Raw genomic sequence first — 111,495 nt, 5'->3', positions numbered from 1 at the left:
TCTCTGAGTCACTGGTCACCTCCTTGGGCCCTGGTTGAACTGTATAGACTTTACCATCTGTCTACCCTCAGTAAAGCTACCGTTGTCCGTAACTTGGCGTCAGAGTCTTTATTGCCCTCATGCCTAGCCCAGCATCTAGCGGTATACCTTCGGGTGGTTATAGGCTAAACCACACCCTGACATCACGAATACAAAAGCTTAATACCATCTGCCCCTAGGGTAACAACATCTGCTCTCATCACACCCCACTACCAAAGGGGGGTTCCTAGAGGTGGGATCTCGGCTGCGGCACTCCAGACATCCGGTGCACGGAGCGAACTTCGCTCCATGCCGGATGACTGATGATGCGGGGCAGAGGCTCGTGACGATGCGGGGCAGAGGCTCGGGGCAGAGGCTGCTGCAGAAATTTTGGTTCGGTCCTTTGTAGAAAGAATTGACATATCAATTCATTCTGCGGAATTCCCTCGAAAATACATTGCTGTCTATGGTGGGAAATTTTCTGAGCGGACATTTCACCAAAAAATCTTCTGTGTGAACATACCCTAGGCATACATATTTTGTTAAAAAAATACCGTATTTTTCGCCCTATAGGACGCACCGACATATAAGACGCACCCAATTTTAAAGGTGCAAAATCTAGAAAAAAAAGATTCTGAACCCAACAGTGGTCTTCAACCTGCGGACCTCCAGATGTTGCAAAACTACAACTCCCAGCATGCCCGGACAGCCGGGAGTTGTAGTTTTGCAACATCTGGAGGTCCGCAGGTTGAAGACCACTGGATAGGAGGTAATACTCCCGTGTCCCTGTCGCTCCGGACCCGTTACCGCTGCCCTGGATGTCGCTCCATCGCTGTCGCCGCGTCCCCTGGGGTGTCCCCGATGCTCCGGACGTCTTCTTCCCCGGGATCCACGCTCTCAGTCGCCGTCATCACGCCGCTCCTATTGGATGACGGGACGACGTGCGCGACGACGTGATGACTTTGAAGGAGAGCGCCGGCCATACAGCGGATCCCGGCCAGGAGCAGACACCGAGGAGGCAGGTAAGGTCCCTCCCGGTGTCCTGTAAGCTGTTCGGGACGCCGTGATTTCACCGCGGCGGTTCCATACAGCCCGACTGAGCAGACGGGTTAGTGTCACTTTCGCTTCAGACGCGGCGGTCAGCTTTGATCGCCGCATCTGAAGGGTTAATACAGGGCATTACCGCGATCGGTGATGTCCTGTATTAGCCGCGGGTCCCGGCCGTTGATGGCCGCAGGGACCGTCGCGATAGTTGTGTGTATTCGCCGTATAAGACGCACCAACTCCCCCCCCCCCAGTTTTGGGGAAGAAAAAGTGCGTCTTATACAGCGAAAAATACGGTAGTTTTACCTTTTTTTAGACAACCACAATAATAAATAAAAAATCTATATAATATGAACTGGTAAAACTGTCCGTATTTTACTATAGTTTTCTACTTTTATGCCTCTTTAGGTGATCACGTAGACGTTATAGATAAGAATGAGCAAACATTACCTGATGTTATATTTAGAAAAATGTAAATCGAGACGCAAATGTTCTTGTGTAAATACGTGTATGTGTTTGTTTGACTGGATGGAGAAAGCAGCGATTTACATGTAATGTGATATCGTCACCCGTAGATCTCCGCTTCGCTGCTCATCCTAATCTACACATAGCATTTTATCACCATCAATATTTCCCATAAAATAAAAAAATCCTTAAAAATATTACTGGTAAATATTGGCCGTGATAAGATGATCTCTGAGCAGAACGCCTGGGGGATTCTATAGGTCAACCAAACTCTGATGTTTCATGTGTCGCGGCACCATGGTCCTGTTGTACTGGTCTTGTAGCATTCCTCTCAACAACTCTATCAGATTGTCCACGAGTCTCTGAAAACAACTTTAGGAAATCCCCCCCCCCCCCCATTCTTCCGCAAAGAAAACACATTTCCAACAATGATCCAGTTGAGGCCATGGTCTCTGGTGGTGCTGTGTTTTTGGGCACTCTAACATAGCGTACCCTGTCCGGCACTATGTACTGGGGGTGATCTTTGTCTGACATAGTGTAGGGGATCACTTTCCAATCGTATTGTATATTGGGATAATAGTTGTCTCGCACTGTGTATGGGAGCACTCCCCGACACTGATTATGGGGCAGGGGGATCTCTACCTGCCAATGTGTATTTGAACGCTCTGTTTCGAGCACTGTTTATAGGAAGGGGGGGGGGGGATCTCTGGCACTGTTTATAGGGAGGGTGATCTCTGGCACTGCATAGGGAGGGTGATCTCTGGCACTGCATAGGGAGGGTGATCCCTGGCACTGCATAGGGAGGGTGATCCCTGGCACTGCATAGGGAGGGTGATCTCTGGCACTGCATAGGAAGGGTGATCTCTGGCACTGCATAGGGAGGGTGATCTCTGGCACTGCATAGGGAGGGTGATCTCTGGCACTGCATATGGAGGGTGATCTCTGGCACTGCATAGGGAGGGTGATCTCTGGCACTGCATAGGGAGGGTGATCTCTGGCACTGCATATGGAGGGTGATCTCTGGCACTGCATAGGGAGGGTGATCTCTGGCACTGCATAGGGAGGGTGATCTCTGGCACTGCATAGGGAGGGTGATCTCTGGCACTGCATATGGAGGGTGATCTCTGGCACTGCATAGAGAGGGTGATCTCTGGCACTGCATATGGAGGGTGATCTCTGGCACTGAATGCAAGCACTTTCTGTGTATTCGGGGTGATCATCATCTGACACTGTGCAAGGGAGTAATTTCTGTCCGGCACTGTGTATGGGCATGACCTCTGTCTTACACTGTGTTTGGGGGTATTCTCTCTCTGGTACTGGTTGTTAGTGTTTTATGTCTGGCACTTTGTATAGGAGTGATCATTGTGTGGCACTGTGTATGGGGGATGATCTCTGGCACTGCATGGGAGCAATCTCTGTATGACCCTTTGTATTGGGGGTGATCTCTGCCTTGTACTGTTTGCTAGTGTTCTATATCTGGCACTGTGTATAGGAGTAATCTCTGTCTGGCACTGTGTATAGGAGTAATCTCTGTCTGGCACTGTTTTTGTTAGTGTTCTGAAATGTGGCACTGTGTACAGGAGATGGACATCTGGCGAGCACTGTAAATGTATTTGGGGCAATCACTGTCTGGCACTGTGGGGTGTGTCCTCCGTCTGGCACTGTGGGGTGTGTCCTCCGTCTGGCACTGTGGGGTGTGTCCTCCGTCTGGCACTGTGGGGTGTGTCCTCCGTCTGGCACTGTGGGGCGTGTCCTCCGTCTGGCACTGTGGGACGTGTCCTCCGTCTGGCACTGTGGGGCGTGTCCTCCGTCTGGCACTGTGGGATGTGTCCTCCGTCTGGCACTGTGTATGGGGATGATCTGTGTCTAGCACTATTTGAGGGGTAATCTCTGGATGACACTGCAAAATGTATGGGGGGGGGTCATTTTGACTATTTGTGTGAGCACTCTCATATCATGCACTACACCCTTCTGTCTATCTTGCTGTGGAAAGCTGGTACCTCTTAGGTCAGTCAGAACTTCTAAGCCTACTCATGTGACTTGAACATCGCATTTGAAGGACTTTCATTAAAGGGTACTCCGGCCCTAAGACATGTTATCCCCTATTCAAAATGATAGGGGATAAGATGTGTGAGTGCGGGGGTCCTGCCGCTGGGGACCCCCGCATTCTTGCATACGGCACTCACCTCTTTGAGCTGTCATGCCCCCTCTCATAGACTTGCATAGCAGGGGCAGGGCATGATGTCACACGGGGGCGGAGTTGTGACATCACAATACTCCGGCCCCGTGGTCGGCACCCGGCAGTTTGTGAGCTGGCAGCGCGGCGTGCAGCTCAAAGAGGTGGGTGGCGAATGCAAGAATGTGGGGGTCCCCAGTGGCGGGACCCCCATGGTCAGACATCTTATTCCCTATCCTTTGGATAGGGGATAAGATGTCTTAGGGCCGGTGAACCTCTTTAAAGGGGTTATTGTATAAATAATCATATAGGGTCCCAGGATGGATTTATTTTTATATTATATATATATATATATATATATATATATATATATATATACACACACACATACACATGCACACACACACACACACACACACACCCCATATAGGGGGATTGCCCCCTCCTGACCCTTCTATGAATGCGAATCAAAAAAGCTGATACGAGGTGGAACTTGACTTCAACCCTTAAAACTTCTGAGGATCCGAGGCAAAGAAGAAAAATCCATTGTTACCATATTACCTACATTTTTTCCAATTTTTGTAAAGGAAGAAGCTATCAATGTATAAGGTTAAAAAATATTTTTAAAAAAACGAAATTATCGGCCTTATTCTTCCTGTAGGTCAATTTGTTTAAATTTCCGATTGCAGAGTTTTTGAAAACACCAGAAAAAATACATTAATATTTCTGAAATTTGTTTCTCATTCTTGAATTTCTCATTCTATCCAAATCTCGTTTGTTCCGGATTGCATTATGATTTTTTTGAAGCGCAACAAATCTTCTCTTCTTAAGAAATTCCGGAACCCCCCAACCTTCAACCCAAAGATATTCTTGAGACAAGATTTTAGTTGGTTTGTGATAAAGGAAATACTTGTTGAGGTAGCTCTCATCATGCCAAACGGCCTCAATATTGTTCCCCTTGTCGGTCATCATCGCTGTGTGGCAAAAATTGGTCAACTTGTAGACCTCTTCTACGGTGCCACCAAAATATCCTCCGGCATAATAAAAGTCTCCTTCATCAGGAGGAATGTAAGCAGTAGATGCTTTCCTGCGCTCGTATGTGAAGCGTTCACGGGGTCCTCCATTGTAACCGGGATGTAAAGTGCCAAAAACATCACTGAGGATCTCCACTCCAACCTCATCGCTGAACTTCATGTCCACATCTACACACACCAAGTAATCCACTTCATGGATAAATCTTTCCTTGGAATAGTCACGTATCATTTCCATGCGCCTCATGGACACTTCCTGCCATCTCTTGTAGCTGAGGACTTTTAAGACCACCAGTTGTCTTCCCTCAGCAAGGGTGATGTTCGGCATGTCATTGGGCCGATCTGTGAAAATGTAGTAGTTGACCTTATGTCCCACCATAAAGAACTTTTCGGCAGTTTCGACAAATGTCTGCAGAAAGACTGTGTACCTGAAATAGATGATAACAATCAGTAGACGTCTTTATGTTGAGTAACTGCAATTTAAATTTAGGCGTGTCAACTTTTTGCCGAAGTTAAACAGAGTTAATGTATATAAGGTCAAGTGACTCTTTCGGCTTTGTATTATACTGTTTGCTTTCTTTTCCAGTCACATCTAAAACTACTTATCAGGAATGATCTTTATATAGAATTATGGGTTTTGTTCAATAGATTGTAGAAGTTTTTTTTTTTTTTTCATTTTATTTTTTAAAATTAGTGGCAGTCATGTTGGAGACACACATTCCCCTTCTGTATTCTCTGTATAGTGCAGTGTTTCTCAAACGTGGTCCTCAAGTCCCCCCAAGAGTCATGTTTTTAGGATTTCCTTAGTCGTTCACAGGTGATATAACTGTGGTGATGGCAGGTATCCGGCTCCCAATACAACATTAAAATCCAAAGTTTAATTTAAACTGCTAAAACATACAGGTGGATGAAAAATATAACAAAAGGGAAAAGCACAAAGGAAACGGGCGTTTCGTTTGTGCTTTTACCTTTTGTTATTTTGTTACATTTTTCATCCACCTGTATGTTTTAACAGTTTGAATTACCTTATTTATTGGCGTGTAACACCCCCATTTTAACAGGGAAATTTAAGTTAAAAAAAATAAAATGTAAAATAAATGACTTGGACTAAATGCCACATCATTCCCTAGCCCCCCCCCCAACTTCGTTTTCTTCTGCACCTCAGTTTGGTCCCATCCCCTCCAGTATCACATGATTCCTTCCATTTTATCAGTCCCTGTGCCACATTTACCCCTCTCATTGCCACCCCCCATGTCTCATCCTCCCCCCCGTCATAGACCACCACTAGCCATACAGACATTAAGCATTTAGGGCCTCCCCCCACCATCATTTCCCCCTGTCTCATCATCCCCCCATCATGTTCCTCCTATGCCAGTGGTCTTCAACCTGCGGACCTCCAGATGTTGCAAAACTACAACTCCCAGCATGCTGGGGCAGCCAACGGCTGTCCGGGCATGCTGGGAGTTGTAGTTTTGCAACATCTGGAGGTCCGCAGGTTGAAGACCACTGTCTTATGCTATTCTTCCCCTCCCTCATCATTCCCCCTTTTCCCTGCTTTTCATAGTTGTTTTTATTTTCCATACCTGGCTGCGCTTCGGCTGTCTTGCGGGCTGCGGTCAGTGAAGCAGATGAATGACGTCCTCTCCCAGCTTCTCTGCGCGGCATCAGGGACGTCACTTTTCATTTCCTGTAACCGCCGCTAGTCAGAGTTCGCAGTGCGGCGACTACAGGAAATAAAAGTGACGTCACTGATGCCGCACAGAGAAGCCGGGAGAGGACGCCCCTCATCTGCTTGACTGACTGCAGCCCGCAAGACCCCCCGTTTGACCTGACCTGCCGAAGCGCAGCCAGGTAAGGAAAATAAAAAAAAAACTATAAAAAGCAGGGAAAAGGGGGAATGATGAGGGAGGGGGAGAAGGGGGAGGTAAGAAAAATTTTAAGTAAAACTGTCACTTGTTTTCTCCCGCACTATCCACAGGTATTGGTGGATAGTGCGGGAAACGCTGATTAAAAAGGTAGGGCAGATCCGGACAAGGTAGGGCTGTGGATAGTGCGGGAGAAAACAAGTGACAGTTTTCCAGAGCAGGGAGGAGACGCTGCTGGTCACTGATTTAAAGGCCTTGAGTTGTGTAAGGGGCCCCGAAATTTCTGATGGCAGCCCTGATCTCTAGGTTTCTATGAAAGATGGATTATCCCAAAGACTTACTTTTTGATAGCAAACACAGTGAGACCGATGCGAACATTCTTCTGGTGAAATTGTGCGTTCAGTATGTCGATATTGAAGCTGCTGTCCCATATAATTGGTGCGAGCCAAGGTGTCACCATCAAGACATCAGTTCTCCTTTAAAAAAACAAAAAAACACAAAATGAAAAATAAATAGCAGTGAGTGAGCACTTTGAAGCATACTTGGAGAAAAATAGTGAACGGGGAAACTGTCATGATAGATCTATAATTCTTTTGCTTATAACATTGCCTTGTTGTGTGAATGGGCAGCGCAGCGAAGCGCGTTGCATCCTGGTCATTAGAGTCCATTGTTATCCTCCCTACTGTGTCCTGGTCGGTCAGCGCTGTTTGAGCCGGTTTTCTCCATTGAAGCTAATCTATTCTATTCCTACAGCAATTTCTGGCAGAATTATGCGCAGCGAAACGCGTTGCATCCTGGTCATTAGAGTCCATTCTTATCTTCCCTACTGTGTCCTGGTCGGTCAGTGCTGTTTGAGCCGGTTTTCTCCATTGAAGCTAATCTATTCCATTCCTACAGCAATGTCTGGCAGAATTATGGGACAAGCTTCCCCTTGAGGCTCTGTTTACACTTTGCAGTACCAGTGCAGTTTTACCGTGATTTTTCAAAACCATAAAACGCATCTGGATCCCACGTGAACCCACCCAAAGCTGCTCATAAAACCCAAAGCTATAGGGAACTGTTAGAGCCCCCTCAGGGTCATGCGGTCCTTGAGCACCTGAAGCACATAGGGCCGCCTGTCTAAGGCTTCTTTCACAGCGCCATTAGTACACGGCAGTGTGACGGCCATCGGGAGAGCCGGGCAGAATAGCGGGAGAAAAATTACTGTTTGTGCCGTCTTTTTCTCCCACTATTCATAACGGCGCCCGGCGGCCCCCATAATAGTAAATGGCAGCTGCCGGGACCCGTTGCTGCCCGTTGCTCCCCGTCACTAGGACGGCCGTTAAAGTCAGGGAAACAAAAAAGAAGAGAGACTTTGACGGCCGTTCTCGACAGGGAGCAATGAGAGTGTGAAAGGGGCCTAAAGGGAAACCTTCCCCGATCCTCACTACTGTAAATAAGTTCCCTTTTTTTATTGGTTACATTTTGTACGTCCTCAGGCGATTCATAAATGTCTGGATTAGTGGAAACTATAAATCTGACATCGCCGATTACCTGCTTCTAATCCACATTATGTCAAACACGCTGCAGAGATTAGCGCCCTCTCCAAACAAATGTCGTAATCCTCCGTAACACCAGTCTGTACTGAACAGTCCTCATGTTACATAGTATGGCTGCAAAAAGACACACGTCCTAACCAGGGACCAAGTCCTTGAAAAAGAAGTGAGGGAACTCATCCATGATTTCCACTCAAGGGCTGGTCCTGCTAATGGGAATGGTGTTCCTGCAGTGAAAAAAAAGTGCAGGAACTAAGTTCCCATGCGTTCCTGCAGGACTTGACCCCTGATCCTAACCCTGTAGTGAATGTATCTAACCCTGTAGTGCATGTATCTAACCCTGTAGTGAATGTATCTAACCCTGTAGTGCATGTATCCAACCCTGTAGTGCATGTATCCAACCCTGTAGTGCATGTATCCAACCCTGTAGTGCATGTATCCAACCCTGTAGTGAATGTATCCAACCCTGTAGTGAATGTATCTAACCCTGTAGGGAATTTATCTAACCCTGTATTGAATGTATCTAACACTGTAGAGAATGTATCCAACCCTGTAGGGAATGTATCCAACCCTGTAGTGAATGTATCCAACCCTGTAGGGAATTTATCTAACCCTGTATTGAATGTATCCAACTCTGTAGTGAATGTATCTAACCCTGTAGTGAATGTATCTAACCCTGTAGGGAATGTATCTAACCCTGTAGGGAATGTATCTAACCTTGTAGAGAATGTATCTAACCTTGTAGGGAATGTATCTAACCCTGTAGGGAATGTATCTAACCCTGTAGGGAATGTATACAACCCTGTAGTCAATGTATCCAACCCTGTAGGGAATGTATCCAACCCTGTAGGGAATTTATCTAACCCTGTAGTGAATGTATCTAACCCTGTAGTGAATGTATCTAACCCTGTAGGAAATGTATCTAACCCTGTAGGAAATGTATCTAACCCTGTAGGGAATTTATCTAACCCTGTGGGGAATGTATCTAACCCTGTAGTGAATGTATCTAACCTTGTAGTGAATGTATCTAACCCTGTAGAGAATGTATCCAACCCTGTAGTGAAATGTATCCAACCCTGTAGGGAATGTATCTAACCCTGTAGGGAATGTATCTAACCCTGTAGGGAATGTATCTAACCTTGTTTTTAAACTTTCAACTGTTAACAGAGAAGAAATTGGGATTTCTTCAAGAATCAACCTTCAAGTGGTTCAACAGAAAGGGAATCATTCGGATACATTGAGTAAATCCTCCTGGGTCCTTCAGGTATGGGAGTGGTGGGAAATGTTAGGAATCGGGGGATGGGGGGTATACTAGACTTTCATCCACATTTTTTGATCAGTGCGGAGCCAGTCGCTTTTCCACATTCCAGAACGGAAACAGGGTTTGAGTTGCATTGTCTGAGTAATGTTGTAATATACTTGTCCCAAAGCCAAAAACGTTCCCTCATTGTATAACAACATTTTTTTAATGCAATCCATTAAAAACAGGTCGCAGCGGTTATCCTAGTGTGGTGTCCCAGTACGGGATGATGTGGCTCTGTACTGTCCTCCTGTCCTGTCAGGCAGAGTCCCTGCATGCCCCCCCCCCCCCTACAGTTCCCCATGTTGTATATAGGTTTTGTATATATAATGTACTGTTGCTTTAATATTTTGATCATGTGATTGTTACCCAGGAGTCTCCAGTGACCAGGTGACACCCCCAAGTGACCTATGGGCTCCTTGCACAGCCCCCCTATATAACCAGGGGAGGGGCTGCGATCTCTCTCTTCTGCTGTATGCTGAGGATCAGTGCAGTCGTCTCAGTGTCCAGATCATTGGAGGTCTCAAGCCTAAAGTCCTGCAGCCACAAGTCGGTCATCAGTAAGTTAAGTCATCTTATTGTCTGTCACCATCTCTGGCCCGGGGCTAAGGGGCCCCAGCCTAGACGGCCCCCCCCCCGCACCGCGGTGGCTGCGGGGGCCCCCGCTACGCCACTGAGTATAGTTGACCCACATTAGGTTGGCAGTATAGTTCCCCCCACATTAGGTTGTCAGTATAGTTCCCCCACATTAGGTTGGCAGTATAGTTCCCCCCACATTAGGTTGGCAGTATAGTTCCCCCACATTAGGTTGGTAGTATAGTTCCCCCACATTAAGTAAGTAGTATAGTTCCCCCACATTAGGTTGGCAGTATAGTTCCCCCACATTAGGTTGGCAGCATAGTTCCCCCACATTAGGTTGGCAGTATAGTTCCCCCACATTAGGTTGGCAGTATAGTTCCCCCACATTAGGTTGGCAGCATAGTTCCCCCCACATTAGGTTAGCTGTATAGTTCCCCCCACATTAGGTTGGCAGTATAGTTCCCCCACATTTGGTTGGCAGTATAGTTCCCCCACATTAGGTCCCCCCTCTCCCCCTGCTTTTTCTATTTTTCATATTTCCTTACCTGGCCGCGCTCGGCAGGCTCAGGTAATGCGGGGGGGTCTTTTGGGCTGTGTGGATAATATGAGTAGTGACGTCTCCTGCCGGCTCCTCTGCACGGCGTCAGGGACGTCACTCCTCATTTCCTGCAGCCACGGCCGGACTTCTAAACTAAAACAGCCGGAGCTGCAGGAAATGATGAGTGACGTCCCTGACGCCGTGCAGAGGAGCCGGCAGGAGAAGTCACTCCTCATATTATCCATACAGCCCACAAGACCCCCCGCATTACCTGAACCTGCCGAGCGCGGCCAGGTAAGGAAATATGAAAAATAGAAAAAGCAGGAGACGTGTTCGGGCCCGCCGCTGGTCACTGTTTTAAAGTGGCTGCGGCCGGACTACAGTGGGCTGCTGATCCGCTACTGAGCAGCCGACAGGGGGACTCTGCATGTAAAGAAAGCCCCTGAATCGGAAGCGAAGTAGGAGAGGAGGGGGCACATGACAGGGGGCAGCGCAGCGGGAAAATAAGATAGGGGTCAAAGGCAGGTCAGGGGAAGGAGGGGGCATAGAGGAGGGGGAGTTAAGGAAGAGGTCGGAGGGGTTAAAAGGAGGCCCGGAACCGGAAGGGCCCCTCTTTTACCTCAAGAAGCGCTGAAGGAAGTTGCCCGCCCTAAGCGAGGTGGGGTTGTTAGGTTGCGTTTAGTCACGGCGGCAGGTAGTGGGGGAGGGGGACCTGGAGGCACTTGATGGAGAATTGGAGTGAGGTGTGAACAGAATGGTGTGGTAGGGCTGGGGGCGGTGCCCCATAGGGCTGGGGGCGGTGCCCCAGTCACTGGTGACACCTCAGCGGTTGAGGTGGAAAAACGGGGGCTCTGAAGGGGGTGTCCTTGGGTCGTTGATTTACGGCCAAGGGCAAAGTAGGAGCCCGGGGAATAACTCAGGTTGCCTTCAGGTCCCCTTACCTTTGGGGTAGGAAATGGAAAACTGTTTACACTGTTATGCACTATGGTATTTGAAAATGTTATAATGTTAATGGGTAATGTTTACCCGACTGTTTCTGTGTTATTGTAAAGTTAAAGTATATATATTTATTTTATTTTATTATGGTTATTTAATAAATGTGGCCGCTGTGGCCTTTTCCACCAAAAATAAGTGTTGTAATGTGGTTATTGATGGGGGTGGCAGGGTGGGACGGGGTCACAGAGCAAGTAGCAGATCCCCTAGTCATGCATAGCCGTCTATGAGAGAGCACATTCCTGTGTTTTATGTCGGTGTCCGCAGTTTGTGGAGATTTTCTGTGCATGCATTCTGTCGTGTGAACATAGCCTAAGGCACACATCTATGAAGCAGGGACAACACTACAGGCAGGGCTAGAGATGGCAGCAGAAAGAGCCGCAGACATGTACCAGCTGGTGCCCATGACGGGTAACCTGGTAGAGGGAGATGACATCACCAGGCGTTCGCTGCTGACCAGAGAAACAGGATAGCCATACGTTTCCACTAGATGTGTCCCCGTCCACATTCAGGACACGTGCATGCTCTGCCAAGCTGAGCCTTCATGTATAGGAGGGATGGGTGTGGACGCTCTTCAGCTGGCAGCTATCTAAGATGTTTTTGCAGATATCACTGTAAGAATAATGGCAGGAAGCCTATTTGGAAAGCATTAGTGGTATTTCCTGAGTATCTACAGCAGAAATCTAGTATCTCACTCATCCCGATTCACTTACAGATCACAAACGCCATGCAAATAATCCGGGCGTATTAGATTCACAGTCAATAAGATAAAACAAACAGCAGGGAAAAGACAAAAAACCTGTATATTTACATGAAAAATGGTCCAGCTGGCTGAAAGATAGGAAATGTCAACTTAATAAAGGAGGGGTCCGCCAGTCAGGAGGAGGGTTATCAGGGGGCATCACAGCTCTAAAGATGGTTGGAAATATAACCAGCTGCGCTGATTTAAACTATATGAGCCAGTGCTTTCCAAACAGGGTGCGTCCAGCTGTTGGGGATCACAGGAAACAAATGGCGCCACTAAAACGTAAGCTTTAATCCATTCTATTAAAATAATACTTCATCCGGCAGCGCTGCTATAAAGATATATAGAGAATGAACAAAAAAAATTAAGGTCTGTGTGTATGTAGCCAAGGGGTGTAAGACCCAGCAAATACGGTCAAAAAATGCGGTCAAATCTACTATCCCGACTTCCTATCCAGTCCTCCTATCCCAACCTCCTAACCCGACCTCCTATCCCGACCTCCTAACCCGACCTCCTATCCAGTCCTCCTATCCCGACCTCCTATCCAGTCCTCCTATCCCAACCTCCTAACCCGACCTCCTATCCCGACCTCCTAACCCGACCTCCTAACCCGACCTCCTAACCCGACCTCCTATCCAGTCCTCCTATCCCAACCTCCTAACCCGACCTCCTATCCCGACCTCCTAACCCGACCTCCTAACCCGACCTCCTAACCCGACCTCCTATCCAGTCCTCCTATCCCAACCTCCTAACCCGACCTCCTATCCCGACCTCCTAACCCGACCTCCTATCCCAACCTCCTAACCCGACCTCCTAACCCGACCTCCTAACCCGACCTCCTAACCCGACCTCCTAACCCGACCTCCTAACCCGACCTCCTATCCAGTCCTCCTATCCCGACCCGTAATATGTGACCAGGAAATATCTCCAGCCGTTTGGAAGTTATGCAGTAACATATATTTCCCATTGACTTCTATGGGACTTTAAACAAAAACCCCGCCCCTGGCAAATGGGGGTGAGTAAGGGTTAAATTACCTATCCTATGTTTGTTGGTGACATAAGTAACATGTGACCAAGTTTCATGTTAATATCTTTAGCCGTTTGGACGTGATGCTGGAACATAAACACATATATACATACACATACATACATACATATACACACACACACATATATATATACACACATACATATATATACACACACACATATATATACACACATACATATATATACACACATACATACATACATACATATACACACACACATATATATACACACATACATACATACATATACACACACACATATATATACACACATACATACATACATATACACACACACATATATATACACACATACATACATACATATACACACACACACACATATATATACACACACACACATATATATACACACATACATACATACATATACACACACACACATATATACACACATACATATACACACACACACATATATATACACACACACATATATATACACACACACATATATATATATACACACATACATACACACACACATATATATACACACACACACACACATATATATACACACACACACACACATATATATACACACACACACATATATATACACACATACATACACACACACACACATATATATACACACATACATACACATACATATATATACACACACACATACATACACATACATACATACATATACACACACACACATATATATATACACACACTCACACACATATATATACACACATACATATACACACACATTGATTGATTGATATATATATATATATATATATATATATATATTGGTATTGCAGTTCATGAGTCTTTTAATTTGGTAGCTGTGTTTTGTAGTGGTAGAGGTAAAAATTCGGGTATTCCTAATAAATTTACAGGTGGAACGACGTGATTGGTTGTAATATCCTGTCGTCGACAGCCATGTGGTGGTGTTCTCCGACTCCCGATATTTGTTACGCCGAGCGCTCCGGGTTCCCGCTCCTCCCCGGAGCGCTCGCTTCTCCCCCTCCGCTGCAGCGCTCCGGTCACGTCCTCTGACCCGGGGCGCTGCGATCCTGCTGTCAGCCGGGATGCGATTCGCGATGCGGGTAGCGCCCGCTCGCGATGCGCACCCCGGCTCCCCTACCTGACTCGCTCCCCGTCTGTTCTGTCCCGGCGCGCGCGGCCCCGCTCCCTAGGGCGCGCGCGCGCCGGGTCTCTGCGATTTAAAGGGCCACTGCGCCGCTGATTGGCGCAGTGGTTCCAATTAGGGTTATCACCTGTGCACTTCCCTTTATTACCTCACTTCCCTTGCACTCCCTTGCCGGATCTTGTTGCCTTAGTGCCAGTGAAAGCGTTCCTTGTGTGTCCCTTGCCAGTGTTTCCAGACCTTCTGCCGTTGCCCCTGACTACGATCCTTGCTGCCTGCCCCGACCTTCTGCTACGTCCGACCTTGCTTCTGCCTACTCCCTTGTACCGCGCCTATCTTCAGCAGCCAGAGAGGTGAGCCGTTGCTAGTGGATACGACCTGGTCACTACCGCCGCAGCAAGACCATCCCGCTTTGCGGCGGGCTCTGGTGAAAACCAGTAGTGGCTTAGAACCGGTCCACTAGCACGGTCCACGCCAATCCCTCTCTGGCACAGAGGGTCCACTACCTGCCAGCCGGCATCGTGACAGTAGATCCGGCCATGGATCCCGCTGAAGTTCCTCTGCCAGTTGTCGCTGACCTCACCACGGTGGTCGCCCAGCAGTCACAACAGATTGCGCAACAAGGCCAACAGCTGTCTCAACTGACCGTTATGCTACAACAGTTGCTACCACAGCTTCAGCAGTCATCTCCTCCGCCAGCTCCTGCACCTCCTCCGCAGCGAGTGGCCGCTCCTGGGATACGCTTATCCTTGCCGGATAAATTTGATGGGGACTCTAAGTTTTGCCGTGGCTTCCTTTCCCAATGTTCCCTGCATCTGGAGATGATGTCGGACCTGTTTCCCACTGAAAGGTCTAAGGTGGCTTTCGTAGTCAGTCTTCTGTCCGGAAAAGCCCTGTCATGGGCCACACCGCTCTGGGACCGCAATGACCCCGTCACTGCCTCTGTACACTCCTTCTTCTCGGAAATCCGAAGTGTCTTTGAGGAACCTGCCCGAGCCTCTTCTGCTGAGACTGCCCTGTTGAACCTGGTCCAGGGTAATTCTTCCGTTGGCGAGTATGCCGTACAATTCCGTACACTTGCTTCAGAATTGTCCTGGAATAATGAGGCCCTCTGCGCGACCTTCAAAAAAGGCCTATCCAGCAACATTAAAGATGTTCTGGCCGCACGAGAAATTCCTGCTAACCTACATGAACTTATTCACCTAGCCACTCGCATTGACATGCGTTTTTCTGAAAGGCGTCAGGAACTCCGTCAAGATATGGACTCTGTTCGCACGAGGCGTTTCGTCTCCTCGGCTCCTCTCTCCTCTGGTACCCTGCAATCTGTTCCTGTGTCTCCCGCCGTGGAGGCTATGCAGGTCGACCGGTCTCGCCTGACACCTCAAGAGATGGACACTTTGAGTATCTGGTCATGCCCTTTGGACTGTGCAATGCCCCTGCCGTCTTCCAAGACTTTGTCAATGAAATTTTTCGTGATCTGTTATACTCCTGTGTTGTGGTATATCTGGACGATATCCTAATTTTTTCTGCCAATCTAGAAGAACACCGCCAGCATGTCCGTATGGTTCTTCAGAGACTTCGTGACAACCAACTCTATGCCAAAATTGAGAAATGTCTGTTTGAATGCCAATCTCTTCCTTTTCTAGGATATTTGGTCTCTGGCCAGGGACTACAGATGGATCCAGACAAACTCTCTGCCGTCTTAAATTGGCCACGCCCCTCCGGACTCCGTGCTATCCAACGCTTTTTGGGGTTCGCCAATTATTACAGGCAATTTATTCCACATTTTTCTACCATTGTGGCTCCTATCGTGGCTTTAACCAAGAAAAATGCTGATCCCAAGTCTTGGCCTCCTCAAGCAGAGGACTCCTTTAAACGACTCAAGTCTGCCTTTTCTTCGGCTCCCGTGCTCTCCAGACCTGACCCTTCCAAACCCTTCCTATTGGAGGTTGATGCCTCCTCAGTAGGAGCTGGAGCTGTTCTTCTACAAAAAAATTCTTCCGGGCATGCTGTCACTTGTGGTTTTTTCTCTAGGACCTTCTCTCCAGCGGAGAGGAACTACTCCATCGGGGATCGAGAGCTTCTAGCCATTAAATTAGCACTTGAGGAATGGAGGCATCTGCTGGAGGGATCAAGATTTCCTGTTATTATCTACACCGACCACAAGAACCTCTCCTACCTCCAGTCGGCCCAACGGCTGAATCCTCGCCAGGCCCGGTGGTCTCTGTTCTTTGCCCGATTTAATTTTGAGATTCACTTTCGTCCTGCCGATAAGAACATTAGGGCCGATGCTCTCTCTCGTTCCTCGGATGCCTCAGAAGTTGATCTCCCTCCGCAACACATCATTCCACCTGACTGCCTGATCTCCACTTCTCCTGCCTCCATCAGGCAGACTCCTCCAGGAAAGACCTTTGTTTCTCCACGCCAACGCCTCGGAATCCTCAAATGGGGTCACTCCTCCCATCTCGCAGGTCATGCGGGCATCAAGAAATCTGTGCAACTCATCTCCCGCTTCTATTGGTGGCCGACTCTGGAGACGGATGTTGGGGACTTTGTGCGAGCCTGCACTATCTGTGCCCGGGATAAGACTCCTCGCCAGAAGCCCGCTGGTTTTCTTCATCCTCTGCCTGTCCCCGAACAGCCTTGGTCTCTGATTGGTATGGATTTTATTACTGATTTACCCCCTTCCCGTGGCAACACCGTTATTTGGGTGGTCGTTGATCGATTCTCCAAAATGGCACATTTCATCCCTCTTCCTGGTCTTCCTTCTGCGCCTCAGTTGGCTAAACAATTTTTTGTACACATTTTTCGTCTTCACGGGTTGCCTACGCAGATTGTCTCGGATAGAGGGGTCCAATTCGTGTCTAAATTCTGGAGAGCTCTCTGTAAACAACTCAAGATTAAATTAAATTTTTCCTCTGCATATCATCCCCAGTCCAATGGACAAGTAGAAAGAATTAACCAGATCCTGGGTGACTATTTGCGACATTTTGTTTCCTCCCGCCAGGATGACTGGGCAGATCTCCTTCCATGGGCCGAATTCTCGTATAACTTCAGGGTCTCTGAATCTTCCTCCAAATCCCCATTTTTCGTGGTGTACGGCCGTCACCCTCTTCCCCCCCTCCCTACCCCCTTGCCCTCTGGTCTGCCCGCTGTGGATGAAATTTCTCGTGACCTTTCCATTATATGGAGAGAGACCCAAAATTCTCTCTTACAGGCTTCTTCACGCATGAAGAGATTCGCGGATAAGAAAAGAAGAGCTCCCCCCGTTTTTTCCCCTGGAGACAAGGTATGGCTCTCCGCTAAATATGTCCGCTTCCGTGTCCCTAGCTACAAGTTGGGACCACGCTATCTTGGTCCTTTCAAAATTTTGTCTCAAATTAATCCTGTCTCTTATAAACTTCTTCTTCCTCCTTCTCTTCGTATCCCTAATGCCTTTCACGTCTCTCTTCTCAAACCACTCATCCTCAACCGTTTTTCTCCCAAATCTGTTCCTCCCACTCCTGTTTCCGGCTCCTCGGACGTCTTCTCGGTCAAGGAGATTTTGGCTGCCAAAAAGGTCAGAGGAAAAAATTTTTTTTTAGTAGACTGGGAGGGTTGTGGTCCTGAAGAGAGATCCTGGGAACCTGAGGACAACATCCTTGACAAAAGTCTGCTCCTCAGGTTCTCAGGCTCCAAGAAGAGGGGGAGACCCAAGGGGGGGGGTACTGTTACGCCGAGCGCTCCGGGTTCCCGCTCCTCCCCGGAGCGCTCGCTTCTCCCCCTCCGCTGCAGCGCTCCGGTCACGTCCTCTGACCCGGGGCGCTGCGATCCTGCTGTCAGCCGGGATGCGATTCGCGATGCGGGTAGCGCCCGCTCGCGATGCGCACCCCGGCTCCCCTACCTGACTCGCTCCCCGTCTGTTCTGTCCCGGCGCGCGCGGCCCCGCTCCCTAGGGCGCGCGCGCGCCGGGTCTCTGCGATTTAAAGGGCCACTGCGCCGCTGATTGGCGCAGTGGTTCCAATTAGGGTTATCACCTGTGCACTTCCCTTTATTACCTCACTTCCCTTGCACTCCCTTGCCGGATCTTGTTGCCTTAGTGCCAGTGAAAGCGTTCCTTGTGTGTCCCTTGCCAGTGTTTCCAGACCTTCTGCCGTTGCCCCTGACTACGATCCTTGCTGCCTGCCCCGACCTTCTGCTACGTCCGACCTTGCTTCTGCCTACTCCCTTGTACCGCGCCTATCTTCAGCAGCCAGAGAGGTGAGCCGTTGCTAGTGGATACGACCTGGTCACTACCGCCGCAGCAAGACCATCCCGCTTTGCGGCGGGCTCTGGTGAAAACCAGTAGTGGCTTAGAACCGGTCCACTAGCACGGTCCACGCCAATCCCTCTCTGGCACAGAGGGTCCACTACCTGCCAGCCGGCATCGTGACAATATTCACTGGGTGACACTTTGTCTCGTAACGATCTAGTGCGCTTTGCCACAAATCTAAAGCCAGTTGGCAAGATATTTGCAGTGGTTGGATCTTGATGTAGAATCGGTAAATTTATCATGGAGGTTGGTTTGCGGCACATGCTGGTGTGTATGACATTGGTGACATTATTTCCCATTAATGTAACATCCAAGAAGTTGATGGTTTTGCTTTCTAGGTTACATGTAAATTTTAAATTACAATCGTTGTGACTCAGGTAGTCGAAGAAAGAAAACGCTTCCTCCTGGGTGCCGGTCCCCACAAGGAGGATGTCGTCTATATAGCGACCGTACCACCCACCGAGAATCTGTGGGGATTGACGGCGGCATAAAAATAGACCTCCTCCTATGGGACAAGTATAAATTTACTATGGATGGCGAAAACTTTGCACCCATCGGGCATCCAACCTTCTGAAGAAAAAACTTTCCATTAAAAGAAAAAAAGTTGTTAGACAGAACAAAAGGCAAAACCTCTTCTGTATATTGTATGAGTTGTGATGAATAATAACTGTACTTAATCATGTGGTATTGTACAGCTTCAATGGCTTTCTTATGAGGTATGCAGGTGTATAGGGAAGTGACGTCACATGACATCCATTTGTGTTCTATGGCTTGTACTAATGTTTTGGGGTCCTGTATATATTCCATTGTTGTAGTGACGAGCGGCTGTAGAAGATGATCCAGACAAGGACCTACTTTTTCTAGGATAGAATCAATACCTGCAAGTATGGGGGCGAAGAGGCGGAGGAAAAATGTTTTATGAATCTTTGGAAAACCATGAGATACAGCACATTTTGGTGAATGAGGTAGGAGACTGTTTTTGTTTTGAATTGATAATTCCCAGCGCAACTCCATCCTGTAAGAGAAGGTCCGATTTCTTAGTGACTTGTTTGATAGGGTTAGAAGGAAGGGGTTGGTGTGTTGTGCCATCATTAAAGGGGTTATCCAGGAAAAACTTTTTTTTTATATTTCAACTGGCTCCAGAAAGTTAAACAGATTTGTAAATTGCTTCTATTAAAAAATCTTAATCCTTTCAGTACTTAGCTGAAGTTGAGTTGTTCTTTTCTGTCTAAGTGCTCTCTGATGACACATGTCTCGGGAACCGCCCAGTTTAGAAGCAAATCCCCATAGCAAACCTCTTCTACTCTCTGCAGTTCCCAAGACAGACAGATGTCAGCAGAGAGCACTGTTGACAGACAGAAAAAAAACAACTCAACTTCAGCAGCTGATAATTATTGAAAGGATTTTAAGATTTTTTAATAGAAGTAATTTACAAATCTGTTTAACTTTCTGGAGCCAGTTGATATAATAAAAAAAAAGTTTTTTTTTCCTGGAATACCCCTTTAAGTTGTTGCATAATAGGAGATTCACATAATTTGCTGTCTAACACAACCACCGACCCTCCTTTATCCTCTTGCCTTATAATTCTATGTCTATTTTTGGAGAGATCTATAAGACCCTGGAGTTGAGCATTATTTAGATTGTAGGTCATGTTCACATTACTGTTTGTGAGATCCTTAAAGGGGTACTACCGTGCTGACAACTTATCCCCTATCTATAGGATATGGGATAAGTTGCCTGATCGCGCAGGGTCCCGCTGCGGGTGACCCCCGCAATCTCGCACGCAGCATCCCGCTCTCATCAGGCCCCGGAGCGAACATTCGCTCCGGGTCTGATGACGGGGCCGGTGATCGTGACGTCACAGCTCCACCCCCGTGTGACGTCACACTCCGCCCCTCAATGCAAGTCTATGGAAGGGGGTGAGACAGCTGACTTGCCCCCTGCCATAGACTTACATTGAGGGGCAGAGCGTGACGTCACATGGGGGCGAAGCCGTGACGTCACGATACTCCGGCCCTGTGATCGGCAGTCATCAGACCTGGAGCAATGTTCGCTCCAGGGCCTGATGAGAGCGGGGTGCTGTGTGCGAGATCGCGGGGGTCCCCAGCGGCGGGACCCCGCGCGATCAGGCAACTTATCCCCTATCCTTTAGACAGGGGATAAGTTGTCAGCACGGTAGTACCCCTTTAAAGGGGTACTCTGCCCCTAGACATCTTATCCCCTATCCAAAGGATAGGGGATAAGATGCCAGATCGCAGACCGCTGGGGACCCCCGGGATCTCTGTGCATAATGATGGCAGATACAGGGGCCGGAGCATCATGATGTCACGGCTCCGCCCCATGTGATGTCATGGCCCGCCCCCTCAATACAAGTTTATGGGAGGGGGTGTGAAGGCCACCACGCCCTCTCCCATTGACTTGTATTGAGGGGCGGGCCGTGACATCACGAGGGCGGAGCAGTGACTTCATGAGGCTCCGGCCCCTGTATCGCCCATCATTATGCACAGAGCGAGGTTGCTCTGTGCAGTAATAACAGTGGGGTGCTGCAGCCGAGATCCCGGGGGACCCCGCGCGATCAGGCATCTTATCCTCTATCCTTTGGAAAGGGGATAAGATGTCTAGGGGCGGAGTATGCCTTTAAGATCACTTTACACTCTCATTTGAAAAGTGTCCACGGGGTGGCATCTGGATGAGATGGGATAAAATGACGGATTCGTTGTGAAAAAAGTATCTGTAGTGTTATCCCGCTTTTCCTCCGGTTGCTGCATTGTCTGATCCTGCATATCTATAAGAGTAAGGATGGTTGTTAAACCTTGGAACGATGCGTGTAATGGTAAACAATGACCCCTTTTTCATTTAAAGGGGTACTCCACCCCTAGACATCTCCCTACCCCCTATAAGATGTCTGATCGCGGGGGTCCCTCCGCTGGGGACCCCCGCAATATAGCACGCAGCACCCACCTGTTATTGCTCCGGAAGTGCTGGAGGGTCTGGCTCCCGACCATGGGGACGGAAGATTGTGACGTCACGACTCCGCCCCCGTGTGACGTCACGCCCCGCCCCCTCAATGCAAGTCTATGGGAGGGGGCGTCACGCCCGTGCTGCATGCTATATTGCAGGGGTCCCCAGTGGCGGGACTCCCGCGGCCAGACCTCTTATCCCCTATCCTTTGGATAGGGGATAAGATGTCTAGGGGTGGAGTACCCCTTTAAAGCCTGAACATGATTACTGGGAACATGGTTATTGAATTCTTCTGTTTCATGATCAGAGATGTCAGTGGTAAAAAAATAAAAGTGTTTTTTACTGTAATGTTTCTTATTAATTTATTGACATCTTTAATCGTTTGATATACAGTAGATCTGCCCTTTGGGTAGGAACTAAATTGAGTCCCTTGGCAAGGACTTGTGTTTGTTGGAGACTCAGAATAGAAGCGGAAAGGTCTTTTTGACCTCGTATACCTTTTTGACCGATAAAGTATTAGAATAGCCTTTGACACCTTGTGACTTTAAATTGCTTTAGCATTGTTATGGATAAGTTATTGTTCATTTTATCCTGTAACTCTGTCAACTCAAAGTTATATTGTTGTAGAGATTCAGTAATGGAAACTATATTTTGTTCCAACTGTGCAGTCTCTTTTGTTCACGATCAACGATTCATATCATTAATTTAAAGGAATTAAGTATATTATCCCACTCCACAGTGAAATCATCATCATATATGGCTGTGGATATATATTTTTTTCATTCTTAACCCTCTAGGAATCATTTCTTGTTCCAGGTATTGAGTAAGAGTAGTGGCGTCCCACCACGTTTTAAGTTGTTGTGTTTTTAGGGGTTCCAGGTCCCATATTAACTGTTTCATGTCTGACGGCACATTTGTGTGAGTATTGCGTGAAAAAACTGTTCACCACTTTTTATTATCCGGTCAGCATTATAAGACAGGGATATACTAGCCAATACCTCTGATGTATTTGTATATTGAGAAGAACTATCCATATTAAATGAAAAATTAATTAAAAAAATAAGAAGAAAAGCTAATTTCATGAAGAAAAATATATGCCGTATGTGCCGAATGTCTGCATCCAATGTATAGATAAATCCCATCTTAGTCCACAGGGCATGGGAGCAAGAGAAACACAAGCGGCAGTACATAAAATATAAGGAGAAAAGAAGGTGCTCAGCTCACCATCCACTAGGGAACGTAGTAGAAGGATTTCGGATGTGTAGAATCAATTGGAGCTCGGACTAAGCGGTCGCTTCCCGTATGCAGGAACCACGAGGAAAGAGACAAATTCGGCTCACAAAAACTTGAAGTTAAAACGTAGCTTTTATTGTATCATGTGAAAAATAAGATGAACAAAAACACCCCAAGTGCATTAAAAACAGCGAGCCGACGCGTTTCGAGCTACATATGGGCTCTTAATCATGGCAAAATAACACTGTACAACGGTGGTTTATATACACTGATAATAAATGAATGGATAGCTTCACACGTGTTAGCCCGCAAGGTGCCGGGCAGCAGATTCGGCGTGTGAAGACAGATCCGGTTGGATCCGACTCACATGTAAGGAAAACCTGGTCTGGAAGATAAACTTGTGAGTGAGGCCAGCAGGCTGCGATATCCATGGGCAACAATCAATCCAAATGCATCCGGCAAGGACGTTAAATAAATACAAACGTATAAGTGTCAGTGGTGGACAAAGGCATAAATGTATATAAATGTATATCAAATAATGTGTATAAATGTATATCAAATAATGTGTATAAATGTATAGCAAATAATGTGTATAAATATATATAAATGTATAGCAAATAATGTGTATAAATGTATAGCAAATAATGTGTATAAATGTATAGCAAATAATGTGTATAAATGTATAGCAAATAATGTGTATAAATGTATAGCAAATAATGTGTATAAATGTATATCAAATAATGTGTATAAATGTGTATAAATGTACATCAAATAAGGTGTATAAATATATATAAATGTATATCAAATAATGTATATAAATGTATAAACAATAATCCAACTTCAAACGTCACTTCAAAAACCATAGATGCAAAGACCATAAAATGTTTTTGTAGATAAAACAGGTTCCATATTTTTCTGCCATCCTTAATAAATTTATACATGTCCCATAGGAGGAGGTCTATTTTTACGCGGCCGTCAATCCCCACAGATTCTCGGTGGGTGGTACGGTCGCTATATAGACGACATCCTCCTTGTGGGGACCGGCACCCAGGAGGAAGAGTTTTCTTTCTTCGACTACCTGAATCACAACGATTTTAATTTAAAATTTACATGTAACCTAGAAAGCAAAACCATCAACTTCTTGGATGTTACGTTAATGGGAAATAATGTCACCAATGTCATACACACCAGCATGTGCCGCAAACCAACCTCGGGCAACACAATCCTCCATGCTAAAAGCTGACGCCCGTTACACACTGTCAAGGATCTACCAATAGGAGAATCCTCTACCGTACAAACGTACAATAAAATCATACATGATATCAATAAACGTTTGTTAGATCGTGGATACCAACCTTCAACCCTGCACAGCGCCAGAGCCATAGCAGACGGTAAAACTAGAACTCGATACCTGTACAATCCGTCTAAGAACTCTAGAAACTCAAAACTGTCCCAAGAACAATCTCAGTCTCCATTAACCTTCTCAACAGCATCCGAAATATTATACAGAAACATTTACATCAAGATCCAACCACTGCAAAGATCTTACAAACTGGCGTTAGATTTGTGGCAAAGCGCGCTAGATCGTTACGAGACAAAGTGTCACCCAGTGAATATCGGGAGTCAGAGAACAACACCACATGGCTATAGACGACAGGATATTACAAATGCAACCAATCACTTCATTCTACCTGTTAATTTATTACGAATACAGTGATCCCTCAACTTACAATGGCCTCAACATACAATAGTTTCAACATACAATTGTCTTTTCTAGACCATTGTAAGTTGAAACCAGACTCAACATACAATGTACAGACAGTCCAGATCTGCAAAACATGTCAATGGCCGGAAGAACTGACCAATCAGGATGGGCATTTACTGGAAAAACACCTGTATTACTAAAGTGTATGCACTGACTGGTGTCTGGTAGCGCCCCCTACAGTACAGGGAGGTATTACATGTTCTCTACTCTTTACCTGTATTACTGAAGCGTATCCACTGACTGGTGTCTGGTAGCGCCCCCTACAGTACAGGGAGGTATTACATGTTCTGTACTCTTTACCTGTATTACTGAAGTGTATGCACTGACTGGTGTCTGGTAGTGCCCCCTACAGTACAGGGAGGTATTACATGTTCTCTACTCTTTACCTGTATTACTGAAGTGTATGCAGTGACTGGTGTCTGGTAGCGCCCCCTACAGTACAGGGAGGTATTACATGTTCTGTACTCTTTACCTGTATTACTTAAGTGCATGCACTGACTGGTGTCTGGTAGCGCCCCCTACAGTACAGGGAGGTATTTCATGTTCTGTACTCTTTACCTGTATTACTGAAGTGTATGCACTGACTGCTGTCTGGTAGCGTCCCCTACAGTACAGGGAGGTATTACATGTTCTGTACTCTTTACCTGTATTACTGAAGTGCATGCACTGACTGCTGTCTGGTAGCGCCCCCTACAGTACAGGGAGGTATTACATGTTCTGTACTCTTTACCTATATTACTGAAGTGAATGCACTGACTGCTGTCTGGTAGCGCCCCCTACAGTATATATAACCTGTTTTATCTACAAAAAGCATTTTATGGTCTTTGCATCTATGGTTTTTGAAGTGACATGTTTGAAGTTGGATTATTGTTTATACATTTATACACATTATTTGATATACATTTATACACATTATTTGCTATACATTTATACACATTATTTGCTATACATTTATACACATTATTTGATATACATTTATATACATTTATATACATTATTTGATATACATTTATACACATTATTTGCTATACATTTATATACATTATTTGATATACATTTATACACATTATTTGCTATACATTTATACACATTATTTGATATACATTTATACACATTATTTGATATACATTTATACACATTATTTGCTATACATTTATACACATTATTTGCTATACATTTATACACATTATTTGCTATACATTTATACACATTATTTGATATTCATTTATATACATTATTTGCTATACATTTATACACATTATTTGATATACATTTATATACATTATTTGATATACATTTATACACATTATTTGCTATACATTTATACACATTATTTGCTATACATTTATACACATTATTTGCTATACATTTATACACATTATTTGATATACATTTATACACATTATTTGATATACATTTATACACATTATTTGATATACATTTATATACATTATTTGATATACATTTATATACATTTATGCCTTTGTCCACCACTGACACTTATACGTTTGTATTTATTTAACGTCCTTGCCGGATGCATTTGGATTGATTGTTGCCCATGGATATCGCAGCCTGCTGGCCTCACTCACAAGTTTATCTTCCAGACCAGGTTTTCCTTACATGTGAGTCGGATCCAACCGGATCTGTCTTCACACGCCGAATCTGCTGCCCGGCACCTCGCGGGGTAACACGTGTGAAGCTATCCATTCATTTATTATCAGTGTATATAAACCACCGTTGTACAGTGTTATTTTGCCATGATTAAGAGCCCATATGTAGCTCGAAACGCGTCGGCGCGCTGTTTTTAATGCACTTGGAGTGTTTTTTGTTCATCTTATTTTTCACATGATACAATAAAAGCTACGTTTTAACTTCAAGTTTTTGTGAGCCGGATTTGTCTCTTTCCTCGTGGTTCCTGCATACGGGAAGCGACCGCTTAGTCCGAGCTCCAATTGATTCTACACATCCGAAATCCTTCTACTACGTTCCATAGTGGGTGGTGAGCTGAGCACCTTCTTTTCTCCTTATATTTTATGTACTGCCGCTTGTGTTTCTCTTGCTCCCATGCCCTGTGGACTAAGATGGGATTTATCTATACATTGGATGCAGACATTCGGCACATACGGCATATATTTTTCTTCATGAAATTAGCTTTTCTTCTTATTTTTTTAATTAATTTTTCATTTAATATGGATAGTTCTTCTCAATATACAAATACATCAGAGGTATTGGCTAGTATATCCCTGTCTTATAATGCTGACCGGATAATAAAAAGTGGTGAACAGTTTTTTCACGCAATACTCACACAAATGTGCCGTCAGACATGAAACAGTTAATATGGGACCTGGAACCCCTAAAAACACAACAACTTAAAACGTGGTGGGACGCCACTACTCTTACTCAATACCTGGAACAAGAAATGATTCCTAGAGGGTTAAGAATGAAAAAAATATATATCCACAGCCATATATGATGATGATTTCACTGTGGAGTGGGATAATATACTTAATTCCTTTAAATTAATGATATGAATCGTTGATCGTGAACAAAAGAGACTGCACAGTTGGAACAAAATATAGTTTCCATTACTGAATCTCTACAACAATATAACTTTGAGTTGACAGAGTTACAGGATAAAATGAACAATAACTTATCCATAACAATGCTAAAGCAATCGGATCCAACCGGATCTGTCTTCACACGCCGAATCTGCTGCCCGGCACCTCGCGGGCTAACACGTGTGAAGCTATCCATTCATTTATTATCAGTGTATATAAACCACCGTTGTACAGTGTTATTTTGCCATGATTAAGAGCCCATATGTAGCTCGAAACGCGTCGGCGTGCTGTTTTTAATGCACTTGGGGTGTTTTTTGTTCATCTAATTTTTAACATGATACAAAAAAAGCTACGTTTTAACTTCAAGTTTTTGTGAGCCGAATTTGTCTCTTTCCTCGTGGTTCCTGCATACGGGAAGCGGCCGCTTAGTCCGAGCTCCAATTGATTCTACACATCCGAAATCCTTCTACTACGTTCCCTAGTGGGTGGTGAGCTGAGCACCTTCTTTTCTCCTTATATTTTATGTACACAGTGACCCCACCAGCAGAATAGTGAGTGCAGCTCTGGAGTATAATACAGGATATAACTCAGGATCAGTACAGGATAAGTAATGTAATGTATGTATACAGTGGTCTCACCAGCAGAATAGTGAGTACAGCTCTGAAGTATAATACAGGATATAACTCAGGATCAGTACAGGATAAGTAATGTAATGTCTGTACACAGTGACCTCACCAGCAGAATAGTGAGTACAGCCCTGGGGTATAATACAGGATATAACTCAGGATCAGTACAGGATAAGTAATGTAATGTATGTACACAGTGACCTCACCAGCAGAATAGTGAGTACAGCTCTGGGGTATAATACAGGATATAACTCAGGATCAGTACAGGATAAGTAATGTAATGTATGTACACAGTGACCTCACCAGCAGAATAGTGAGTGCAGCTCTGGAGTATAATACAGGATATAACTCAGGATCAGTACAGGATAAGTAATGTAATGTATGTATACAGTGGTCTCACCAGCAGAATAGTGAGTACAGCTCTGAAGTATAATACAGGATATAACTCAGGATCAGTACAGGATAAGTAATGTAATGTATGTACACAGTGATCTCACCAGCAGAATAGTGAGTACAGCTCTGGGGTATAATACAGGATATAACTCAGGATCAGTACAGGATAAGTAATGTAATGTATGTACACAGTGACCTCACCAGCAGAATAGTGAGTACAGCTCTGAGGTATAATACAGGATATAACTCAGGATCAGTACAGGATAAGTAATGTATGTACACAGTGACCTCACCAGCAGAATAGTGAGTACAGCTCTGGAGTATAATACAGGATATAACTCAGGATCAGTACAGGATAAGTAATGTAATGTATGTACAAAGTGACCTCACCAGCAGAATAGTGAGTACAGCTCTGGAGTATAATACGGGATATAACTCAGGATCAGTACAGGATAAGTAATGTAATGTATGTACACAGTGACCTCACCAGCAGAATAGTGAGTACAGCTCTGGAGTATAATACAGGATATAACTCAGGATCAGTATAGGATAAGTAATGTAATGTATGTATACAGTGACCTCACCAGCAGAATAGTGAGTACAGCTCTGGAGTATAATACAGGATATAACTCAGGATCAGTACAGGATAAGTAATGTAATGTATGTACACAGTGATCTCACCAGCAGAATAGTGAGTACAGCTCTGGGGTATAATACAGGATATAACTCAGGATCAGTACAGGATAAGTAATGTAATGTATGTACACAGTGACCTCACCAGCAGAATAGTGAGTACAGCTCTGGAGTATAATACAGGATATAACTCCGGATCAGTACAGGATAAGTAATGTAATGTATGTACACAGTGACCTCACCAGCAGAATAGTGAGTACAGCTCTGGAGTATAATACAGGATATAACTCACAATTAATGAACACACTTACAGAGGTTTTAAGGCTTTGGGCTGTTCATACATCATTCTGTGGAAAAAGTAAGAAAATATAAGGAACAATGTATAAAACAGATATACAGGGGGGGGGGGGGGGGGGGAATAAAAAAAAATAAAAAATAAAAATAAAAAAATGTAAATTAAGTGTCCACTGGTTTCTGACTCAACAATCCCTAATCATGTCATAGCGTAAAGGAGGGCTGTCACTGGTTATGGGGGCACTCTGCTGCCATGGATCATACCCCAAGATTTACTACAACATTCTTTACCTTTCAAGAGGAAGATCTGGTAAGAGATCCAGCTGGGAGATGTTGACAATGTGTACGGTCCTTATCCTGAATGTAGAAAAAGATGGGACTGTGATCATGGACTAAGCCTCCCAGCAGTTTACACACATTTGGGTTCACAATGAATCTCTGTCCATCTGTAACCGAATACTCACTGAGGACTGCAGAGGATGGAAATGTCCGGATAGGACCTGTTCCCTCTTATGGAGAACCTGGAACAACAGAATAGAATAAAGAACAATTCAAACAGAGAACAATACATTGTATGATCCCCTGTACTGCTCTTATATAGAGATAACAGAACAATACATTGTATGATCCCCTGTACTGCTCTTATATAGAGATAACAGAACAATACATTGTATGATCCCCTGTACTGGTCTTATATAGAGATAACAGAACAATACATTGTATGATCCCCTGTACTGCTCTTATATAGAGATAACAGAACAATACATTGTATGATCCCCTGTACTGGTCTTATATGGAGATAACAGAACAATACATTGTATGATCCCCTGTACTGGTCTTATATAGAGATAACAGAACAATACATTGTATGATCCCCTGTACTGCTCTTATATAGAGATAACAGAACAATACATTGTATGATCTCCTGTACTGCTCTTATATAGAGATAACAGAACAATACATTGTATGATCCCCTGTACTGCTCTTATATAGAGATAACAGAGAACAATACATTGTATGATCCCCTGTACTGGTCTTATATAGAGATAACAGAACAATACATTGTATGATCCCCTGTACTGCTCTTATATAGAGATAACAGAACAATACATTGTATGATCTCCTGTACTGGTCTTATATAGAGATAACAGAACAATACATTGTATGATCACCTGTACTGCTCTTATATAGAGATAACAGAACAATACATTGTATGATCCCCTGTACTGCTCTTATATAGAGATAACAGAACAATACATTGTATGATCCCCTACACTGGTCTTATATAGAGATAACAGAACAATACATTGTATGATCCCCTGTACTGGTCTTATATAGAGATAACAGAACAATACATTGTATGATCCCCTGTACTGCTCTTATATAGAGATAACAGAACAATACATTGTATGATCCCCTACACTGGTCTTATATAGAGATAACAGAGAACAATACATTGTATGATCCCCTGTACTGCTCTTATATAGAGATAACAGAACAATACATTGTATGATCCCCTGTACTGGTCTTATATAGAGATAACAGAACAATACATTGTATGATCTCCTGTACTGGTCTTATATGGAGATAACAGAACAATACATTGTATGATCTCCTGTACTGGTCTTATATAGAGATAACAGAACAATACATTGTATGATCTCCTGTACTGGTCTTATATGGAGATAACAGAATACATTGTATGATCCCCTGTACTGCTCTTATATAGAGATAACAGAACAATACATTGTATGATCTCCTGTACTGGTCTTATATGGAGATAACAGAATACATTGTATGATCCCCTGTACTGGTCTTATATAGAGATAACAGAACAATACATTGTATGATCCCCTGTACTGGTCTTATATAGAGATAACAGAACAATACATTGTATGATCACCTGTACTGGGGTCTTATATAGAGATAACAGAACAGTACATTGTATGATCCCCTGTACTGGTCTTATATAGAGATAACAGAACAATACATTGTATGATCTCCTGTACTGGTCTTATATGGACATAACAGAACAATACATTGTACGATCCCCTGTACTGCTCTTATATAGAGATAACAGAACAATACATTGTATGATCTCCTGTACTGGTCTTATATAGAGATAACAGAACAATACATTGTATGATCTCCTGTACTGGTCTTATATAGAGATAACAGAACAATACATTGTATGATCCCCTGTACTGGTCTTATATGGAGATAACAGAACAATACATTGTATGATCCCCTGTACTGGTCTTATATAGAGATAACAGAACAATACATTGTATGATCTCCTGTACTGGTCTTATATGGAGATAACAGAACAATACATTGTATGATCCCCTGTACTGGTCTTATATAGAGATAACAGAACAATACATTGTATGATCACCTGTACTGCTCTTATATAGAGATAACAGAACAATACATTGTATGATCACCTGTACTGGTCTTATATAGAGATAACAGAACAATACATTGTATGATCTCCTGTACTGGTCTTATATGGAGATAACAGAACAATACATTGTATGATCCCCTGTACTGGTCTTATATAGAGATAACAGAACAATACATTGTATGATCACCTGTACTGCTCTTATATAGAGATAACAGAACAATACATTGTACGATCCCCTGTACTGGTCTTATATAGAGATAACAGAACAATACATTGTATGATCCCCTGTACTGGTCTTATATGGAGATAACAGAACAATACATTGTACGATCTCCTGTACTGGTCTTATATAGAGATAACAGAACAATACATTGTATGATCCCCTGTACTGGTCTTATATAGAGATAACAGAACAATACATTGTATGATCTCCTGTACTGGTCTTATATGGAGATAACAGAACAATACATTGTATGATCTCCTGTACTGGTCTTATATAGAGATAACAGAACAATACATTGTATGATCCCCTGTACTGCTCTTATATAGAGATAACAGAACAATACATTGTATGATCCCCTGTACTGCTCTTATATAGAGATAACAGAACAATACATTGTATGATCCCCTGTACTGGTCTTATATAGAGATAACAGAACAATACATTGTATGATCTCCTGTACTGGTCTTATATAGAGATAACAGAACAATACATTGTATGATCTCCTGTACTGCTCTTATATAGAGATAACAGAACAATACATTGTATGATCCCCTGTACTGGTCTTATATAGAGATAACAGAACAATACATTGTACGATCCCCTGTACTGGTCTTATATAGAGATAACAGAACAATACATTGTACGATCCCCTGTACTGGTCTTATATAGAGATAACAGAACAATACATTGTATGATCTCATGTACTGGTCTTATATAGAGATAACAGAACAATACATTATATGATCCCCTGTACTGGTCTTATATAGAGATAACAGAACAATACATTGTATGATCCCCTGTACTGGTCTTATATGGAGATAACAGAACAATACATTGTATGATCCCCTGTACTGGTCTTATATAGAGATAACAGAGAACAATACATTGTATGATCTCCTGTACTGGTCTTATATGGAGATAACAGAACAATACATTGTATGATCTCCTGTACTGGTCTTATATAGAGATAACAGAACAATACATTGTATGATCACCTGCACTGGTCTTATATGGAGAGAACAGAACAATACATTGCATGATCCCCTGTACTGGTCTTATATAGAGATAACAGAACAATACATTGTATGATCCCCTGTACTGGTCTTATATAGAGATAACAGAACAATACATTGTATGATCCCCTGTACTGGTCTTATATAGAGATAACAGAACAATACATTGTACGATCCCCTGTACTGGTCTTATATGGAGATAACAGAACAATACATTGTATGATCTCATGTACTGGTCTTATATGGAGATAACAGAACAATACATTGTATGATCTCCTGTACTGGTCTTATATGGAGATAACAGAACAATACATTGTATGATCCCCTGTACTGGTCTTATATAGAGATAACAGAACAATACATTGTATGATCACCTGTACTGGGGTCTTATATAGAGATAACAGAACAGTACATTGTATGATCCCCTGTACTGGTCTTATATAGAGATAACAGAACAATACATTGTATGATCTCCTGTACTGGTCTTATATGGAGATAACAGAACAATACATTGTATGATCACCTGTACTGGTCTTATATAGAGATAACAGAACAATACATTGTATGATCTCCTGTACTGGTCTTATATGGAGATAACAGAATACATTGTATGATCCCCTGTACTGGTCTTATATAGAGATAACAGAACAATACATTGTATGATCCCCTGTACTGGTCTTATATAGAGATAACAGAACAATACATTGTATGATCCCCTGTACTGCTCTTATATAGAGATAACAGAACAATACATTGTATAATCTCCTGTACTGGTCTTATATAGAGATAACAGAACAATACATTGTATGATCCCCTGTACTGGTCTTATATGGAGATAACAGAACAATACATTGTATGATCCCCTGTACTGGTCTTATATAGAGATAACAGAACAATACATTATATGATCCCCTGTACTGGTCTTATATGGAGATAACAGAACAATATATTGTATGATCCCCTGTACTGGTCTTATATAGAGATAACAGAACAATACATTGTATGATCTCCTGTACTGGTCTTATATAGAGATAACAGAACAATACATTGTATGATCTCCTGTACTGCTCTTATATAGAGATAACAGAACAATACATTGTATGATCCCCTGTACTGCTCTTATATAGAGATAACAGAACAATACATTGTATGATCTCCTGTACTGCTCTTATATAGAGATAACAGAACAATACATTGTATGATCCCCTGTACTGGTCTTATAAAGAGATAACAGAACAATACATTGTACGATCCCCTGTACTGCTCTTATATAGAGATAACAGAACAATACATTGTATGATCCCCTGTACTGGTCTTATATAGAGATAACAGAACAATACATTGTATGATCCCCTGTACTGGTCTTATATGGAGATAACAGAACAATACATTGTATGATCCCCTGTACTGGTCTTATATAGAGATAACAGAACAATACATTGTATGATCCCCTGTACTGGTCTTATATAGAGATAACAGAACAATACATTGTATGATCTTCTGTACTGGTCTTATATGGAGATAACAGAACAATACATTGTATGATCTCCTGTACTGGTCTTATATAGAGATAACAGAACAATACATTGTATGATCCCCTGTACTGGTCTTATATGGAGATAACAGAACAATACATTGTATGATCTCCTGTACTGGTCTTATATAGAGATAACAGAACAATACATTGTATGATCCCCTGTACTGGTCTTATATGGAGATAACAGAACAATACATTGTATGATCTCCTGTACTGGTCTTATATAGAGATAACAGAACAATACATTGTATGATCCCCTGTACTGGTCTTATATGGAGATAACAGAACAATACATTGTAGGATCTCCTGTACTGGTCTTATATGGAGATAACAGAACAATACATTGTATGATCTCCTGTACTGGTCTTATATAGAGATAACAGAACAATACATTGTATGATCTCCTGTACTGGTCTTATATAGAGATAACAGAACAATAGATTATATGATCTCCTGTACTGGTCTTATATGGAGATAACAGAACAATACATTGTATGATCTCCTGTACTGGTCTTATATAGAGATAACAGAACAATACATTGTATGATCTCCTGTACTGGTCTTATATAGAGATAACAGAACAATACATTGTATGATCACATGCACTGATCTTATATAGAGATAACAGAACAATACATTGTATGATCTCCTGTACTGGTCTTATATGGAGATAACAGATCAATACATTGTATGATCTCCTGTACTGGTCTTATATAGAGATAACAGAACAATACATTGTATGATCTTCTGTACTGGTCTTATATAGAGATAACAGAACAATATATTGTATGATCTTCTGTACTGGTCTTATATAGAGATAACAGAACAATACATTGTATGATCTCCTGTACTGGTCTTATATGGAGATAACAGATCAATACATTGTATGATCTCCTGTACTGGTCTTATATAGAGATAACAGAACAATACATTGTATGATCTTCTGTACTGGTCTTATATAGAGATAACAGAACAATATATTGTATGATCTTCTGTACTGGTCTTATATAGAGATAACAGAGCAATACATTGTATGATCCCCTACACTGGTCATATATAGAGATAACAGAGAACAATACATTGTATGATCCCCTGTACTGCTCTTATATGGAGATAACAGAACAATACATTGTATGATCTCCTGTACTGGTCTTATATAGAGATAACAGAACAATACATTGTATGATCTCCTGTACTGGTCTTATATAGAGATAACAGAACAATACATTGTATGATCCCCTGTAATGCTCTTATATAGAGATAACAGAACAATACATTGTATGATCTCCTGTACTGGTCTTATATAGAGATAACAGAACAATACATTGTATGATCCCCTGTACTGGTCTTATATAGAGATAACAGAACAATACATTGTATGATCTTCTGTACTGGTCTTATATAGAGATAACAGAACAATACATTGTATGATCCCCTGTACTGGTCTTATATAGAGATAACAGAACAATACATTGTATGATCCCCTGTACTGGTCTTATATAGAGATAACAGAACAATACATTATATGATCCCCTGTACTGCTCTTATATAGAGATAACAGAACAATACATTGTATGATCCCCTACACTGGTCTTATATAGAGATAACAGAACAATACATTGTATGATCCCCTGTACTGCTCTTATATAGAGATAACAGAACAATACATTGTATGATCCCCTGTACTGGTCTTATATGGAGATAACAGAACAATACATTGTATGATCTCCTGTACTTGTCTTATATAGAGATAACAGAGAACAATACATTGTATGATCTTCTGTACTGGTCTTATATAGAGATAACAGAACAATACATTGTATGATCCCCTGTACTGGTCTTATATAGAGATAACAGAACAATACTTTATATGATCCCCTGTACTGGTCTTATATAGAGATAACAGAACAATACATTGTATGATCCCCTGTACTGGTCTTATATAGAGATAACAGAACAATACATTATATGATCCCCTGTACTGGTCTTATATGGAGATAACAGAACAATACATTGTATGATCACCTGTACTGGTCTTATATAGAGATAACAGAACAATACATTGTATGATCTCCTGTACTGGTCTTATATAGAGATAACAGAACAATACATTGTATGATCCCCTGTACTGGTCTTATATAGAGATAACAGAACAATACATTATATGATCCCCTGTACTGGTCTTATATGGAGATAACAGAACAATACATTGTATGATCACCTGTACTGGTCTTATATAGAGATAACAGGAACAATACATTGTATGATCTCCTGTACTGGTCTTATATTGTTGCCACGCCCCCTCCCTTAGATTTGCATTGAGGGCGTGGTGTAATGTCACGAGGGGGCGTGGCCATGACATCACGACCCCTGCAGCCCACACATAGCGTTCGGAACAATATGTTCCAAACGCTGGGGCAGGGGAGTGCCCCTTTAAGAGGATACCCTTCTAGGCTCACACCCCTTGTCCTGTGAACTCACCAGCAGAAGGACACCAGGAGCAGGACCATGAAATAGATGAGAAACAAGAAATACTTCCTCCCGCCGCTCTTCTCATCTAGAGGGAAACAAAAAAGACAAGTGAGGATGATAGAGACCAACACCATGTAACCGCAGACCTCTTACAGACCACTAGGGGAGCCCTGTGTGTCTGCTCATAGGAGAATACGTATACGCAATGTGTGACCCGGCCCTAAGGTTAGGTCACACGTAGCGGATCCACAGTGTAAAATACGCTGCGGATTCGTTACGTGTGACCCTAATCTTTTATATCAACTGGAGTCAGATATTAATATAGATTTGTAAATTACTTGTTTCCAAAAAAATAAACAAGCCTTCATATCCTGGAGGAAGTCATGTAGTCTTTCCAGTACTTATCAGCTGCTGTATGCCCTGGTGGAGTCATGTAGTCTTTCCAGTACTTATCAGCTGCTGTATGTCCTGGAGGAAGTCATGTAGTCTTTCCAGTATATATCAGCTGCTGTATGTCCTGGAGGAAGTCATGTAGTCTTTCCAGTACTTATCAGCTGCTGTATGTCCTGGAGAAAGTCATGTAGTCTTTCCAGTACTTATCAGCTGCTGTATGTCCTGGAGGAAGTCATGTAGTCTTTCCAGTACTTATCAGCTGCTGTATGTCCAGGAGGAAGTCATGTAGTCTTTCCAGTACTTATCAGCTGCTGTATGTCTTGGACTGAAAAGATTACATGACTTCCTCCAGGACATGCAGCAGTTGATAAGTACTAGAAAGACTACATGACTTCCTCCAGGGCATACAGCAGCTGATCCGTACTGGAAAGACTACATGACTTCCTCCTGGACATCCAGCAGCTGATCCATACTGGAAAAACTACATGACTTCCTCCTGGACATACAGCAGCTGATAAGTACTGGAAAGACTACATGACTTCCTCCCGGACATACAGCAGCTGACAAGTACTGGAAAGACTACATGACTTCCTCCTGGACAAACAGCAGCTGATCCATACTGGAAAAACTACATGACTTCCTCCTGGACATACAGCAGCTGATAAGTACTGGAAAGACTACATGACTTCCTCCAGGACATACAGCAGCTGATCCATACTGGAAAGACTACATGACTTCCTCCTGGACATACAGCAGCTGATAAGTACTGGAAAGACTACATGACTTCCTCCTGGACATACAGCAGCTGATCCATACTGGAAAGACTACATGACTTCCTCCTGGACATACAGCAGCTGATAAGTACTGGAAAGACTACATGACTTCCTCCAGGACATACAGCAGCTGATAAGTACTGGAAAGACTACATGACTTCCTCCAGGACATACAGCAGCTGATAAGTACTGGAAAGACTACATGACTTCCTCCAGGACATACAGCAGCTGATCCATACTAGAAAGACTACATGACTTCCTCCTGGACATACAGCAGCTGATAAGTACTGGAAAGACTACATGACTTCCTCCTGGACATACAGTAGCTGATAAGTACTGGAAAGACTACATGACTTCCTCCAGGACATACAGCAGCTGATAAGTACTGGAAAGACTACATGACTTCCTCCAGGACATACAGCAGCTGATAAGTACTGGAAAGACTACATGACTTCCTCCAGGACATACAGCAGCTGATCCATACTAGAAAGACTACATGACTTCCTCCTGGACATACAGCAGCTGATAAGTACTGGAAAGACTACATGACTTCCTCCTGGACATACAGTAGCTGATAAGTACTGGAAAGACTACATGACTTCCTCCTGGACATACAGCAGCTGATCCATACTGGAAAAACTACATGACTTCCTCCTGGACATACAGCAACCGATAAGTACTGGAAAGACTACATGACTTCCTCCAGGACATGCAGCAGTTGATAAGTACTGGAAAGACTACATGACTTCCTCCAGGGCATACAGCAGCTGATCCGTACTGGAAAGACTACATGACTTCCTCCTGGACATACAGCAGCTGATCCATACTGGAAAAACTACATGACTTCCTCCTGGACATACAGCAGCTGATCCATACTGGAAAGACTACATGACTTCCTCCTGGACATACAGCAGCTGATAAGTACTGGAAAGACTACATGACTTCCTCCCGGACATACAGCAACTGACAAGTACTGGAAAGACTACTTGACTTCCTCCAGGACATACAGCAGCTGATCCATACTGGAAAGACTACATGACTTCCTCCTGGACATACAGCAGCTGATAAGTACTGGAAAGACTACATGACTTCCTCCAGGACATACAGCAGCTGATCCATACTGGAAAGACTACATGACTTCCTCCTGGACATACAGCAGCTGATAAGTACTGGAAAGACTACATGACTTCCTCCTGGACATACAGCAGCTGATCCATACTGGAAAGACTACATGACTTCCTCCTGGACATACAGCAGCTGATAAGTACTGGAAAGACTACATGACTTCCTCCTGGACATACAGCAGCTGATCCATACTAGAAAGACTACATGACTTCCTCCTGGACATACAGCAGCTGATAAGTACTGGAAAGACTACATGACTTCCTCCAGGACATACAGCAGCTGATCCATACTGGAAAGACTACATGACTTCCTCCTGGACATAGAGCAGCTGATCCATACTGGAAAGACTACATGACTTCCTCCTGGACATACAGCAGCTGATAAGTACTGGAAAGACTACATGACTTCCTCCTGGACATACAGCAGCTGATAAGTACTGGAAAGACTACACAACTCCCTCCAGGACATACAGCAGCTGATAAGTACTGGAAAGACTACATGACTTCCTCCTGGACATACAGCAGCTGATCCGTACTGGAAAGACTACACGACTTCCTACAGGGCATACAGCAGCTGAACCATACTGGAAAGACTACATGACTTCCTCCTGGACATACAGCAGCTGATCCATACTAGAAAGACTATATGACTTCCTCCTGGACATACAGCAGCTGATAAGTACTGGAAAGACTACATGACTTCCTCCTGGACATACAGCAGCTGATAAGTACTGGAAAGACTACACGACTCCCTCCAGGACATACAGCAGCTGATAAGTACTGGAAAGACTACATGACTTCCTCCTGGACATACAGCAGCTGATAAGTACTGGAAAGACTAGATGACTTCCTCCAGGACATACAGCAGCTGATAAGTACTGGAAAGACTACATGACTTCCTCCAGGACATACAGCAGCTGATCCATACTAGAAAGACTACATGACTTCCTCCTGGGCATACAGCAGCTGATAAGTACTGGAAAGACTAGATGAATTCCTCCAGGGCATACAGCAGCTGATAAGTACTGGAAAGACTACATGACTTCCTCCAGGGCATACAGCAGCTGATAAGTACTGGAAAGACTACATGACTTCCTCCAGGGCATACAGCAGCTGATAAGTACTGGAAAGACTACATGACTTCCTCCTGGACATGCAGCAGCTGATAAGTACTGGAAAGACTACATGACTTCCTCCTGGACATACAGCAGCTGATCCGTACTGGAAAGACTACACAACTTCCTCCAGGGCATACAGCAGCTGATCCATACTGGAAAGACTACATGACTTCCTCCTGGACATACAGCAGCTGATCCGTACTGGAAAGACTACACGACTCCCTCCAGGATATACAGCAGCTGATAAGTACTGGAAAGACTACATGACTTCCTCCTGGACATACAGCAGCTGATCCGTACTGGAAAGACTACACGACTTCCTCCAGGGCATACAGCAGCTGAACCATACTGGAAAGACTACATGACTTCCTCCTGGACATACAGCAGCTGATCCGTACTGGAAAGACTACATGACTTCCTCCTGGACATACAGCAGCTGATCCATACTGGAAAGACTACATGACTTCCTCCTGGACATACAGCAGCTGATAAGTACTGGAAAGACTACATGACTTCCTCCTGGACATACAGCAGCTGATAAGTACTGGAAAGACTACATGACTTCCTCCTGGACATACAGCAGCTGATCCATACTGTAAAGACTACATGACTTCCTCCAGGACATACAGCAGCAGATCCATACTGGAAAGACTACATGACTTCCTCCTGGGCATACAGCAGCTGATAAGTACTGGAAAGACTACATGACTTCCTCCAGGACATACAGCAGCTGATAAGTACTGGAAAGACTACATGACTTCCTCCAGGACATACAGCAGCAGATCCATACTGGAAAGACTACATGACTTCCTCCTGGGCATACAGCAGCTGATAAGTACTGGAAAGACTACATGACTTTCTCCTGGACATACAGCAGCTGATAAGTACTGGAAAGACTACATGACTTCCTCCAGGGCATACAGCAGCTGATAAGTACTTGAAAGACTACATGACTTCCTCCTGGACATACAGCAGCTGATAAGTACTGGAAAGACTACATGACTTCCTCCAGGGCATACAGCAGCTGATAAGTACTGGAAAGACTACATGACTTCCTCCTGGACATACAGCAGCTGATCCGTACTGGAAAGACTACACGACTCCCTCCAGGACATACAGCAGCTGATAAGTACTGGAAGGCTTGGATTTTTTTTTTAAATAGAAGAATTTTTCATATCTGTATAGATTTTTGTCAACAGTTGATTCACAAACAATTCTTTTTCTCCTCTGGAGTTCCCCTTTATCTAAGCTCCTATTCAGCTCTGCTCTGTAGTAGAGGAGATCGAAGAAGAAAATATCCGGTTACTCAATCAGGAAAAGAAATGGAACGACACCGTCTGTATCAGGTGGTAAATGTTCAGCGTCTGACAATAGCGCTGGCCGGGGAATGCGAGTCTGAACGCGGTCTGGTATCCGTATCCGTGGTGATTATACGGTTTGTCTGAAATGCGATCTCCGCCTTAGATTGTGTAAGTATAATGCGGGTCTTTCCGAGTTCAGGGTATTATAAGACATAACTCTCTTTCTTGATTCATCTCTTCCAGAGCGTCTTAAATTTCTGTGTATATAAAAACGCCGTGGACGACATTAACCCCACCGCTGCTGGTTTTTGCCGGAGCCCTAATTCTCTAATCTGAGTAACTTTACATGATATTAAAGGGGTTATCCAGGAATAGAAAAAGAGAGCTAATTTTTTTTCAAAAACAGCTCCCCATCTGTCTCCAGGTTGGGTGTGGTTCTGCTGCTCAGTTCCATTGAAGTGAATAGAGCCTAGTTGTAAATCCACACCAAACCTGGAGACAGACGTGGAGCTGTTTTTGAAAAAAATTTGCTCTGTTTTTCAATTCCTTTTACTTTATAATGGATTTAAAGGGGTATTCCAGGCAAAAACATTTTATCCCCTAAAAACGAAATTTTTATTTAATTTTTTACATTTTTTCTTTTTTTTTTTTAAGCTGAATTTGTTGATCAAATTTACCACTACCAAAAAGTACAATGTGCCCTTGATAAAATCTCAGAATCACTTTGATGGATTAAAGGGGTATTCCGGGAAAAAACCTTTTATCCCCTATTCAAAGGATAGGGGATAAGATGACTGATCATGGGGGGCCCACTGCTGGGACCCCCGGGATCTCCCTGCAGCACCCACATTCTATGCGGGTGTTGAATCTCCAGTTTTAGAAGTTTCCGGGACTGGGGATGCGACGTCACACCACCACCCCCCCCTCCATTTATGTCTATGGGAGGGGGCGTGACGGCAGTCACGCCCCCTCCCATAGACATGAATGGAGAGGCGTGGAGTCAAGTCATGTCCCCAGTCCCGAAACCCGGAGGCTTCTAAAACTGGAAATTCAGCACCTGCATAGAATGTGGGTGCTGCAGGGAGATCCCGGGGGGTCCCAGCAGTGGGCCCCCCCATGATCAGTCATCTTATATAAAAGGTTTGAATACTAGCGATCACGGGGACGGAGGATAGTGACGTCATGGCTCCACCCCTTGTGACATCACGCTCCGCCCCCTCAATGCAAGCCTATGGAGGGGGCGTGACATATGTCACGCCCCCTCCCATAGGCTTGCATTGTGGGGGCGGAGCGTGACGTCACAAGGGGCGGAGCCATGACATCACTATGCTCCGTCCCCGTGATCCCCAGTAATCAGACCCGGAGTGAACATGCTCTGGGGGCTGATTCTAACAGGGTGCGGCGTGGAAGATCACGGGGGTCCCCAGCGGCAGGACCCCCGCGATCAGGGATCTTATCCCTTATCCTTTGAATAGGGGATAAGATGTCTTAGCGCCGGAGTACCCCTTTAATGCCACGGAGTATCCACAGACGTGTGGCTTGTTCATTTTTATTTCATTTTTATTGTATTTTAAACACAATTTATTCTAGGTTATTTATTTGACTTTTTAAATTTTAATTTGTAATTTATTCAACATTGTATTTTGTGTCCCCGCTGACCCACAACAAGGGCCCTGTGCGTCACGCAGCACATTACATATTTCATATAATCAATAATAAATATCTATCCAGTCTTCTAGATCCTGAGCCTCAATTTCCTTTATTACTACTTCAACCTTTTCGACACCGTGGGTATAGGTGCCATTTAAGTTGCTCGGATCAAAGGTTACTAGCAGATAGGAGCCTCTCCTATAGTGTACATTTGCAGATTAGTAAATGAAAAAAAATCAATCCTTCCAGTACTTATTAGCTGCTGAATACTACAGAGGAAATTCTTTTCTTTTTGGAACACAGAGCTCTCTACTGACATCACGAGCACAGTGCTCTCTGCTGACATCTCTGTCCATAGCAGCATATGTTTGCTATGGGGATTTTCTTCTACTCTGGACAGTTCTTTAAATGGACAGAGGTGTCAGCAGAGAGCACTGTGCTCATGATGTCAGCAGAGAGCTCTGTGTTCCAAAAAGAAAATAATTTCCTGTGTAGTATGCAACAGCTAATAAGTACTGGAAGGCTTAAGATTATTATTTTTTTTTTTTATTTTTTATTTTTTTTAATAGAAGTAATTTACAAGTCTGTTTAACTTTCTGGCACCAGTTGATTTAAAAAAAATAAAAAATAAAAGTTTTCCACCGGGGTACCCCTTTAAGTACTAATGAAGAAATAAGGGTAGTAGTTGTGATTGATTTTAGCCAATTCAGAGTGTGATTAAAGGGGTACTCCGGCGCTTAGACATCTTATCCCCTATCCAGCTGTCACACCCCCTCCCATAGAGTGAGGTCACATGGGGGCGGAGAGTGAGGTCACACGGGGGCGGAGTCGTGCCGTCACACACCGCCGGCCCTGTGGTCGTCGGTAATCAGGCCAGGAGCAAACATGCTCCGGGGACTCATTTTAACTGGGGTGCTACGTGCAAGATCAGGCAGGACCCCGCGATCAGGCATCGTATCTCCTATCCTTTGGATAGGGGATAAGATGTCTAAGTGCCGGAGTACCCCTTTAAGGTTTCAAAAGGGTTCAGCTATATTTAGCAGGTCACTATTGTAGGGCTCTACACTCCTTATCACCTAAGGTAACGTCACCGGGTCTATACTGCACACGAGACACCTCGACCAAACAAGGGGAGCGGCTCCATTGGCCGGGGACCTTTCTCTTGAACAAACACTACAGAACAGGAATTCAATTAGCAAGAATAACTGTGTGCTTTCCCAAACCTGAAGATAACTACTACTCAGGGGTCAAGTCCCGGAAAAAGTGTGGGAACTCACACTAGATTTCCATTTAAAGGGGTACTAGACATCTTATCCAAAGGATAGGGTATAAGATGCCTGATCCCGGGGGTCCCATCTCTGGGGACCCCCACGTTCTCCCTGCTGCTCCCGGTGTTCGTTTAGAGCGTTGGGTGCAGCGGCAAAGGCTCACGACATCACAGTAATGCCCCCCTCAATGCAAGTCTATCGGTGGGGGCGTAACGGCCATCACACCCTCTCCCATAGACTTGCATTGAGGGGGCATTACTGTGACGTCACGAGCCTCTTCCCCGCATCACCAGTCATTCGGCACGGAGCGAAGTTGTCTGGGGTGCCGCTGCCGAGACCCCCGCGATCAGACATCTTATCCCCTATCCATAGGATAGGGGATAACATGTCTAGGGGCGGAGTAACCCTTTAAGGGCTAGTCCTGCAGGACTCCTGCTAATGGGAACTGCGTTCCTGCTGTGGAAAAAGTGCAGGAACTCCGTTCCCATGAGTTCCTGCAGGACTTGAGCCCTACTACTATGCACACGGAAATAACTGTTGTGAACAAGCATTGTATATAGAGTGCATGGAGTGGAGGCTGCGCACGTGCGATACCCATCTTTTCCCCCAGGGAACAAGGGGCCACTGTTCTCATGACGGAGTGTTACCCCCAAAAGATCACCCAGGTATCTCCTATCACAGTGTATCTCGACCAGGATGACTCCAAATGTTGGAAAACTACAACTCCAAGCATGGGAAACATTGGCCTTCTCTTTGAAACTTTTAAATCTGTGGATAACCCCTTCACTAGACCACCAGGGACACCCACAAAACTAGTTAAAGGGGTACTCCGGCCCTGAGAGATCTCATCCCCTATCCAAAGGATAGGGGGATAAGATGTCTCACCATGGGGGTCCTGCCGCTGGGGGACCCCCACAATCTTGTATTCGCCACCCACCTGTTTGAGCTGCACGCCGGAATATAGTGACATCACGACTCCGCCCCCCATGTGACGACACTATGCAAGTCTATGGGAAGGGGTTGTGACGGCCGTCACGACTCCACCCCCGTGTGATGTCACCCCCGCTATGCAAGTCTATGGGAGGGGGCGTGATGGCCTTCATGACTCCGCCCCCGTGTGATGTCACCCCCGCTATGCAAGTCTATGGGAGGGGGCGTTATGGCCGTCACGACTCCGCCCCCGTGTGACGTTGCCCCCGCTATGCAAGTCTATGGGAGGGGGCGTGACGGCCGTCATGACTCCGCCCCCGTGTGATGTCACCCCCGCTATGCAAGTCTATGGGAGGAGGCGTTATGGCCGTCACGACTCCGCCCCCGTGTGACGTTGCCCCCGCTATGCAAGTCTATGGGAGGGGGCGTGACGGCCGTCATGACTCCGCCCCCGTGTGATGTCACCCCCCGCTATGCAAGTCTATGGGAGGGGGGCGTTATGGCCGTCACGACTCCGCCCCCGTGTGACGTTGCCCCCCGCTATGCAAGTCTATGGGAGGGGGCGTGACGGCCGTCACGCCCCCTCCCATAGACTTGCATAGCGGGGGTGGGGGTGACGTCACGATACTCCAGCCCCATGGTCGCCACCCAGCTGTTTGTGAGCTGGCAGCTCAAACAGGTGGGTGGCGAATATAAGATTGTGGGGGTCCCCTGCGGCGGGACCCCCCTGGTGAGACATCTTCTCCCCCTGTCCTTTGGATAGGGGATAAGATGTCTCAGGGCCGGAGTACCCCTTTAAGGATATAATATAACCCACAGGGAATTACATTACCCACAATCATCAGGGATGTAGTTTACCCTTTAGAGTAGTCCGGATATCATATAACCCACCAGATCACCAGATAATAAATTAACTATTGAATCACCAGGGACATCATTACCCATTAGACTAATGAGGATATTATACAACCTACTAGACTAATCACTGGGTCACACGGGACCTTCATAATGAACCCACTAGGCCACCAGAGACATCACTGGAATCATTTTTTTGCTTGTCGTGATTTTTGCACTATTAACCCCTTCCTGCTCTATGACGGATATGTACCCTGCTGCATCTAGAGCACCGACAGGTGGAGGCTCCTCCTATAGCCCATCAATATCCCTGCGCTGCAATGGTGGGGCTGTAATGGTCTCCATCGCTGCCAAAGGCCGAATCATGGTGTCAGTCTACTAGCTATGGTATCCTGTGGGACCCAGCCGCAGCGCAGTACTGACAGTGTACAGATCAACTGCTGTGTACTATACTAGCGAGCAGGTGATCACAGCTTAAAAAAAAAAAAAAAATTAAAAATTTTTTTTTTTAAATTAAACATTTTGCAAAAATCACATTTTCCCTATAATAAAAATTATATTAAAGAAAAAACAAAAATAAAAACAAACAAAATGGGTACCGCCACATTCTTAATCTCATACTATAAATTGGGTATGTTATTTACCCTTCCAGAGGGGAGGGGAAAAAAAAATTTGCCAAAATTATTTATTTTGGTCAATACAAAAAAAAATTTTAAAAAACAAGCCCCTACACAACTCTGTTTGGGCAAGATACAACATTTAAAAATACTATGGTTCAAAATATAGGGAAGCAAAAAAAAAATATAAAATAAATAAAAATTTTAATAGAGAATATTAGTTATTTTTGTTTATGATTATAAAAAATTTTGTAAATCATTAAAAGAACTATATAATTGGGTAATTATCGAGTAAATATAACACGTTATGTATAGCGCGCAGTGAACACTGTACAAAATAAATAATTAATTAAATATACAACAGAATTAACAAAAATAATAATAATCATCATCTCGCCTCCATAAAAAAAAAATATAATAATAATAATTAATAATAATAATTTCACCAAAAATTATCAAAATGTCTTACAAATTCTGATACGGTACCAATGAAAAGTAAAGCTTGTCCCGCAAAAAACGAGCCTTAAACACAGGGCTGCTTCAAGGATTTTTCTGCCACCCTAAATTTTTTTTAGGGCCCGCCCTTTGACACGCCCCATGCTGGCTGAGCGAGTGGTTCAGATGCTGGTTGTAATTTTCTTGCGGCAGGCAGAGCAGCACACCCCCATTAAGAGGGCGCTTTAGGCGGCCGCCTATGTTGCCTATAGGCAGAGCCGGCCCTGCCTAAACATGGCAAGACAGTGTTTTTTTTTTTGGTTTTTTTTTTTAAGGTTATCCCAAAATGACAATGTATGGAACAGGATAGACAAAGTGATTGGGGGTAGATCCAACCACTGGGACCCTTCAGTGAATGGAGTGGCGATATTTTAAATTTTTGTTAATTTATTTATTTTTATTTATTTTTGACTTTCTAATTCTAATAAATGTATGTAACATCTGTGTCAGGGGTCAGAAGCACGCCACCCCCCCCCCCCCCCCTTCTAGAAGCTTCCCTCCCTGTATTGTGGACTTGAGCTTTTAGTGACATAAAGGATTTGAATAGCTATTTTGGTTCTCAATACCATGCGGGGTACTTCCCATAATAAAAATGTCAGAGCAAAAAAGAACTAAAAAGGAGTGGAACCTTTACATTATCTCGAAAATCTTCTGACGTCTTTCTGTCAATAAACTGAATAAACTGAAAATCCATTACTCACGGTGCCTTGCCAAAGTATTCAACCCCCAACAGAGTCATCTGAATTTTCCGGTGCTGCCCTATAGTTTCGCCAAAAGGGCTGCTATGAGACCCATAATGTTTAGCCTTAGTATGGGAACAGGAAATCCGAAGATTTGTTTCCTCTTTTATTACTATGGCCTTGGTATTTTACGTTGCGTTGACCTGTCACCATTGAGGTCGATCCCGGTGGGGGGAGCCATTGGGATGTATTCAAGTGTTCTTTTGATGCAGGATTTCGGGGGGGGGGGGGGGGGGGGGGCACAATCTAAGGGTATTGAGTAGAGATGAGCGAACTTACAGTAAATTCGATTCGTCACGAACTTCTCGGCTCGGCGGTTGCTGACTTTTCCTGCGTAAATTAGTTCAGCCTTCAGGTGCTCCGGTGGGCTGGAAAAGGTGGATACAGTCCTAGGAAAGAGTCTCCTAGGACTGTATCCACCTTTTCCAGCCCACCGGAGCACCTGAAAGCTGAACTAATTTATGCAGGAAAAGACATCAACTGCAGAGCCGAGAAGTTTGTGACGAATCGAATTTACTGTAAGTTCGCTCATCTCTAGTATTGAGGCGAAGATCAAAGCAATTGAGAGGGGTAGTATAGTGTTTCCCAACCAGGGTGCCTGTGGCTGTTGCAAAACTACAACTCCCAGCATGCCCGGACAGCCAAAGGCTGTCCGGGCATGCTGGGAGTTGTAGTTTTGCAACAACCGCAGGCACCCTGGTTGGGAAACACTGAGTTAGGCAATACCTAGCTGAATGGTTGAGGTCACACCCGTCATGAGAACGGTTGCCCCTTGCCTCCTGGGTGAAGGGAGTGGTAGTGCACATGCTCAGCCTCTACTTCATGCACTCTCTATGGGACTTCCCATTATGGCCATGTTCACATGGTGGAATTTCTGCGGAATGTCTTGGATTGAACCTTGGCAGTCTGGGCATGCTCGGAGTTGTAGTTTTCCAACAGCTGGAGACACACAGGTTGAGGAACAATGGCCTAGAGCCTTTACGGTACTGTTGCAAAACTACAATTCCCTGGCTGTCAGGGTATGATGGGAGTTGTAGCATTGCAACAGCTGGTGGCACCCTGGATGAGAAACACTGGAGTAATATGCTCTAAACAATCTCCCAGCAGATGTGGTTTAGATGGTACCTGGCCGTATAGGAGAAGGTGCTACGGACTGTAGGCGGTTTAGCTAGGGTGGAAAGCAAAGGGTTAAGCCCGAGCATTAGTTTAGGCATGGGAGGAGCTTAACAGCAGCTCATTGGCTGCTTGGATGGTGGTGGGAGTAGTAAGAAGAGTGGGGGTGGCTAGTCCACTTGAGTATAAAAAAAAAATACACCCCCTCTGGTTCGGTTAGCGCCAGGACTCACCGGCAGCGTACAGATCAGGATCGCCCATCAACCTTCCCTAAGGCTGTATTCACACCACGTTTGGGGCAGACGAGGCCGGATCCTGCAGGGGAACTTCAATACCGCCTCCTGCCGTATCCCTGCCCGTGCTGTACCCCATTCAATTCACTGAGGAGTCAGCTATAGACTCCATTTGGCTCATTTTCCCACCATATCCAGTTTCCCAGTCTTTGAACCGGACTGAAAGCATAGCATGAGGTACGAGAGCATAGCATGAGGTACGAGAGCATAGCATATGAAAGCATAGCATGAGGTACGAGAGCATAGCATATGAAAGCATAGCATGAGGTACGAGAGCATAGCATATGAAAGCATAGCATATAAAAGCATAGCATGAGGTACGAAAGCATAGCATATGAAAGCATAGCATATAAAAGCATAGCATGAGGTACGAGAGCATAGCATATGAAAGCATAGCATATAAAAGCACAGCATGAGGTACGAGAACATAGCATATGAAAGCATAGCATATAAAAGCATAGCATGAGGTACGAAAGCATAGCATATAAAAGCATAGCATATGAAAGCATAGCATATGAAAGCATAGCATGAGGTACGAGAGCATAGCATATGAAAGCATAGCATGAGGTACGAGAGCATAGCATATGAAAGCATAGCATGAGGTACGAGAGCATAGCATATGAAAGCATAGCATATGAAAGCATAGCATATGAAAGCATAGCATATGAAAGCATAGCATATGAAAGCATAGCAGGCCACGGTTTAAGTCCGGTTAACAAAAAAATTTAAAATAAGATATGGTGGGAAAAATAGTTGACCGCCATATATAGCTGGCTCTGCAACGAAATAAGTGGGGTACGGCACAGATCCGGCAGGGATGCAGCAGGAGGCTGTATTGAAGTTCCCCTGCCGCGTGCTCCAGCCACGTGTGAATGCAGCCTGATTTTATTTTGAATGCACTTTTCTAATGTATCTCGACAATAGGGAAACAGAACATGACTGCACGTCCATAACAGTGTAAGCAATTAGATCAGAATACAAGTTATGGGTGAGCGGCCATGTTCTGTTTCTCTTTTGTTGAGTTACTTTTGTAATGTATATTGTACACTTTTGTTCTTTAAAAAAAAAAGAGCTTGTATGTGGTATCCCAGTACCCTATTTCATACATACAAATGTATATAGAAAGTGTACTTACCTTGCGCTAGCGTCGCAGGACCTGCGGGTCACGTGACGAGGTTTAGTCTCTATGGTTAATGCAAAGGACCTTTGGAGGTTCATAGGCCATGTGATACCCACAATGCTTTGTGAGGCTGATTGACAGATGGCGTGGACCAGCCCCTGCCCATATAAGGGAGCTGCGGCCATTATTCTCCCTCTTGGGTTGCTGTCACTGAATGAGGTAGGACCTCTTTAAATGACAATTCCTTGACCAAAGCCTTGCGGCCTCGGCTGAATTACACAGCAAGTTCTTCCAAATTCTCCGCAATTATTCGCAAGGACCCTGAACCTAAATATATCCCTAAATCCAGCGGCTCTGCGCATCCTAAATCCCTACAAGGTAAAGAACTTACTAAAAGTCCCAACCAACAGTCAATCTCAGCCAAGCTATTAATAGACTCTGTTACAAAGACTCTTCTTATGTTCGCATGCTACAGAAAATCTTCAGTAAAAGTTGATGCAAGTTTTCAGCGAAGCTCTGGTTGTGGACAATACTTTATTCTGCAAACACCTATCGTCCTTGGGAAGGGTGGCGATAGGCCAAGACATACAGCATTTAACCCTCACCCTGGCGTCACGACTGACAAGGGTTAATAACACCCTTTATAACCTGCACAGCAACATCCCGACCACCACTCACACCCACAAGGCGACCACCACATATGTATGTAAAAAAAAATTATAATAAAAATGTGATTATATAGGATTTTTTTTCACATATTTGGTGACTTTTGTTTGTTTGACTTTTGTTTTTGTTCTGCAACGTTTTGCTCTCACTTGGCGGCGATGGTGGTTGCATTTGTGCCGTATGGTGGATGAATCATCTTTTCAGTGTTTCGTTTTGGCGGTGAAGTAGTTTTGATGTTATGGAGACAAGAGGCGGACTGGCCTATTGCTTCGTCCACCTTGGGTTTCTGGGAAACGGTTTTAAGTTATTTGTTTTAGGTGAATGTATTTTCCGGAAAAAAAAAAAAAAAAGCTGTGAACAACCCCCCAGGTTCGGCAGAGGTTATACTGTTAGTCTGGTTATTTGACACTAATATTTTTAGAATAAGCTGGGTCATGTGACCACTGTCTCCAGGAAGTGAATGTAAACCTCCCGCGGCAAAACACATATCTATCCTAAGATAAAGATAAGATCAGACTACATTGGCCAGGGAGTCTCATCTGTGAGAAATAGTCTATGGGAGAGTTGTGTCATTCGCAGGGTTTTTTTTTGTTGTTTTGAGGTTTCTTGGTTTTTTTTGCACACACAGTTTTTGCGCAAAATCCATAAAAATGCTCACACTTCTTTATAATATTTCCAAAAAAAAAAATAATAATAATTCACCCCTCACTTTCGTTTTGGGTGTGTATTAACTGTGGTTGGTCATTAGGGGAGTACAGGTGAATATTTTTGCGTAATGTTTTTTTTTTTTTTATTTGCACGCAATAAATCACTGTAATATTGTTGATATTTTTAATACATTTCTAGTTTTGGCTTCAAAAAACAACCACAACATTTTTTAAATGTCCCAGGGTAATAGCGCCCTTAGATTTTGGACACAATGGCGCCATGTGTGTTGTTTTATATAGAACAAAATCAGGCAGAACCGGATTCTAGTCAATGATTTCCTTCCCTTTTGGGACCGTAAATAGTTTACGTTTATACATCGTCTGATACACATCGTCATACACAATGGCCCCGATCTACTATTGTAAACCCGTCATGTTTTGTCCGGTTGTGTGCCAGGACAGATTCTGTCTCATTGCGCCAAAATTCTGTCTCATTGAAATTGAAAAAATCTGACCAACTCTCTATTTTACTGAGAAAACCCGAAAAAGGGGCGTGTCCATCCTGAAAAGGGGCATGTCCATCCTGAAAAGGGGCGTGTCCACCCTGGTAAGGGGCATGTCCATCCTGAAAAGGGGCATGTCCATCCTGAAAAGGGGCGTGTCCCCAACATTTTCACACAAAAAACAACATATTTACTAAGGTTTCCAGATAAAATGTGGTGGATTGCAGCTGAAGAAAACCTGACGGATCAGAACAGGTGTGAAAAAAGCAAAATGTTGGGAAAAGACCAAAATGTAGGGAAAAGAGCAAAATGTAGGGAAAACTTAGTAAATACCGTGGAAAAAAAAATTGTAGGGAATCAAAACCCACAAAGAAACCTACACAAAACTCTAAAGGCCGGGTTCACACCACGTTTTGTAACTACGGTTCCCGTATACGGTTTGGAGGAGGGGGGCGGGGCTTAACCGGGAACCGTATTTAATGCAAGTCTATGAGCCGACCGGAGTGAACGGCAGCCTCCGGTCGGCCTCGTTTTCGGCCGTATGCGGTTTCCCGACCGCAGGCAAAAACGTGGTCGACCACGTTTTTGCCTGCGGTCGGGAAACCGCATACGGCCGAAAACGAAGCCGACCGGAGGCTGCGGTTCACTCCGGTCGGCTCATAGACTTGCATTAAATACGGTTCCCGATTAAGCCCCGCCCCCCTCCTCCAAACCGTATACGGGAACCGTATTTAAGAAAACGTAGTGTGAACCCAGTAAATCAGGGCCAATACATTTTAGAAGCTCGATCTTATTTGTAAATGGAATCTGCTTAAAAGCAGAATTCAGTTTTTTTTTTATATATAACTGTTTATTTATATATTTTGTAAATAATTTTACAATATGACATCCAGAAAAAAGAAGAAACTTATATTATTAGAATTCAGTTATTTTAAAGGGGTAGTCCAGTGGTGAAAAACTTATCCCCTATCCTAAGGATATGGGATAAGTTTGAGATCGCGGGGGGTCCGACCGCTGGGGCCCCCTGCGATCTCTCTGTACGGGGCCCCGGCTCTCCGGCCCAGATAGCGGGTGTCGACCCCCGCACGAAGCGGCGGCCGACACGCCCCCTCAATACATCTGAATGGCAGAGCCGGAGATTGCCGAAGGCAGCGCTTCGGCTCTGCCATAGAGTTGTATTGAGGGGGCGTGTCGGCCACCGCTTCGTGCGGAGGTCGACACGCCCCCTTCCCGCGGGCTGTCGGGGCTCCGTACAGGACCCCCCGCGATCTGCAACTTATCCCCTATCCTTAGGATAGGGGATAAGTTGTTCACCACTGAGTCACCACTGAACTACTCCTTTAAGGTGGGTTTACACTACATTTTTTGTTTAAAGGGGTATTCCAGGAATTATTTTTGACTATGCTACAGGGGCTGTAAAGTTAGAGTAGTCCATAATATAGTGTCTGCACCTGTGTGTGACGGTTTTCTCACAATTCTTCTGTGATTTTCACCCCAATATTTATTTTTACCAGCATACAAAATGACTGCTGTCTCAGATTTTTCCCAGGTTGCAATGCAGCCGAGACCCGACATCACTAGTCAGCTGATGACAGGGAGCCTGTCTGCTTCAATGGGTGGAGGGATCGCTTGGTGGGAGAGATATCAATCTGCAACTAATGCAACAGCTGTAGGCACCTTGATTGAAAACCACAGGTCTTTTGAATGGATGCCGCTTATGTATATTTCAATGGGTGGGGTGGCTGATGTGTGGGAGGGAGGAAGATGGAATTGTGGGATTTGTAGTAAAAAAAAAAAGAAAAGTCAAACAGAAAATATCAGTTCACAAAAAGCTAGCCACAGTGTTCTGGTAATCTCATGACATAGTCATTAGCCCCAAGACAAGCGCAGATCCTTCCTAAGCATGTCCATTACTGTCTGCCAGGTACATACTAAAATCAACTTATGGTGGAGACCCCCTTTAAGTATAACGTATACGTTTTATACACTTAAAAAGAAAAAAGTTTTAAAAAAGTACATGTTAACAGATGCTGCTGTATGTCAGACAGTGCAAACCGTTTCCCATTGACTTACATTTATTAAAAAGACAGATTACAACATTGGTCCTCATTCACTTAGAAAATCGGGTTGTAAGTCTATGTTGCTTTCTTACCCGACTGCTTTTTTCCCCGGTATTTATTATTATGTCGCATCCTGTTTGTCGCACGTGGGTTTTGTTGGTTTTGGTTTCCAACTCCTCTGAGTTGTCGGGAAAAAATCCACAACAATTCAACAAATTCGGGTTGGAAACCTTTATAAATACGTGGGAAAGCTCAGAAATGTCGGGTTACTCCCCTTTTTCGGGTTTGGGAGAATCCACATCGGGTCCGTCGGGAAAAAATGTTACATCGTGTCGCAGACTGGCGCAGACAAAGATGGGACAAAAAAACCGGACAAAAGAAGTCGGGTTTAGAATAGTAAATGAGGGCCATACTGTATACAGGTTTGGTTTTTTTTGCCTTACACCAGTGATTCCCAACCAGGGTTCCATCAGGCACTACCAGGGGTTCCGACGCTCCGGTGGAAATGATTGCACCCGCAATTTTTGAATTTTTTTTTATAATCTCCAACCCCAGCCTGCGCGCCAGTGAATGACAGCAGTGCAGGGGGAAAGGGAAGCCTGCATGCCCATTGCTTGTACGTGTATGCCCCCCTCCGGCTTCTGCTTCTTCCTGACCCCCGGATTCCTCCCGGCCCCTTGCCTTCATGATGTCTTCATGATGCCCAGGACAGACGGAGAAGAAAAGTAAAAGTGAACAAAGAAGACGTCACCTGTGACACCTGTGGATGTAACTGTAAGCACTTATATTGTTTGTACTGCCTCTGTAGTGTTGGTGTCTACCAGTATATGGGCGCTGCATGGGGGATCTTGGTCTTTGCATAGTGTATTTTATTCAGCAGCAGTGTGGGGTTTAAGTGCGGCTGCATTTTTTTTGTCCCTTGGATACTGGTATTATTGGTCTTAGTATTTAGGATTTGGTCAGTAACATTATGAAGATAATATTTATGACAATAATATTCCTCCTTGTATACTGGTATTATTGGTCTCAGTATACAGGATTTGGTCAGTAACATTTATCTTATAAGAGGATGTCTACTAGTGGGGCTACAAAAACATTAAACTTTGGGGAGGCCAAATTTCACCAACTAAGAGAGGACCTCAGTGACGTAGATTGGGACCTTGCCGATATAAGACGGGAATAAACATGTTATGAATAGGAAAATAAAAAACATTTTTGGCTAATCAAAACAGTTAGGGATGCGATCACTCATAAAAGGAAAGCGTTTAGACTACTATCACAAGAAGGTAGTGGGGAAATATTTTTAAAAAATTCCCCGTTAAAAAAAAAAAAAAAAAATGTAAACATAATATAAATGAATATATTTGGTATCACTGTGTGCAGAATTATAAAGGGGTACTCCGGTGGAAAACTTTCTTTAAAAAAAAAATCAACTGGTGCCAGAAAGTTAAACAGATTTGTAAATTATTTCTATTAAAAGTTCTTAATCCTTCCAGTACTTATTAGCGACTGTATACTACAGAGGAAATTAATTTTATTTGGGGATTTCTTTTCTGTCACGACCACAGTGCTCTCTGCTGGCACCTCTGTCCATTTTAGGAACTGTCCAGAGCAGCACAGGTTTGGGGATTTTCTCCTGCTCTGGACAGTTCCTGACATGGACAGAGGTGTCAGCAGAGAGCACTGTGGTCGTGACAGAAAAGAAATCCAAAAAGAAAAAGAATTTCCTCTACAGTATACAGCTGCTAATAAATACTGGAAGGATTAAAATGTATTAATACATAATTTACAAATCTGTTTAACTTTCTGGCATCAGATGATTTAAAAAAAAAAAAAAAAAACCTAAGTTTTCCACAGGAGTACCCCTTTAAATTAACTAACTGTTAAACTATAACAATATTTATTTTCTCTGGTTGATGGCGTAAACATAAAAAAAATAATATATATATATATAAATTGCATTTTTTTTATCACATCATATTCCAGAAAAAATTGAGTAAAAACCGATCTGAAAGTCTGATTACAATGATACCGATAAAAACTACAGATAACGGCGCCAAAAATTAGCCCTCATACAGTCCCTTATGTGGGGAACAAAAAAGTTATAGGGGTGGGAAAATCTCAAAAAACTAAAAATCCTAAAAAGTTTAGAATTTTCTCAAAGTAGTAAAACATGACAAAAGCGATACAAATTGGGTGTTGTTGTCATCACATCGACCTAAAGAATCAAGATCACACGTCAGTTTGACCACACGGTTAATGGTTAAAATAAGTCATTACAAAGCGCCACTGGTCCCGCAAAAAACCAGCCTTGATATGAGTGCTAATGAAAAAATACAAAAACTAAAATTGGCAAGCTCCTTAAAGGGGTACTCTGGCGCTTAGACATCTTATCCCCTATCCAAAGGATAGGGGATAAGATGCCTGATCGCGGGGGTCCCGCCGCTGGGGACCCCCGTGAACTTGCACGCAGCACCCCAGTTAAAATCATTCCCTGGAACATGTTCGCTCCGGGTCTGATTACCGGCGACCACAGGGCCGGCAGCGTGTGATGTCACGCCTCCGCCCCCCATGTGACTGCATGCTCCGCCCCTCAATGCAAGCCAATAAAGATTTAAAGGGGTATTCCAGGAAATGTTTTTATTTGACTATGCTACAGGGGCTGTAAAGTTAGTGTAGTTTATAATATAGTGTCTGTGCCTGTGTGTGACGGTTTTCTCACAATTCTTCTGTGATTTTCACCCAAATATTTAGCATACAAAATGACTGTTGTCTCAGATTTTTCCCAGCTTGCAATGTGGCCGAGACCTGACATCACTAATCAGCTGATCACAGGGACCCTGTCTGCTTCAATGGGTGGAGCAATTGCTTGGTGGGAGAGAGATCAATCTGCAACAGCTGGAGGCACCCTGATTGAAAACCACACCACAGATCATTTATGTTTCAATGGGTGGGGTGGCTGATGTGTGGGAGGGAGAAAGATGGAATTGGGGGATTTGTAGGCAAAACAAGAAAAGTCAAACAGGAAATACCAGTTCACTAGCCACAGTGTTATGGTAATCTCACAGCATAGCCATTTATCCCCAAGACAAGCGCCGATCCTTCCTATGCATGTCCATTACTGCTTGCCAGGTACCTACTAAAATCATCTTATGGTGGAGAACCCCTTTAAATCATCCCTTTTCCCCATTTTTATCAAAAAAAGCGTAAAACAAATTAGTAAATAATGCACATATTTGGTATCACCACGTGTGTAAATGTCCGAACTATAAAAATATAATGTTAATGATCCCGTACGGTAAACAGCATAAATGTAAAAAAATTAATAAAAAAAAAGATTTTAGATTTTTGGTTACATCACATTGCAAAAAAAATTAAAAAGCGATCAAAAAGTCACATACGCAAAAAAAAAAATACAGATCATGGCGCAAAAATGAGCCTTCATACATCCCGCGTACAGAAAAATTAGAACGTTAGAGTTGGTAAAAATAGGGCAATTTTAAAAGTACTGCTTTTGCAAAAAAAAAAAGTTTGAGATTTTTTTAAAGTAGTACAATTATAGCAAAGCATTAAACCATAGGATCATTTTAATCGCATTGACCCACGAAATAAAGAAAACATGTCAAAACGTGACAAAACAAGCCCTCATATGGGTCTGTGAATGGAAATATAGGCGTTATGGATTTTAGGAGGAAAAAAAAAAAAACGAAAAACACAAAAATAAAATTGGCTGTGTCCTTAAGGGGTTAACAAAGCGCCATTTTAACTGTCCCTCCCAGGCTTTCTCTAGCAGAGCGACATTGGCAAGGTCCTTAAGGGGTTAACAGCATAACAATTCCTAAATACAGATCTCATGTCCTCTGCATAAGAGTCAAACATACATCATACAGTACAATGTACATACATAACAAATAAAGTGTATCAATATTAACCCCTCGTACGCCTGTGTCCTATATGAACTGCATAAGAGGAGCAAAGCTCATATACCATTTATATATACACCACTCAAAATATTAATATTTCATAATGCTGCTTTATATATGGATAGAGCAGGGTGTCCCAACCAGGGTGCCTCCAGCTGTTTCAAAACTACAACTCTCAGCATGCCCGGACAGCCAAAGGCTGTCCGGGCACGCTGGGAGTTGTAGTTTTGCAACAGCTGGAGGCACCCTGGTTGGGAATCACTGGGATAGAGAGATAAACAGATAGATAGATGTTGGATATAATATTCTCTGTCCTGTGTGTGTGTATATATATATATATATATATATATATAAATAATCGAAAAGTAATAGTGATAATAGTAATAATCCAAAATATTTTTTATGCAATATAATTAAAGTTTTAAAGAATTAATAAATATAGCGCAATTCCCTTTTATTAAAATGAGTAGAAAATAACAGGCTAATTATGTGTATATATATATATATATATAGTCCAATTCAAGAGGCTGCACCCCCAATAAAGTGATGTCCGGGTGCCTGCTGTGTCCGGTCTGGGTCAGGACCCCCAATAGTAGCAATCCAAAATACAGTGGCACTCCAATAGATGAAAAAAGTGGAATTTATTGCATACAAACGTGAGGCAACGTTTCGGCTAGCTCTCCCAGCCATTTTCAAGCCATATCCATATTTACATATATATATACATATTTATTTATTCATTATGTATATATCTATTTATTATGTGTATATTTATTATGTGTATATATATTTACTATGTGTATATTTATTATGTGTGTGTATATATATATTTATTTATTATGTGTATATTTATTGTGTGTGTATGTATATATATATATATATATATATATATATATTTATTATGTGTATACTTATGTGTGTATATATATTTACTATGTGTATATTTATTATGTGTGTGTATATATATATATTTATTATGTGTATATTTATTGTGTGTGTATATATATATTTATTATGTGTATATTTATTGTGTGTATGTATATATATATATATATATATTTATTATGTGTATACTTATGTGTGTATATATATTTACTATGTGTATATTTATTATGTGTGTGTATATATATATATATATATATATATATATATATATTTATTATGTGTATATTTATTGTGTGTGTATATATATATATATATATATATATTTATATTTACTATGTGTATATTTATTATGTGTGTGTATATATATATATTTATTATGTGTATATTTATTGTGTGTGTATATATATATTTATTATGTGTATATTTATTGTGTGTATGTATATATATATATATATATTTATTATGTGTATACTTATGTGTGTATATATATTTACTATGTGTATATTTATTGTGTATATATATATATATATATATATATATTTATTATGTGTATATTTATTGTGTGTGTATATATATATATATATATATATATATATATATATATATATTTATTTATTATGTGTATATTGTAGCAAAATGATGAGATTTTTTTTTTTGTAAAGCAATAATCATAAAGAATATAGCTGTGAATTTACAGCAAGTATTGGTCCTTAGGGGTCTCCTGGGGGGTCTCTTCCAGGTGATGGTTTTGCACTATTCCCAGGTTCTGCCATGTTCACACACAAATGACAACATGTCCTGTACATCCCCCCACTCCCCCCATATCTTTCCTGCCTGGTGTAACAGGTTAGAAGGGAAAAAACAAGCGTAAATTCTACCCACCCTGAGGGGTTCCCTTATCAGTGGAATGGGATTTGTTATATAGATGTAGCAGAGCTGAACCCCTTGTCCCCCCTCTCTGGAGCTGCTTGGTCTTTATATGATGATTCTACTAGGGGGATAGACATGGATTGAGGGACATGACATTGGGGGATTTCACCATTGATCAGTGTAATGGGATTTGTTATATAGATGTAGCAGAGCTGAATCCCTTGTCCCCTCTCTGCTTGGTGTTTATATGGTGATGATTCTGCATTTGCATCATGTGGGGGGGGGGGTTACTTCCTAGTAATATCCTAGAGCAGTGGTCTCCAACCTGCGCACCTCCAGATGTTGCAAAACTACAACTCCCAGCATGCCCGGACAGCCGTTGGCTGTCCGGGCATGCTGGGAGTTGTAGTTTTGCAACATCTGGAGGTCCGCAGGTTGAATACCACTGTCCTAGAGGATGACATCTCCAGGGCTTGTGCACAGGGACAGCTCTGCTACATCAGTGGACCCCCTATAATAGATCTATAGATGTACTTACATTTCTCCTGCTGCATGCTGCTGGGCAGGGCTGCTCAATGATCTGCTGCACAGTGATCTGCTGCTCAATGATCTGCTGCACAGTGATCTGCTGCACAGTGATCTGCTGCTGGGCAGGGCTGCTCAATGATCTGCTGCTCAATGATCTGCTGCTGGGCAGGGCTGCACAGTGATCTGCTGCTCAGTGATCTGCTGCTGGGCAGGGCTGCTCAATGATCTGCTGCTGGGCAGGGCTGCTCAATGATCTGCTGCTCAATGATCTGCTGCTCAATGATCTGCTGCTGGGCAGGGCTGCTCAATGATCTGCTGCACAGTGATCTGCTGCAGGCGGGAGCGCTCAGGCTTCTGTACATGATCTGGTACACAGCAGGGGTGGTGTTGGCTCCATCTCCAGTTTCATATGGAAGAAAGTAACACTGCACCTGGAGTATGAAGAGGAGTCCGGCGTCTGTTCCCCGGGGTGTGAAGAGGAGTCCGGCGTCTGTTCCCCGGAGTGTGAAGAGGAGTCCGGCGTCTGTTCCCCGGAGTGTGAAGAGGAGTCCGGCGTCTGTTCCCCGGAGTGTGAAGAGGAGTCCGGCGTCTGTTCCCCGGAGTGTGAAGAGGAGTCCGGCGTCTGTTCCCCGGAGTGTGAAGAGGAGTCCGGCGTCTGTTCCCCGGAGTGTGAAGAGGAGTCCGGCGTCTGTTCCCCGGAGTGTGAAGAGGAGTCCGGCGTCTGTTCCCCGGAGTGTGAAGAGGAGTCCGGCGTCTGTTCCCCGGAGTGTGAAGAGGAGTCCGGCGTCTGTTCCCCGGAGTGTGAAGAGGAGTCCGGCGTCTGTTCCCCGGAGTGTGAAGAGGAGTCCGGCGTCTGTTCCCCGGAGTGTGAAGAGGAGTCCGGCGTCTGTTCCCCGGAGTGTGAAGAGGAGTCCGGCGTCTGTTCCCCGGAGTGTGAAGAGGAGTCCGGCGTCTGTTGCCCGCGGTGTGAAGAGGAGTCCGGCGTCTGTTCCCCGGAGTGTGAAGAGGAGTCCGGCGTCTGTTCCCCGGGGTGTGAAGAGGAGTCCGGCGTCTGTTCCCCGGGGTGTGAAGAGGAGTCCGGCGTCTGTTCCCCGGAGTGTGAAGAGGAGTCCGGCGTCTGTTCCCCGGAGTGTGAAGAGGAGTCCGGCGTCTGTTCCCCGGAGTGTGAAGAGGAGTCCGGCGTCTGTTCCCCGGAGTGTGAAGAGGAGTCCGGCGTCTGTTCCCCGGAGTGTGAAGAGGAGTCCGGCGTCTGTTCCCCGGAGTGTGAAGAGGAGTCCGGCGTCTGTTCCCCGGAGTGTGAAGAGGAGTCCGGCGTCTGTTCCCCGGGGTGTGAAGAGGAGTCCGGCGTCTGTTCCCCGGGGTGTGAAGAGGAGTCCGGCGTCTGTTCCCCGGAGTGTGAAGAGGAGTCCGGCGTCTGTTCCCCGCGGTGTGAAGAGGAGTCCGGCGTCTGTTCCCCGGAGTGTGAAGAGGAGTCCGGCGTCTGTTCCCCGGGGTGTGAAGAGGAGTCCGGCGTCTGTTCCCCGGGGTGTGAAGAGGAGTCCGGCGTCTGTTCCCCGGAGTGTGAAGAGGAGTCCGGCGTCTGTTCCCCGGGGTGTGAAGAGGAGTCCGGCGTCTGTTCCCCGGGGTGTGAAGAGGAGTCCGGCGTCTGTTCCCCGGGGTGTGAAGAGGAGTCCGGCGTCTGTTCCCCGGAGTGTGAAGAGGAGTCCGGCGTCTGTTCCCCGGAGTGTGAAGAGGAGTCCGGCGTCTGTTCCCCGGAGTGTGAAGAGGAGTCCGGCGTCTGTTCCCCGGAGTGTGAAGAGGAGTCCGGCGTCTGTTCCCCGGAGTGTGAAGAGGAGTCCGGCGTCTGTTCCCCGGAGTGTGAAGAGGAGTCCGGCGTCTGTTCCCCGGAGTGTGAAGAGGAGTCCGGCGTCTGTTCCCCGGAGTGTGAAGAGGAGTCCGGCGTCTGTTCCCCGGGGTGTGAAGAGGAGTCCGGCGTCTGTTCCCCGGAGTGTGAAGAGGAGTCCGGCGTCTGTTCCCCGGAGTGTGAAGAGGAGTCCGGCGTCTGTTCCCCGGGGTGTGAAGAGGAGTCCGGCGTCTGTTCCCCGGGGTGTGAAGAGGAGTCCGGCGTCTGTTCCCCGGGGTGTGAAGAGGAGTCCGGCGTCTGTTCCCCGGGGTGTGAAGAGGAGTCCGGCGTCTGTTCCCTTATTATTAGAAATGTTTTATGGGGCCGGACACAATGCCCCACACGTCTTTCTTCTGTGTTTCCCCTGCAATGGCGTCTGTAACCAGAGCATTAGGAAAAAGAAAGAGTGGCCTCAGGGGAATACTTCACACAAAGCTCTTGAAATTCCAGAAATATCCATGAGGCGTGTTCCTTAACCCCTTAAAGCCCAAGCGTTTTCCTGTTTTTCCCGTTTTCCCTCCTTACATTTAAAAAAAAAAAAAAAAAATCACAACCCTTTTTTATTTTGCACCTAAAAATCCCTATGATGGCTTTTTTATTTATTTATCTATTTTTTGCGCCACCACTTCTACTTTGCAGTGACGTCAGTCATTTTACCCCCCCCCCCACAAAAATAAAAAATCTAGGGCGAAATGGGGGGGGGGGGGGCGGGGAATCATTGTGCGACAGAATGGAAGAAAAAACCCCACCTTTTTGTAACTTTTGGGGGCTTCGATTTCTAGGCGGTACATATTTTTGTAAAAATGACACCTTCTCATTATTCTGTAGGTCCATACGGTTAAAATGATCCCCTAATTATATAGGTTGGATTTTGTCGTACTTCTGGAAAAAATCATAACTACATGCAGGAAAATGTATATGTTAAAAATTTTCTGACCCCTATAACTTTTTTTTATTTTTCCACGAATGGGGCATACCGCCCCATTCGTGGAAAAATAAAAAAAAAGTTATAGGGGTCAGAAATTTTTTTAGGGCGTATTTTTTTTCGTGCCGTGATCTGAAGTTTTTATTTTTGTTTTGATCTGACTTTTTGATCGCTTTTTATTCATTTTTTTTTAATGGTATAAAAAGTGACCAAAAATACGGTATTTTGGATTTTTTTTGTGCATACGCCATTGATTCGGACATTTTACGCACGCGGCGATACCACATGTTTATTTTTATTTACACATTTTTTTTTTTAATGGGAAAAGGGGGGTGATTCAGATTTTTTATTAGGGAAGGGGTTAACTTTTTTTTTTTTTTTTTTTTTTATTCAGTGTCATTGTCCCGGTATTAGCCGCGGGTCTTGGTTGGTGATAGCAATCGGGACCCCGCAGATACGAAGCGCGCTTCACAGATTGGGAGCCGGACATGGATGTAAAGACGGGTTAAAGCTAAACAGAGCTCCAAATCTTCTGCTGTAATTCCCACAAGAAGAAACATTACGTAATAAAGGTGGATCAGCAATTAGCATTGTATGGTGGATCAGTGGTTAGCATTGTATGGTGGATCAGCAATTAGCATTGTATCGTGGATCAGTGGTTAGCGCTGTATGGTGGATCAGTGGTTAGCGCTGTATGGTGGATCAGTGGTTAGCGCTGTATGGTGGATCAGTGGTTAGCGCTGTATGGTGGATCAGTGGTTAGCGCTGTATGGTGGATCAGTGGTTAGCGCTGTATGGTGGATCAGTGGTTAGCGCTGTATGGTGGATCAGTGGTTAGCGCTGTATGGTGGATCAGTGGTTAGCGCTGTATGGTGGATCAGTGGTTAGCGCTGTATGGTGGATCAGTGGTTAGCGCTGTATGGTGGATCAGTGGTTAGCGCTGTATGGTGGATCAGTGGTTAGCGCTGTATGGTGGATCAGTGGTTAGCGCTGTATGGTGGATCAGTGGTTAGCGCTGTATGGTGGATCAGTGGTTAGCGCTGTATGGTGGATCAGTGGTTAGCGCTGTATGGTGGATCAGTGGTTAGCATTGTATCGTGGATCAGCAATTAGCATTGTATCGTGGATCAGTGGTTAGGCCTGTATGGTGGGTCAGTGGTTAGCGCTGTATGGTGGGTCAGTGGTTAGCCCTGTATGGTGGGTCAGTGGTTAGCGCTGTATGGTGGATCAGTGGTTAGCGCTGTATGGTGGATCAGTGGTTAGCGCTGTATGGTGGATCAGTGGTTAGCGCTGTATGGTGGATCAGTGGTTAGCGCTGTATGGTGGATCAGTGGTTAGCGCTGTATGGTGGATCAGTGGTTAGCGCTATATGGTGGATCAGTGGTTAGCGCTGTATGGTGGATCTGTGGTTAGCGCTGTATGGTGGATCAGTGGTTAGCGCTGTATGGTGGATCTGTGGATAGCGCTGTATGGTGGATCAGTGGTTAGCATTGTATGGTGGATCAGTGGTTAGCGCTGTATGGTGGATCAGTGGTTAGCGCTGTATGGTGGATCTGTGGTTAGCGCTGTATGGTGGATCAGTGGTTAGCATTGTATGGTGGATCAGTGGTTAGCATTGTATCGTGGATCAGCAATTAGCATTGTATCGTGGATCAGTGGTTAGGCCTGTATGGTGGGTCAGTGGTTAGCGCTGTATGGTGGGTCAGTGGTTAGCCCTGTATGGTGGGTCAGTGGTTAGCGCTGTATGGTGGATCAGTGGTTAGCGCTGTATGGTGGATCAGTGGTTAGCGCTGTATGGTGGATCAGTGGTTAGCGCTGTATGGTGGATCAGTGGTTAGCGCTGTATGGTGGATCAGTGGTTAGCGCTGTATGGTGGATCAGTGGTTAGCGCTGTATGGTGGATCAGTGGTTAGCGCTGTATGGTGGATCAGTGCTTAGCGCTGTATGGTGGATCAGTGGTTAGCGCTGTATGGTGGATCAGTGGTTAGCGCTGTATGGTGGATCAGTGGTTAGCGCTGTATGGTGGATCTGTGGTTAGCGCTGTATGGTGGATCAGTGGTTAGCGCTGTATGGTGGATCTGTGGTTAGCGCTGTATGGTGGATCAGTGGTTAGCATTGTATGGTGGATCAGTGGTTAGCGCTGTATGGTGGATCAGTGGTTAGCGCTGTATGGTGGATCTGTGGTTAGCGCTGTATGGTGGATCAGTGGTTAGCATTGTATGGTGGATCAGTGGTTAGCGCTGTATGGTGGATCAGTGGTTAGCGCTGTATGGTGGATCTGTGGTTAGCGCTGTATGGTGGATCAGTGGTTAGCATTGTATGGTGGATCAGTGGTTAGCATTGTATGGTGGATCAGTGGTTAGCATTGTATGGTGGATCAGTGGTTAGCGCTGTATGGTGGATCAGTGGTTAGCATTGTATGGTGGATCAGTGGTTAGCGCTGTATGGTGGATCAGTGGTTAGCGCTGTATGGTGGATCAGTGGTTAGCGCTGTATGGTGGATCAGTGGTTAGCATTGTATGGTGGATCAGTGGTTAGCGCTGTATGGTGGATCAGTGGTTAGCGCTGTATGGTGGATCAGTGGTTAGCGCTGTATGGTGGATCTGTGGTTAGCGCTGTATGGTGGATCAGTGGTTAGCATTGTATGGTGGATCAGTGGTTAGCATTGTATGGTGGATCAGTGGTTAGCGCTGTATGGTGGATCAGTGGTTAGCGCTGTATGGTGGATCAGTGGTTAGCATTGTATGGTGGATCAGTGGTTAGCGCTGTATGGTGGATCTGTGGTTAGCGCTGTATGGTGGATCAGTGGTTAGCATTGTATGGTGGATCATTGGTTAGCGCTGTATGGTGGATCTGTGGTTAGCATTGTATGGTGGATCAGTGGTTAGCATTGTATGGTGGATCAGTGGTTAGCGCTGTATGGTGGATCAGTGGTTAGCATTGTATGGTGGATCAGTGGTTAGCGCCGTATGGTGGATCAGTGGTTAGCATTGTATGGTGGATCAGTGGTTAGCATTGTATGGTGGATCAGTGGTTAGCATTGTATGGTGGATCAGTGGTTAGCGCTGTATGGTGGATCTGTGGTTAGCGCTGTATGGTGGATCAGTGATTAACAATGCTCCCTTGCAGCGCAGGGGTCCTAGATTCTCCATTTTCTCCCACACCCCAAAACATGCCAGACCATTAAAGTAGCAAGGATACTAATATGAACCACTAGACCACCCACAATTACTATATAACCCACCAGACCACTGGAACATGATTACCTGTTGGAGTTATAAGAATACTATATATCTCACTAGTGCAGTGTTTCTCACGCGCGGTCCTCAAGTCCCCCCAACAGTCCTCCATGTGCTCTGGATCTCCTTAGTCTTTCACAGGTGATATAATTCTGGTCAGTGAATCCGGCATCACCAGTTATATCACCTGTGAAAGACTAAGGAAATCCTGAAAACATGACCTGTTGGGGGTGCTTTGGGACCGTGCTTGAGAAACACTGCACTAGACCACCAGGGATTAAGTTACCTACAGTCATGGCCGTAAATGTTGGCGCCCCTGAAATTTTTTTAAGAAAATGAATTATTTCTCACAGGAAAGGATTGCAGTAACACGTTTTGCTGTACACGTTTATTCCCTTTGTGTGTATTGCAATAGGAATAACACTAAGATCATAAAACATACTTTTATTGGTGTAGAATTAAAATATAGGCACACATAAATGTAAACAAAAATAATTACAATACAGTATTTAAATTACAACCCAGCTTATCCCAGTGTTTGATATATTGCTGGAGTTAAGGCTATACTGGCCCTGCTAGTCTCATAGGACCCCCTACCTGTTACTGCAGGGAGACCCTCCTAGAGAACGCCAACCTGCAACAGGGACCTCCTGTCTCTCCCTGGTTCTGGAGGGAATGGAGGCGCCGGGTGCAGTGTGTATAGCGCGTCACCAGCAATAACTCAGCTGGTATGTAGAAACCTCAGCCTAATTATTCGGTGAGTATACAATTTGTAGGCACATCAAAGATTTGGGTACAATGATTGCATACAAATATTGTACGGTTTAACCTGTTCAGGATGCCGGGCGTATGCATACGCCCTGCATCCCGAGTCCTTAAGGACGTGGGGTGTATGCATATGCCCGTGGGAATTCCAGTCCCCGCTTCTAGCCGGTTGGGGACCGGATCAGGATGCCTGCTGAAATTATTCAGCAGGCATCCCGGCACATCGCCCAGGGGGGTCCTGAGACCCCCCCCATGTCGGCGATCACAGAAAATTGCATGTCTCTGGTGACCCGATCTCCTGGAAAATAGTGATGATCTGAGCTGTCAGGGACAGTCCTGTTTCATCTTGAGGGCTAGGAGTGAGGTCGCAGAGCTGCGATCTCCTCCTATCCCCTGTCATTGGTCAGAACTGATTCTGACCAATGGCAGAGCAGGACAGTGGGTTGCAACCCCCCATTCTGCCCTCCCCTGGATGTCGAGGGGATCGTGGGAAGAAGATGGAGGCCGGTACCTGCAGGAGAAGATGCTTGGAGATCCCTGATCGTCGCTGGAGAACGCTGGATCCTGAAAGTGAAAGTAAAGTGATCTTTAAAGGGGTATTCCAGGCATACCTTTTTTTATATATATATCAACTGGCTCCGGAAAGTTAAACAGATTTGTAAATTACTTCTATTAAAAAAAATCTTAATTCTTCCAATAGTTATTAGCTTCTAAAGTTTTCTGTCTAACTGCTCAATGATGATGTCACGTCCCGGGAGCTGCGCATGATGGGAAAATATCCCCATAGGAACTGCACAGCTCCCGGGACGTGAGTCATCAGAGAGCAGTTAGACAGAAAACAACAACTCAACTTCAGAAGCTAATAACTATTGGAAGGATTAAGATTTTTTTATAGAAGTAATTAACAAATCTGTTTAACTTTCCGGAGCCAGTTGATATATAAAAAAAAGTTTTGGCCTGTATACCCCTTTAACCCCTTTAACTCCGTGTATGGGGCGGTATGAGGGCTCATTTTTTGCGCCGTGATCTGAAGTTTTTAACGGTACCATTTTTGCATTGATAGGACTTATTGATCGCTTTTTATTCATTTTTAAATGATATAAAAAGTGACCAAAAATGCACTATTTTGGACTTTGGAATTTTTTTGCGCGCACGCCATTGACCGAGCGGTTTAATTAATGATATATTTTTATAATTCGGACATTTCCGGTGATACCATATATGTTCATTTTTCTTTTTATTTACGCAGTGTTTTTTTTTTTATTGGAAAAGGGGGGTGATTTAAACTTTTAATAGGGGAGGAGTTAAATGATCTTTATTCATTTTTTTTTTCACTTTTTTTTGCAGTGTTATAAGTCCCATAGGGACCTATAACACTGCACACACTGATCATTGTTATCCCATAGGGACCTATAACACTGCACACACTGATCTCTTATACTGATCATTGTTATCCCATAGGGACCTATAACACTGCACACACTGATCTTCTATGTTGATCACTGGTTTCTCATAAGAAACCAGTGATCAACGATTCTGCCGCATGACTGCTCCTGCCTCGATCTCAGGCACTGAGCAGTCATTCGGCGATCGGACAGCGAGGAGGCAGGAAGGGGCCCTCCCGCTGTCCTGTCAGCTGTTCGGGATGCCGCGATTAGCCGCGGCTATCCCGAACAGCCCGTCTGAGCTAGCCGGCCACTTTCGGTTTCACTTTTAGCCGCGCGGCTCAGCTCTGAGCGCGCGGCTAAAGGGTTAATAGCACGCGGTGCCGCGATCGGCACTGCGCGCTATTAGAGGCGGGTCCCGTCTTCACTATGACGCCGGGCCCGCCGTGATATGACGCGGGGTTACTGTGTAACCCCGCGTTATATCAGGAGAGCAGGTCCAAGGGCGTACCTGTACGCCCTTGGTCCTTAAGGGGTTAATGTGGTAACCACTAGGAAGGCCAAACTGCAACTCCCAGCATGCCCAGACAGCCAAAGGCTGTCTGGGCATGCTGGGAATTGTAGTTTTGCAACATCTGGAGGGTCACAGTTTGGAGACCACTGTTACAGTGGTGCCCAAACGGTAGCCCTCCAGATGTTGCCAAACTACAACTCTCAGCATTCCTGGACTGCCCAGCCATGCTGGGAGTTGTAGTTCTGTAACATCTGTCCCTTCAGATTTAGCAATTTTCATGAATTTTTTGAAAATTGCTGCTCTACTTTGAAGCCCTCTAATTTTTTCAAAAAGCAAAAATATGTCCATTTTATGATGCCAACATAAAGTGGATATATTGTATTTGTGAATAAAAATAAAATTTGTTGGGAATATCAATTTTCCTTACAAGCAGAGAGCTTCAAAGTTAGAAAAATGCAAAATTTTCTAAATTTTCAAGAAATTTTCAGATTTTTTCCCCAAAAAAGGATGCAAGTAACGCCGAAAATTTACCACCAAAATAAAGTAGAATATGTCACAAAAAAACCATCTCAGAATCAGAATATTCAATAGAAACATTTTCGCGTTATTAATTCGTAAAGCGACTGTGGTCAGAATGGTGAAAAAGGGCTCAGTCCTTAAGGGGTTAAGCCACATAATTCCAACGCGTTTCGTTGCGGCGCATTTTCAAGCGTCCCAACTCTTCAGGGACAAATGTGTAGAGGGTAGGAGTATACTTTCTCCCGTAACCTCTCTCAACAATCTTATTTTTCCAATAATTTTGTCCGGACCATTTTTGGTGACATTATATCCAATTAGCTTTTTTTCCTCCCTTTTTTGGTTTAGTTCCAATACACACAAAGGGAATAAACATGTGTATAGCAAAACATGTGTTACTGCAATCCTTTCCTGTGAGAAATATTTCATTTTCTAGAAACATTTCAGGGGCGCCAACATTTACGGCCATGACTGTAGTGAGTCTATGTCATGTTAAAATATGCACGTCTTGATGAAGAGCTCTGTCTGAACTAGAAACGCGTTGAAAGTGCTGCCACCCCTCTTTTTAATGTGCATGACGAAGTAATAAAGAATACCTCTTTATAGGAGAATTTTTATTTATCACTTAATCTATTGCTGTTTGCCGACTTCCTGAGAGGATCGAGGATGCTCTGAGCCTAACCAACTTTGGGGGGCGGAACTGATCTCCCGTTTCCTTTTCTACTTGTCACCGGTGATAACGCACTAGGGCTGCGCTCCTCTTTCTTTTTGTCTTTTCAGTTGTACTATATGTGGATAAGATCTCTAGATTCTTTGTTATCAGACCAGCGAATGTTTCTAGAATTGCGAGAAAAGAGGACGTAACCAAGAATTTGGGTCTATAGTCAGTGTACGGGGCGTCTAATGTTACCCCCTCCTCTATGGAAGGTCATTCTATCTCACTCTTCTCACTGTAATAAGGCTCCGGAATCAATATCGCGTTGGGTAAAGCTGATTTCTGAGCAAACAGATCAATATTGTGAAATATAGGTGAATAAGTAAATGACGGCCCTTGGTGATATCTTAACTTGATTGAGCTCATATGAGGTAGGATTCAGGGCCGGCCTTAGGGGTGCGCGAGCTGTGCGGCCGCACAGGGCACCATAGCAACAGGGGCGCCGGGCGTCCGACACAGCTCGCACCAGGAAAATGTAATTTGTATCGCCCGACGTCCAGGTCCGATGTGAGGTCCCGGGCAGGTAACTTCTTCAGACATTCAGCGCTGCTTCGGGCAAGCAGCGCTAAATGCCGGTGTAATGAAGAAAACTGTGCCCTGTAGGGGAATGTGACCTCCGCACAGGGACACAGTTTTCTGCTTTGCAGGCCGCTCATTCCATTCCCACTACCCTCCCTCAACTGTGTCCCTATGCGGAGGGTCACATTCCGCTTCAGGGCACAGTTTTCTTCATTACACAGGAAGGCTTCACTTACCCCAACCTCCTCCGAGTCTGAAGAGGGACGTCGTACATGTGACGTTCCTCTGCAGACCCGCACAGGGGGGAACCTGCTTCTACCTAATGTGATGAACCTGCTTCCACCTAATGTGGGGAACCTGCTTCTACCTAATGTGATGAACCTGCTTCCACCTAATGTGGGGAACCTGCTACTACCTAATGTGGGGAACCTGCTACTACCTAATGTTGGGAACCTGCTACTACCGAATGTGGGGAACCTGCTACTACATAATGTGGGGAGCCTGCTACTACCTAATGTGGGGAACCTGCTTCTACCTAATGTGGGGAACCTGCTACTACCTAATGTGGGGAACCTGCTACTACCTAATGTGGGGAACCTGCTACTACCTAATGTGGGGAACCTGCTTCTACCTAATGTGGGGAACCTGCTACTACCTAATGTGGGGAACCTGCTACTACCTAATGTGGGGAACCTGCTACTACCTAATGTGGGGAACCTGCTACTACCTAATGTGGGGAACCTGCTTCTACCTAATGTGGGGAACCTGCTACTACCTAATGTGGGGAACCTGCTTCTACCTAATGTGGGGAACCTGCTTCTACATAATGTGGGGAGCCTGCTACTACCTAATGTTGGGAACCTGCTACTACCTAATGTGGGGAACCTGCTACTACATAATGTGGGGAGCCTGCTACTACCTAATGTGGGGAACCTGCTACTACCTAATGTGGGGAACCTGCTTCTACCTAATGTGGGGAACCTGCTACTACCTAATGTGGGGAACCTGCTACTACCTAATGTGGGGAACCTGCTACTACCTAATGTTGGGAACCTGCTACTACCTAATGTGGGGAACCTGCTACTACATAATGTGGGGAGCCTGCTACTACCTAATGTGGGGAACCTGCTACTACCTAATGTGGGGAACCTGCTTCTACCTAATGTGGGGAACCTGCTACTACCTAATGTGGGGAACCTGCTTCTACCTAATGTGGGGAACCTGCTACTACCTAATGTGGGGAACCTGCTTCTACCTAATGTGGGGAACCTGCTTCTACATAATGTGGGGAGCCTGCTACTACCTAATGTGGGGAACCTGCTACTACCTAATGTGATGAACCTGCTACTACCTAATGTGGGGAACCTGCTTCTACCTAATGTGGGGAACCTGCTACTACCTAATGTGGGGAAACTGCTACTACCTAATGTGGGGAAACTGCTACTACCTAATGTGGGGAAACTGCTACTACCTAATGTGGGGAAACTGCTACTACCTAATGTGGGGAACCTGCTACTACCTAATGTGGGGAACCTGCTACTACCTAATGTGGGGAACCTGCTACTACCTAATGTGGGGAACCTACTACTACCTAATGTGGGGGAACTATACTTCACCTAATGTGGGGAACTATACTGCAGCTAATGTGGGGAACCTGCTCTACCTAGTGTGGGGAACCTGCTACTACCTAATGTAGGGAACCTGCTACTACCTAATGTGGGGAACCTGCTACTACCTAATGTAGGGAACCTGCTACTACCTAATGTGGGGAACCTGCTACTACCTAATGTGGGGGAACTATACTTCACCTAATTTGGGGAACTATACTTCACCTAATTTGGGGAACTATACTGCACCTAATGTGGGGGAACTATACTGCCAACCTAATGTGGAGAGCTTTACTGCACCTAATGTGGGGAACTATACTGCACCTAATGTGGGGAGCTATACTGAACCTAATGTGGAGAACTTTACTGCACCTAATGTGGGGAACTATACTGCACCTAATGTGGGGGAACTATACTGCACCTAATGTGGGGGAACTATACTGCACCTAATGTGGGGGAACTATACTGCACCTAATGTGGGGGAACTATACTGCACTTAATGTGGGGGAACTATACTGCACTTAATGTGGGGGAACTATACTGCACTTAATGTGGGGGACTATACTGCACCTAATGTGGGGGAACTATACTGCACTTAATGTGGGGGAACTATACTGCACTTAATGTGGGAGAACTATACTGCACCTAATGTGGGGAGAACTATACTGCACCTAATGTGGGGAACTATACTGCACCTAATGTGGGGAACTATACAGCACCTAATGTGGGGGAACTATACTGCACCTAATGTGGGGGGTCTATACTGCACCTAATGTGGGAAACTATACTGCACCTAAAGTGGAGAGCTATACTGCACCTAATGTGGGGGAACTATACTGCACCTAATGTGGGGAGCTATACTGCACCTAATGTGGGGAACTATACGGCACCTAATGTGGGGGGACTATACTGCACCAAATGTGGGGGAACTATACTGCACCTAATGTGGAGAACTATACTGCACCTAATGTGGGGGAACTATACTGCACCTAATGTGGAGAACTATACTGCACCTAATGTGGGGGGACTATACTGCACCTAATGTGGGGGAACTATACTGCACCTAATGTGGGGGGACTATACTGCACCTAATGTGGGGAACTATACTGCACCTAATGTGGGGGAACTATACTGCATCTGATTAAGGGGTACATGGGACTGATTAAGGGGGAAGGAGACATTAAACATAAAAAATAAATATTTGTCATAAAGATTTTTTTCCCTCTTTGTGAACATTTATGGGGGGGGGGGGGGGGCGCCACAAGGCTAGCTCGCAGAGGGCGCCTGAACACCTAAGGCCGGCCCTGGATTATATATATTCACAAGGAATCAATATCAATCTCCCCTATATAAATGATCCCTATCTGCTCCGGGTCCTCACAAGGAGAAGTAGCCTCATGGCTTAGGGATTCAATAATAATGTCAGATAAATCTTGACAAAAAAGGAAAAAGTCCACCCTTGCAGACCTTGAAAAAGGCTATATAGTCGAAACGCGTCGGTTTTTGTTCTTATCCATTTCTATTACTCTGATGTTTTTAAATGAGGAAGAAATAAAAGTTTGTGTTTTACACATATTTTTGTGTCCGGAAGTGCTGGGGGATCATCGCTCTCAGTGAGCAGTCTTTTCTTCACTACCTACCTTGTCTGCGGCAGCATTGTCTGCACAATGTCAGATAGAGCCCAAAAAAGGTAAAGAAGGGGTTATAGACTGAGTCACTGGAGGGATCGGTATGGCAAGCTCATTCATTGATCATTGAAGACTCATTCATTGATCCTTAAAGGGGTACTCCGGTGGAAAACTTTTTTTTTTAAATCAACTGGTGCCAGAAAGTTAAACAGATATGTAAATTTCTTCTATTAAAAAATCTTAATCCTTCCAGTACTTTTTAGCGGCTGTATAGTACAGCGGAAATGCCTTTCTTTTGGGATTTCTCTTCTGTCACGACCACAGTGCTCTCTGCTGACCTCGGCTGTCCATTTTAGGAACTGTCCAGAGCAGGAGAAAATCCCCATAGCAAACATATGCTGGTCAGCAGCGAGCACTGTGGTCATGACAGAAGAGAAATCCAAAAAGAAAAGCATTTCCTCTGTAGTATGCAGCCGCTAAAAAGTTCTGGAAGGATTACGTTTTTTTTTTTTTTTGTTTTTTTTTTAACTGTAGTTTTTATTAAAGATTTTCACATATAACAGAAAGTCAGTAAAACGCAATCAAAGCATAATCCGGGACAGTGCCCAGTGCGATCACATCAGGGCAAATGACAAGCTAAGATAGAGACCAGAGCATACAGAAACAGTTGTAGTCCAAAACGACTAGCCCCAACCTCAGATAAACCATAAAGACTGTAGTAAATGAATATAGTTATATAGCCAAATATTCAAAGAGAGAACTAAAACTCTTCAGCATGAAAACTGAGGGAGGAGACAAGAACAAAGACAAAAAAGAGACAAAGATAACAAACCATAAACAAACAAAAAACAAACAAAAAAAAAAAGGGGAAGGGGAAACAAGGAGGGAGGGGAAAGAGGGGGGGGGGGGGAGATGTCAGTATCGCCTCAGGGAGGTTGCCTGTCAGAGAAACGGTCCCATGGTTCCCAAACTGAAAGAAAGGCAGGGATAGTATTATTCAAAGAGGCAGTGAGGTATTCTAAAGAGCGTATATCACGTATACGGGAGAGTAGGTCTAATTCAGAGGGAGGAAGAGTCCTCTTCCAGCATTTAGCAACAAGTGTCTTAGCTGCCAAGAACATATGCATAGCCAGCTTAAACAGTGTCTTGGGCAGAGCAGAGTGTGAGAGGTGCAAGAGGTAGACCTGAGGGTCAGGGGGGACCGATACTCCAAGAACATCTGATACCAAACGACTCACTAACTCCCAATACCCCGTGATAAGAGGGCAGGACCAGAAAGCATGAAACAGTGTACCCAAACCCACCCCACAACGCCAGCACTGGGGGGGGGGGGGGGGGGGAATATCGGGATTCAGCCTATTCAATAACTCTGGAGTATGGTACCAACCCATAAGCAGCTTATATTGAGTCTCCTTATAGGCTGTACATATAGACGCCCTAGAGGCCCGCTCCCATATTATCTTCCATTGAGGGAGAGTGATAGTAGTATTAAGCGCCTCCTCCCGGCGAGACATATAGCGATGAGATACCTGGACTCCCTCCTGAGGTTGTATTAGCAAGGAATAAATATCGGAGAGAAGACCCCTCGCCTGAGGTCCACCACGACACAGCCTTTCAAAGCCAGTAGGGGAAGACACCACTGGTGCACCTAGTGTGGAGGACATAAAGTGTTGTAGCTGTGAATAATGAAAACGCTCAGACGAGGGGAGATCCCAACGAGACTGTAACTGAGAGAAAGGCAAGAGGGTACGCGACAAAGGGTCAACTACATCCGCCCAGCAAAAAAGGCCTCTAGACCCCCATTCCCTTACCATAAGAGAGGTCCGGCCAGGGGGAAAGCTAGGATGATAAAGGAAAGATTGAAGAGGGGAAGAGGGAGACAGCAGTTTAAATTTGACGGAACAGTAATTCCATACATATTTAGAAAATGCCATAGGACCCAGGAGAGGGGAGAGAGTAGGAGCAGAGGCAGGAAGAGTCCAAAGGAGAGCGTTAGGGTGAACAGGCGCTAACCACAGCTTCTCTAGTTCCATCCAGCGGCTGAAGGCGTGATAGGTGGACCACGCCGCAAGATGGCGCAAATGGGCAGCCCAGTAATACTTCACTACATCCGGGACCGCCAGACCCCCAAATGCCCGCCCAGCCAACATCACAGACATCGGAAGCTTATGTCTTTTCCCGTCCCAAATAAAACGAAAAATTGCCGCCTGTAGGGAGCGCAGGGCCGACAGCGGGACCCGAACCGGCAGGGTTTCAAAAAAGTAAAGGAGTTTCGGAAGAACAGTCATTTTCACCGCAGAAATGCGACCAAAAAAAGAAATATATTGCGAGCGCCATTTTTCCATAAGGGAACGGAGATCCCTGAAAAGGGGGAGATAGTTGGTGGAATATAGTGAGGAATAGTGAGAGGAGAGCCAGACCCCAAGGTATTTAATAGCAGAGGGAGACCACCGGAAAGAATAGTTAGAGCGTAAAAGAGTAGAAAGATGAGGGGAAGGTTAAGAGGAAGGGCCTCCGACTTAGAAAGATTCACCTTGTAGCCAGAAACCACCCCATAGTCATGCAGGACCCTATAGAGAGAAGGAAGAGACAGTAGAGGTCGAGAAAGCGTAATAAGAACATCATCAGCAAATAAACAAACCTTGAACTCCCTATCATGTAAGGAAATACCAGTAATGTCCGGATCCCCCCTGATCATGGCAGCCAAGGGTTCGATACAGAGTGCAAAGATAAGCGGGGATAACGGGCAACCCTGACGAGTCCAATTAAACAAAGAAAAAGTAGGAGATGGCGAGTGAGGAAGCTTAAGTGAGGCTGTAGGAGAGGAATAGACTGCAGTGCAGTCAAAAACCTCCCCGAAATCCCAAATTTCTGTAAAGTAGCAAAAAGGAACGGCCACCCAAGCCTATCAAAAGCTTTCTCAGCATTCAGACTAAAAATTAATGCCTGTTCAGATCTCCGATTGATCAAATCAATCAGGTCCACTACCCTCCTAGTGTTGTCTCCGCCCTGGCGACAAGGGATAAATCCAACCTGGTCCTTATGAACAAGGGCCGGGAGGAAGGAGCAAAGTCTAACTGCCAAAACCTTAGAAAAAAGCTTAAGGTCAAAGTTAAGGAGGGCAATGGGCCGGTAACTGGAACAATCATGAGGATCCTTACCAGGCTTGGGTATGAGGGTGATAAGGGAGTGCAAGAAAGACTGCGGGATCGTCTCCCCATCCAGAAAGGAGTTGAAAAGAGGGACAAGTTTAGGCACCAACAATGACGAGAACGTCTTATAGTACAGGTAAGGGAAGCCATCCGGTCCAGGGGAGCGACCAGCTGGGAGAGATTTAAGGACCTCAGAGATCTCCTCTCCAGTAATAGGAGCATTAAGAGCGTCCCGGTCCGCCCCCAAAAGAGAGGGCAATCCACACCGAGAGAGATAGGCATCTAAGGCTGCCATTCTCTCCCCCGGGTCGGACGGCAACTGGGAAGGAAGTGAGTAAAGATTAGTGTAATAGTCAACAAAAAGACGAGAGATATGAGCAGGGTGGTAATGAAGCACCCCAGTAAAGCACCCCAGTAGGGTCCTTCAAAGCAGAGGGGGATTGAGCAGCAGCCCGGTCACGCAAACGTCTCGCCAGCATAGTGTGGGCCTTATTCCCCTTTTCATAGAAACGCTGCCTAGCATAAAGCAATTGCCTCTCAACTTTATGGACAGCCAGGTCGCGTAAGCGTGCCCGAGCCGCCACCAAGCCCCTCAGAGTCGAAACAGAAGGAGAACACAACAAGAGAGCCTCCAGACGAGCAATCTCTATACGAAGTTCCCGAGATCGATTCAGAGCATTCCGCTTGAGACTGGCGCCCAGAGCAATGCAATGGCCAAGGATCACCGATTTGTGAGCTTCCCAAAGGATAGCCTGAGAGGACACAGAGCCTTCATTAGTGGCAAAGTAGTAGGAAATACACTGCTGAATCGATTCACGGGAAGGTAAAGTTTTAAGAAGAGAGTCGTTCATCCTCCAATGACAGGATCTCAGAGAGGAAGGGATAGAAGAAAAAGAGAGAAGAACTGGACAGTGGTTAGACCAGGAGATAGGATCCAGAGAAGTATCAGAGAGCATGCGCACCATTGGGAGATTCCCCCAAAAATAATCAATACGTGTATGCAATTTGTGGGGATGTGAGTAAAAACTAAAAGAGCGCTCCGTCGGGTGGCCAATCCGCCACAAATTGTAGAGCGAGGAGTTATGGATGAGACGTCGAAAAAGCGAAGCCAGACGCAGCTGCGCAGGTGCAGGGGGTGCACCAGTAACAGAATGGCGGTCCAAGGATGGGGATAAAATGAGATTGAAGTCACCGCCCACTAACCATGCAGATGGAGGATACCTCTGGAGTTTAGCAAAGACCCTACGCAGGAAAGGGATTTGCGAAGTGTTAGGCGCATAGACATTACAGAGCAAAAGGGGGACCCCTCACAGAGTACCTTCTAAGATTACATATCGTCCCATAGGGTCAGAGAGGGAAGAAGAGACTTGAAGCGAGCAGGACCTAGAGACCAGGATAGCCACCTCCACTTTCTTCCTACTCGTGGTAGCTGAGTAAGACTGGGGGAACAGGTGTTGAAGAAATTGGAAGGATCCAGAATGGTCAAAGTGCGTCTGCTGAAGGAAAACTATATCAGCATGTAAACCAACCAACTCCCTTTGCAGTAGGCGTCGCTTAGTGGGGGAATTAAGCCCCTTAACATTCACGGAGACGCACTTGACCATGGCGGGTGAGTGAAGAAAAAGAAACAGCCAAAAAGAAGCATACTCACAAGAACAGCCCGGTAGGATACGGCGGGCGGCACCAAACCCTCCATGGGAACTGGGAAAGAGCAGGGACCAGCAACTATACTGACAGGAGAAGGCAACCTAAGGCGGGAGAAAAAAAAAGGGAAAAGGACACACAAGACCACAAAAGACTAACAGAAAACAACACCAAATCAAGAGAAAACACAAAAGCAGACAAACAGACAAAAGACCAAACAAATACCAGAGAACAAATAAAGTACAACAAACAGTAGGGAAATAAACCATTGACCAGGAAGCCAATGCGGAGGCCAGGACCATCAATGTGGACCATGAACCAAAGCATGGGCGGTCCATTACTATGGCCTCAGGAGGGGAAATGGAAGGAGCCAACTAGAAAACCACCACCAAAAAGGCAGGAACCCAACTCTGAGGCCATTGCATAAAAACACACATGAAGAAAAACCACAGGTGACCAAAAAATGCAACATTACTATAATGATGGGGACAATCAAAAACTAGAACAAATGTCAACCGAGCGGAGGGGATAATCTCCGCCAATCAGGGAACAGTCAAGTACAGCAAGAACCCCCGAGCAAGAAGTATTGAGGAAAAAATACAGCGTCCCGGTCAGAAACTCAAGGGGGTACCCGAGGCGGGACCCCCAGGGCAGGTGGTGGGGACTTCCGCTGAGAACCAGACCGGCGAGCCCGGACTGGTTGCCACACAGGAGGCAAAGGTGGAGGGGGAGACATCAGGTCCCAATCTTCCAATTGAGGCACGGGCAATTCCAAGGTGGAGCAGAAGGCTTGAAGGTCTGAAAAGGAGCGTAAAACAGCGGAGCGTCCATCTCTGCGGGCATGGAGCCCAAATGGGAAATTCCACCTATACGGCACCTGATGAGAGCGTAGGACCTCCAGGAGGGGTTGAAGCAGTCGTCGTTTCTGGAGGGTTAACCAGGACAAGTCCTGAAAAAGTTGAAGAGGGGCCCCATTGTAGTCAAAATGTCTCAGAGACCTAGCCTTAGCCATTATAGCTTCTTTAACTTGGAAATCATGTACACAACAAATAACATCCCGTGGAGCGCCCGTGGCAGATTTAGGACAAAGTGCCCTGTGAGCTCTGTCCAGTTTGATCCTATGGGAGGGGGGTTCGCCAAGTATCAGGTTAAAAATGGTTTCCAGGGTGGCTAAAAGGTCCTCCTCACGTGCAGCCTCCGGCAGTCCTCGCACCCTGATATTGTTACGCCTTCCTCTATTGTCCAGATCCTCAACATGGGCATGGAGATCCCCAAGGAAGTCCTTCTGGGAAGCAATGGTAGAGTGGAGCTGGGCAATATACGCTCTAGTGTGATCATGAGCATCTTCCAATCCATCCACTCGGTCAGAGACATGCTGGAGATCCTGTCGCATAGAGGAGATCTCCGCTCGACAAGCTTCCTTAACCTCGGCAATAAGGGAGCGGAAGTCCTTAGTTGGAATTTGGGAAAGGAGCTGGCTCAAATCAGGGAGAGCAGAAGAATGCACAGACAGGCCCGAACAGGGTAAATCAGATTCAGATGCCAAATCCCAGGACAGGAGGGCCGGGGCCGGTCCTGGTGGTGCTACCGTCCCCGACTGAGAGCGAGGAGCCCCCTGAGGAGACATATGGAGTGCCCCAGAAGCTTGTATGGAGGTCTGCATAGTGGCCTGCCTGTACCTCTGTGGCTTAGGGGAACGAGAGGGGGTATAGCAGGCAGCTAGAGGGTCCAGAGGGGCAGTATGAGGATGTGCTGGGGGAACAGAGGCGGCTCCCACTCGTAGAAACTGTCCAGCAGTGTAAGGCACAGAACCTCTATCCGGGGATTTAGGTGAGTGGGAGGCCGAGCAGTAGGGAGTAGCTGAGCACTGCAGGGAACTTGCTGGAGAAGGTCTGTCCCCCACCAAGGAGGCCCAAGATGGAGCTCCAGTCGGTCCACCCAATGACAAGGGAGAGGAGCCCACCAGGGACAGCTGCAGATCAGGGCAAGGGGTGGAACCTGCCTTTAATACAGATCCCCCAGCCGCACTCACCGCCACAGGAAACAGTTCTGGAGCAGGAGAAGAGCCCACAGCAGGGGCCGCAGCAGCAGGCAGGAGGTCCGAAGCAAGCTGAGCAGCGCTGCTCACCGACGGCTGAGGCGAGGTCCCAGGCACAATCAGAGCAGCGGCAGTCACCGGCAGTAGGAGCGCAGGTGTCCCCAGGGTCTTCGGCAGGCGGTAAGCAGAGAGATCCTCCGTGGGTAGCACTGGATGAGCACCGGAACGGGAGTGCAGGCCCAGCGCAGGTCCCGTAATGGCGGCGAGTGAGGAAGAGGCTGAGGCCTGGGTCGGCTGAAAGTAGCGTAGTATGCCTCCGGAGGTAGATAGAGTCAGCCGGGCGGGTGCGGAGGGGTTCCTAGCACGTCGGGAATTCTTCCCCATCTGAGAGCAGGGTCACCTTAGTGGATTTAAAGCCCGTTTACGGCCAGCAGAGCAGGAGCCCTCCTAATGTGCGGCCATCACCGTCGGCGCCAAGCCACGCCCCGGAAGGATTAAGATTTTTTTATAGAAGAAATTTACAAATCTGTTTAACTTTCTGGCACCAGTTGATTTAAAAAAAATAAATAAATAAAAGTTTTCCACCGGAGTACCCCTTTAAATATAGGTGAAAGGTAACTGACATCTGCTCCTTTGGGAGTCCATTGTGTTCACTAATGTCCCAGGGATGGAGGAAGATGTACCACCAGACCCAGCAGGTAACGCACCATCCCTGTTGTAGGATTTTGTAGAGTTAAAAAAAAAGAGAAAAATGGAGATGCGCCCCTGGTGAAGTATGAAATGAACTACTGTAGAAAATACAGGATATGAACACTTACCCTGCACATTTGGTCTCAGGGCACAACATTTAGAGTCCTTTTTATGGGTATATGTCGGGTCCTGCAGCTCTCGTTCCTTTCGATTCCAGAATGCAGCTGGTTCGGGATAGTGTAGACAAGGAGTGAAGTGCATCGGATCGGGCCCTTCTTCAGAAAAAAAGTGCATGATATTTTTTCCTGATGAAGGGCCCCATCCGGGCCAGAAACGCGTTGTGTGCCTACAATAAACTGTTTTACTTTCACCTATTTTATGTCTTAAAGGGGTACTCCCGTGGATTTTTTTTTTTTTTTTTAATCAACTGGTGCCAGAAAGTTAAACAGATTTGTAAGTCACTTCTATTAAAAAAAAATCTTAATCCTTCCAGTACTTATTAGGGGCTGTACACTTACGAGAAATCAAAAAAAGAAATGCATTTCCTCTGATGTCATGATCGCAGTGCTCTCTGCTGACCTCTGCTGTCCATTTTAAGAACTGTCCAGAGCAGAAGAAAATCCCCATAGCAAACATATGCTGCTCTGCACAGTTCCTAAAATGGACAGCAGAGGTCAGCAGAGAGCACTGTGGTCATGACATCAGGAAATGCATTTCTTTTTTGGATTTCTCTTTAGTGTTCAGCCCCTAAAAAGTACTGGAAGGTTTAAGATTTTTTTATAGAAGTGATTTACAAATCTGTTTAACTTTCTGGCACCAGTTGATTTAAAAAAAAAAAAAAAAAGTTTTCCACGGGAGTACCCCTTTAACTCCTTAACGACGCAGGACGTATATTTACGTCCTCCGCCGGCTCCCGCAATATGCCGTGGGGTCACGCGGTGTCCCTGCGTCATATCGGGTCAGTCCCTGCGGCCATCAACGGCCGGGACCCTCGGCTAATACAGGACATCACCGATCGCGGTGATGCCCTGTATTAACCCTTCAGACGCGACGATCAGATCTGACCGCAGCGTCTGAAGTGAAAGTGAAAGTATCCCGGCTGCTCAGTCGGGCTGTTCGGGACTGCCGCGGTTAAATCGCGGCGTCCCGAACAGCTTACAGGACACCGGGAGGGACCTTACCTCCCTCCTCGGTGTCCGATCGACGAATGACTGCTCCGTGCCTGAGATCCAGGCAGGAGCAGTCAAGCGCCGATAACACTGATCACAGGCGTGTTAATACACCCCGGTGATCAGCATGAGAGATCAGTGTGTGCAGTGTTATAGGTCCCTATGGGATAACAATGATCAGTATAAGAGATCAGTGTGTGCAGTGTTATAGGTCCCTATGGAATAATAATGACCAGTATAAGAGAACAGTGTGTGCAGTGTTATAGGTCCCTATGGGATAACAATGATCAGCATGAGAGATCAGTGTGTGCAGTGTTATAGGTCCCTATGGGATAACAATGGTCAGTATAAGAGATCAGTGTGTGCAGTGTTATAGGTCCCTATGGGATAACAATGATCAGCATGAGAGATCAGTGTGTGCAGTGTTATAGGTCCCTATGGGATAACAATGATCAGTATAAGAGATCAGTGTGTGCAGTGTTATAGGTCCCTATGGGATAACAATGATCAGCATGAGAGATCAGTGTGTGCAGTGTTATAGGTCCCTATGGGATAACAATGATCAGTATAAGAAATCAGTGTGTGCAGTGTTATAGGTCCCTATGGGATAACAATGATCAGCATGAGAGATCAGTGTGTGCAGTGTTATAGGTCCCTATGGGATAACAATGATCAGCATGAGAGATCAGTGTGTGCAGTGTTATAGGTCCCTATGAGATAACAATGATCAGCATGAGAGATCAGTGTGTGCAGTGTTATAGGTCCCTATGGGATAACAATGATCAGCATGAGAGATCAGTGTGTGCAGTGTTATAGGTCCCTATGAGATAACAATGATCAGCATGAGAGATCAGTGTGTGCAGTGTTATAGGTCCCTATGGGATAACAATGATCAGCATGAGAGATCGGTGTGTGCAGTGTTATAGGTCCCTATGGGATAACAATGATCAGCATGAGAGATCAGTGTGTGCAGTGTTATAGGTCCCTATGGGATAACAATGATCAGCATGAGAGATCAGTGTGTGCAGTGTTATAGGTCCCTATGAGATAACAATGATCAGCATGAGAGATCAGTGTGTGCAGTGTTATAGGTCCCTATGGGATAACAATGATCAGCATGAGAGATCGGTGTGTGCAGTGTTATAGGTCCCTATGGGATAACAATGATCAGCATGAGAGATCAGTGTGTGCAGTGTTATAGGTCCCTATGAGACCTATAACACTGCAAAAAAATAGTAAAAAAAAAAGTGTTAATAAAGATCATTTAACCCCTTCCCTAATAAAAGTTTGAATCACCCCCCTTTTCCCATAAAAAAAAAATAAAACAGTGTAAATATAAAAATAAATAAACATATGTGGTATCGCTGCGTGCGTAAATGTCCGAACTATAAAAATATATCATTAATTAAACCTCAGGGTCAATGACGTACGCGCAAAAAATTCCAAAGTCCAAAAAAGCGTATTTTTGGTCACTTTTTATACCATTAAAAAATGAATAAAAAGTGATCAAAAAATCCAAAACAAAAATCCTACTGTTAAAAACTTCAGATCACGGCGCAAAAAATGATTCCTCATACCGCCCTGTACGTGGAAAAATAAAAAAGTTATAGGAGTCAGAAAATGACCTTTTTAAACGTATAAAGTTTCCTGCATGTAGTTATGATTTTTTCCAGAAGTGCGACAAAATCAAACCTATATAAGTAGGGGATCATTTTAACCGTATGGACCTACAGAATAATAAGGTGTCATTTTTACCGAAATATGCACTGCGTAGAAACAGAAGCCCCACAAAATGGCGTTTTTTCTTCGATTTTGTCGCACAATGATTTTTTTTCCGTTTCGCCGTGAATTTTTGGGTAAAATGACTAATGTCACTGCAAAGTAGAATTGGTGATGCAAAATATAAGCCATCATATGGATTTTTAGGTGGAAAATTGAAAGAGTTATGAATTTTAAAAGGTAAGGAGGAAAAAACGAAAGTGCAAAAACTGAAAAACCCCCCGGTCCTTAAGGGGTTAAGTGACATTATTGGACCAGGACCCAGCGCTGCATTAGTTCCCGTTTTCGCACTTCACTTCTTGTTTGTTGTGGGATTTTGTACATGACGGGTTTGAATAATTCCCAGAAGCTCCAGACCTCAGATAATACGATTGTCTCTTATTTTGTTGTCTCTTTCTATTTGTCTTGGTCTTAGGGTGTTGGAGCCAATAGTGTCAGATCCCAAAACATCAGTCCCGGATGTCTCTGACTCAGTGACATCTTATGTCTCTCAGGATTTGGTGTATTCCGGCCCTTCTGAGACCAGACCAGATGTGCGGTCAGTCAGTGTCATCTCTGATGTATTTCCTATGGTTTTTCTCTCTCCTTAAAGGGGTATTCCAGGCCAAAACTTTTTTTTATATATCATTATAAATTACTTCTATTAAAAAATCTTAATCCTTCCAATAGTTATTAGCTTCTGAAGTTGAGTTGTTGTTTTCTGTCTAACTGCTCTCTGATGACTCACGTCCCGGGAGCTGTGCAGTTCCTATGGGGATATTCTCCCATCATGCACAGCTCCCAGGACGTGACATCATCAATGAGCAGTTAGACAGAAAACTTCAGAAGCTAATAACTATTGGAAGGATTAAGATTTTTTAGTAGAAGTAATTTACAAATCTGTTTAACTTTCTGGAGCCAGTTGATATATATAAAAAAGTTTTGCCTGGAATACCCCTTTAACCCCTTAATATAGTTATTAATCTCTAACTTTCTTGGATTAGAGACTATTATACTCGGGGTGGTTCACAAACCCTTGTATACCCTTCATCTGACTCTCTAATTCAGAATAGATCTGGGCTCGGTCTCTTCTCACTCTAATAGACAGCTGATCATCTGCGAGGAATTCTTTTTATGCACCTGTCCCCGACCCTTATTCTCTTCCCCCTCAAGGATTAAAGGGGTACTCCGGTGGAAACCTTTTTTTTTTTTTTTTTTTTTTTTTTTATCAACTGGTGCCAGAAAGTTAAACAGATTTGTAAATTACTTCTAGTAAAAAAAAAATCTTAAACCTTCCAGTACTTCTTAGCTGCTGAATACTACAGAGGAAATTCTTTTCTTTTGGAACACAGAGCACTCTGCTGACATCTCTGTCCATTTTAGGAACTGTCTAGAGTAGGAGAAAATCCCCATAGCAAAAATATGCTGCCCTGGACAGTTCCTAGAATGGACAGAGATGTCAGCAGAGAGCACTGTGCTTGTGATATCAGCAGAGAGCTCTGTGTTCCAAAAAGAAAAGAATTTCCTCTGTAGTATTCAGCAGCTAAGAAGTACTGGAAGGATTAAGATTTTTTTAAATAGAAGTAATTTACAAATCTGTTTAACTTTCTGGCATCAGTTCATTTAAAAAAATGGGTACTCCGGTGAAAAACTTTTTTCCGCGGCTCTCCCGTGCAGGGGGCGTGCCTGCCGCAGCATGACGTTGCGGCCGGCACGCCTCCTCCAGCGTTCGTGCCTCCCCGGCTCCCCCATAGAACTGTATGGGGACGGGGAGGGGACGGGGAGGAGACGAGGCGTCACCGTCGACCTCTAGGTTGACGCTACGCGCCTTAGCACTCACTATGAGCGCTAATGGCGGCGCCCCGTTAGGGAGATCTCGGGGGGTCCCAGCGGTCGGACCCCCCCCGCGATCCAACACTTTTCCCCTATCTTGTAGTGTATATTGCGCTGCAGTTGTCCTTTAACTTTCTAGCACCAGTTGATAAATCTTTTTAGAAATAAATGTTTTCCAGTGGAGTACCCCTTTAAATACCTCCTGAGGAACCCCACAAGCTAATTATGTGTATGTGGGGGAAATGCGCAGAGGTCTTTCTAGTTTATGCGTGCATTGTATATGGGAACCACTTCTTGTTTTGGTTTTTTTGCATGTATTGTTTTTTGCACTTTATTGAATGTTTTTTTTTAGCCGTAATGATGATGCATCATCTTAGGGTTTAGGTATATGCTTAGTCCTTCAGTGTAGGTACATTAAAGGGGTACTCCAATGCAAAACTTTTTTTTTTTAAATCAACTGAAGCCAGAAAGTTAAACAAATTTGTAAATTACTTCTATAAAAAAATCTTAATCCTTCCAGTACTTATTAGCTGCAGAATACTACAGAGGAAATGATTTTCTTTTTGGAACACAGAGCTCTCTGCTAACATCATGACCACAGTGCTTTCTGCTGACATCTCTGTCCATTTTAGGAACTGTCCAGAGTAGGTGAAAATCCCCATAGCAAATATATGCTGCTCTGGACCGTTCCTAAAATGGACAGAGATGTCAGCAGAGAGCACTGTGGTCATGATGTTAGCAGAGAGCTCTGTGCTCCAAAAAGAAAATAGTTTCCTCTGTAGTCTTTAGTAGCTAATAAGTACTGGAAGGATTAATATTTTTAAATAGAAGTATTTTACAAATCTGTTTAACTTTCTGGCACCAGTTAATTTAAAAAAAAAAAAAAAAAAAAAGTTAAAGGGGTACTCCGGTGGAAAACATTTTTTTTTTAGGTCTTTATAAGTCAACTGGCGCCAGAAAGTTAAACAGATTTGTAAATTACTTCTATTAAAAAATTTTTACCCTTCCAGTACTTATTAGCAGCTGTATGCTACAGAGAAAACTCTGTTATTTTTACATTTCTTTTTTGTCTTGTCCACAGTGCTCTCTGCTGACACCTCCGTCAGTGTCAGGAACTGTCCAGAGCAGCATAGGTTTGCTATGGGGATTTTCTCCTGATCTGGACAGTTCCTGATACGGGCATCAGGTGTCAGCAGAGAGCACTGTGGACAAGACAAAAAAAGGAATTAAAAAAGAACAGAATTTCTTCTGTAGCATACAGCTGCTAATAAGTACTGGAAGGGTAAAGATTTTTTAATAGAAGTCATTTACAAATCTGTTTAACTTTCTGGCACCAGTTCATTAAAAATAAAATGTTTTCCACCGGAGTACCCCTTTAAGTGTCTAGGGAGGGTTCAGTCAACAGTAGAAGTGGGGGCGCCTCCTCCGCCTGGCAGGAGATTTAGCGAGGGTTATTTCATTGGACTTTTGCTCCCATAATGTTAGAGTGTTAGGCCGGGTTCACACCATGTTCTTTGCAATACAGTTCCCTTATACATTTTCAATGTGAAAACCGTACGGAAGCCGAAAGATGCATCCGGTTGTGTCCGTTTTGCGTCTTGTACGGTTTTGTCAGTTTTTTTTCCCGTACCCAAAACCGCAGCCTACCACAGTTTTTGGCCCGGGTGAAAAACAGTATTGAAACGTATACGTTTTTTTTTTAACATGGGAGTCAATGGGAACCGTACAGAACCTTACGTGCGTACGGTTCCATCCGGTTTTCACCATACGGTTTTTTACTTTGCACAGTTTTTTTCTTGGAATTTCAAGAAAGTTAAAAACGTATACTTTTTTTTTCTTAAAAAACGGATGCATCGGACATAATTTTTCAAACCGTATATGGATTAAAATTTGTCCACACGTTTTGATACAGTTTAGGCTGCATGCACACCACGTTTTTGCAATACAGTTCCCATTTACGTTTTCTATGGGAAAACCGTACGGAACTGTATTGTAAACCGTATACATTGACTCTCCATTGAAAACCGTACGCCAAAACGATGCATCAGGTTGTGTCAATTTTGCATCCTGTACCGTTTTGTCAGTTTTTTTTTCCCGTACCCAAAACCGTAGCCTACCACGGTTTTTGGTCCGGGTGAAAAACTGTATTAAACCGTATACGTTTGTTTTTTAACATGGGAGTCAATGGGAACCGTACAGAACCTTATGTGCGTACGGTTCCATCCGGTTTTCACCATACGGTTTTTGACTTTGCACAGTTTTTTTTCTTAGAATTTCTATCAAACAAGTGAAACTTTATTCATATTTCGGTGAAAAGTTAAAAACGTATACGTTTTTTTTCTTAAAAAAACAGATGCAACCGGACATAATTTTTCAAAAATTATTTTCCAAAACTTTGTACACACGATTTGATACAGTTTAGTCCGGTTTTGAGGAATCTGTATTTTTATCAAAAACCTGATCCGGGAACGGTATTGAAAAAACGTGGTGTGAACCCGGCCTTATCAGGACATTACTCCACTTGTAAATGTGAGCGTTCCTCCATCTGTTAGGCTGGGTTCACACTACGTTTTTCAACTACAGTTCCCGCATACGTTTTCTATCAAAAACCGTATGGGGAAAAAACGGATGGAACAGTATGGGAAAAAGTAAACCGTATGGGTTTTTAAACAGTATACTGTTTTTAAAAGTGCATACTGTTCCGTCCGTTTTTGTAGAAAAAAACCCCATACGTTTTTGAAAATTTTGTCCATTTTTTATGGGAGGGGTCTTGGGTGGGGACTTTAGGATTCAAATGCGCATGTGCAAAGTAAAAACGTATACGTTTTTCCCGTATGGAACCGTATACATGTGCGTTTCCCATTGACGTCCATGTTAAAAAAAACTTATGCGGTTGCAGTACGGTTTTTAAACCGGAGACAAAATCGTGGTCAACCACAGTTTTGACTCCGGTTTAAAAACCGTACTGCAACCGCATACGTTTTTTTAACATGGACGTCAATAGGAAACGCACATGTATACGGTTCCATACGGGAAAAACGTATACGTTTTTACTTTGCACATGCGCATTTGAATACTAAAATCCCCACCCAAGACCCCTCCCATAAAAAATGGACAAAATTTTCAAAAACGTATGGGTTTTTTTTCTACAAAAACGGACGGAACAGTATGCACTTTTAAAAACAGTATACTGTTTAAAAACCCATACGGTTTACTTTTTCCCCACACTGTTCCATCCGTTTTTTCCCCATACGGTTTTTGATAGAAAACGTATGCGGGAACCTTAGTTGAAAAACGTAGTGTGAACCCAGCCTTATATGGATTTGTTCTTTGGACATATGTGAGCGTTATGTATTTGTTCCCAGAAATGTAGCTTGTAGCTATGTATCTGCATTTTATAGCAGCAATTATTACTAATCCCCTTGAGTTGCTCAAATTATAACTACTGACTTAGGCTGGGTTCACACTACGTTTTTCAACTAAGGTTCCCGCATACGTTTTCTATCAAAAACCGTATGGGGGAAAAAAACGGATGGAACAGTATGGGAAAAAGTAAACCGTATGGGTTTTTAAACAGTATACTGTTTTTAAAAGTGCATACTGTTCCGTCCGTTTTTGTAGAAAAAAAACCCATACGTTTTTGAAAATTTTGTCCATTTTTAATGGGAGGGGTCTTGGGTGGGGACTTTAGGATTCAAATGCGCATGTGCAAAGTAAAAACGTATACGTTTTTCCCGTATGGAACCGTATACATGTGCGTTTCCTATTGACGTCCATGTTAAAAAAAACGTATGCAGTTGCAGTACGGTTTTTAAACCGGAGTCAAAACCGTGGTTGACCACGATTTTGTCTCCGGTTTAAAAACCGTACTGCAACCGCTTACGTTTATTTTAACATGGACGTCAATGGGAAACGCACATGTATACGGTTCCATACGGGAAAAACGTATACGTTTTTACTTTGCACATGCGCATTTGAATCCTAAAGTCCCCACCCAAGACCCCTCCCATTAAAAATGGACAAAATTTTCAAAAACGTATGGGTTTTTTTTCTACAAAAACGGACGGAACTGTATGCACTTTTAAAAACAGTATACTGTTTAAAAACCCATACGGTTTACTTTTTCCCATACTGTTCCATCCTTTTTTTTCCCCATACGGTTTTTGATAGAAAACGTATGCGGGAACCTTAGTTGAAAAACGTAGTGTGAACCCAGCCTAACATTTAATTACATGTTTTACCTTAAACGGGGATTATCTTAAAGTATTTATTACATTTTATATTTTAAAAGGGTTATAAAAATTATAGCAGTATTTACGGTAGAATATTATTTTCCTTGAATCCGTTCATTTTGACGGGATTTAGCTAGTGTTAAAGGGGTACTCCGCAGCTCAGTTCCGAACGCTGGAGTTGGAGCCGGGAGCTCGTGGCGTAATAGCCACGTCTCCTCATGACATCACGCCCCGCCCCCTCAATGCAAGTCTGTGGGAGGGGGCGTGATGGCCGTCACGCCCCCTACCACAGACTTGCATTGAGGAGGCGGGGCGTGACATCATGAGGGGGCGGGGCTATGACGTGACGAGTTCTCGGTGCCAACTCCAGCGTTCGGAACAGTTTGTTCCAAATGCTGAGCAGTGGAGTACCCCTTTAAATGAAGCCTCCCCCCCCCCCCCAAAAAAAAAATTTTTTTTTAATTATCACAAAATTGCAAAGAAAATAATTAATTTTTACCCCACAAATTGTGTATTTTCACCCACAGTAGATCAAAATAAACATTTCATAATCTCTCCAAAAAACATACAAGAAGTGCTTAAAGGGGTATTCCGGGCAAAACATCTTATCCCCTATCCAAAGGATAGGGGATAAGATGTCTGATCGCGGGGGGCCCGCTGCTGGGACCCCCTGTGATCTCCCTGCAGCACCTGCTTTCTATGCGGGGCTGCATCTCCAGTTTCGTAAACCTCCGGGTTTCCGGGACTGGGGACGTGATGTCACGCCCCCTCCATTCATGTCTATGGGATGGGGCGTGATGGGCGTGAATGGAGGGGGCGTGACGTCACGTCCCCAGTCCCGGAAACCCGGAGGTTTATGAAACTGGAGATGCAGCCCCGCATAGAATGCGGTAGCTGCAGGGAGATCCCGAGGGAGTCTGAGCAGCGGGCCCCCCGCGGTCAGACATCTTATCCCCAATCCTTTGGATAGGGGAAAAGATGTTTTTGCCCTGAATACCCCTTTAAAAGGGTACTCCGGTGTAAAACTTTTTTTTTAAATCAACTGGTGCCAGAGGAAATTCTTTTATTTTTGGAATACAGAGCTCTTTCATGACATCATGACCACAGTGCTCTCTGCTGACATCTCTGTCCATTTTAGGAACTGTCCATGTTTGCTATGGGGATTTTCTCCTACTGGACAGTTCTTAAAATGGACAGCCGAGGTCAGCAGAGAGCACTGTGGTCATGATGTCATGAAAGAGCTCTGTATTCCAAAAATAAAAGAATTTCCTCTGTAGTATTCAGCAGCTAATAAGTACTGGACGGATTAAGCTTTTTTAATAGAAGTCATGTACAAATCTGTATAACTTTCTGGCACCAGTTGTGGAGTACCCTTTTAAAGGGGTATTCAGGGCAAAAACATCTTATCCCCTATCCAAAGGATAGGGGATAAGATGCCTGATCGCAGGGGTCCCGCCGCTTGGGACCCCCGTGGTCTTCCACGCCGCACCCCGTTAGAATCAGCCCCGGAGCGTGCTCGCTCCGGGTCTGATTACTAGCGATCAAAGGGACGGAACATAGTGACGTCACGGCTCGCCCCGTGTGACGTCACGCTCCACCCCCTCAATGCAAGCCTATGGAGGGGGCGTAACAGCGGCGGGACCCCAGCAATCAGGCATCTTATCCTCTATCCTTTCGATTGGGGGTTAAGATGTCTTAGAGCCGGAGTACCCCTTTAAGGTTGTGTGGGAAGTTACTAGTTATGAGACGTTGCAGCATAGATTGTTTACCATGGTCTCCCGAAACCGATCCTACCGATCTGACATAGAGAAGACAGCACCTTCTATAAGGGTCGGGGACAGGTGCATACAGAGAATTCCTCGCAGATGATCAGCTGTCTATTAGACCGAGAAGAGACCGAGCCCAGATCTATGTCAATGCTATACAAGGGATTGTGAACCAACCCGAGTATAAGGCTAGGTTCAGACTACGGAATTTCCGACAGAAATTCCGCTTGCTAAAATGTCTAGTGTCGTGAATGGTTTTCCGTTCACAAATTCACACTTCGGAATTTGTGAAGCGGAAAATCCGCTTAGTAAATCCGCTTAGAAATTTCCGCCTGAAGAAAGGCGGTGCTCTTTCTTCAGGCGGAATTCCTCGCGGAACACATTGCAGTCTATGGAAGACTGCAATGTCTGCGCGGTCCTAGCGCCGACTTATTCAGTGGAACTCAGAATCTCCGGGCGGAAATTTTCTGCCCGGAGATTCCGTAGTCTGAACCTGGCCTAACAGTCTCTAATCCAAGTAACAGACATTTAGAGATTAAAGACTATATTAAGGAGAAAAAACATAGAAAACACATCAGAGATGACGCTGACTTCACCGCAGATCAGGACTGAGTCAGAGACATCCGGGACTGATGTTTTGGGATCTGACACTATTGGCTCCAACGCCCTAAGACCAAGACAAATAGAAAGAGACAACAAAATAAGAGACAATCGTATTATCTGAGGTCTGGAGCTTCTGGGAATTCTCATCTGATATATAATTCCTTGGGAGAGATTTATGAAAACCCATCCAGAGGGAAAGTTGCTGAGTTGCCCCTAGCAACCAATCAGATCGCAGCTTTCATTTTTAACAAGGCCTCTGCAAAATGAAAGAAGCGATCTGATTGGTTGCTTTGGGCAACTCAGCAACCTTTCCTCTGGACGGATTTTGATGAATCTCCCCCCTAATCCCCCTATAGACTGGCACTGTGTGTAAGGCTACGTTCACACGAGCGGATCCCCAGGGCGTATTATGCTGCGGATCCGCCACTGAAGGACCTCTGTATGCTGCCTTTACAGGTGCCAGCTCGGAGCGGCAATCCGCCGCTACGAGTAGGAACACTGCAACGCGCGAGTCGCCACGCGCATGCGCAGTATACTCGCACATCGCGGCTGCTCTCGGCCTAGCTCAGGGAGCAGGAGGAGCGTCCGTGATATGTGCGTGTACACCCGCTCCAGCAGTGTGTCTGCTCCTATTGCCGCTCCGAGCAGGCACATCTAAAGGCACCCTGTAGGGGTCCTTCAACGGCGGATCTGCAGCGTAAAAGACGCTGTGGATCCGCTCGTCTGAACGCACCCTGACATACAATCGGCCAATCACAAATTGAAAAAAGGGAGATCAGTCCTCAGTGTCCCTGTGAGTGTGTAATGGAGATCTGGTACAAATACTAATAAAGCCAGTTACGAATCAATGTATTGTTTAATATACAATATAAAAATATGAATCTAAAATATCTCTAAAGTTCTGCCTCGGCGGGGCCCTTGCGGTATATAGGCTCGCTTAAGAGAATTTACTGACACAATTCTTCACAAATGATATGATATATATTATAATATAATTCTGCGGTTCATCCCTGTACAGATCGTTACATATAAAAATCATATGCAAAACCTGCAAAGAAACTACATAGAAAAACCTGTAAAAAATAAATATAATAATGTTACCAAAAAAATGGAGTCCTGTAATGGATTATCCTGTGGAAGTAAAGTCCTGAAAAATATGTTGCAAAATAAACCCAAAATGTACAATATGGAATCCAATTAAAGGGGTTGTGCGCTGCCCTGCAGTTCGGAGCTCCGCTCACAGCGTCCGGAAGGTCATTACTCTTGGTGACATCACACCCGCCCCCTCGTGATGTCACGCCCGCCCCCTGTATTTTATTTATTTATTTATTTTATTTATTTATTTATATAGCGCCTACAGATTCCGCAGCGCTTAGTTGTAAATATCCTGTTGAAGAGAAGAGAAGTTTTGCCACTCACCGCCCTTTAGTCAGATGATCACAGGGTCTCGATGTATAACCCCCCCGGGACGGTGACTTTATGACTGGAGATGGCGACAACAAATAGTGGAGTCAAGTCCCATCTCACAGTCTAATACCGCTGCCGACAGATGATAGCAATGCTCGCGCGGAGATGAATACCACCTGATGTAAGCGGCGCGTGATGTAATCGGTCACCTGACCTCGGTTGCACTCAATCCCGGTGTGCCCGGTAAATTGGAGTTTACCTGACTTCGGACGGGAGGTTGTAGAGTGGCTGAAAAATCCGGCCGTGGTTGTTGAGTCCAGTAGCTAGCGCTGAATCACAGAAGGGGTCAGCTGTAGCCTTTAAAATTACAAAGAGCTGAATAAAAATCATTTTTCACATACACTGTATATAAATGCAAAAACCCTGAATATTGATAATGGGAAGGTGTCACCTGAGGATCAAGAGAAGGCAGAGCTGCTAAATGGGTTCCTTAGCTCTATATATACGAAGGAAGAGGGAGAATGGGCCAGTGCTGAGGAGCTGATGTAGAATGGGCCAGTGCTGAGGAGCTGATGTAGGCGGGGCCAGTGCTGAGGAGCTGATGTAGGCAGGGCCAGTGCTGAGGAGCTGATGTAGGCGGGGCCAGTGCTGAGGAGCTGATGTAGGCGGGGGCCAGTGCTGAGGAGCTGATGTAGGTGGAGCCAGTACTGAGGAGCTGATGTAGGCGGGGCCAGTGCTGAGGAGCTAATGTAGGTGGGGCCAGTGCTGAGGATCTGATGTAGGCAGGGCTAGTGCTGAGGAGCTTTTGTAGGCGGAGCCAGTGCTGAGGAGCTGATGTAGGTGGGGCCAGTACTGAGGAGCTGATGTAGGCGGGGCCAGTGCTGAGGAGCTGATGTAGGCGGGACCAGTGCTGAGGAGCTGATGTAGGCGGGGCCAGTGCTAAGGAGCTGATGTAGACGGGGCCAGTGCTGAGAAGCTTATGTAGGCGGGGCCAGTGCTGAGGAGCTGATGTAGGCGGGGCCAGTGCCGAGGAGCTGATGTAGGTGGAGCCAGTGCTAAGGAGCTGATGTAGGTGGAGCCAGTACTGAGGAGCTGATGTAGGCAGGGCCAGTGCTGAGGAGCTGATGTAGGCAGGGCCTGTGCTGAGGAGCTGATGTAGGCGGGGCCAGTGCTGAGGAGCTGATGGAGGCGGGGCCAGTGCTCAGGAGCTGATGTAGGTGGAGCCAGTACTGAGGAGCTGATGTAGGCACGGCAAGTACTGAGGATCTGATGTAGGCGGGGCTTGTGCTGAGGAGCTGATGTAGGTGGGGCCTGTGCTGAGGAGCGGATGTAGGCAGTGACAGTGCTGAGGAGCTGATGTATGTGGGTCATTGCTGAGGATCTGATGTAGGCGGGCCAGTGCTGAAGATCTGATGTAGGCGGGGCCTGTGCTGAGGAGCTGATGTAGGCATGGCCAGTGCTGAGGAGCAGATGTAGGCATGGCTTGTGCTGAGGAGCAGATGTAGGCGGGCCAGTGCTGAAGATCCGATGTAGGCGGGGCCAGTGCTGAGGAGCTGATGTAGGTGGGGCCAGTGCTGAGGAGCTGATATAGGCGGGGCCAGTGCTAAGGAGCTGATGTAGACGGGGCCAGTGCTGAGAAGCTTATGTAGGCGGGGCCAGTGCTGAGGAGCTGATGTAGGCGGGGCCAGTGCCGAGGAGCTGATGTAGGTGGAGCCAGTGCTAAGGAGCTGATGTAGGTGGAGCCAGTACTGAGGAGCTGATGTAGGCAGGGCCAGTGCTGAGGAACTGATGTAGGCAGGGCCTGTGCTGAGGAGCTGATGTAGGCGGGGCCAGTGCTGAGGAGCTGATGGAGGCGGGGCCAGTGCTCAGGAGCTGATGTAGGTGGAGCCAGTACTGAGGAGCTGATGTAGGCACGGCAAGTACTGAGGATCTGATGTAGGCGGGGCCTGTGCTGAGGAGCGGATGTAGGCAGTGACAGTGCTGAGGAGCTGATGTATGTGGGTCATTGCTGAGGATCTGATGTAGGCGGGCCAGTGCTGAAGATCTGATGTAGGCGGGGCCTGTGCTGAGGAGCTGATGTAGGCATGGCCAGTGCTGAGGAGCAGATGTAGGCATGGCTTGTGCTGAGGAGCAGATGTAGGCGGGCCAGTGCTGAAGATCCGATGTAGGCGGGGCCAGTGCTGAGGAGCTGATGTAGGTGGGGCCAGTGCTGAGGAGCTGATATAGGCGGGGCCAGTGCTGAGGAGCTGATGTAGGCAGGGGCCAGTGCTGAGGAGCTGATGTAGGTGGGGCCAGTGCTGAGGAGCTGATGTAGGCGGGGGCCAGTGCTGAGGAGCTGATGTAGGCGGGGCCAGTGCTGAGGAGCTGATGTAGGCGGGACCAGTGCTGAGGAGCTGATGTAGGCAGGGCCAGTGCTAAGGAGCTGATGTAGGTGGGGCCAGTCCTGAGAAGCTTATGTAGGCAGGGCCAGTTCTGAGGAGCTGATGTAGGCGGGGCCAGTGCCGAGGAGCTGATGTAGGTGGAGCCAGTGCTGAGGAGCTGATGTAGGTGGGGCCAGTACTGAGGAGCTGATGTAGGCGGGGCCAGTGTAGGAGCTGATGTAGGCGGGGCCAGTACTGAGGAGCTGATGTAGGTGGAGCCAGTACTGAGGAGAGGATGTAGGTGGGGCCAGTGCTGAGAAGCTGATGTAGGTGGGGCCAGTGCTGAGGAGCTGATGGAGGCAGGGCAAGTGCTGAGGAGCTGATGTAGGCGGGGCCTGTGCTGAGGAGCTGATGTAGGCGGGGCCTGTGCTGAGGAGCTGATGTAGGCAGGGGCCTGTGCTGAGGAGCTGATGTAGGCAGGGCCAGTGCTGAGGAGCTGATGAAGGCGGGGCCAGTACTGAGGAGCTGATATAGACGGGGCCAGTGCTAAGGAGCTGATGTAGGTGGAGCCAGTACTGAGGAGCTGATGTAGGCAGGGGCAGTGCTGAGGAGCTGATGTAGGCGGGGCCAGTGCTGAGGAGCTGATGGAGGCGGGGCCAGTGCTCAGGAGCTGATGTAGGTGGAGCCATTACTGAGGAGCTGATGTAGGCACGGCCAGTACTGAGGATCTGATGTAGGCGGGGCTTGTGCTGAGGAGCTGATGTAGGTGGGGCCTGTGCTGAGGAGCGGATGTAGGCAGTGACAGTGCTGAGGAGCTGATGTATGTGGGTCATTGCTGAGGATCTGATGTAGGCGGGGCCTGTGCTGAGGAGCTGATGTAGGCGGGGCCTGTGCTGAGGAGCTGATGTAGGCATGGCCAGTACTGAGGAGCAGATGTAGGCATGGCCTGTGCTGAGGAGCTGATGTAGAATGGGCCAGTGCTGAAGATCCGATGTAGGCGGGGCCTGTGCTGAGGAGCTGATGTAGGCATGGCCTGTGCTGAGGAGCTGATGTAGGCATGGCCTGTGCTGAGGAGCTGATGTAGGCATGGCCTGTGCTGAGGAGCAGATGTAGGCAGGCCAGTGCTGAAGATCCGATGTAGGCGGGGCGTGTGCTGAGGAGCAGATGTAGGCAGGCCAGTGCTGAGGAGCTTATGTAGGTGGGCCATTGCTGAGGAGCTGATGGAGGCGGGGCCAGTGCTCAGGAGCTGATGTAGATGGAGCCATTACTGAGGAGCTGATGTAGGCACGGCCAGTACTGAGGATCTGATGTAGGCGGGGCTTGTGCTGAGGAGCTGATGTAGGTGGGGCCTGTGCTGAGGAGCAGATGTAGGCATGGCCAGTGCTGAAGATCCGATGTAGGCGGGGTGTGTGCTGAGGAGCAGATGTAGGCAGGCCAGTGCTGAGGAGCTTATGTAGGTGGGCCATTGCTGAGGAGCTGATTTAGGCAGGGCCAGTGCTGAGGAGCAGATGTAGTGGGTCATTGCTCAGGAGCTAATGTAGGCAGGGCCAGTGCTGAGGAGCTGATGTATTATGGGCCATTGCTGTGGAGCTGGTGTATTATGGGCCATTGCTGTGGAGCTGATGTATTATGGGCCAGTGCTGAGGAGCTGATGTATTATGGGCCATTGCTGTGGAGCTGATGTATTATGGGCCAGTGCTGAGGAGCTCATGTAGGATGGGCCAGTGCTGAGGAGCTGATGTATTATGGGCCAGTGCTGTGGAGCTCATGTAGGATGGGCCAGTGCTGAGGAGCTGATGTATTATGGGCCAGTGCTGAGGAGCTGATGTAGGCGAGGCCAGTGCTAAGGAGCTGATGTAGAATGGGCCAGTGCTGAGGAGCTGATGTAGACGGGGCCAGTGCTGAGGAGATGATGTAGGTGGGGCCGGTGCTGAGGAGCTGATGTGGAATGGGCCAGTGCTGAGGAGCTGATGCAGGTGGGGCCAGTGCTTAGGAGCTGATGTAGAATGGGCCAGTGCTGAGGAGCTGATGCAGGTGGGGGTAGTGCTGGTAAAACACATTTCATATACTGAAATGCCTTTATGTGGATATGATCCAAGATGAATTACAGGGGTACTCCACTGGCCAGCCTTCCGGCTGCGTTTGGAACTTATGTTCCGAATGTTGTGCGCGCGCTGCTCGGGTTGGCCACGTACCCCTCGTGACATCAGGCCATGCCCCCTCAATGCAAGTCGTGTTTGCGTTATGCCCTCTCCCATAGAATTGTATTGGGGACGTGGCCTGATGTCATGATGGGGTGTGGCCGGCCCCCGCAGCGTGCACACAGCATTCAGAAATAAATGTCACAAACTGAGCCAAAAGGCTGGCCAGCGGAGTAACCCTTTAAAGTGAATGCAAGCAAAGCTCCAGGACTAGATGGATTACACCCAAGAGTTCTTAGAGAACCCAGTGCAGTCCTTTCTGAACCTTATTCATAATATTTAGATATTTTCTGCTATTATGCAAATGTAGTGCCGATCTTAAAAAAGGTTGTACATATCCTCTGCTTAAAGGAATACATAGGGGGTAATAGTATTGGAAGTGATAGCCAGCAGGGGTACTGTCATTTGTCAAACCAAAGTAATACGCTTCTTATGAAGAAGTGAGTAGAAGCAGCCTGGTGTACCCCGAGGTTCAGTTCTGGGCCCGACTTTAATTTATTTATTAATGTTATAGAGGATGGGATTAACAGGCGTGCATGCGTTACAAGCTGACTTGGGATAAATGTAACGTTATGCATCTGTTCTAGGGGTAGGAAGAGTCACTGGTAGGGAAGGATCTGGGTGTACTTGTAGATCATAGACTACAGAACAGCACAATGCCAAGCGGCTGCGTCTAAGGCTGATAGGATCTTGTCATGTAATTAAGCAGGTATAGATTCCCAGGACAGGAACATAATAGTACCACATTGGTGAGGCTGAATCTATTTAGGGATGTAGGGCAGAGTCTGAATTTATTTAGGGATCTAGTCCAGGGTCTATATTTATTTAGGGGTCTAGTCTGGGGTGTGAATTTATTTAGGGATCTAGTCTGGGGTCTGAATTTATTTAGGGATTTAGTCTGGGGTCTGAATTTATTTAGGGGTCTAGTCTGGGGTCTGTATTTATTTAGGGATTTAGTCTGGGGTCTGAATTTATTTAGGGGTCTGAATTTATTTAGGGATTTAGTCTGGGGTCTGAATTTATTTCGGGGGTCTGAATTTATTTAGGGATTTAGTCTGGGGTCTGAATTTATTTAGCCTCACCAATGCGGTACTATTACGTCCCTGTCCTGCAAATCTATGCCTGTTTAATTACATGACAAGATGCTATTAGCCTTAGATGCAGCCGCTTGGCATTGTGCTGTTCCGTAGTCTATGATCTACAAGTACACCTTCTCCACCAACGACTCTTCCTACCCCTAGAACAGGTGCATAACTTTACATTTAAATTCATAATAATAAAAATAAAATTGAAGTTCATAATAAAAATGCCCTGGAGCAAAAAAACATAAATATAGGATGACATCCCCTCCCCTTCATCCACCCATATCCCTCCATCCATCTGCTCCCCTGCTTGGTTGATGGACTTGGAGACTTTTTTTTTCCAACTATTCTCTATCTATGTAAAACATATTTTGAACCCACCCGAGGTGCCTAAAAATATTAGACCCCAGACTAAACCCCTGAATAAATTCAGACCCCAAACTAGGCCCCTAAATAAATTCTGACACCACATGCCTAAATAATTTCAGGCCCCAGACTAGACCCCTAAAAAATTCAGACCCCAGACTAAATCCCTAAATAAATACAGACCCCAGACTAGATCCCTAAATAAATATAGACCCCAGACTAGATCCCTGAATAAATTCAGACCCCAGACTAGATCCCTAAATAAATATAGACCCCAGACTAGATCCCTGAATAAATATAGACCCCAGACTAGATCCCTGAATAAATTCAGACCCCAGACTAGATCCCTAAATAAATATAGACCCCAGACTAGATCCCTGAATAAATTCAGACCCCAGACTAGACCCCTAAATAAATATAGACCCCAGACTAGATCCCTAAATAAATTCAGACCCCAGACTAGACCCCTAAATAAATATAGACCCCAGACTAGACACCTAAATAAATCCAGACCCCAGACTAAATCCCTAAATAAATATAGACCCCAGACTAGATCCCTAAATAAATTCAGACCCCAGACTAGACCCCTAAATAAATATAGACCCCAGACTAGACACCTAAATAAATCCAGACCCCAGACTAAATCCCTAAATAAATTAAGACCCCAGACTAGATCACTAAATAAATATGGACCCCAGACTAGATCCCTAAATAAATTCAGACCCCAGAATAGACCCCTAAGTAAATATAGACCCCAGACTAGATCCCTAAATAAATTCAGATCCCAGACTAGACCACCTAAATAAATCCAGACCCCAGACTAGACCCCTAAATAAATATAGACCCCAGACTAGATCCCTAAATAAATTCAGACCCCAGACTAGACCCCTAAATAAATATAGACCCCAGACTAGATCCCTAAATAAATTCAGACCCCAGACTAGACCCCTAAATAAATATAGACCCCAGACTAGACACCTAAATAAATCCAGACCCCAGACTAAATCCCTAAATAAATATAGACCCCAGACTAGATCCCTAAATAAATTCAGACCCCAGACTAGACACCTAAATAAATATAGACCCCAGACTAGACCCCTAAATAAATCCAGACACCAGACTAAATCCCTAAATAAATTAAGACCCCAGACTAGATCACTAAATAAATATGGACCCCAGACTAGATCCCTAAATAAATTCAGACCCCAGACTAGACCCCTAAATAAATCCAGACCCCAGACTAAATCCCTAAATAAATACAGACCCCAGACTAGATCCCTAAATAAATATAGACCCCAGACTAGATCCCTGAATAAATTCAGACCCCAGACTAGATCCCTAAATAAATATAGACCCCAGACTAGATCCCTGAATAAATTCAGACCCCAGACTAGATCCCTGAATAAATTCAGACCCCAGACTAGATCCCTAAATAAATATAGACCCCAGACTAGATCCCTGAATAAATTCAGACCCCAGACTAGACCCCTAAATAAATATAGACCCCAGACTAGATCCCTAAATAAATTCAGACCCCAGACTAGACCCCTAAATAAATATAGACCCCAGACTAGACACCTAAATAAATCCAGACCCCAGACTAAATCCCTAAATAAATATAGACCCCAGACTAGATCCCTAAATAAATTCAGACCCCAGACTAGACCCCTAAATAAATATAGACCCCAGACTAGACACCTAAATAAATCCAGACCCCAGACTAAATCCCTAAATAAATTAAGACCCCAGACTAGATCACTAAATAAATATGGACCCCAGACTAGATCCCTAAATAAATTCAGACCCCAGAATAGACCCCTAAGTAAATATAGACCCCAGACTAGATCCCTAAATAAATTCAGATCCCAGACTAGACCACCTAAATAAATCCAGACCCCAGACTAGACCCCTAAATAAATATAGACCCCAGACTAGATCCCTAAATAAATTCAGACCCCAGACTAGACCCCTAAATAAATATAGACCCCAGACTAGATCCCTAAATAAATTCAGACCCCAGACTAGACCCCTAAATAAATATAGACCCCAGACTAGACACCTAAATAAATCCAGACCCCAGACTAAATCCCTAAATAAATATAGACCCCAGACTAGATCCCTAAATAAATTCAGACCCCAGACTAGACACCTAAATAAATATAGACCCCAGACTAGACCCCTAAATAAATCCAGACACCAGACTAAATCCCTAAATAAATTAAGACCCCAGACTAGATCACTAAATAAATATGGACCCCAGACTAGATCCCTAAATAAATTCAGACCCCAGACTAGACCCCTAAATAAATCCAGACCCCAGACTAAATCCCTAAATAAATACAGACCCCAGACTAGATCCCTAAATAAATATAGACCCCAGACTATATCCCTGAATAAATTCAGACCCCAGACTAGATCCCTAAATAAATATAGACCCCAGACTAGATCCCTGAATAAATTCAGACCCCAGACTAGATCCCTAAATAAATATAGACCCCAGACTAGATCCCTGAATAAATTCAGACCCCAGGCTAGACCCCTAAATAAATATAGACCCTAGACTAGATCCCTAAATAAATTCAGACCCCAGACTAGACCCCTAAATAAATATAGACCCCAGACTAGACACCTAAATAAATCCAGACCCCAGACTAAATCCCTAAATAAATATAGACCCCAGACTAGATCCCTAAATAAATTCAGACCCCAGACTAGACACCTAAATAAATATAGACCCCAGACTAGTTCACTAAATAAATTCAGACCCCAGACTAGACCCCTAAATAAATCCAGACACCAGACTAAATCCCTAAATAAATTCAGACCCCAGACTAGACCCCTAAATATATATAGACCCCAGACTTATCCCTAAATAAATTAAGACCCCAGACTAGATCCCTAAATAAATCCAGATCCCAGACTAGACCCCTAAATAAATTCAGACCCCCCAACTAGATCCCTAAATCAATTTAAACTCCGCCCTACATCCCTAAATAGATTCAGATGGCAGACTAGACCCATAACTAAATAAAAAACTATAAATAACTAAAAAAATAAAACTATAACTCCAATTATGCCCAGACAGTCGAAGGCCGCCATGGAATTGTAGTTTTGCAACAGCTGGAGACCCACAGATTAGAAAACACTGCCTAGTTATGACTCTTTGAAGGTAAAGATAAAAAAAAAATCAAAATGAGCTTTTTCTTAAAAAAAAAACATATACAAGAAATGTTTAATTTTTTTTAGGTTTAGTCGCCTGATAAATATTACAATGCAGATGCAAATAGAGGTTACAGAGAGACTATGTCCTGATACAACATGTTTTTAGATCATTCATATACGTTTTCTAAATATTTATTAAGATTTAATATGTTATATTTATTTAGTTATTTAATATATTATTTATTTTAACATTTCCAATAAAAAAAAAGAAACCTAATTAGCTTCTTATACAGCAGTAATATTAAAGGGGTATTCCGGGCAAAAACATTTTATCCCCTATCCAAATGATAGGGGATAAGATGTCTGATCATGGGGGGCTCGCTGCTGAGACCCCCCACGATCTCCCTGCAGCACCTGCATTCTATGCGGGGTGCTGAATCTCCCGTTTCGGAAACCTCCCGGACTGGGGACGTGACGTCACGCCACGCCCCCTCCATTCATGTCTATGGGAGGGGGCGTGATGGCCGTCACGCCCCCTCCCATAGACATGAATGGAGGGGGCATGGTGTGACGTCATGTCCCCAGTCCGGGAGGTTTCCGAAACTGGAGATTCAGAATGCGAACGCGATCAGACATCTTATCCCCTATCATTTGGATAGGGGATAAAATGTTTTTGCCCGGAATACCCCTTTAATGTATACCTGGATGCTCCATTGCTCCATTTAATTTATTTTACTATTTACTATGTTAAATATATTTTTTTATTTTTTTTTTAGCAGTCTACAATATCGATGCTAATTTATGTTTTTTGACAGTTCTTAAAGGGGTACTCCGCACCAGACATCTTATCGCCTATCCAAATTACCGCAGAACGCAGCCACAGATCGGGACAAGGTAAGTATCATTTTGATCAGTGTCACCCACACTACAAGCCTGTGTGACTGGTTAGTATGAGTGACACTAATGACAGATTTCCTTTAAGTCATCACCTGCCCTTCCATCATGGCTTATCGTAACAATGTATCCCCCTATGTACACGCTCTTGGTGCAACCTCTTTTAAATGTTATTTATGCTTTTTAAAAGAAATATTTTGAAATAAATGCTGATTAATAACCACATAAAATGTTCAATATATATATAATTTCTTACCACAAGTTAAAGGGGTACTCCCGTGGAAAACTTTTTTTTTTTTTTTTTTTTTTTTTAATCAACTGGCTTCAGAAAGTTAAACAGATTTGTAAATTACTTCTATTAAAAAATCTTAATCCTTCCAGTACTTATTAGCTGCTGAATGCTACAGAGGAAATTCCTTTCTTTTTGGAACACTGATGACATCACGAGCACAGTGCTCTCTGCTGACATCTCTGTCCATTTTAGCAACTGTGCATAGCAGATGTATACTAAGGGCAGCATGGTGGCTCAGTGGTTAGCACTGCTGTCTTGCAGTGCTGGGGACTTGGGTTCAAATCCCACTGAGGAAAACAATAAATAAAGCGTCATTATTATTATAATAACGTAAGCAGAGAGAACTCTGCTCGTGATGTCATCATAGAGCATTCCAAAAAGAAAAGAATTTCCTCTGTAGTATTCAGCAGCTAATAAGTACTGGAAGGATTAAGATTTTTTTAATAGAAGTAATTTACAAATATGTTTAACTTTCTGCCACCAGTTGATTTAAAAGAAAAAAGGTTTTCACCGGAGTACCCCTTTAAGGTTGTTCTTTTCTGTCTAAGTGCTCTCTGATGACACGTGTCTTGGGAACCGCCCAGTTTAGAAGAGGTTTGCTATGGGGATTTGCTTCTAAACTGGGCGGTTCCCGAAACACGTGTCATCAGAGAGCACTTAGACAGAAAAGAACGACCTTAACTTCAGAAGCTCATAAGTACTGAAAGGAATAAGATTTTTTAATAGAAGCAATTTACAAATCTGTTTAACTTTCTGGAGCCAGTTGATGTATAAAAAAAAAGTTTTTTCCTGGAATACCCCTTTAAACAGATTTGTAAATCACTTCTATTAAAAAAAATCTTAATCCATCCAGTACTTTTTAGTGGCTGTATACTAAAGAAAAATCCCCCCCAAAAAATGCATTTTCTCTGATGTCATGACCACAGTGCTCTCCGCTGACCTCTGCTGTCCATTTTAGGAACTGTTCAGAGCAGGAGAAAATCCCCATAGCAAACATATGCTGCTCTTGACAGTTCCTAAAATGGACAGCAGAGGTCAGCAGAGAGCACTGTGGTCATGACATCATGGGAAATGCATTTCTTTTTTGGGTTTCTCTTTAGTATACAGCCCCTAATAAGTACTGGAAGGATTAAGATTTTATAATAGAAGTCATTTACAAATCTGTTTAACTTTCTGGCACCAGTTGATTTAAAAAAAAAAAAAACATTTCCATGGGAGTACCCCTTTAATTAATTAATTGTTTTGCTCTTGATTTACAGAATAATATCTGTGAGGCCTTTTTAATCTCCTGGTTCCTCATGCTGTAAAGCACAGGGTTCATCAATGGGGTGAATGATGTATATACAAGAGTTTTTAGTTTATTTTCATACGGTGTATTTCCCCCAACCGGAAACATATATATTGCTATTAATGGCCCGTAATACATACACACAGCAGCGAGATGAGAACTACATGTAGAAAATGCTTTTCTCCGCCCATCGTTGGATGTGATTTTGATGATGGCGACAGATATACAGATGTAGGAGATTATAACAAGGACAAATGGCAAAAAGGCCAGAAGAATGGAGAGAAAGAAGTCTTCGAAAACCACTTCGGACGTATCGGTGGAGGACATTTCCAAGATGGGGGTAAAGTCACAAAAAAAGTGGTCAATTTCATCTGTGTGGCAGAATTCCAGTTGTCCTATCAAGAACATTTCACTCGGAATCAGGATGATCCCAGTAGCCCATGGCCAGAATGAGAGATGGAAACAAAGTTTTTGGTTCATTAGAGCAGAATACCGTAATGGGTGACATATGGCTAAATATCTGTCAAAGGCCATGGCCGTCAGTATCAGTGATTGCGTGTAGGTGGCAATGCAATGGAAGTAGTACTGGATGAAGCAACTTGTTTTGGATATGGTTGTACCTTCATGCCATGTCACTTGTAACATTTTTGGTGTGATGTTTGTGGTGAGGAGAAGGTCGGCCAGGGCCAAGTTCCGAAGGAAGATGTACATGGGGACATTAAGGTGGGGGCAGGTGGACACTAATGTGATGATAAGACAATTCTCAGCCAATACTATGATGTAGACCACAAGGAAAACACAGAAGAGGACGACTTTGATGTGGTGGAAATCGTGGAATCCCAGGAGGAGGAATTCATGAAAGGAGGTTTGATTGGTCCCACACATCCTTCTCGAAGACTTGTTTTAGCCTATAGGGAAAACAATTCAAACATGACTTTTTTCTTTTTCTGGTTGGTTTATATAAAGGAGGAGATTTCTTCCCTGGTCCATTGTCTCCAAGCAAAGGACAATCTGAGGATCCACATGAACATATAGTACGTCTGCTGATTGAGGAAAACCTCCAAGGTCCATGGACCTAATCGAAGCTTCCTCTACCTGTCTTATGCCAGAAGATTGTGAAGGTCCGTAAACTGGGATGTCTACCAATCACTCAAGGGTAAAGGCTCCTTAAAAAATCTCCATAGTCTAGGATTCTACCTACAGTACATTCACTCTAACCTGGAAGGCAATGTCTTTACCTTTTCTTTGCTCAAATAGTAGTAAAAGTTTATAGGTTACATCATGAGGCCTCTGACTGCTTTTATTATGTTTACCCTTCGTATGGCTTTACATATAAAGGAAAAAAAATATCAGCTACCCTGATGGAGAAATAGATCAGAAATGAATGGATAGAGCGAGCGATGAGATATTATTATTGTTGTTATTATTGAAATATATAAGAGACACAGTTGTTCTTATGATTATTATTATTGTTGTACTGTTGTTATTATTATTATTATTATTAACCCCTTTAGGACAATGGACATACATGTACATCCTGCTCCCCTGGTGAACTCAACGCACCAAGACAAACATTTATGTCCTAAGCTGTGGTCTGACTTTGAATCGAGCGCAGGAGCGGCACTTACTTCACTGACTGTGACGGATGTCATCACCAGCCATGTACTTACAGTCAATGACCGAGAACGACGATCTCAACATTCTCTGTTATAGATAGATATGAGATAGATAGATATGAGATACAGTGGGGATCAAAAGTTTGGGCACCCCAGGTAAAAATGTGTATTAATGTGCATAAAGAAGCCAAGGAAAGATGGAAAAATCTCCAAAAGGCATCAAATTACAGATTAGACATTCTTATAATATGTCAACAAAAGTTACATTTTATTTCCATCATTTACACTTTCAAAATAACAGAAAACAAAAAAATGTAATCTGCAAATGTTTGGACACCCTGCAGAGTTAATATCTTGTACTGCCCCCTTTGGCAAGTATCACAGCTTGTAAACGCTTTTTGTAGCCAGCCAAGAGTCTTTCAGTTCTTGTTTGAGGTATCTTTGCCCATTCTTCCTTACAAAAGTCTTCCAGTTCTTTGAGATTTCTGGGCTGTCTGTCACGCACTGCTCTTTTAAGGTCTATCCATAGATTTTCAATTATGTTGAGGTCAGGAGATTGTGAAGGCCATGGCAAAACCTTCAGTTTATACCTCTTGTTGTAATCCCTGTGAATTTCGAGGTGTGTTTAGGATTATTATCCATTTGTAGAAGCCATCCTCTCTTTAACTTCAGCTTTTTCACAGATGTCATCAAGTTAGCATCCAAAATTTGCTGAAATTTTATTGAATCCATTTTTCCTTCTACTCGTGAGATGTTCCCTGTGCCACTGGCTGCAATACAACCCCAAAGCATGATTGATCCACCCCCATGCTTAACAGTTGGACAGAGGTTCTCTTCATTAAATTCTGTTCCCCTTCTTCTCAAAACGTACCTTTGCTCATTCCGGCCAAAAAGTTAAATTTTAACCTCATCAGTCCACAGAACTTGTTTCCAAAATGCATCAGGCTTGTCTATATGTTCATTTGCAAAGTTCAAACACTGATTTTTGTGGTGAGGACATAGAAGAGGTTTTCTTCTGATGACTCTTCCATGAAGATCATATTTGTACAAGTATCTCTTTATACAGTGGTCCCTCAACATACGATGGTAATTCGTTCCAAACGACCCATCGTTTGTCGAATCCATCGTATGTTGAGGGATCCGTGCAATGTAAAGTATAGGAAGTTATACTCACTTGTCCCCGCCGCTCCTGACCGCATCCTCACTTCTCCCGATGCTGTCCCAGGGGCTCCCGATGCTGTCCCGCTGCTCCGGTGTCTTCTTCGGGATCCTCCGGCTTCTTCCACATCTTCTCCGGTGTCCGGGCCTCACTTTTTGGTGATGTTATTACGCTGCTGCGCCGGCAAGGCGTGCGTAGTGACGTAATAATGTCTCTGAGAGGACATCGTATGTGGATTTCATCATATGTCGGGCCATCGCATGTTGGGGGGTTACTGTAGTGGAATAGTGTACCACAACTCCAGTGTCTGCCAGATCTTTCTGGAGGGATTGTGCAGTCAAACGTGGGTTTTGAATTGTTTTTCTCACAATCCTGTGAGCTGTTCTGTCTGATATTTTTCTTGGTCTTCCAGATCTTGCTTTAACTTCCACTGTTCCTGATGACTGCCATTTCTTAATTACATTCTGAACAGAGGATATTGACATCTGAAAACATGTTGCTATCTTCTTATAGCCTTCTCCAGCTTTGTGAGCATCAACTATTTTCAGTTCCAGATTTCTAGACAACTGCTTAGAAGAACCCGTGGTGCTGATTGTTGGGGCAAGGTCAGATGAGTCTGGGCATTTAAAAGCTTTGAGATTGACATCACCCGGTCTTCCCAGATGATGATTGAGAACAATCCATGACAATCCATGACACTGGCAGGTCTCATTTTTTTGTTTTCTGTTATTTTGAAAGTGTAAATGATGGAAATAAAATGTAACTTTTGGTGACATATTATAAAAATGTCTAATCTGTAATTTGATGCCTTTTGGAGATTTTTCCATCTTTCCTTGGCTTCTTTATGCACATGAATACAAATTTTTACCTGGGTGCCCAAACTTTTGATCCCCACTGTAGATAGATAGATAGATATGAGATAGATAGATAGATAGATAGATAGATATGAGATAGATAGATAGATAGATAGATAGATATGAGATAGATAGATATGAGATAGATAGATATGAGATAGATAAGAGATAGATAGAGAGATAGATAAATAGATATGAGATAGATAGATAGATATGAGATAGATATGAGATAGATAGATATGAGATAGATAGATAGATATGAGATAGATAGATAGATATGAGATAGATAGATAGATATGAGATAGATAGATAGATAGGAGATAGATATGAAATAGATAGATATGAGATAGATAGATAGATAGATATGAGATAGATAAGAGATAGATAGAGAGATAGATAAATAGATAGGAGATAGATAGATAGATAGATAGATAGATAGATATGAGATAGATAGATATTAGATAGATAGATAGATAGAAGAAAGATAGATATGATATAGATAGATAGATATGAGATAGATAGATAGATAGATAGATAGGAGATAGATATGAGATAGATAGATATGAGATAGATAGATAAATATGAGATAGATAGATATGAGATAGATATGAGATAGATAGATAGATATGAGATAGATATGAGATAGATAGATAGATATGAGATAGATAGATAGATAGATAGATATGAGATAGATATGAGATAGATAGATAGATATGAGATAGATATGAGATAGATATGAGATAGATAGATAGATATGAGATAGATATGAGATAGATAGATAGATATGAGATAGATATGAGATAGATAGATAGATAGATAGATAGATATGAGATAGATATGAGATAGATAGATAGATAGATATGAGATAGATATGAGATAGATATGAGATAGATAGATATGAGATAGATATGAGATAGATATGAGATAGATAGATAGATAGATATGAGATAGATAAGAGATAGATAGAGAGATAGATAAATAGATAGGAGATAGATAGATATGAGATAGATAGATATTAGATAGATAGATAGAAGAAAGATAGATATGAGAGAGATAGATAGATATGAGATAGATATGAGATAGATAGATATGATATAGATAGATAGATATGAGATAGATAGATAGATAGATAGATAGGAGATAGATATGAGATAGATAGATATGAGATAGATAGATAAATATGAGATAGATATGATATAGATAGATATGAGATAGATAGATAGATAGATATGAGATAGATAGATAGATAGATAGATAGATAGATAGATATGAGATAGATAGATAGATAGATAGATAGAAGAAAGATAGATATGAGAGAGATAGATAGATATGAGATAGATATGAGATAGATAGATATGATATAGATAGATAGATATGATATAGATAGATAGTTATGAGATAGATAGATAGATAGATAGATATGAGATAGAAAGATAGGAGATAGATATGAGATAGATAGATAGATATGAGATAGATAGATAGATAG

The 111,495-nt window shown here is 44.3% G+C and overlaps 1 protein-coding gene across 1 annotated transcript; it reads right to left on the bottom strand.

The window, feature by feature from the left end:
* Positions 1 to 4,131: 4,131 nt before the first annotated feature.
* LOC130290430 (histo-blood group ABO system transferase-like) lies at positions 4,132 to 60,895 on the bottom strand. Its single transcript, XM_056538062.1, has 7 exons — positions 60,759 to 60,895; positions 36,886 to 36,961; positions 29,692 to 29,748; positions 29,519 to 29,584; positions 29,245 to 29,280; positions 6,941 to 7,075; positions 4,132 to 5,162 (listed from the first exon to the last, which is right to left on the bottom strand). The coding sequence occupies exons 1-7, from the start codon at positions 60,772 to 60,774 to the stop codon at positions 4,421 to 4,423; spliced, it is 1,128 nt and encodes a 375-aa protein (XP_056394037.1). The 5' UTR covers positions 60,775 to 60,895; the 3' UTR covers positions 4,132 to 4,420.
* Between the last annotated feature and the right edge of the window lie 50,600 nt (positions 60,896 to 111,495).

The sequence above is a fragment of the Hyla sarda genome, chromosome 9 (assembly GCF_029499605.1).
Source record: "Hyla sarda isolate aHylSar1 chromosome 9, aHylSar1.hap1, whole genome shotgun sequence".
Classification (NCBI taxonomy): Eukaryota; Metazoa; Chordata; class Amphibia; order Anura; family Hylidae; genus Hyla; species Hyla sarda.
Note: the sequence above shows the minus strand (reverse complement) of the source record. Positions and strands in the feature narration are given on the sequence as shown.

Bases quoted from the DNA above. Each gene is read 5' to 3' on its own strand.
- LOC130290430 (XM_056538062.1), bottom strand. The intron at 29,749-36,885 runs GTGAGTTCACAG...CTGTTGTTCCAG, and splicing joins CTCCTGGTGTCCTTCTGCTG to GTTCTCCATAAGAGGGAACA. The intron at 5,163-6,940 runs GTAAGTCTTTGG...CATCTATTTCAG, and splicing joins ACTGTGTTTGCTATCAAAAA to GTACACAGTCTTTCTGCAGA.